The following is a 144,179-nucleotide window of genomic DNA, read 5'->3' as shown; positions in this document are numbered from 1 at the left end:
ATTCTCTGCTTTGCATATATATTAACTTTTACTAAGTGTAATTGGAATTGTGAAATACAATAGTGGCATACAAGCCACTAAAACACTCCCCAACATAGGCTAGGTCCACACTAATACATTACAATGATACACCTCTAACCACAGAAGTGTTTTGATTCAGAATCAGAAGTAATCTCCATATTAACACTGAAAACACAGTTGTGACTAATAAGACCAAATGAGGAAGATTTGAGGGTGACGAAGGTTCAGTTTATGCTTATCCGGACTAATATTCAACCTCCTAATTCAAGTTTTCAAATTAAAACTTGAGGTGTTTCCAAAAGGTTGGAGTTTTAGGGGATCAAAAACTCTATAGTACTATGGGGTGGACACAGAGAAAACCCCAACATTTCTTCCATGACCATGCTGATTGAAGCATGGGTGCATCCTGCAGATTTAGTGAAAGACTTGTTGATCTCTTTACCCACTTTTACCAATGGCCTTTGTATAAAACTGAAACTCCCCCCCCCCCCCCCCCCCCCCCCCCCCCCTTGTTTGATGATGAGTGTGCACTGGTAATTAACAGCATCCTGTTGCTTCTCCGTTCATCATTTCATTCAGTCCAAATAAAATGATTGGTTGTGTTTATTGAAGTCCTGTGAGGACCACACACAATGGCTTTTCTCCTTGTTTTCCAGACAACATTTATTTATGATAATCATCATGTGAAGAGGATTTTGACCGACAAGATAAAAAGTATTTTAGAGCCAACTTACCAACCCTACCTCTTTTAATTTATTTTTCATGAAACACACAAAATTACACACAATGTTATTATCTGTACATTGTTTCCACTGTAGGCTGATAATACACTGTTTACCCACCTGCTATGACCGTGTTCAGGTTTTATTTGAACAAAGCCCATGAAACAGACCTTTAGGCATAGACGTGTGAAATCTAACCAATGATAAGAAGACGGCACGAACAATAAAGACCAACTGTCTAGTGTTGAGTGCAGTTAAAGGTGAAGCGCAGCTTTTCATTGACAGAGAACGTTCCAGAATTTCCAGATGTCTACCATTGCTCTGCATTTTTATTGGCCGAGTTGAGTGTGAGGAGCATGTGTGAAGCATATTTATAGCCAGAGGGGTTCTGCAAAAGAAACTGATTCCACACAGGGCCACTTAGTTTAACATGGAGGATGCCATTGTTAATCTTTTGATAGAAGAAAACAAAGATTAGAAGAACAACTTGTACACTTCTTCCTCAGATGTTAAATAAATATTATTCAACAATTCTTCATTAAAATGTCTTAAAACTACAAGATATTGTAGTTTATATATGTTATATATTTTGTTGACTTGTGTAGTATAATTACCCCAATATTATCCAAAATGTTTCCAACAATTTTCAAACCCCAACAAATCCTCAAGGTAGCAGGACATTTAATTTTGGTTGCCCTGTAATTGCGTCATATCTGCTACAACTTTCGGGTCAAACGAGGTTTGACAAGGGAAAAACAGACTTCTGGCCAGTTAAACCTTATTTCCCTCCACTGTTTGTATTGATCACGATTATTCATAGACCTTTGCTGAGTAATGTGAAAAAACCTCTACGTCAGGTGCATTTTCATTGGCAGTTGTGGTGAAGAAAACAACTCTCATGACACCGCGCCACTTTACGACGTCATCAAGCTTGGTGTTTTGTTATTGTTTTGATTGAGAAACCCCTAGTGGCCAAAGATACATAATTGTACGTTTGAACACAGAAAATATGTAATTTAGATTAACAACTCTGTCTTGGAACAGCAGCTTTGTTTTTCCTGTAATCTGGACGTATATGAATAAACAGCACGAACAGTGGTGTCTTAGTCGAGGTAGGCGTGAGATGGGATCATGTTGACGAGAACGACACAGTTAAAGAGTTATTGTACAGCAAACTTCAACTGTTCAACTGTTTCAGAGGTGGCAGAGGTGTATGACTGCATGAGCACATAAGCTCTGAGGTGGCTGCCTCAGTAACAGAGAGCACCAGTGGATGTTATGCCATAATTACTCTGACTTGTTAATCACATAAGGAGAGGGGATAGGTCTTTGAACTGAGCGCCTTGTTTCACTGTTAAATGGACTTAAACGCTTCCCTGCTGTGTTTGTGTGTGCGTGTACGTGCACACACTCCTGACTCCTTTGGAGTGGTTAAGCAGCGAGTCAGAAGTAGGTATGCTTAAGAAGTCTGTGCTGGAGTAGTCCCAACGCACCTGTGTTTTCATTGTGCTTGGATTCTTTCCCCCAAGGGGCCTGTAAGATCATTACTGCAGACACGACTGCATCATGAGTAAACACATGGATACACTTCATTAAATGAGCAGCCGGCGTGGATGCTGTTATGAAAGAACACAAAGACTGAAGAACGGTTAATCACATACAAGCCCAGAGTCCAACAAGTCATGTAAATGGGCAGCCTGTAAATGTATGAGTAAAATGACCAATCACAAAGCTGGGTGCAGGGAGGGGGTTGTAACATTTTATAGGCAGTCCTTAAAAACCCTCGGAAGTCTACATCATGTCATCAGACATGTCATCACTCCTCATTGGTGTGAGCTGCAGACACTCTCATCCGCCATCTTGGTCGCTGATGTAAAAACATGGACAGTGCCCAGAAGGAATGGACATAACACAACTGGGAAGTTGTTGAGTTTCTGTGTTGATATAATGGGATGAAGTTTCTTTTCCACCCTATATAGGTCCTCACTGAGGGATATATATATGTAGCTGAGGTTGTGCTGATTCTGATGTGTACAAGCACAGATTGCATCATTCTCTATCTGATGCTAATATAAGATGGATATGCAGTCAAATTCACTTCATTTTCATAACACGTTAAACTGCAGACTGAGTAGCACACACACACACACACACACACACACACTGTGGCACTCGACTGTCTCATTTCAAAGGCTCCTCCTAATGTGGCTGACAAATGCATCCATCCATTCTTCCACAAACCATTGTAACTTTCTCTAGCCACCGTTGTTGCTTAATCCTACCCATACTGGATTCTGTTCAAACATGCTGGCTGGCTGGGACCTCTCATGGCTGTGTGTTTACTGTTCTCTCTGTACCCATGTAGCTTTCCCCTGGGTGCTCCGCTGTTCCTTAACAGGACATGCAGGTTTAGTGGGGACATTGTGGTTTCCTGTAGGTGTTAATGTGATCATGAGTCTGCCCTGTGATAGACTGGCAACCTGTCAAAATGTACACCTCTCAGGGATGGAACGATTTGGCTTTATATATAATTACACTGTATTTTCATATTCACTTTGAACAATAACAAACACAGTAAGTTAGGACGAGTAGAGGAGAACTCCAGATTCACTTTCGGGTTTGTGTGACATCACTAAATGAGGAAGAAACTTCATGCAGTGTGGAAACAACAACAGTGGTTCCAGATTATCTGGACGTTAAAGTGAAAGTGAGACCAGTTTAAATGACACTTATAATCCCTCGTTGGACAAGAAATCTGTGTCAACACAATTTACGCTAACGAAGCAGCAGGAAGTGGGTCTGGAAGCTGTGATTGGTGTTTGGGTGATCATTTTACAGTTTGACATTCACCCTGAAAAATTTGAATTAACTAAATGTATCCTTTCTATTCTATAAACATAATATGTATGCATTCCTACAATGATTTTTATTGATTTATAACATTTATCATCCAAGGTCAAGCCCAGATTCATTTTCAGGGCCACTCACAGTTGCCACTCGCTCCACTCAAACTAGTTGTAAAATGCAGCATAAACAATATTTCAGTACTTGGGCAACCTGTGTCACTGAGTAAATTTGAGTATCAGAATCCTGAGCTCTTAATACCATCATGTGAAGCAGATTGTGTTTGGAAGAAGAAAGCTACACTGATAAATGAGGTTCCCACATGCAACAGTAAAAACTGGAAAAGGCAGTTTTCCATCGCTGAAAGTCAAGAATCAAACAAAAGACAAACTTCGTGGCACTGAGCTCCCCCGCCGCTCTGAGACGACTGTGGAGTTCTGAGCAGAGACGCTGAAGCCAAACTGGAAATGCTTTGAATTTGTCAAAGTCATCCCGGCTGCTGCTGGTGAGTGTAAAGGCACAAGGCCGACTCAGGCTTTACATTCCTGATATGGGATGTGAACATCCAAAACACAAAGCATTTGATGACTATTACAGGAAGCACATTTGAGATATTCTGACAAACAAAGCAGACTCTATTAATGATTTGACCAGACATTGTTTGGTCGCATGGATGAACACTTCAGGCTATGCTTTGTGGTTTTACTAAAGCGTTTCAAATTACTCAGTGAGCAGGGAAGCGTGAGAGTCAATGAAGCAATGATGATGACAAGGACAGAAACACATTCAGTTATTTGTCTCACTGAAAACTTCCGTAAGGAATCAATTCCACGTTCCAGTTTAGGATGAATCACTCACAAAATGTAAATATCACAGTCTCAAAAATAATATCTCTTTATTGAAAATCCACATGTCCATACCACCCATAATGTACTTTGCTGTACTTTCCCACCCAAGAAATGTCAAATAATCATTGCACAAAATAATTAAACATGCACTCACAGTGTAAATTATATTTGTTCTGAGAAAAATATAAATATAGTTGTAGAAAAATAGTGGTTCCAAAAATTTTTTGAATGCCAAGCTCTTGAACACTCCCTATTTGGCATCTTTCTCTTGTCCTGTTCTCTGCCCACTTCCAACAAAGAGCCAGTATATGTAATACGGTTGAGCAGAATTGTGTGTTGTGAGATCCACTAGTGAATGTGTGGATTTAGGAGTTACTGTGAGCGTGTTTATTGTCGTGTTTTCATTTCATTATTTTGTATCCATATCACCTCACCACCTTTAGTAGCAGTGAGTAGGAGGGAGAAGCTCTTTTGTTTAATGTATATTTTTCCCTTGTTTATGGTTTAGGAGCTAGGTTACACTTCTGTAATTTCTTCACCTTAAGTTTTTGCCTTTTTGTTTGTTGTCTTTGCTCCCCTCTGAAGCTGGGGAGCCACACCGCATGTTATGTCTAGGTTTCCCCTAGACAACGGACATAACACTCCTTCTAAATGACCAACTTGCATATTAAATTAAAATCAGCTTTAAAGGTACAGTGTGTAGAGTTTAGTGACATCTAGTGGTGAAGTTGGATGTCTCACCTGAATACGGGGCTTTGCTTGTTCTGCAACAATGAAGGAGACTCTGACACGTTAAAAGACGACTGGACCTTTAATGTGTCTCTTTCCCTGAGACTGACGCAGCACTGGTTAAATTACGCAGCGACGGGATATCGCTAAAAAATTGTACGTTGCGGAAAACATGAGTCGATCATGTTCTGTCTCTGCATTGATGCAGAGTCGTCCACGTCCACATTGCAATGCATCTAAAAAAGTATTAATTTTCCCACCTGTATGGGGCTGTATATTCTAAAGCAGTGGTCACCAACCTTTTCAAGCCCAAGATCCCTTTTTAATTCCAAACGTAAGCCGAGATCTACCTCCCTGATATCTTCCAAAACACCCACTTAGGAGGGTCATACTTATTAGTTTTTGCAATTTCTGTTAAAGGCTGAATGTACAAAAAATAAATATACACAAAGAAGGGCAGTTGTGCAACTGTTTCTATTCAATGCACAATATTCAAATTAATATCAATTCATATTTACAATGCAAAATATGTAGCTTCTCAGTTCCACATCATGTTCTGCAGAGGAGCTGCTACTGCAGCACAATGTTTTTACATATAGGCTTTGATTTGAATATGGCCACAAATATGATTATTGCCCAGAATGAAAGTAGTCCATTGTACTCAAATAAATACCAGTACTACACAGTATGAAGCCGTGCATCTTCCGCTCCTGTAAATATTTCACAATAAAAAAAAACTTTTAAACAAGGGAATGGATTCTATCAACAGAAACGCTGGAGTGCTTTTATTTTGAAAAGGCATACAGAAAGTGTTGCAACCATTTGTTTGTGACATAAATTCATCAGATAAACATTAAAACTCAGGTGAAAGATCATTTTCTCTGTTTATTCTGCTAACACTTTCCGCACCCGTTTCAAAGTAAAAGCACTCCAGCGTTTCACCTTCTGAATCCACTCATTTGTTCCAACGGGGCTTTGATTGTTATCAACAGACCGGAAGATGCGCATCTTCATACCGTAGAGTCCTGACATTTACTTTAGTACATAAACCAACTTGTTCTTGAAGGAAATGCAGGAGATAAACCAGCAGCTCAGACGCCAGTAGCAGACACACAGCGCGTGTGAAAAACAGACAACCGACACACAGCTGATCTGCGGAGCGACGACAGCCAGTGAGTCCAGAGAGTTCGGGGATCGACAGTGAAGACTGGCAGATCGACCGGTAGATCGCGATCGACGGGTTGGCGACCACTGATCTAAAGTTTGCAGAAGATTCTGTAATGTTCAGACTGTGGAAGTTATCTTGGGACAGTAATTGATGACAAGTTGACCTTTGAGCATCACATGGACGTTGTGTGTAGAAAAGCTCATCAGTGCATGTCTTTTTACTGAAAGCCCCAAAGATTTAACGCTGACAGCACTTTTATGAAAATATTATATTTTTGTTTTATTAAATCTGTTCTTACTTTTTCTCTTGTCTGTTGGTATGGGTTACTGACCTTGGAAAATATAAACCAACTACAGGGTATTGTCAGTGTGCAGCAAAATAGTCTCTCTCTCTCTCTCTCTCTCTCTCTCTCTCTATAAGTCTCCCATAATTGCAATAGCATGTTCCACTTTTAGGCACCAAAGGCTTTCACATATGCAGTATAGTATATTTACCTGTAACCACACTACTGATACTTTAAATGAAAAGTGTGGCTGTTGGGAAATTATAAGTTTTTCATTCAAAAACCTGCATGATGGACTGTTTCTAAAAAACTGACGATGGTCATGACCTTGTGTTTCCCACACTGGTCCCATCTTTCTACATTTTACTGCCACTGGCATCTTACTGGAGGCATGTGTCACATCAGCAACATGCACAACACCTCCTCCACAGAAGTCAGCACTGTGCTGTACTTTTCCACAGCTGTTTGTGTGATAAGGGCGACTCATGTGACAGCCTGCTCACCGCCCTGTGTGTACTCAGTGTAGCTCTACATCTCAGATACATTATTGCCCATCTTCAAAAGGGGACATAATTACACAACATAAATGAAAACTGTTTACATATCAAACATGGTTTGGAGGTTTGGGAATGTTCCACATTATCAGAACAATCCTCACGTTAATCAGTAATAAGGTTAGTTAAATATGTAGAAACAGATGTCAGCAGTGACCTTTTGAGAAAAGGTTCTGGATAAATATTCTTTTCACCAACACTGACACATGTCGACCTGGTGATTCCCTCTTGAGGTGAGAGGTGACATACATCTGAATTTCACTGATGACTCATGCTCAGCTACGACTCTGTGAAGAGGTTTGCGCTGGAAAAGTTGATGATGGAGAAATACAGAGCAGGGAAGCGAACCCCGAGCCTTATTGTTGGGACAAGCTCAGGTCTGCCTTGAACCAGCTCTTAGTTATGCCACTATAGATCTAGATTGTCAGACACATGACACATGGAGCTTCTCTTTCCTCTTTTCCCTCTTTATTACATTAATGTCTCATCAATACATGTAACTGACTTGACTTCTTCCCCAGGGTCCTTGTGCTATATCATTGCAGATCCATGATCGTGGATCATGATCATGGATCGTGATTGTGGATTATGATTACCACTAGATTGCTTTGATATACAATATGCCTACTCACATATACTAACATGATTGGCAATACCTCTATCATAACAATTGCCATTACTACTCCCTTCATCTTTGTCAAACATTTTCTTTTGAATAGATACTTTAAAGTTTAAACCTTGATACTCCATTAATGTTAGACACTGTCTTTTCTCATCATTCTTTTAAAATTATTTTGTGACATGCTTTGCTATACTTGGCATCTCCCTGAGGTTGTGTGTGTTTGTTTCCCTGTAAAAGGTTTTTTTGGTAGATTTTCTTTCTCTTAGTGAGGGTTAAAGGTCCCATTTGTAGAATTTAGTGACATCTAGTGGTGAAGTTGCATGTTGCAGCTGAATACCCCTCACCTCACCCTCCCCTTCTAAACATGAAAGAGAACCTGTGGTAGCCTTCAGTTGTCATAAAAACTCAAAAGGTTTAGTTTGTCTAGTCCGGGCTACTGTAAAAAACATGGCGGCCTCCATAGAGAGGACCCACTCCTGATGTAAATATCAAGTATTTAAATATAAAGGGCCTGTTCTAGGGAAAAGAATACAGCAATTCATACATATTAGATGAAACACACTAGTGAAAACATCACTAGGATTATTTTATATACAATTTCTGCCAATAGACCCCTTTCACCTAAATCTTACACACTGAACCTTTAAGGGCTTTAATTGATTAATTGAATGCATTAAATCGATTTGTGCAGACTTATACAAGTGTTCCCCATCAGCTGTAGTTTTGAGCCCTTATAGTTGAGTGAGATATACAATTTAGTTAAAACACTACTGATGAGGCTGTAACAGTAAGTACAGTACATGAGAGTACAGTCAGCGATTTTACATTAACCTAACTACACAGGCAGACTGACACACACCATTGTGTAAACTTAACAAACTTTAATGCAAACCCATTAATTTCACTTTGTGTGTCTGTGTTTTTCTATAATAACTCTGTGCACTCAGAGAGGTGATCATCTTTTCCTAAACACCTGTTTGAACAAAAGAAAACAATCCAGCCTGAGACCAAATTTCCATTCTAGAATTGGTTATGTAATAGTGTTTTCCTAATTATTCTACGCTGAATTGGATGACACAAAGCAAGTAAGTTCAGACAAAGACATTCATCTCAAGGAATATAACCACAACCATGACTATTTGTGGTGGTGATATAGTTACATTTGGCAGAAACAGCTCCACTCTGAGGAATATCTCAGAGAATAACAAGTAGAAGGATGCTGCTTGAGAACAAGTACCACTAAAATACACAAATACATGAAAGCTACCAAAGCTACTCAAGTTGGATTTTTTTCAAGATCAGATTTTTTATGTCGCTGTTGACGTAATCTTTTAAAATGTTGCCAATATCAGACTGTAATGTGAACTGGTCACAGCCATGATGTGACCCGCCTGCGCAGAAGAAAAACAAGACGTCACACGCAGCACGCTGTGTATGGAGGAAAACAGAGAGGAGAAGTTGGTGATAAACATGGAGGCCACAGATGTTAGCGTTTACGGATTCATTTTTCTCTTGATATGCTTTCAAACACAGACCAGTTACGATACAGACGTGTCACCCCAAGTTTATGAGGTCTGAAACCTCACTGTCCCTCCACTGACTACCTCCGTCACAGTAGTCTTCCATATTTGTTTTCGCCGGGTGATTTCCGCCGGCCCCTTCGCCTGCGCAAAACTTATGAGGAGAGTCGATCAAGAGTGATGTAAAAGTCGCATTGAATTCGATACGGTTCACTTGGCTATTCAGACTGAGGTCGCATTTCAAAAAATCGGATCTGTATCTGATTGAGAACCACAATCTCATTTGAAAAGATCCGATTCCCTGTGATTTGTGCTGTTCACTCATTAAACCATCAGATCTGGGTCACATAGTGGGGAAAACATCAGATTCGGGCCACTTGGGTCTGCCCTGTGAACGTAGTGAATGTTTTCTGAAAGCTTACCAGATATCCTTTACTATCAGAGTATGTTTACACACACAGCAAGATTGATCTGTGCATTTGATCCATCAGTAAATAGTGAGCACTCACACGACCTAAGAAGCCAGCCGCACTTCAGCACCCTGGGAGCAGTTGGGATGTTTGATGTCAATGTTTCAATCAGGGGAGACTCCGATTCAATGTTTTAACAACATTTATTGACATGCGCACAGAAAGTGATGTGAATGTTATAGTCTTTTGGAGTTCCAGACCCCTATGAGGAGGCAGCGAAGCAGAACGTAGTACAGGAATTCCCCCCCGGGGTCTAGACTCTGGTGGTGGTTTAGGATCCAGATGAGGTGATGATAATCCTAATGAAGACTGGAAGAGATTAGGGTGGAGGTGGGTTATGCACGCCACTGAATGACGGCTGACTGCAGAAGAGAGGAGAAGGGGTTTACAGTTTGACAGCAGCCTCATGATTGGCTGGAAGAGACTGTGTCAGAATCTGATTTGCCATTTAGAAACGCCCACAATCAACTGATCAATAAGCACAGAGAGAGTGAGAGACTGTAGATTGATTGAATGGGGGTAAAGTCTCCCTGACTGAACTAACGCTGAGCTTCATTTATGGAGGAGAAAGCTCTGATCATTCAATTAGAAATGTTGTAACTGGGCGTGGGTCAGGTTTGGTCACTTTGGCTGGGCTTTTTACTTGATTTCTTTCTTACACTGCACACGTGCATGTAATTGGCGAAAACATTAATCTCGGTTCCAGTTTCAGACACAAAATACAGAATCCTTTGGGTTTGGGTTTGGCCCGGTTAGTCTTTTCTCAGGCTTGGTCGGGTTTGGATAGCCAATCATTTGAACCAATGAATTAAGACTTTATAAGTTGACGACATATACATTTTAAAACTAAGATTATTTTGCTAACATGCCGATAACAATCAAAGCCCCGTTGGAACAAATGAGTGGATTCAGAAGGTGAAACGCTGGAGTGCTTTTACTTTGAAACGGGTGCGGAAAGTGTTAGCAGAATAAACAGAGAAAATGATCTTTCACTTGAGTTTTAATGTTTATCTGATGAATTTATGTCACAAACAAATGGTTGCAACACTTTCTGTATGCCTTTTCAAAATAAAAGCACTCCAGTGTTTCTGTTGATGGAATCCATTCCCTTGTTTAAAAGTTTTTTTTTATTGTGAAATATTTACAGGAGCGGAAGATGCACGGCTTCATACTGTATAGTACTTGTATTTATTTGAGTACAATGGACTTCTTTCATACAAGGCAATAATCATATTTGTGGCCATATTCAAATCAAAGCCTATATGTAAAAACATTGTGCTGCAGTAGCAGCTCCTCTGCAGAACATGTTGTGGAACTGAGAAGCTACATATTTTGCATTGTAAATATGAATTGATATTAATTTGAATATTGTGCATTGAATAGAAACAGTTGCACAACTGCCCTTCTTTGTGTATATTTATTTCGTGTACATTCAGCCTTTAACAGAAATTGCAAAAACGAATAAGTATGACCCTCCTAAGTGGGTGTTTTGGAAGATATCAGGGTGGTAGATCTCGGCTTACGTTTGGAATTAAAAAGGGATCTTGGGCTCGAAAAGTTTGGTGATCACTGCTTTACATGGTCACACATGTAGTGAAAGCACATGTGTTCATGTGATGTAAAACACACAAAGTCTGCTGTAAAATTACACTATGGTGTTGAATATTTAACGATTTGTTAAACATACGTGTCCATGTAGCATTAAAAGCACACTGGTGGTGTCAGATGACACGATGAGTGCTGACGTTTTAACACTGTAACACTGACTGGTGTGGACCCACATAAACATGGGGCCAGTATTGATATTTAACTTAACCCATAAATCGACACGTATGTTGACTGGCTTAAGCTTATTTATGTATTTATACCATTCTTTTGTCTCCATATCATCATCATATGATTTTTTTTTCATTTCAATTCAATTCAATTGAATTTTATTTGTAATGTATTCATACACATGTACTGTATACAGACAGACATAATGAGCCTCGTATGATGTGCTGAAATTCAGGGCCTCATTTAGCACCTTAATGTTCAGTGCACACATTTTTGAGCTTTAACCATGATTATGCTCATTCCTATGAATAGAATCTGTTTCTCCACCCGCTTTAAAATGTGCATTTCTAGCGTCTTTTGCTGACCAGGCATGCCACCAACTCCACAGAGGTACAAAGGGATAGTCACCGAGAAACAGACCAAACCAAATCTCCTGTCAACTGTAATAAAACTGAACTCTAGGGCTGAAGGACTCATTCATAATGAACTGTTAGGTTTTGATAACAGTATTTTATCCGTCGTCGTTATCCGGAAACTATTAGGCCCAATCCCATCTCACCCCTTCTCCCTTCCCCATTAAACCTTCCCCTTTGTTATGCACATGTAGGGGTAGGCTGTCCCAATACTTGTTGGGACGGAGGGGGAGGGCAAAGTGTTAGGGCTGTACAGCCTTCGATACGGAGATCTTTCAGAACCACACTTCAAACCGAGGGCTACGATAATTTCCCAGAATGCCTTGCGAATCACTGGCAAGCTCTGAGAGAGACCCACAAATGTAGCAATTGTTCCATTAATAAGGATAAAAAAACCACGGTAATGATTGTAATATCTTAGGTTGATATCATTTCAATGTATTATGGTCATATTTTTCATACAACTTTTTTAAAAAAATGCTAGCACACCAGCGTTAGCATGCTAGCAATCTTTCTTTTGCATGACAATCCCATATTTTCAAATAATTTCATGTAGCACCCCCCCTCTTTGAAGAAACACAATGCACTTGATTGAGCCCGCGAATAGCAGCGATGTTACTGAACTTAACTGCTCCTCTAATAACAAAGCATCCTGGCAGGGTTGCCTACAGACCCCTGGTTGCTAACTGAAGCTGTTTGCTTCTGATTCATACGTGAAATAATGCCGAGCATCCAAGCTTTTGGATTTTAAATGTCATTGATTCACCTGCATTAGCATAGATGTTATTTGGATATTAAAGGTTTGTCACTTTAGTAACTGCAAACAATACCATTGGTTTATTTAAGATCTCAACAATGTTATTACAATGACATCCCCGCCAAAACTTTGTGTCTCGTCTGTTTACATCAACGACTATTTTCGCGACGACTACTGATGATGTAATGGCTTCTTGAAGGGCAGGTGATAGGGGATTGGGCCTTAAACAACTAGAATTGCACTCAGTGTGTATACTTCCGCCAATGCCAACTGTCCCCTTATGAAACTACATTTAAATTAACTCGATTCAGATTTTTATTTGAGTCCACACCAACTTCTACACATTCTGCACACATTCTTTCTTGTGACATGCCCCACCCCTCTACAGAATGTTTCTTTAAAATTGGTTTGGAGTAGTTTTTGCGTACTCTTTATTTACATCTGTCAACCAGCTAGTTTCAGACTGAATCTTTATCTTTGGACAAACCACTTGGAGCCAACAGTCTGGCTTCACAGATTTTCATAAATTTTTCATATCTATTTCATTGTTTGCTGCTTTTGTCATATACATCCATATTAAAGAGCGTGAAAAACACCACAGAAAAACCTTTTACTAACCACTTAGCCAAATTTGAGTTCTTTTTAACCAAACACGTTGAGTATGAAATCACAGCACCCACTCAAAACCCTGTTAAAAACAACCTTTCAGAGTGGCTGGAAGGTTTGGTTAATTCTAAGGTTACATACAGAAGAAAAGGATACTTTGCAGTTTGTGGGTGATGGGTTCCCACGTTACTTTTTAACGAATGACAAATGTCAAATGTAAGATTTGGTCTTTTTTTCGTTCGAGTTGTTGAATAATCCATACGGCTAATAACATCAGGTTAATAGTAGAGGTAAGAAATGTCAAACATAAGTATGTTGGTGTTAAGTAACTGAGTGCAAACAAGCAGAATGTGCTTTGGGGCCATCGTGCTTCAGTCTAAAGCTATCAGTGTTGCACTATAACACTCTGGAGGGTTTAATGGACTATTCAGCTTATTTACCCATGTCATTATGGGTCAGAGGTCGGTGAAAGACTGATCACCTCAGCTGCTAATTCAACAAGAATCTGCTCACATGTGGACAAGAATGCAAAGGCAAGCTGATGAATTACAGAGAGAGAGAGATACAGATACCCTAAATCTGTTATGCTGCAGCAACAGGATTAGAAGCAGTTACCACACCCAAACGCATTGATAGGCCACTGAATCCACAGCCTCATGACAGAGGAGATAGGCCTTTTCTACACCACTGCAGATATTTCCCCCCCGTTTTCAAAAACTCTCTGCCCATACAACCTTTGTTTTATGAGAACACAAAAATGACAACATTTGCTTAAAAAGAGCAGGCCAGAACAGTAGGTGGCAGGACGGACAGAGGTGCAATAGATGCCACGTGTAATGGAGAACATCAGAAAGATATAAAGGGTATTTGCAGCATTGATTAGAAGAAACAGTTTTTACCATAATGGAAGGTAAATGAATTGATGGATTATTGTCAGTAATGGTAGAGTATCTAAGTAGAACACTAGATGTGTTTGACACGTTGTTGTTGTTCTCGTCTCATTGATGCTACGAGAAGGAAAAGGTGTCCGACTTGAGGTCTGTGCTTTTTTACTCGACCATTGCAGCCGCTCGGTGGACCAAGTCATAAACATAAACCAAGTCCAAGTTGAATGCATCTATTGTGTAAAAATCTCAGTTTTAGTGACTTAAAAAAAAATTAAATTTGGGTGCTATATGGATTTCCTGAAATAAAAGTAGCCCTACTCTACTAAATGCCATGTTTGATTGTTAGATATTTGACAGATAGACAACTGTGTTGTGAGAAATGTCTATTTTACATGCAGAGAAAATAGGCAAGACTGCTTCTCTCGAGAAGAGCGGCCCGTCAGTGTGGCCGCTCAAACCTGATAACATGGGCGCCAAAATGAAAAGCAAGATGTTCCATGGTGCACACGCAGCCAGTGTGGTCCAAGCGTAAGGTTTAAGTGAATACCTCAGTTGGCAGAAACCCAAGGAACCATGATGGAAGGACAAGCCCCTGCACGGTATACCATCAATAGAAGAAGTGGCTGAAAAAGGCTGGTCTGATGGACAGCACAGAGGAACTAATCATGGCAGCACAAGAACAGGCGCTAAGCACAAGATCAATAGAATCCAGGGTCTACCACAACAGACAGGACCCCATGAGACAGTCTAGCACATAACAGCAGGATTTAAAAAGCAGGCAGGTAGAGTGTACATGGATGATCCATGATCAAATGGCTGGCATAGTGTAGATGAACATCTGAGTAGAGAATGGGCAGGAAATCCCAAGTAACACACACTCCATAGGTGGTTAAGAATGACAGAGCTAAGATCCTGGGGGACTGTTAGACAGTTACCTGTATTTACCAGTTGTCTTGAGTAAGTGGTTTGTTTTTCATTATGTTAGGAATTCTCCTTTGTTAAAATCAAATAACGCAGAAAATAAAGTCAACACAGTTGATATTCAAACTTCATGGGGGAAATCTGTGACGTTCCCCTTTAATAATTCATTCAATGGCTTCAAGTTTATATTTATGTTTACATGTTTTTGCTGACTATCATCAACCATTCATTTGCATTGACATTCACATATAGTCATTTGACAGATGCTTTCATCCAAACAACTGATAGACAACACTGAAGCTTGACTGATCCAGGTTTAAGGCTAATAACAGAAGGCAGTGGTGCTTGATTTGTGTTTCCTTATACTGTTTTTAGAGATAAGCTTTATCCAAACACAAGACTCCGGCTACACCTGAAGATAAACTCCATCGATCCAGCGACTGGGAGAAGCAGTTGTGGTGTTTGCTCGCTGGGAGCCTCTGGAGGTAGTTAATGGTCTTATGATGACCTCCTGGCCAGCTAACAAACTGCGGTCTGCAAAGCCAAAGCCTTGGGTTAAGACAAACATTGGACTCCAGGGAGCATTACAGCTTTGAGTGGTGATGACAAGCCGGATTGGCTACATGTGGGATATTTATTTAAAATTTCACATATTGTTAATTCAGCTCTCGCATGTAACAGCCAAGAAATGTTAACCATTTGAAAAGCAGCATTCTTGAGCTCAGCTTTGGCAGAGAACATCAAAATGGGAAAATTAACCCGAAACATTAAAGCTGTTTAGTTGCATATGTGAGGTTGCATTCGCCAAATTGCTGTTTTCTTAATAATTTCTTCACTTGCCCATGTCTCAGGCTCTGCTGACCCCTCTACAAAAACACACACACACACACACACACAGAATGGGAGAAATGCTACTCAATCAGTCATCAATCATTTTGCTCAGCAGAAAACAATTATGAGCAAGAGCTGACGGTTTAAACATGCAACACAATTCAGTGGAACATATGGACTGACCACTCCCTCAGCACGTTAGCATACTCCAGTAACCCTTGTGATATAAAGAGCAGCTCAATGAGCCAAAAGACAAGACTAAAAAAAAGTAACAAAAAAGCCATGGACTAACAACACCACCCTAGAGCCCCTCTGGTAGCATGTTCCAAAATCTAAAGGCCCTTAATCATACTACTAATGGGCGGAGTGTCAGCCCATAACTATCCCATTTCATGCAAAACAAACAATGTTAGTAAAAAGATCCTGTACCCATGTGGTAATGTATAGGTCTGCATACAGTGCTGCAGATGAAACATCTCATGAACTATATAGAAGACCAAGGCTCTAGATAGTACATACAAATATTTTACATAACATAAAATCAATTTATCTTTCAACTAATTATTCATATTTATAAATGTAATTGTTTTTAATGACTGCTGGACTCCCTTTCAAGTCACTTAATATATGACAATCTATTTTTTAAAGCCTAAACTTAACAATAAAGACACGTCTAATATTCCAGATGTGGCTGCCATCTTGCACAGGTGACATCATTTGGAGCCAGAGTCTGTGCAGTTTTGATCAAGGAGTGGATCCATGGTATTGAGGTCCTACCTAAACATGTGCCTGACCAAAAGTCTCAGCTGTCAATCATGATGTTCCACCCGTTTCATAGCATCAAATAACTAATCAAAACCAAACGTACTGGAAACATGAAGAATTGAACATTCATCAGTGTGATGACAACTACCCAAAATGTCAGAAAACATCTTTTAAAAAAAATGTTTGTGTGTACTTTGACTCTAGTTTGGTCCATTTGCTAATGTGGAGGGTTTGGGGATTATGAGCTATACTAGAGCCAGCCACCAGGGGGTGATCCATATGTTTTGTTCACTTTAATGAGCTGTCATGTCGTCATCTTTTTATATAGCCTATGGGTGCCATAATGTGTAAGTTTGAATATTTTCTTTTTTTATTACTTGTGGTATCCTGGTCTCCCTCTTTGTGTAAGAAGCAGTATATCCAGCTAGCGAAACAATCAAACATGCACAGAAAGACTCTAAACACTTTTCAGACATGACCTCTGGGTGAAATCTGGGGAAATTGGCTACGGAGTTTACCCACAGTTTGCCTTTTGTTAATTTTTGCATCTGTAGCGGGTTAGAGGTGTCATCATCCCCCCCACTTGCTCATGGTGAATACATTGAGGGATCCCCCGCTGTGTTCTCACATTCAATTCGCCTGAATTTCTACGGACTTTATACTAGGAGGCAAGGCGGAGAAAGTCCGTAGAAACTGTGTAGCCTCCAACTCGGACATTTGCATTCACACATGCAGCCGCCCCCCCCCCCCCCCCCCCCCCAGTACTGTTGAGTTCTTTGCATGTCTGAAATCAGCTTAAGATCAATTAGGTTGCATTGTCTTTAAGTTTACTGAGACACGACTTCTCTGTGAAACACAAATTAATGAAACAAAATTCCCTCTCTTTGCCACTAGGTGTCAGTATTAAATTTAAGTCTTAGGAAATGGCATACAAAGGCCATGACATGTCTTTTTTAAATGTTATGTCTAGAAGCATGCTAACTGTCAGCAAGTGTATTTCTGTAGTTCAGTCGCTAGCCTGTAGTTACTAGACAATACATTTTAAAAAGTTTTTGTATGTGTTTGTATCATTAACTCATGTGGGTCAACAGCATTTATATGTCAAAGTTCTACAACATTTTAGCTCATACAAATTGTGTAATTTGTGTGGAATAAAACAACATCTCTGCAACATTTAGCCTTTTTAAATGATGGTGTGAAAGGTCCTGAAGTATGTTTCACCGTTTTTATGATGTGAGTTTTATTTTGACTTTGACAGTTTATACAATCATATATGTGGGAACTACACAGATGAAAGGAAAACAAGACGTCATTGATGTCACCTGCCTTTCATTATGCATCCATTCCAAGAGCAGAAGCAAATGTTTCTGCTCTAAAGAAAACCTTCTAAATTACGAGCATTAGTCAAAGTGTCGTTTACCCCGTTCATGTCGGATAATGACAGGAGCTGTGTACTAAGAAAAGCTTTCCCCGCTCCGTACAGCTCAAACCATGCTGAGTAATGGTGAGTTTATAGAGGACAATTCAGCCTCACCTCAGTGTGTTCACTGTGAGCTCAACTGAGAATAAAATGCCCGACAATTAGGAGAGTTGATTGCAGTCACAGAGGCTGCCAAGCAGCAATTTCCATTGTTAATAACCAAAAGAAAACATTTATGTCTGATGCTGAAAATTGTCTTGCTTTTAGCGGCAGTGGCCCTCAGCCATTTGTGGTATTTTATTATAATGGGCTAGAAAAACATCACAGCCCTGGACTGGAGGTATCTGGAACTGGGGAGACATGTTTTTTCAATTAGGTACCACATTATGACCCCTTAGAAAAACAAACAAGTGTGTACAACTGCACACATACATGACCACACTTCATGAGATATCACTTAAGTAAGCACAGTCTACCTGTTATTCTGCCTCATCACAAGCCCTCAGTGTTAAACTAATAAATGAACAAGTGTATGAATAGGAGTGGTCACATGACAAGATGCATTGTGGGGCTTGAGGATTCATCGTCTGTACAAAAAACAAATAGAGGTTTTCGGATTTTACTGAAGAAATTAAATCGTATCCATTAGTATCTAAAATAGAATATAAATGTATCTCCTGAAGATGTGCTGTACATATTTTGCTGTTATAACATCACAAAGTTACAGTGAAGCTCATGCAGAAGAGGCAGATGGCGGCAAGAAATAGAGAAGAAAGTTATTCTAATTGGATTCATGTACTTCAGAGTTCCATGTTAGAAATTAACTGTGGGCTCATCACCATTCCTCCCGCTTTCTGTGGATAGTGTATGACGTCCATACTTTGTGGTTTGATTGATTATAAAACTCGTTTCGAGCCAGCTTCTAGTTATTAACTTGTAAGAAGCTTTTAGAACATGAGTTTTCTTTCTCTCTGTCAATTTATAGTCAGCGAAGTGGGCGTTTATCATATCGACATGCGGAGCGCTTTTAAGTAAGGTTTTATAAAGAAATACCCAGAACCCCATCTGCAGCTCCAAAATGGGGCAATGTTGACTTAGCAACAATAATGTCAGGAGGCATTACTGGTGAGTGCATCATCAGGCGGTGGCAGTGCAGGAGGCGATGGTCCTTCCAAGGCAGGCTGGATGTTCTGTAACATTAGACCGGTTAGTGCAGCGCTGCCAAACTCCTCAGGAGCCTGAAGTCATAGTGAGCAGCACAGTTAGAAATCAAAGTCCATCACAATGCCAGCTCTCTTGTCGAGCGCTTCAGGAAAGCTCATGTAATACAATACAGTGTACTTCAAAATCTCACGCACTGCACAAACCACTTCCACCGTGGAGTCTTACAAAAGCAGGAAAAATTGAAGCTGTTCTTTTCTCGATGATGAAAGCAAAGTGTTTCCTTTTTCCAGAAACAGATGGGAAGTTTGGAATTGCAATTCAAAAAAAAAAAACCATTTCATGCTGGAACTGCAGAGTGTAGGAACGGCAGTGATGTGTTCATCGTGCTCCAAGTTCACCTGTCAGCTCACATCAGAGATGTATTTTTAAAAAACAATTTTTTCCCCTCCTTTCCCAGACAAGATTTATTGCACTGCATTACTCACTAGAGCAAATTTTAGTGTCACTATCAGTGACACCGGTGCTGAGGTTAAACATGCAGCTGACAGACAAATTACACAGGCCTAATCTGTTTTCTGTCGACCTTTGTTCCCATAGTAACAGGCTCAGGGTGTCAGAGGCTGCTCTGAGGTCCCCCCCACCTGTATGTGAGGATGGAGGGGGTCCTCTGGTCCAGCCATTAGCTTTACCAGCCATCAACACATCAGCGACTTGACAAATTGCTTCAGATATGTGAAAAGAATAGCAGCAGGAATAATGACAATATGGACGGATGAGCTGTGAACAAAAGTAAACACAGGCTGGATAATTTATGTGGAGGGCCAGGGGTGAATGTGAATGTTACTTTTACTGATAGGTGTTATCAATAACAGTAACCACGCTTTAGATTTACTGAAGTAAATATTTAAGTATTCATGTATCAAAAGTTCATGATCTGACCGTGGATCGTGATGGTGGATTGTGAATGTTGCCCGGGTCACAGCAGAACAGCACCACAACAACACTGCTTGACATACAATACAGCTTCTCACATATTCTACCATTACTGCCAATAACGCCTCCATTTCAATTGTCATTGCTGCTCCCTTCATTTCTATCAGATATTTTCTTATGTATAAATACTTAAAGCATTAACACACCTTTCCATTATGTTAAAAACTGTTTCTTCTAGTCAATGTTGTAAATATTGTTATTGGTTGATTGCGACAAGCAGCATCTATTGCACTTCTGTCTGTCCTGGGAGAGGGATCTCTCACATGTTAATAGGTTTTTTTGGGGGGGTATAGTTTTACTATTGTTAAGGGTTCAGGACAGAGGATGTTTCATATTGTTAAGCTATTTTTACTATAAACAAATTGTGATTTGTGAATATGGACTATACAAATAAAATGTGATTGATTGATGCCATAAATGATTTAATTAAAGGGTTAAATTATTTAAAATACATGGTAAAATTATATTTATTGTATGTTTTATTTAAGTATTGTGACCACACATTGCTGAGTTCAATAACTTCAACAAGTGTGTCCCATGCAACTGGGTTCATCACTTTTTTGTGTCCCCTGTAACCACGTCCATTGTCGTCTTTGCTACTAGCAGCCTGTTTGTGTTTGGTTGTGTTGTGCGTTTTTGCAGCGTGTGCATCGCTCCCGTGTTTTGTCTCTTCAGCTCTCGGACACTGTAGAAGACCAAGGATAATCGTTTTAGTCAAATGCTTTCAAATAAATGTCAGTGACATGCCACTCAGAACATAAACGTGCAGAATGGTGAAGTGGCCATCGTGTGACAACTTTTCCAACTGGGCCACAACAGAAATGGGGCCAGTGGTTCAATGTGAAGTAAATACAACATCAGAGGGAGACAGATCCTAGGGGAGGGGGCTTTGCAGCTGTGCTGTGGTGTTCAGTCCAGTCGACCTGGATGTGGGGCCGTCCTGTCCCTCACATCTGTCTCCCTCCCCACCTCACCTCATTAGGCTCCTCTCACCTGCGCACAGTTCATGTGTTCATATCAGCATCAGTGTTGAAACGCTGACGCAGCCAGCAGTGCACTGATGCAGGACACAGCTCCCTGTGAGTCCAGTACAAACACGATGTGAAGTATGTAGTGCTCATCTATTGTGTTGTTTAAAGTACCCAAAGTCTGTGATGAGGTCCAAGATAGTGGAGGTTTATTACAAAGGGACCAAATGCAGAAAGAAAAATGAATAAAATCTAAATATCCATCAAGTGGCTTTGTCTCTATGTATACAGCATATGCACATTGCACTGCATGTGTACACCATCACTACATGATCCGTGTGTGACTGTGTGCACAGATGGGTTTTTAATTGCGCCAGTCTACAGTCCTGGGAGAGTTCACACCCAATTGCCCCAATCAATGCATTGGCGTGATTATTGGGTTGTCTGCTTTGGAAAAGTAAAGGGAAAAATGTATGCAACAATTTCACACCCTGAAATCAGAGTTACACTCAAAATAAAAATATATGTTTGGCCTGTTGACTCTTTAGGGGCAACATGGGGGTGCGTTGATCACTGTTGCCTCACAGCAAGAACCTTCCTGATTTAAATATTGGTTTGGTCAGGGTCTCTCTGAGTGGAATTTCCAAAGACATGCTGATTGGGAATTAAGAGACTCTCAATAAACTGTAGGTGTGAGTGTTGAGTGAGTGGTTGTTTGTCTTTGTATGTTCGACCTATGATAAGCTGTCAACGTGTCCAGGGTGTTCCCCCCCCCCCCCGTCAAAGTGTAAGATGGATGGATGGATAGATTGAATTTGATATATTGACAGTGAAAAAGAGACAGGGATGATCAAAAGATGGATACGGGATTGAAATGCAGCAGAGCGGACAGCCGAGAACTGAACTGGGCACCTTCAGCTCAAAGTGAAATGCTGCCAGGTCACCCCAAACCAAAGGCTTCACACTCTTTCCTTTCCTTGATTGTGTAATAGAAATGTACATATGTTCATGTGTGTCTGCTCTATAATGTGCTCCCTCACATGGGAAACCACCATGACCTGTGATCTGAATCTTGACCTTATAATCTTGTCTGCTTTGTATCAGACAGAAGAGACTTTGCATGGCGGGACTGGGAGAAAAAGAAAAATCACCCCCACCAGTTTGAGCTTTGCTTCTTGTAAAAACGTATCTGACTGCGCTGTCATTGGCTTTCAGCTCAGACACTTCACGCTGAATGACTGACTCCTTTGCAAAGCCTTAAATAATACTCACAAAAGACAACTGGGTCTCAAACAACCTATTGAATTCCCACCACTGCATGTTGAGGAATGAACGTTTGTATAATCTAAATGGGAGAGCTAATACTATTAAGTTTGATGTTTTCAGGACTTAATTGTAGCTTGTGATATCTTGTTGACTTGTGCACAGAAAGCTCCTTAACGCTTGTAACGTCCTAAATCATGTGACTGTCACCCTGTGTCTTCATGCTTGTCATGTATCTCATTCTCCATGTCTCCCACCCCACCCTCCTTAAATCCTCATCACATTTCCCAGTAGTAAAAAAGCAGGGATGAACTATATGAGGCAGCCAATGGTTGTCCACACCATGCGCTGGTGCTTTGAATGTTTTCTTGTATTTTATGTGGAGTTTTCGAGGCGCTGGGGACATTCCTGGTGCTCAGCTCTCAGAGCAGCCGCCCACTCCCATTTCCACTGAGCAGATTCTTATCTCCCCTGGGAACCACAGCATATTTCTTTCAATGAAATCATTTATGTCATTTTACATTCTCTTTGCTTTCTCGGGGCGAAACGCTCGGCGACACACATTGCCGATGTGCTGGCCCCTGCTGTTAATTTAAAATGTTACTTTATTATGCAGTATTGAATACAAACACATGAATACCACCTCAACATGAGGTATTACAATGCTTCTTATAGCTGTCAGAGTAACGCTCATCTAGTTTTTACTCAGAAGTGACAGATGTGCACGATGTGGTGGGAATGTGGAAATAAATCACGGCACTGGTCTCCTGCATCTGTCAGTGAACCCCAGTCGATTGGCACAGTTACTTTGAGTTTGAACGCTTCAAGCAAATCCGAGGGGTGACAGGAAGCAGTTTTGTTGAGTCTTAGAGAAGGGTTCACCCGGGCACCGTGCCAATCACCGTGTGAAGACGGCATGATTTCCAAAGGTTACAAAAACTGTCGGACATATCCCTTTCCAATTTCACTTTCACAAATAGAAAGTGGTTTCAGATGCTGCTCGATGATATGACAGGCACTTTGTTTTAATTGGACTGCAATAAAAAGTCTTCTTTCTGTAGAGGATGTGATTTTTTGGTGTAATCTAAATTTAATCTAACTTAAATTCTGTCTTTCCGACAAGGTCAAATTCATATTAAGGCAAATAATTACAAGATATTTAATACGAAAGGAATTACGAACTTTTCAAATGTCTCTTTTGAATCGGAAAAGTACGACAAACAAAAACAACTCAACCCCATTGTGTTCAGATGTTAATGTTGCTCTGAAACTGCTGGATGTGGAAACTAACAACTTAGTTACACCAGCTCCTTCTGCAAATCTTAATCAATTCAAGAGTTCAACTACTAGACACCATGTTTCCCTATCCACGTTTCCTCATGCCCCTTGTTTGTTAGTCATGTTTGTGTCTGTGCAGTTGGGCGTGTCTCCGGTACACCTGTGACTCCTCCGTTTATCATATCAGTCACATCCGCTGACTGTATATAAAGATGTCCGACAGGTCTCCACTTCCTCCCACTGTTAAAAAATACATCCAGAACAGGGTGCTGCCATTTTGTGCTTAAGACGTCATTTGGATCCAGAGTGTGCACAGTAGTGATCGTGGAGTAGAGCCTGGATATTGAGATAGCATCTATTCATGCGCTGGTCAGTCAGTTTCAGCTGTAAATCATGACATTTCGCCCAGTTTTTTTTTTTTTAGCATCAAATACCTAAATAAAACCATAGTTATCAGAAATATGAAAACTTTGTGGTAAGAACTACTTAAAATAACAGAAATCTTCTTAACGTGTACTTTTTAGTTTGGTTCATGTTCCGTACTGCAGCCAGGCACCAGGGGGCAATACAAATAACTGCACTTTACTTTTGGGGAGCTGTCCTATATGACTTTGGTCGCATTGTGTGGTAATGTTAAAGGGATAGTTCACTGAAAAATTTAAATGCATTCATCGTCGATGAATGCATGGGTGAAGTGTTTGAGTCCACAAAACACTTGTGGAGTTTCAGGGGTAAACTTTGTCGCAGCAGAATCCAATACAATTGAAGTCAATGGTGACCTACCCTTCAGACGTAAGAAAACAACAGAAAAAACACAACATGCTGCCATGCTGCTCCTGTGGTGTCATTCAAGTGTCCATAAGCCCCAACATTCCTACTGGAAGTGGCTAAGCTAGCGGACGTAGCCACAAGATGGTGTGTCCAAGTCCATTTTTTTCATGTACTGTAAAATAATGTATATAGAGCATAGTTGAGACAAAAAACATGTTTTTTTTATCATTAAATGAATAAAGGGATCTGATGTGTTTCTATAACAATTTTTGCTCAACAATTATTGAAGTACAGCTACACTTTCCATTCAAGTTAAAGTTAAGCTGTGTGTGTCAATGCAGTGCATTTAAAAAAATAAATTTTAGACATTACTCTCGTACATCTGATGACTGTCACTACAATAATAAGCTATTGGCAGAACTATAATATTTGCTGTTTTTATTCTTACTGATTTTCCACTCTGCCACATTTGTGTGCACAGCAGACTTTCCTCTTCACAGACACTGTAAAGACTTACATGCTGGCCCATGTAACGGCCTCCATTTAGCTACACATTTCAGGTTTCATGTGGACGGAAGCAGTCGGGGAAACAGGAGTACTCATCTTCAATTGAGCATCAATCCTGTGTCTAAATGGAGCAAATGAAAGGGTTCTTGGAGAGTTAGATCCGCTTTTGGACAGTTCTCAACAATAACAAATACAGTTGAACGCTGCTGGCAGCCTGGGGATGGAGGAGAAGCGAACGTCAGGGATGTTTATAGTTTGCTGCAGATGCTGCTGCTTCATTCTGTACAATAAAATCCGCACAGTTTGGGTCACAACACGGTCATTCACTAGATCATTGTCGACACTGTGTGTATTCGAAAAATATTTACAGTCTCACTTTTCACTGTGAACAGAGACAGGAGTGCGCTGCTGTGCAGCAGATACAAGCTCTGTAATATTCTCCATGTTTCCAATCAGTGTCAGTACAGAGTCAATACAGGAAGAGTGTGACAGCCTTCAAACTATGGGAAAGGCTGCCCTCAGCTGTTGAAGTGCAACTGCCTGACACACACACACACACAGACGATACACTCTTGTTTCAAATGACAACATATTACATTATTATTATTATTTCTCTTAGATGATACATCTCGTGATATTTTGTCTTTTCATTTTATCATCAAATGCGCAGACCCAAACCAACTGTGTCTTCATCCTACTAATAATCATGGGTGGGAAACATGACTAAATGCCTGGCCTGCATGTGTTTTGGGTGGAGTAGCTCGCCCCCATAGCGTAGGTTAATTGGAAAATGTAATGTGATTCATTCTCAGCGTTGTACCAACAGCCACACTGTTGTTTTGAGCTATGAGAGAACTGTATCGCTGAGCAACCTGAATGTGAGCAATAAAGAATATTCGGGGGGAAAATGCTGTTTCCACATTTACTGTATTTTTCAGCTTCTTCACCTCTGAAATAAAGGTGTCACATCATTTGTGAAATGGAATGGTAAATGGGCTGCATTTAAATAGCTCTTTTTCTAGTCTTTACAACCACTTAAAGTGCTTTACACCACAGGTCACCCACTTAGCCATATTCATAAAGCCATTCTATACCACTCATACAGTCACATGCTGCTGGGCACAGTCATCAGGGGGAATTCGGGGCTCGCTGTTTTACCCAAAGACTCTTTAACATGCAGACTGTCGGAGCCGGGGATTGAACTGCTGAGCCACAGCCGCTCGCCTGAGTTTACATCATACCAAAAGCTGACATAAGCTATTACATCTTAACCCACATGAAGAAAGTTATTAAAACTGACTCCTCAACACAACAGTTAGAGGCCAAATCCTGGTCTCTACATTACACAACTTGGATAGACCTTAAGTTCAGACGGAGTTGAAAAATACCACAGATTCTCCTTACTTGCTTCTTCTAGTTTAGTTCAAACTCCTGAACTAAACTGTTTTTACAGCTTGCTGGAAATTAGAACTGTTGGTTGCCCATCTGTAAAAGATGAGCTGTCAGAAGGAGGAGATCAAATTCATTTCATCCACTTTGTAGTAGATGACCATGAGAGATAAAGAATAGGAAGGTCTTGGAATAAAAACATACCACACGTCATGTGTGTCAGTGAAGCCTAAAGCAAATGAAAAGTGCCGTCATCAGAGAGGTGGTTCCCAGCTGGTGCAGCTGAAAACAACTGCAGCGCCCGACCCAGCGTTTCTCCCACATGGCTCTCAGGTCATGTGACATAGTGACATTCTGCAGGGCCATCGTATGATGGACAACATTTCTAACCAGAATGCTTTGCTTTAAGTCCAGAATGCATCGTGTTGACTGCAGTCAAATGAGTATATCATCTTTAAGTGACCTGTGGGCATGTTGTCATTTACCTGCGGCTGTGGGAAGTAGATCTCACCCCTACAAGTACAGTGTGAATCTAACCCTGATGTATCTTATTCCTTTGCCATAGAACTCCACTGTTTTCCATCAGTGAGCTGTTGCACACATGTTCATTTATTACTATGATTTCACACACGCAATCCATCACCCTGTTGCCCCATGAACAACAAATATGAGTCAGTCCACTGCTGAATGATGTACATCTTCAGTAGAAACCAATGTTCTTGATGCTGAGAGCCACATGCAGGGTGGAGAAGTCAGGAAGTATTGACAGATGGTTTAACACATTGTTGTTTTTGGACTTTCCATGGGATCCACTGACAGTAACAAAAGCATTATTCACATTAGTCATCTAAAAGAGGGTCAGTGTTATCTATTCAGGGCCGGCCCTAGCCTTCATGGCCCCCACCGCCTTGGTGCCAGAAATACTATTGACCATTGTTAATGCTCATTCACACACTGTAAATCTAACACACACATTGTCATGTTGCTTACACCAATGCCAGCCTTTACGCTTCTATGGTTTTTATTTTAATACATGTGTATACACAGACACACATGACGTCTGTCTGACAGAAAAAGAAATAGTGTTGATCCCAAATTACGAAATCAGTATTTTAATTGTATAAGCAATTACTCTCGTTCTACCGATAGTCATAAAAGTAGATGAAATAGAAATGACCCTTTTTAATAAAGATCCAACGGCATGCTTGAAGACCGTGCTTTGGTTAGAGCTAAAATGATTCCAGAATGACATAAACACTGCGTTAAGTGAACTGGTGGAGACGCTTGAATAATGATGGCAGAAAGCAGATGTGAGGAGGAGTCAGGTGTTTGTGTAAAGTGCACGACCAACGAGCTTCAAACAATCCACGACTCTGACTTAGAAAATAATAATAATAATGCTGTAACCCAGGATATATTTTCTGTAGTTTAGCCAGTTACAGATGTTCCTTAAATGCATCCCCTGAAGCTATTGGTAGTCAAGTAGCTTCCCAAAGTCGCTTAAATTCGTCAGCTGAAAACTATGGGGCAGGTGCTGAAAAGCGACTGCACACAGTAACACACATCTACCACAGAGGGTGTGGCTAAGACGTACACTATACTCTGATTCGCTGTGATACGAGGGGGAGGCGGGGCTTTTCCTCATTTGCGTGGCCCATGCAACGTGTGTAGTGATCGTATAGGGAGGTCCGGCTCTGGCAAAAATATTTTCAGCTGTGTCAACGCTAACCAAACTCCATTAAGTATTTTGTTAAAATACAATAGTAATGTGTAGAACAAAAAAACTGAAATTGTAGGTAGTGGGAAAGATTAAATCTGCATCTGCACATCTCCATCTCCATCTCTTCATAAGAATGTTTGCCAAAGAAAAGCAAAGAGTCAATGTTCAAAGACGTTTGTCACATAGTAAGCATTGAGATAGAGTTTCAAAATGCTAGGGTGATAAAATGCTAGTCCGCTCAGCAAAGTCCACTCAGAGTCAACTCTAACCGTACCCCACTGTGCACTGCTAATGTGCCAGAACGTCTCAGCATGTAGCGCAATACCTAGTGGATGGTTTGTTTTTTGGAAATGAGCATTTTGTGACCATAGAGATCACGGGTGAGTGTTATGATGAAACTTTACAGCTCCCATGATCAGCGTTATGTCTCTGTGCTGCTCAACACACAAACTGACCTGACAAGCTACAATGTAAAAATGTGATGCCACTATATGTGGTTTTATAATTCACTTGATAAGACTGCATGCTATCCCCTTAGATAAAACGGGCCATAGCAAATTAATTGCACAGAAGAAAAACCACATGTTTTTTTAGTCCAACTAAAAAAAAAAACATATTGGGGAAAAAGACACAACTGGAGTGAGAGTGAAGCTGTAAGTTTTCCGTGAAGCCTGTATACTGTGTCATTTTGTTTGTGTTCTCGTGTACACACAGAGCAACAAAGAACACATGTCACTGCTGTTGAATGAAACCCCATCAGCCCATACATGTTAACTGTTTAGGTTGGAGTGTTTCTTTTTTTTTGGTTGGGGGGTGGTCAGTTTCAAGCAAGTCAGCAACAGCTGCAGTTCTCGCGTGTTTCAATAAACTCGAGCTTGTGGATGGTGTTGTTTATACTGCTGTGATGTAACTTCAACACAAAGTTTATGATATTGCTACAGAAACTGGGATATTACATCTGTCTTTGTTTATTCTAAAACATTAATAGGCACATGCAACTTAGATGTAGCTGTCACGCACAAATCCTGGGCAGCCCCTCCAACTAAAAATAGGTTCCCCTGTGTATGTATGCACACACAGTGAAGATGACAAGCAAAATAAATAAAGTAAGGAGAAATGAATGGCATGAGATCATCAGGTGCTCAAAGCCAGGCGAGCGGGCAGCAGAACAGAGCTGTAGAGTCACAGTTTTAGTGGGATTACACCGATTGTTCCTCACAGCACAGACTCCTCAGCTCCATCCACACAGTGAGGAAACCTGGTCCCTGGACACTGTCCATGTTAAACAGGACATACCCCTGTCTCCCATGCTCCTGTCCTCCCCTCAGACTGGAGTTCCACAAGTAGGATGCTATGGCTATGTCGGCCATACGAATACATTGTTGTTTTAAAAGTGAAAAACTAAAACAAGCTCTGTCCACACAAGCATTTTAGGTTCTAGGCTCACAGCAAATACTGCGAATGAGGAACAGCAATGGTAGAAAGTTAGAGGAGCTGTTTATTTTGTTGGACCAACGTCAAGGCGAATCTGTTACTGTCAATAAGTGTTTACAATGTTTTGCCTTCTAGATAATAAGAAAATCAATTTTTTTGTTATCGAATTTCTGATTTCAGAATGAGTAAGTACAGACCGAACAGCAGGGTCATGGATTAAAACCCTCCGGATCAGGCTTCTAGGTGGCTAAGCCCGGAGAACCGAACCTGGATACAGGGACCAGAGTTCCAGAGTATGAATGGCCGAACACCTCGACCAGTCCGATTGCTCCACAGAAGAAGATGCAGAGATCAAAAGGTCAGCCAAAGTGTCCTTTATACAGACTTTATACAGTCGTCTTTGGTTATTGAAGCCTCTCCATGTGGCCCTCAGGAACAAACACAGTGAAAACACAGCTGTGGTTGTCCGGTCTTCTGACAGGCCAGGCCTCTACCATGGAGGCCAGAGCATCCGTCTGCCTGAGGGGTCCGAACCCCACGCCACATCCCCGCCTCATGCCGCTCACTTTATTTACTTTATGGTCACATTCTCAGCGGCTCTGGCAGAAGCAGTTTGCCTCGCCGTGCCTCCCCTCTCTCCGTCTGCAGATGTTACGGAGGTTTATTTGTAATTAGAGGGCCTTTGTTTTCTTCAGTTGCATCAGTAAGCTGTTCCTCCACTGGTGGGGTCACATGCCTTTGTGTCAGACTGTTTCTAGCAGTTGGACAGCTGAATCCTCTGGGGCCATATTGCTCATGTGCTCCAGCCGAACCCTCAGCAGGGTCTTACTGCCTGTGATGCTCTGATTTAAGATTTGATGGCGAACAAAAAAAGTCTCTCCTGGGGATTTAGTTTTTTTGTCAACACTTTGAATGGAAACAAAGCAGAGACTGTTGTTATACTGGAACTATTGGTCATTTTCTCTGGCACCTTTTAGGATACTTGCATAATTTTGGACACAGCCGTCTTTTGTTAAACAATACACCACTGAGAGCATTTAGATTATCATCATCTTTTGAAATGCATGTCCACATTTAAATTGAATTAATTAGATGAATAATACATTTAGAACATTTGACACATGATTACAAGCAATACTGTGATGCACCTCTAAGCGCAGGATAGCACGACGACCCTTCTGTTCAGGTTGACAAGTTGTTTTATGCATTTTCTTTAAGTAGTGACCACCTTCAAACTGTTAGGGTTAGGGGTTTTGGAGGCGGCTGTGGTTGAGGGGTATAGCGGTCCTCCTCTAACCAGCTGATAGATGCACTGTATGAATGTGTGTGTGAATGGGTGAATGGCAAACTGTACTGTAAAGAGCTAAGAGTGGTCATCAAGATTTTAAAAAGCTGTATATAAATACGAAAAAAAAATCTATACAGATCAAATACCAAATATATGACAACTGGGTATGGAGATTTTGGAAATCTTGTAAGAAACATTTTACAGAGCTGTGCTACAGAATGAAGTGGCATGAGTTATTTATCGAATTGATACCAATGAAATGTAATGTATCAAGGTAAAGTCATAAATGAAGCATTTTGTTGGTTTAATTGGTTCCCAGGCTGTCTCTAGACTTTTGGTGCTGATTGGGCAAAGCAGCATTCAGAATCCTGCCGGCCTACAGAGGGCAATAACACCTTAGTAGCCGGCGTCATATATCTCGGTGCTGCTGACGATCGTTGTGCTTGTGAGTGAGAGAGAGAGAAAAAGAGAGTGACAGCAGAATGTTTCAGAAGCAATGGCACAAAAAAAAGCAGTTGTCAGACATGACGTCCGTGTAAAATCCGGAGGTCATTGCCTGTCTGCCTTTCATGACAGCATCAAATCCTCCACATTATTCAGGCGAGAGGTGGAGCAGCCGGGTGCAGCAGACAGACACAGGACGCGACGTGTTAACTCTGCAGAGGAGATCACGTGATGATGTCTATAGCACCCCGACACCGTCGTCTGCGTAGCGAGTGGTGTCCCAATTCCTCAGGTAAGATTTTCTGCCCCTACAACTTGTGGCTAAGGGAGAGGAATTGGGACAGGGCCAAAGTCCCTGAGCTTAAGATAAAGACAAAGTTAGAAACTATAGTGAGACAAATACTTAATTCAATTTAATTTGATTTGTACAGCGCCAGGAGAGAGAGGAAAGAGACCAGGAACAGTTGTTCACCATCAGTTGTTAGAGTGAAAACAACAAGAGTAATATTTATAGATGTAAGGATGTTATTGATGATGGCAGCACCAGTTAATAAAACAATAATGATGATGATGATTTATAATAATTGTTGTTGTCATCTGGATCCTGCAGCTCTGGAGTCAGAGATACGTGCAGAATATGAGAGAGAGGGAGAGGGAGAGCGAGAGCGAGAGAGAGAGAAGGAAGAAGGGAGGGAAAAAGTTAGTGACATGTCTTAAAATAAATGAATGCGGGGGCAGAGAGACAGAGAGAAGGTCAGAGAAAAGTGCTCAGTGCATGATGGGAGTTCGTTCCCCCAGCAGTCTAGACCTATAGCAGCATAACTGAGGGATGGTTCAGGGCTCACCTGATCCAGCCCCAACTATAGGCTTTATCAAAAAGGAACGTTTTAAGTTTAACTTTAAATATAGAGATGGTGTCTGCCTATAGTATATATGGCGTATATTACGTTGCCTATATATGATGTACGTGCAGGGTATCCATGTTATGTTGGTTTTCATCTCCATCGTCACAACAAATAAAGCTATGCCATAATTTGTGTAAAATCCTGTAACCTTACTCTACCTTGTCAGTCGACCTGTTTCTTTGGCTTCTGAGGTGGCCTGTTCCCTCTCTGTGAGTTTGTAAACTAACATACATGTATACCACTGTCTATGGAGAGGCTGAAACCTACACTTGTATTTACAACAGTGATAAAAACATGAATTATGCCTGCCACCAGTTGGGGAAGCCTGAGTAGACCCAAAAGCAATTCTTTTATTGCATTGCTTCACATGTCCATTGTAGCTCAGACATATTTAACTTATTATCTGACAATCAGAACCGATTGAAAGGGTGGGGACAGGCAAAATAATCATTTTCCAGGGATTTTTTAACTAAGAATCGGAGTGACTGCTTAGATTCTGCCAGTTGACCTGATGCTTGACCTGTAGAATTGGCTGTGTTCCAGCATCTCTATAGAAATAATGCTTATTTCGCAATAAACATTTATTTAACGATAAGCAGACTAATTTTTTCAAATAAATAAGAAGTGACTGCTTTTTGGCTAAAGGGAGCAGTGTTGAAGTGCAGAGCTGTGCTGTGTTGATAATTCGTCATCCTTACAGTACCAGAGTGAGGCATCAAAGGCCCTGACTATACTGTAATAAACCATACTATTGCAAAACATTCACACAAATTCTTGCTCAATCTGTGCACAAATGGAACAAGAACAACACTCAGCCCAAGAGTTTACCTCTCTGTGGAATAACTAGAGGTCGAGAGTCTACCTTGAGAACACGTTTTGCTGACCACATTTTGACATCATCAAAGACGGAGCATACAGTGACTAAGGGAGTCATGTCTCATGGAGAACATACACAAACACTGGAGTCTGTGAACCCCTCCCCCAGTCTCTCTCTGTGGGGCATCATGTCACTTCCTCCTGGGAGCTGAAAGTCATAGAATCTCCATAAGTTTTTCCACCTGTTCCTCAGCCTCTGGTGTGAGCCCTGCCGGAGCAAACTGACAGGAGTCAAAGCCTCCATGTTGATTCAGCTTCCTCTTATCCAAAGCATTCCCTGAGGACCAGATCCTGTGTGTGAGACGGGGCAGGTAGGGGGTGGATGTGTGGACTGGAGTGATCCAGATGACACGTTTAAGTTGAAAATGATCTGATAAATGTAACGTTGTTTAAATGTGTTATTCAAAAAGGTTGGTGCTGGTGAAATTTTGCCCCTAAACCAGAATACACAGGGCATTCCCACTCTCTTCCCAAAGGACCTTCTTCATTAACACACATGGCACTCTGCAGAGAGGAAAGGGTTAACATAACATACACAGGCTCGTTTGATGTTCACTGTTTGCACACCTATGTATAGCCGCAAGAACACGTGGGACAATATTGATGTGTCCAAAAAGGATAATTGAAGTCGGGGCTTTGTGGAAATCCTCCTTGAAAAAACAAACCCATAGGTTTTCTATAGAAGCAGGTTATTACTATGGTCACGTTGTACTGTTCGTCAGGTGGCCTCTAGCAGCCGCTGTAATTAGGACAGGAGCAAAGAAGGAACTAGGGTCATGTAGTTAAAATGAAAAAGTACATGTTAGGAGGAGGGTTGGGCTGGATAGACGTCCTCGTAGGAAACTGTTGTTCGTTCCCCATGTGAAACCGTTTGTTTCTTTTATCCAGGTCTATTCCAAAGCCTGAACCAGTTGTGTATTATTGTAACCATGACGACAAAGGTCCTCTAAACACACGGAAGTACTTATTTTAACCATATTAAAATATGGCGCTGTGGCTACACCTTACTAAACTGGGACTGTTCCACAACCTTAACAACCTGTTTATTATTGTTGCCATGATGATGAAACTACAGTACACCTGCCACTGCTGGCTATGGATTATATTGTCATTAGTTTGGAGAAGTCGTTGCCAACATGACTCGGGAGGCTTTTTAATCATTGGCAAAAGGATATTGACTTGATTTTTGTTGACAAGATCTTTGAATGTCCTGTGTGATTTGAGTCATTTAACATTTTTATATGCACTTACAATCCCTAGGATACAGACTTCTCACTATTTAGCTTCCCCACCAATGGGTGCTTAGCGATGACCATGCTGGTCACTCAGTAGGATGGCTCGCTCTCTTTGATTCAGACTTGACAAAAACTTACTGGATCGCTGTTGAATTTGATTCAGATCATTTCTCGAGGATGTTCCGCACATTATAAATTGTAAGACTTTGATGCCTTAATCTCAAACCACCATTAGATCAAGCCTTTGGTTAGTTTCTTGGTTTGTGACCAAATGCCAGCAAAACCTGAAAGCCCCATCGGCAGCAGCTGTGCTTAGTGTAAAGTCCGTCCATGCTCTGCTATTTATCCAGCTGCAGGACACTACAGGGCAGCAGGCTATTTGCCGGGATTTGAGACTAACAAGCACTTACATTTGTTTGGCCCAGCATTTGTTACAATGCAGACTGTATGTCCTGCAAGGGCACTGGCTGTACATGCACTACAATGGCAAATTGACTGTTTTATATGGCTGCACCACATTCCCTGTCCTTCAGCCCAACCCAACAGACAGAGCAGCTCCTCTTCTTGCTGCCATGCCATCTAGTTGTACAGATGGATGAAATGTGTCCATGTATGAAGACCCCGAATGTTCTATGTTTAGAAATGCATCTGCTTTCCAAGAGCAAGTCCTCCGCACTCTGTGTCTGCGTTGATGTATGAGGTAATGTATGATGAAATCGTAACACTCTTAACTGATATAGTAAACATGTTGGCCTGCTGACATGAACTCTAAAGTCTAATACCTCTGTGCTTATATAGACTGCATGTGCTAGCTTGACAGCACTCCTGGTCTTGTTTGCTTCCCTTCTTTATATGTTTCTCTATACAACCAAAGTCTGATTCAGAGTTTGATACTTCAGAATGCTCTTTGTCTGATTTACAAAATTCCACTGAGTGAGAAAACTGGCAGCCAGGTTTCTGCTTGATTTACCAAATAAAGCTAGAATAATACACAGCCACCGTGCATTCTGGCTTTGTAAACCAGTTGGGCCGTTTTGGGCGGAGGTCATGGGAAAGCTGTCAGAGAACCTCTATCTCCGGGTCCCCCTCTCCCCCACCATCTCTCCTCACTTACAATCCCAGAACATCTCCAAATTTTTATCTTAATAGCACTGACTGTGGCCAAGAAAACCATATTACTCAACTGGGAAGACAGAAGAAAATGATCAATACATCACAGGCTCTCTGTTAGCACACCATGCAAACAGAAAAGTGCACATCAACCCTAAAGGACAATCTGACCCCATTCCACAACACCTGGGCTCCGTTCCTGCAGTTCATCCGGAACTGATTCCTCTCTACACTCTGTCACTCAAATCTTCCTAACCTCTGGTTTAGTTATGTCCTAATGTCTGTGTGCTTGTCTTGTTGATTTGTTGATATTTTGCATATAGAATAGGCTAAAGTTAAGATACGCAGGCAGGTGGTCTCTTCTCCACACTGTTCAAACTTGATAAAAGTCAGATAACTAGTATAGCAGCTTCATACATGTGAAACAACCTGGGAGATTTTTCATGACCAATAAACTCCTGATATAGTTTGACTGAGCCAAGGTAGCACTAATCCTGGTTCAGGTATCCGTGGCCCAGCTGGGGTGAGGAGAGTTCCTGGTTTGTGAACTTTGGAATTGCGTCCCTGCTATTTGCAGATAATGCGGCACATCCATACTTGCGGTTGCAAGAAGGTTTGCTGTGTCTCCCAGCGTGGGCGCAGTGCTCACAGCCCAGCACCGGGCAGCTTGATTGGCTTTTGCCAGAGGACACCAGAATTGGTAGGTCCGCCCAGATGTTGTTGGGAGTGCATACAGGCACGCGGAGGCCATGCAGACTGCTGAGTCACATTATGAGTTGCCATGATGATATTCACGCAAGTTGGATCAGCCTGTGATTTCAATTTTTGTCTTTGATTTTCGGTGTGGTTTTGAATCCAATCCTCAGTGGAAACTGCGGAGCGTCTCACTCTGACATTTGCACCTCCTCCGGAGAAAATACGGAGAGTCTGCGGAGTCCAGAGCACGTCTGAAAGCAGAATTCAACCCAACCCAGCATGTGGTACCTCTCAGATATTAGCCACCCTCTCATCTCAGTGAGGCATCTGATGTTGACACAGTACCGCTGAGCTGCCTTGTTTGTACAGTCACCTACTGACCACATAGACACTGTGAGCTGCCTGAAAGAACTTCCAAGAACTTCCCTTTGACATTTAACCCTCAACCCCAACCTCTGTCTCCTCTCATCCAAAGGATTTCAATCCATGGTAAATAAATATGAGTTTTTGAACCATAATTCTTTACATCTAATAAAATCCATCTCCCGGAGCAGATAACTGTTACACATCAGCATCTCTAACAGCTCACAATGAAGACAACTAATTAAACTCAGCTGCATTCGAATTTTGAATTACTCTGTGTTGCAAGCAACACTCTTGAGATTTGATGATTATGTTGCGGTGACGATGATGATGTCAGCTTGTTTTATCGCATCCTCCCAGCTCACAGCAGAGTGCCCATTTGTATGAAGTTTCTTCCCCATCTTTATTCTTTCATTTTCAGACCAATATTAATTCATTGTAGGTTCAGCTTTTCCAACCCCACTACTCAAAAATCGGCCTCTCTCTCAAATGGCCCCTGCTTGTTTGCAAATTCCCTCTGCTCCTGTTCAAAACTGTTTGTATCCACTGAAATATACTGTTGCACTAATGTCCTGACCTTAAGTTTGAGTTTGCACTCAAGCTGCTTCTCTGCGTTTTGAAAAAAAACTTCTGCTCTCAGATTTCTATTCTCGCTCTTGGAGTTTTGTGAAATAATCCAATAAAAACTCCCCAGCCAATAGAATGTCAGGAATTACAATGACCAATGAAATCATCACTGCCTCATTGGGCGTGTTCTTTACTTTTTAAAGCATCCCTTAGGGGTGGTATATCTTAACTAGGTTCAGCAGATCACACGCCAGCATGACTTATAAGATCAAGGACCTCAAATAAGTGTTTTGTTTTAAATGTGTGTATACTTTCTTTAGATTGAATTGGTAAGGTCTTATGTGTGGAATGAAAGGACGTGTACTGATATTTATTCATTTCTGGTTGTCCACCTGATAGTTGACCAGGTAGCACAGTTCTCTAAGTGCTCTTGCTGGTTTCACTGCCACTCCATCTGCTCTGCGTCAGTCAGGATGACCTGATGAGTGAACCTGAAGTGAAGATAGTCGAGGCTGGGGTCAGGATGGCTGACGGTGTAATTTGCCTTGTTGGGCAATCCCTCCAAGTTGTGACATCTAAGCAGCTTCTGTAGGAAAGGTGGACCATAAATAAAGGCACATTTCACTTCAGTTTGGGTAAAAAACATTGTGAAGTGTTCTGAAATGCAGTGTGGTCAACATACAGTCTCATAAATGACATGAAGCTAAATATGTTTTCTTCTACATTGTCCAAACAAACAGAGAAGCTACGAGAAGCTAAATCTTTAGTTATCTCCCTGTGGCTGAGATTGGAATAAACTAGTATCATATTTTTGACAATGAAAGGATTTCTTTAGCTTCATCAGTGACAGACTCCTTCTGTGCATACCGTGTCCGACTTAATCATTTGAATTGTTTTAATGTCGTAGCTCACAGAGGTTATTTCAATCTTTGATGTTTTATTGTGTTAGCAAGTTACTTTTGCTGTTGGTTATTCCTGTTCATAAACTCTCAAATGTAGATAACATACCACTTAACAGAAGGTCGAAAGTTTGAGTTCCCCCAGAAAGGTCCTGACACTGAATCCTGGATTGCAAACAATGGATGAATGGTGTGTGAAACAAAAAGCACTGTGTAAAGAAGTCCACTTAATAAGACTGGAAAAGTGCTGTACATATAAACAGTCCATTAACTATACACAGTCAATTTACTTGGCCTGTTTCTGCACGAAGAGGAGTTCACCTTTTTAGTCAAAATTGGTGAAGCTCGGCTCAGTTCACACAACCGAAAACTGGAGAATCAGTATTTTTTTGCTTCAATAAGAATTTATGCAAGATTCATCTCCCAAACTGGATTATGCTGTGAAATGTGTGGCAAATGTTGTTGCATCATGTGAGGCAGAAAAAAACCACTGAAACAATTTGCAGACTGTAACAACAAACAGAAATTATAATACAATGGAAACACAACGTTAAGTTACGCATTGGTGTCACATAACGTTACCACAGCAGCAGCAGTGCAAAGATACTCACGGAGCCGATGAGGAAACATTCAGAAAATCAGATTTAAGTGATTAACAGAAGCACGCTCCCCCAGTAGATAATTCTGATTTATCATCCTGTGATAACACATTTCCAATTTAGCAAAGTTTACAGGGAACCACAATCTTGTATCTTAGCCTGAAATACTCCCACACTTTAACTGATGATGCTGTGCTGTCTTTCTGTTGTGCACATGCAGAGCAGTTGTGCTGCTGTGATATTTCCAATGTGCAGAACTGACACAACACCTTATCGCTGGGTCTCTGCCTAAAATACTCCCACACTGGGGAGTTGTTTCAGCTCCAGCTTGTTCTCCAGAGGAATCAAGCTTGGGCTCATGGATGTACTGTCAGGATGTAATTTCTATAATTTTGTTAGGGAGTTTTTTTGACATCTTCAGTGTTTTCCCAGGGAATACTTCAAGCATCTTGATGATGAAAAATCAAACATATTTAGGGGAATAATATCGAAAATCTGCATTTAGTGGATCTGGTTTCATATGGGGATTGTTGGGCCTTCGTGGAGGTAGGCCAAGGAAGGATTGCCTTTCTAGTTCACAATCCAGATTAAAACAAATTCGCTACTGCACTTTCTTGGGCCCCTTACAACAAACCTGTAAAGATTGAAGTCCATTGGACGAATGGTTCTCAATTAAATACATTAATTGAATTCTAATAAGATTAACACTAGAAAGTCAAGTATTGTAGATGTTTTGTTATAAAATATGATTCATGCTGGCAAGGGATTCCCACAGTTAAACAGAGTAGAATAGTCACCTACAAGCAACACTGTAGGAAGTAAAGCAATCATCCACATTGAGGAAGTGAGGATTCCTTTGGTCAGCATCATACCTGGCATTGGTTGGTAGAAGCAGCCTGAGCACGAGGAGACGGACTCAAACTCAAGCACAGGACGTTTGTGCAACAGTATCTCTGAGTGCAGGCAAACAGCTTTGAGCAGTAGAGCAGATTAGCAGGGGGAGAAAGAGGGCAGGGTTTAGAAGGGAAGTATTGCAAAATCTGAATGAAGATAGGAGAGAAACTCCATACATTTAAGTTGCTCTTATAGCATCAAAACAGAGCCAGAATATCAGTCTGAAATTCCTGCATGTCTTCCATGTGCTTTTACTCAGAACATGTTTAATGTACCACGTGTAGTGTACATGTGCCACAGGAGGTCAGAGAGATCCATTTGGCCAACGATAGCAGTTTTAATTAAGAAAGACTTTTATAATGAACTGAATGCAGAGCCCCCCCTTTTTTACAGTAAAGGTTTTTTTCTGCCTCAGTGTCCAATAACAAAGCCAAATACTCTTTTTCTCACCATGCACTCGTTCCACACATATTATGTCTGAAATATATTCTGCCACCAAACATATTTCATTCTTACCTTGGCATCTGTATGTGTGAAACAATAAACTTAACTCATTCAGAGCTTTCAACCACAATATTCGACTGATGAACTGAATTACTATGGAAACAACTAATGACTGTTTGATTTACAAGCAGCTGGATAATGTAACATGGCCCAACTAATGAATCATTTATGTTTAATTTCAAACTACACTATAACACAAATATTTCACTTTCATCATCATCTCCTTTTTTCACAACTGTAAATGCTCATTAATGCTGCCTTTAAGAGACACTTCCATATCAAGCAATGCAACTGTCTTTTACATTGACATGGTTATTAAAGGGATAGTTCAACAAAAAAATGCAGATTCACTCATTATCTACTCACCACTATGCGGAGGGGTGAATGGATATAAATGTCAGGGGCTTCCAGAGGATGAGACCACACAAGTAGTATGGAGGCATATTATGGGTTTTTTTCTGTTGTTTCTTTACGTCTGATTTGACATTTACTTTATTAAGATCCCTTTATTGGTCCCACATATTACATGCAATGCATGCATGGGGTAAATTAGTCCCCCATTCGTGTGAACACAGCAGGACACAACACACACAGTGAACACACAGAGTAGTGGGCAGCTCACTGTTGGGGGAGTAAGGTGCCTTGCTCAGGGGCACTTAGTGGGGTAGGGAGAGTCCTCTTGGACTTGAACAGATCCAGGTCTGGTCCGTATCCAGGTATGTTTTGTCAGTCCATTACCTCGATTGTATTGGATTTGGCTGCAACACTGATTCCCACTGAATGTCCAAAAGTGTTTTGTGGACTCAAACACTTCACCCACCCCTCCATCAGCATAGTGGTGAGGAGATCACGAGTGAATATTCATTTTTCAGTGAACTATCCCTGTAAGCAATACATCCACTAGCGCTGAGTTTCTGACTACAACAAACATACCAAGGGTGTAGGAGGTTGTGTCAATGTACCTTTTAAAAAATACTGTGGCTAAAGGTGGCTGTTTGTCCCTGTGCCCAGGAGAAGTAACATCATATGGATGCCTGTAGTTTCTTACCAAATTGCAAAGTCTCTTGTTTGAACTATTAGCTACACTTCCCCCCATGATATACTGTGGTACTGCTCCATTTCATCTGTTGCATGTTGCATATCTAGATGCATCTCTGAGTACGTACGGTAAAACCAAAGCTAAGCCTATCATTCTAAAAGCAAACTAAGACCACCCTGGAGTTAGAGTTACTACTTTCCAGAACCTGATAACATAGTTCATATTATAACAAGGTCGATTTACAGATAACGTATAAACCATGACACATTTACTTCAGAGTTGAAGCCTACTGTTCTTTCTTATTGTAGACCTCAAAAGAGAGGGCAGGTTGTTGCAGAGGTACTAAACAGCTTTGGCCCATCCACATCCACAGGGATTTCACTCTGGTGTGGGGATTTCAAAAGAGAACATACTGGTAGCAGTATTGTTGTTGGACAAAGAGCAATTTTCCTCAATCTTTAATGACATATCATGGCAATTTTATGATTATTACGGAAAACGTATAACCTATATGTATTAAGATGGCTCCTGCTTCTTTAATCAATCGAAAAAAACTATTTTCTCATTATTTCCTGTGTGAAATCCTAATTTTACATCAATTTTATGCAAGTCTGTGTTTTTATGGTGAACCTTTTAACAAATGTGTTTCATATAAAAAAAGAAAAATTGCAATAAATTGTAGTGATAATGAAAAATGAACTTCCATTGGCTCTGTAATTGTTAAAAATGCTAATGTATGTCAAATCTTGTGAACTGTTGCAGAGCTATTACAAAATTTCTACCACTAAAGTCATAAATAACAGTAATATTCATCATATCGCACAAAAAACACCACTGGATTATATAACGGCTGTCATCTCAGTAATTTATCGGCTGTGGTTGGTTATCACAACCACAGCTCCCTTACATTCAGATCCATCTCATCCTGTTCTCTCACTCTCAACTGCTCCTCCTTCACATCTACACTGCATTCGACTAAACATGAACACAGCCAAGGCCAACAACCTGACAGAACCACGCAGAAAAATGAAGCAAAACACACTTTTAAATTCACTAAGGGAGCCCGGCAGGCTCATATTTTACTATACTCTCTCATGAGGCACATTAGCCAGAGAAAAGATATATAAAATACAATGTAGAAGCTAAATTTGAAATCGTAACCTTAGTGTGTCAAGCGAAGTCCCCTGCCCCCATACATCACTGACTGTATTTTGTGGGGTCTCCACACTCCACATCACTCTGCCATTTTGTCACCCTCCACTGGTTCTTACATCAGATATGTAAGTGCAAAAGCCTGGCATGGTAACGTGGGAAACAGCAGTGGGGAAATGGTGCGTTCCAGCTCTATTACACTGAAAGAGACCTCCATCTTAGAATCAGATAGAACTTATCTTTTACAAATGACTTAAGTGGGTCCTTATAAAGACATTTTTCTCTACCAACGCTTCTCTGCAAAACGGACACCGTCGACCTCTGAAGGTATTTGGCAAATTAATTCAAAATGTCCCATTTGAGATTGGCAAATTGCAAATGCAGTTGGCAGTAAATAGAGCAACACTGAGAGTCGGAATGTCTGCCAGAGGAACAGAGGGTTTCTAATGTTCACGACATACAGGGGCATTGGATTCAGCTTTTTACAGAGTTTCAGTCGTATCTCGTAGTAAGTTAACGGTCTTCATCAGTGGCCAGAGCAGCAGGGAGACTGTCGGAACATGTAAGCAGAGCCTTTCAGGCACAAGGCGTCAGAAATGATCACAAACCATCTTGAGATCTCTGCTGGTACACCTAGTGGAAAACTAGTGTTGTCATGACAGCTTTTAGGAACATGAGTGACAACTGGGGAACATTCAACATCAGCAATGTGTTAGCACCTGAGCAAAACCACACAGGAAGAGGTCAAAGGTCAACAGCCTGGAGTCACTAGGAGTCATTGATTGTGGAGAAGGATTAAGGACATTCACATGTGACACCACTCCCATCCACACTGAGGTCACGTGATGGTTATATGGACAACATTGTAATATAATTTGATGTGTTTTTATTTTACGAAGCGAAGATTGCAAGCTCATGTTATGCTCCAATCATGTGATGTGTCATTCTCCACAATCCTCTCTAGTACCCACCATCACAATTTGGAAGTCTATTTAAGCTGCAAACATTTCACATCTGTTTCTTGGCCCCCCCGCTGCTGCGTCGTCAGTATTGCTGCCGGTGGATTCAGCCCCTCCACCTCCCCAGCATCCACCTGTAGGCTTCGACAGGGGTGTAACACTTCAACTAATTGGAGCTGACCAGCTGAGGTACAGTGCTAATATAGGCAACTGATTTTGATGTAATTTTAAACTTTATCATTTATGTGGAATCGACAATGTGGGTGGTGTGTCAGTACGGCTTAGCCTGATGTACACCTCCCTAGAGATGTAACTACCATATAGTGCTGGGAATTACGGCTCTCTGAAGGGAGCCGGATGTTATGGCTCCGTTCAGCCTTTTGTTTTTTTTTGGGGGGGGTTAGACGTGAGGAGGAAGCCCGCACTTCGTCAGTATTCATACAGAATTAAGGAGACTGACGTCAGCTTGATAACTTACTATGATTTCATACAAATTCTGCCATTTAAAAGGTTTAAGTTTAATTCAAAGTTTCCTTAGCTTGCTAGTTATATAGCAACTAGACAGGCGACCCTGCAACACTGGCACATAGCCTGAAGGAAAGTTTAATTTCCCAAAATCAGGCCACAAGTAAAAGACTGTCTTGGGTTTAAAAGGGATCACAACAACTTGCTGATTATGTAGAATGGCTTTACATATACCATAAACTATCCTGAGATAAATAATGGGACATTTTCATTGGGCAGGGGCTTACTCTGATATAAATGTAGTGCATGAAGAGTGAGGAGTCGTCCCCCCCCCCCCCCCCCCCCCCCCTTACCCTTCTCAGAGAGGGTAAATTTCTCACTGTTCACGTAAAGGGGAACAGCATCACCTGTGTGGATCTTATTCATTTAGATCAGACAGTGGATGAAATTTGGGCACACTGATAAAAAGAGTGGCTCTCAAGTACAACTCGGTTCCCCTCATTCATACCAAAGAGCTGTGGATAGGAATCTGATTGGTTACAACACTACTACCATAAAGTGTAAGTAAAGATGGATGACGGGTCTCCACTTTAGCCATAATTTGTTATGGGTCAATCTATACACTGGAACCAGTAAGTGGTTGATGGTTAATGATCAATGCAGTGATCAGGGAAACGTGGGATGTACAACTGTTGGTCTGAAAGAAAGATGCAATGATGTTTAAATAACACAAGTGTTTGAACATAGACCACTGGTGTCACATACAGTGAGTATGGTGCCATGGGTGAAAAACAACTAGAGGAACAAAAACAGGAAACGGAGGAAGAGATGTTCGTAACTGAACTTTGTGACAATAGGATATGAAAAAGCTCTTTGGATTATTTGACCCCTCATTGTCTTTACAGTCTTCTTAACTCTGCAGTTCTTCTGATTCTGTAGACTCTAGCAAAAATAACTCTTTTTCTCAAAGAGCAGAAGCTTCCGGTTAACGCACACTGTTAGCTAACCAACACCGAAGCAAGGAGCTTATTATCTTAGTGACAGCACACAACATAACAAATAAAGTACAAATGTTGTCTTGGTTTGCCCGTTTATTGTGCGCCACAGAGAATGATTAACTGTGTCTCCTTGTGTCATTACCTCCCTGTTATGCTCATTTGAAACCTGTGTGACAGTGGAGGAAAACAGGTGTGTGCCTTTCTGCGCTAAGTGAACCGGTCGACTCCACCGGTACATCGTGTATCAAATGAAGTCAAGCTGCAAAAACATGAGATGTTGAACTTAGAATGAAGGGCAACAGTAAAATTGCAGTTGTAGCATGATGTCATAGTGATGCATTGAAGGCGGCAGGGTACGATATGTGGAGGTGTTATTTTAACAGTAAGCTCGTATAATGTGCACAGTTCGCTAAATTAACTTTAAATTGTCACATCAATATCGCTAGCTATTGGCCATATGCCTTTCCCACCATTCGTTGTCAGGTTTGTTGTTATGATACTATTGAATTGCTACTAATTCTTTTTTTTAAAAGATACAGTTAATAAGGTTTTTATTGGCCCGCAGCTCTAAATGAGCATTATATATCTGCCGGGGTTGATAGGGTTGTTAATCAATTGTGATGACTCATCTATTTCTTGGCCAGGATCAGGAACTCCCCACCCACTGGAATTTCAACACACTTCCAATTCCCCCAGCTCCTCCTGGTATTTTCTAGCTGCTGCTGCCATGGACGGTGAAATGAGTGAGGCAGCGGAGTTGCAACAGTGAAAAATCCTTGTTCTCCAGCCAAGAGAGCAACACAGAGCTGCAAGATTAATCCGGTGCTTCCTGGAAGTATGTGTGCCTATGAGTTCCTATTGCTGATAGACTACAGATTGATGAAAGTCACATTTTATTCAAAACACATCATAGAATAATGAGGAGACATACTTTTGGTATAGATGCTTCCAATGAGAACCCGACTTTTGACCCCGACACTTTCTGTGCCATGTTTTTGCATGTATTGTGGTGATGTTGAAAATGAGCCGTAAAATGACTCCTCAGAGAAAAATAAATCAGTTCCACTGAACTGTTTTGATTTGGTTTCACTCCAAATTTAATAAGATATGCTTATAAAAGAGTCTGGGCTCCACTTTTAGAAGAATATATTTCTAAAGCTACTGAAGCCATCAGACGTGATATAAACAACACATCACTAAAAATATTTCACGGCTCATTGTAATCCAAACATTACTGTTACAGTCATTCAATATGTTTTAAAAAACCTCTACGAAAGAAGAAAAAATAAATCTAAATAGTCATATTGATTGCCAGAAATTTGATCACGACCAGAAAACTCAATGCCAACTTTTGCATGGCCATTATTTACTCACAATAACCTTTACATTAATGGACTACACAGCCTTGAATTACTGCTGATGTCTATCTGTTAATCATTCAAATGTTATTTATTCCAATTCCATTTGCCAATACATTGTAGGACAGCTCTCTCTCTTAACTCTTTACTGATGATCATGAGTTCAACGGACAACCTTAACAGAAACAACACAGATGAAAGTTATAAGTGTTTTTGTAGCCTCAGACAATGGACCCTTCTATATAGTGATACCATCAATGACATGTGTTTACTAAATATATTCTTTCTTTGGGTGTTATTATCAGAAAGCACCACGTACGTTCCCATTGCTACGCAGATGACAACGGACCACTTGTATATATCCGAGAAGCTGGATGAAAGTGTTAATGTAGTAGTTTGATTATTGTAATTCCTTATTATCAGGCTCCAGCAGTAAGTCGTTAAAGACTCTGCAGCTTGTCCAAAATGCTGCAGCACGTGTCCTGACAAGAACCAAGAAAAGAGACCACATTTCTCCTGTGTTAGCTTCACTACACTGACTTCCAGTTAAATCTAGAATAGAATTTAAAATTCTCCTCCTCACCTTCAAGGCCCTTAATAATATGGCACCATTATACCTTAAAGAGCTGATAGTACCTTATCAACCCACTAGAGCACTGCGCTCCCAGAATTCAGGCTTACTTGTCGTCCCTAAAGTCTCTAAAAGTAGAGTAGGAGCCAGAGCTTTCAGCTATCAAGCTCCTCTCCTGTGGAATCATCTCCCACTTTCAATTCGGGAGGCAGACACCATCTGTACGTTTAAGAGTAGGCTTAAAACCTTCCTTTACGATAAAGCTTATAGTTAGAGCTGGTCCAGGCTTGTCTTAGACCTACTCTTAGTTATGCTGCTATAGGTCTAGAAGGTCGGGGGACACATGACACACGGAGCTTCTCTCTCCTCTTCTCCGTCTTTATCACATTTATGTCTCATCAATACATGTTACTGACTTGACTTCTTCCCCGGAGTCCTTGTGCTTTATCGATCCTGTATCTGTATCGTGTTGGCAGCTGATCGTGATCGTATTGGCGGATCCTGTATCGTGTTGGCAGCTGATTGTGGATAGTGGTGGTAGACCATGATCGAGGTGGCAGCTGATGGTCGATCACGATGAAGGATCACGATAGTGTCAGTGGATCATGGTGATGGATTGTGGACTATGGTGGCATCCGATCGTGATGGTGGATCCTGGTGGTAGCTGATCGTGGACTATTATTTTCAACAAGACTGCATGATATACAATATGCTGACTCAGATACACATTACTGACAATAACTCCTCAATTCATTTATTTTCCATTATGCTACAAACTGTTTCTTCTAAATAAATACTTTTATATTGCTGATGTTCTCCTTTACACGTGACATCTATATCACTTCTGTCCGTCCTGGGAGAGGGATCCCTCACATGTGGCTGTCTCTGAGGTTTCTACGTTGTTTTTACCCTGTTTAAAGTTTTTTTATATTATTTTTTTTCCTTACGCTTGTTGATGGTTAAGGGCAGAGGATGTCGCACCTTGTCAAGCCCTATGAGACAAATTGTGAATTGTGAATATGGGCTATACAAATAAAAGTAGTTTCAAAATGCTGCAGGAACTTGAACTCAAAGAAATCCAACATTACACCTGTCTTAGCTCCTTTGTATTGGCTACCAGTAAAATTCAGGATATAATTCATAATCGTACTCCTCACACAGAAAGCCCATAAAAGTCATGCCCCATCACAAATTAGGGCTCATAACCCCAAACTGTCCAAATAAACCTCTTCTCTCCTAAAACACAGGCTCTCTTGTGGTTCCAAGAATCTGTAAGAGCAGAATGGGAGGTAGAGCCTTCAGCTACCAGGCTCCTCTCCTGTGGAACCAGCTCCCACTCTGGGTTCAGGAGGCAGATACCATCTCTACATTTAGGGTTAGACTCTTTGATAAAGCCTATAGGTAGGGCTGGATCAGGTGAGTCCTGAACTATCCCTGAGTTATGCTGCTATAGGCCAAGACTTCGGGGGGGAACTCCCATAATGCACTGAGCACTCCTGTAGTTTGTGCTTTTCTCTCTGTCCTCATTGTGCAGGTGTCTCTGACTGCAGAGCTGCAGAATCCAGACTGGACTCTACTACTTAAATATAATTATTGCTAGTATTACAATGTTATTATGAATAACACAATTATACTTTTAACTATCATTATAACATCATCCCTCTTCTTAAACCAGAGTTGCCCACCCTGAGTCCACTTATGTTGAAATCTATCTGTTACTACTTGTAAGTACTTGCTCATGGTGGGAACTGGTGGGTTTCTATTCTACGTACAATATTCTAAATAACCTTGAGACAATGTATTTTATGATTTTGCGATATACAAATAAAATTTCATGAAAGATATGTGAAAAGGTAGATGTCATATGTACACTCAATATCTGCATTCATTCTAAAATAAGCGAACTTATCAATATCATTCATTATGTGTTGTCAGCCAGAGACGAGGGAGGTGGAAGGCGGGGTCGACCTCAGATCCCTCTCATATTCTGAATTGGTTTCAGGCTGGAACATGTGCAGATAGATATAAAAAATGTGCCATGTCCAACCAATGCCTCCCATAGTTTCAGTTACCAGTTAATTCATTGACCTCCACACCGGTAAGAGGATGAGGCTGCCCCTGGCAGGCTTCTTGATCTTTGACTAATCAGAAGACAGGCTTTTAAGGAGGCTAGACCTAATATTAGTCTTTTCAGACACAAGCTCAAAAGAGAGGCTTCATAACAGGTATTTTGAGATGAATAAGGACTTTTTTAATGAGCTGTGAATCACCTGCTCATCCAGCTCAAAATAAAGAGCTGGACATGACTTTCATAGATCTCCTTTAACAAGAATGCTGTCATGAGCAGACTGATGGATGTAGATCTGACACAGAATCAAAACCTAACCCACCTCTTCCTGGGTCAGAGTGACATGTATTTGTCTTCAGCCCTGTAAGTGCTATCAACCTGATGGTTGTTGCACCAGGTGGAGAATGTCAAAATGTGACAGCAACAGAGTGAACTGATTGTATGAGGGAGAGAGTTTAAAATGGAGTGTGTGAGCTCCGGAGAGAAAATATAGGAAATTATAATTCATTGCTTAAGCCACTGGCTGTGCCAAAACAACCAAGCTTAGAGAGGCTATAAACAGAGCTGGGCATAGCAGCACCGAGGGAGTCAACACAAAGTTCAGGGGAGCCAGCCAGCATCTCAATATTTCACCCTCCACTGATTCATCCAACCACAGAGCTGTGAATCACTAGGAAATCTATTCGCTAGACTTCCATGAACTACCACAGAGTCTGCACTTTCCTGGAGCTCCCTCCCTCCTTTCTCTCCCTGGCCTATTTACCTGATTAACATCAGAAACCAACAGTGAGCATGGGGGTCAGAGTGTTAATGCAGAAAATGCCTACCACACTTTTCAGTGGATCGCACTTCCCTCACACTGGGCTGAAGGAGGAGAAGGAAAGGGAGAGGGAGATCGCAGAGTCCATCGGGGGCAGGTTCCATCCGACCGTGGCCCCCGTGCATTGCATGGAAATCAGTCAGGCGTAATCAGTCATCCCACACAGTACAGGAACATGCCCGCCGTTAAGTTGTTTACATATCCCCGAAATGACTCTGGAGTGGGTAATAAGTGCAAATCAATGAGCAGAGAGGGAGAGATCTGGGTGAACGCTGCAGCCCCTGATGTAGCCCAGACTGACAGTGCATACCCACATGATGGATTAGTGCAGCTGGCAAATTACATCTCTCTAATTGTGCAATGCAAAGTGCATTACAATGTATCACTCGAGCTTTAATCTCAGAAAAACACAGGGCTGATGTTTGGTGGTGGAAAACAACGGCACTTACGGATAATTCCTGCTTGTCACAACATCTTATTTTTGTCATCGCAACGTTGTATTTACCAACTCAAACTTACATGGAAGAGAAAAACAAAGGCAAACAGTGAAATTGTTACTCAAACTATCTGTTGTAAACATCCTTCACAGTTTTATGGATCCGCTTCCTGAAACAAACTATTTGTGCAAAGTGTACAAGACATGATGAACCCTACATGTGGGGCTTACGGTGCACTCTGTTATACTGTGTCTCTTTCATGGTGATGACGACGACAAATGAAAAATGAAAAAAGAAAAAAGAAAAAAGAAAAAAGAAAAAAGAAAAAAGGAACAAATGGTTTTGAGGAAGGATTAAATATACTGTACAAAAAGCATTTCATCTGAAGCATTGAAACTTGTGCAAACACAGTTTTCCTGTGCGATGAATGATTATTAGAAGCATTCTAAATGTTGACCAATGTAGTTCAGATAATCTGAATAAACTGTTTGCTTGATGATCTTGTGTTTCTAAGAGTCTGACTTGGTTGTAGCATTGCACGTTCGTGGATATAATATTATAAATACCTAGGACAATCATAAGGATGGCAAACCTGTTACCAGCTCAGTTAGTTTCAATGTGAACCTTCTTTCTATTCTACCTAATAGAAATGATATTGTGGAAATGTAAAAACATTGACTCAAGTGACATTAAGAAACAACAGAGGACAGAAGTGTCAGTGACTCAGTGAGTTTCACAGTCATTTGCTGATTAGACTTTGCTAACATTAGCATACCCATCATACACTACTGGTCATACCAGATGAATTATGGCTGCTGTGATTTGCCTCTATTCCGCATATGGACAGCTCAACTATGGACTGAGCTCAGAGACTTCATTCAGTTTATATGACATCAACAAATTATTAAAATTATTAAAACACCCAAGTGTTTGCTTTTATCACAGCACTGAAATCAGGGTTTCAAGTTCAAATGGGGATTATTATCAGCAAGAAAGAAACATCGATGATTCATTTTCTGTTTCATAATTTAAAGAAAGAACAGTCTTTTTATAAGGAGCAAAATGTGAAAATATGTGTGGTCTGTTATGATCCGAATGAAACAAAACAATAACTTTCACTCAGAGTTTGTTCACAGTCTTTGGTTTATGATTGAGGCCTCATTGAGAGGTTTGTATGTGTAATCAGATGTTGTCCTCCTCTGTCCCACAAACTAACATCCTGTGGGTCCCTCCCAGTGTTTTGAGGACAGAGGCAGAGATGAAGAAGTAGAGTCTTGTTTTAGGGGAAGCAGGGAAAAGTAGGCTGCGTGCATTACACCAGATCTGTAGTTCCACTTCTCATTTGTAAGAAGAGGAATGCATCATAAATTAGTTAAAAGTTTCTCTTTTTAACAAATTAACTGAATTCTAAATGCAAATAAAACAGAAGACAACCGAGATTTAAATGCAATATGTTTGATAAGCATTACCTAGGTAACTAAAAAAGCAATATATATTTGTCAACTTTGTAAACCATCCACATGAAAGTCAGCACCTCTGAAGACAATCACATTGGGGGTTTTTTTCATGTCCAAATCCACAACATCCAGTGTGCACTCATGTTTCTTGGGCCTCTTCCTACTGCTTGGTAATCACAGATGGGGTCATTCAAGGTCAGGCCTGTCAGCGTGGCTCCCAGGAGAAGCTCTGAAGGCCAAAAATCCAAACTATTTTTGAATTCTACTGGGGGCTGAGCCTGAGACCAATTTCAGAATGACTGTAGCACAGGAAACTAATCAGCTAAATGCATGTAGATGGAATTTGTTGCTTTTTTAGAGTTTAGTATAAGTACTTCACATCAAGAGGTTTACGAGGGGAGCAGCGCTCTCCCTCTGATGTGAACAAGTGAACACAAACACAGTGGTGCATGTGTTCGGGTGTTGGAAGGGTGATACAGCCTGTAGATGGACTGCGTATGTAAACAATTATGTTTGTGGGAGAAAGTACTTCTGGTTCCTTGAAGAAGGTCTTGGTTTAGGGAGTCGCTTTAATAGGCAACAAAGTCCCATTTTGAGACCTTCACACAACGACCCCTGTTCCTTCCTTTGACTATAATGACAATGTTTACATGGACTCCGATATTAACCTGATTAAGACAACAGTCTGAATAAGACACTGCCATGTGAACAGCATTTACATTTACATTAACCCGAATAAGGCCAGACTCGGAATACGCAATAATCGAAGTAAGACATGTAGAGTATTTGGACCGTAGTTGTGTTATGTAGACATGTATACGTCTTAATTGCGGTTAATACAGCAGTTACCAACTGCTTGACAACACATGTCCAGGTTGTAAGTAAGATGGAAAATAAAAAGGCGTTGGGGCTTTTGCAAAATTCGAAACTACCAAAATGGTATACAATACAACATCATTCATTACACAATTTCAAGTTGGGGTTGTAAGACTGGCAGAATAATGACAGACATAATGGTGTAGGGGACGTAATGATGTGAGTCATTATCTGGCTATGCTCTGTGACATGTAAACTGGAATATGACTGAAATATTACATTTGCAACTCATGCAAACAGTAATTGAAATAATGTCCTATTCTGAATAAGGTCAATAGTGGTGTCTATGGAAACGTAGTCGATGTCTCAGTGTTTTGGAGGCTGACATGCCAACAAAGTCAGTTAATAACTCATCACGACTATAAATTCTATTTATGTACAGTTTTTTTAAAGTAACATGGTTTTCACAGGACATTAACTGTCACTGAAAGAAAATAAAAACTGATCAGATTATTGTGTTTTTCCTCATGGCAGTGACGCAAACCCAGACCAAAGTGCTTTTTATGAATGAAGCAGTGATACCGAAAGACAAAACTAGTAACGTTGCATTTGAAAATTGATTCATTCTATTTGACAAAATGGGCAAAACAGACACTGGCTCTAGAGAGGTCCTTTCAGTGTTCAGCTGTTAGCTATCTGCAACCTCACCATGAAAGGTAGGGTAAGTTGTTTCTGAAACCACTTTTATAATTTGTTGAAAATCCTCTCCACATCCCAGTTGCCATCAATGAATAGGGTTGTCTGACAGAAAAAACAGCCTGTTTCTTTGGCCCTTGCAGGGTTGTAATAAAAACGGCCAAATGAAATGATTGGCTGGCGTACCTGTTACGTAGAACTAAATTGAGTGAACCCAGATGCAAACACAAGATAGCTGAGGTAGAGAGCACTGTAAATGATACATTTACATGAACAATATAGATGAATGACTGCAGAGTCCTTGAGTGGGGGGTAGCCTGGGGCTGAGCTAAAGGTGATTGGAGGGAGTGGATGGAGAAGCTGATGAGTCCAATGTCTGTGTGTCCAGATCCAGACAGAGCCAATAGAGCAGGAGTGGGAAGGTGACAGGAGTCGGGTTCGGATGACTGTAGAAGCGGGAAACTAGGATTAGCAAAATTGTCTAAGGTAAGCAAAGCAACAAACTGACTAGTCCCAAACTGACTGTCCACTAGTAGAGTCTACGATCTGGTGGAGTTGAACCGACCTTGAGACCTTCCTGCCTGTTTGAACCCTGCCGGTGCTCTCCCTCTCGTGCATCCCCTGAGTCTTCAGCCGGAGACACAGCTGAAGCAGAGACAGTAGCCAGAAGTTTGCGATCAAATCATAAAAAGGTCGGCTTCTAGCAGTAAATGTGCGTTCATATGTTTTGGGGGCGTAGCTTTGACAAGAGGACCAATGGGAGGGGGTGGGATGTATCCATTTCATATTTGTGTAGCCTGCTCTTGCTAGCCTCTCCGGACTTACCAACCCTAGCTTTATATGCCAATAAAACCTACGCACTAAACCGTGTAATGTTGCAGAATAACAACAACCTGCAGATGATGCCATTGAAAAAAGGCCACTCTGAAGTTGTTATCTTAATTTTGGGTCTACTCCTGGCTGATTTGACGGCACCTGTGAGATTTAAAAAGTGGTGAAATATTTTATTCTAAGCTACTGTTGCTTCAGAGAATATTTACACAAAAAAATGAAATCACCAAATGAGAGAGCTAAGTCTCCATAAAACATTGTGCGTTTAGACGGGGCCCGAGCCAGTCACCTGAAGGCTCAGCGGGTCTCACTGTTCAGGGCTGCGTGCAGACAGCAGCGCCCTGGGAGTGCTTAGCTGTAAGTGTTGAGCTCCACTGTTGAGAAAGACCTATCCCTATTATTCTACCTCCACATCATGCACCGACCTTCATTTATCAAAGCTGAGTCCTGGCCTGGGCTAGTGACACACTGGGACTGCACTTGTCATCTAGACCATACATTATGTCAGTTAAAGCTGTTTTTTATTAGCTGGATGACAGATAGTTCTTTAATTGTTTTGTTATTTTTCTTCTCCGTATGTGAGAAAACACGGAGCTCGAACATGGGAATGTGTGGCCTCTGCTTTTGCTATGTTTGGATAGAAAAATGGGAAAGTCTTACCGAGCATGTGTGAGGATTGCTAATGTGGTAATATATAGAAAGCTGACAGCACAGTGACGTGTATCGAGGTCTCAGGACATGGTTTTAATTAAACATATAACAGAGAAGGCTTTATAATAAATAAACAACTTAATCAGTGTGTGACGTCAAATCCCTAGGGAGCCCGTTGGTGAGGTGGTGGTGGTGAAGACACTGAAAGGCAGGAGGTGAGAGGTGAAGGCTGATCCATCTCTGATTTTAGACAAGAAGATCTCGGTTTATTACCAGGGAATTAAAACAAAAAAGTATCTTATGCAGCAGTGCCTAATCTCTTTCTTGTGGCCTTTTGTAATGGATTAGTGTCAACTTGGGACCTGACATCATCTTTTGGTTATGATCAGTTTAACCACAGAAGGAATGACATAATTAGACTACAAATCATTCATCAAGGAAAACTGCTCAACATCTGCTGTTAGCAGCTTTTTAAAGGATGGAGATTTGTTCCTTTGCTCTGTTCTGTTGCATTGGGCCGTTTCACATTTTGATTCGATTAGCACAGGGTAATATTAGTGGCCTTTTTTCCATTCAAGTGTCAATTCAAGAAAAGCCGCATGACAGTGTGACAGTGAACCAGCACTGACCCTAAACTAATGCAGCTAAATGAAATTCAGATGTCACTCACTGAGTTATTCACTTGCTTTCATATGTCAGTTCATGAGAACTTGAAGACAGACCTGAAGAATATAGATTTACTACGGGTATTATTTACTACGGTATTAATTAATCATTCCAGTTTAATATAACTATTCTGCTGGTTAATGTAAAATATAGGCAGCTGAACCCACTTTGCTCCTCCTATTTTTCAAAGTTTGATCTAAATGAGCTCCTGCATTTCAGTGATTTGATTTTATGACCCAAATACATTTTTCTTCTGCTCATCTGTGGTCAGGTTGCAGTGGCAGCAGGCTATGCACGGTATTTCAGATAAAAACTCCTGGACAAACCCTGAGATGCACTCCTTCATTTGGGGCAGTAACTCATCCCTAAGCTGTCATCAGACCTGGAGGTGTTGCCTCTCATTCTGGCTGCTCCACACTCGGCTGCAAACTGCCCCAGTGCACTCTGAAGGCAGACCACATCATCTGCAGTTCTTATGTTCCAAACTTTGGACACTGCTCGCCTTGGCTGTACTTTGAAATTCTGTCCAGGATTATCACAAATCAGAGACAACACCCAGTGCATTTGTCTTACACATACGACACAGCTCCATCTTTGGTTAGACAAGGACCAGGTGGCTAGTAGCAGCGACCCTGGTAACCCTGTATCCTGCCTGCAGAGGCGGTAACCTAAGAATCCACTGGCGGACATTAGCAGTGAGGGAAGCCATCAGGGTAAAATAGGAGGCCATTTGTCTCAGGAGTCTCCTGAACCAGAAGACAGGGAGCAGGAGGCCAGAAGGGCTGCAGCAGTCACCTTTGGTGTGGGAGGAGGTTTTGGAGAAGGACTGTCAGTTGGCCTCAAGAAAGTTCTAACAAATAATAAGATGACTCGGGGAGGGAAAGCAGGGTACAGGCTGTATTCAGCCAGGGAGGAGAATAGCTGACGCAAACTGGGAATATTGTTGAGTGGTGGAAACGGCATTATGTGGAGCTCCTGAACCTGATGAACATGCCCACTGGGGATGAGTACCAGTCTGAAGACTGGGGGGAGCTTCACACTGGTCCCTGGGAGAAATTGCTGAGGTGGTCAAGATGCTCCTCTGCGGCAAGGTGCTGGGTACGAATGAGATGCTGAAGACTACTAAATATCCTTTCTAATGTTTTACATACACAGGCCTTTCACACTGCTTATTATAGTTAAAAGTTAGGTATAATTATAATTTTTTAAATATTATTTATGTAAAATTGCAAAGGAAGTGTAACATTTGTGGCAATGACATTAAATGAAGTTGCTAAAAGAAAGGTATCACAGAATTTGGTGCTGCTTTACTTTATGCTGATACAGTCAGACCGAGTTAAACAGGTGTCATCATGGGCCATCGAAAAATATGTAAATGGAGTTTCCTGACTAAACTTTGATAGTCTGTACATTTTGACATTAACAGTTGACATAATTTTGATTTAGCTTAATGTAAATTATGTCTATTGATCATTAAATTCCATTTTTTTTACATTTTATGGTAATGAGCTGAAATGAAGTTAGCTCAAATGGAGGGTTAGGGTTGATTCTTTAGACATCATGCTGAGAAAACAATGTAAATGTTGCAGATCCACACCAACGGCTTAATGGGTTCCTCCTATCCCGCCATGAAGTTTGGTTCAAATCTGTTCAGATACTCTACTACTCATATTTCTCAAACAATGGAACAACCAAACCAACAAACAGACACAGGTGTGCACATGACCTTGGCAGAGGTCAAAAGTTACAAAATGCAGTAACATTAGTGATTTTGCAGTCACTCTAGGAATATTACCGTCTGTCCCTATTTATTATATTATTTGCTCCTCCTGCGTCCGGTCTTTGTGCTAAGTCAGACTAACTATAGCCTAGATCTGACATAACATGGACATGCAGAATGTATCTTTTCATCGAACTGTGGGAATGATGAACATATGTATTTTTGGACTGCTCCTTTATGGAGCTGCTTTTTACAGTTTTTAATTCTCGTTTCCTTTGCTTTTCTCAGTGCAGCCATAAACGTGTTCGTTTTCCCATCATAGTTTGTATAAGGTATAGAAGTTTTTATTTCCCTCTGTGGGCAGCTGTGCAGCAGCTACTGGTGTGATGGGAAGTTGCAAAGCTGAAGCTGAGCACTGGTCTGGACCCAGGCTTATTTGTCATTTACAAGCTCAGCTTTAACTCTGATGATTTCCAGATGTTACAGATGTTATTACCACATTATTGCTGCTGGTAGAGCCCCAACTGTGAAACCAACCACAACAGGCCCAGCCTCAGTGCTAGCGGTGGAAGTAGAAGAGTTTGACTCTGTGTTGTTTCTTTTGGCTACAGGCCACTGGGGCCTCTAAAGGCTTTAACTGATGTATTTAGGAAATTTGAGGCTCCAGCAAAGAAATCATGAGGTTTTTCAGTAGAACGTTGAAAGTGCAGAGATTCTGATACTTATTGTATATACACTCACTTTTAATTTTTAAGGAACACCTAGCTAAAACAGTCTGATACAACAGGCCTGCTCCAATGTTCAGCAACTGTTGCTCATTCTCGAGGATATAGTGCTGTTGAACTGCACTGTGTCAGGTCCACAGGTGTTCCCATTATTTTGTTCACTGCAATCAAATCGGTGACTGTAGGCTAATGATACCTTTTAGTATAATGCCACAGAGTTCAACGGCACAAAAAGGTCACAGGTCATTACCAGTAGTCAGTGGACAGTCGGATGAAGATCATGGAGGACACTCACATCTAGAACAGAGACAAAGGTTTCCACCTCCACCAAGAAGGAACTGCTGATCATCATGAGATCATATAACTCAAAAAATATGCACCGACAATCTGCTGAGGAAAACTGTGTGATGCAGTGAAAGCGAGCGATAGGACCTTTAAAAAGTAACTATAAAATGATTGTGTCAGGCCACTATTCCTCAAGAATGAACATTCACTCACATCTCAATCAATCCATCTTTATTGGCGTCAGTCTAAACACGGAGAAGAGATTAAATTAAAAATTAAAGATAACCATTCATGAAACTATTAATCACTGACCAAGCTATACTAAAACAAGACAATATATATGTCAATAAATATATACATAAAAAGAAAGAAATTTGATGTCCAGAAAAGATTGCTTGCTCTCAACTTTCCTGTCCCGTCTCCTCCAGTCTTCCCTTTGCTTATACCTCAAATCTACTGTTGACATCAGCAGTAAAGCGAGGTTACATGTGTGCCCATCAGGAGAACCACTCCATTACACACACTGGGCCAGTGGCTCAGTGTGACAGGAAAGAAGCATCAGAGACAGATAAAGAGAAAGTGTGTTAGCAGTGAGATGGAGCTGGAGTCAGGACATACAGTAGTTGTCAGTGGACTGACATTACCACCTCTGGGCCCTGCAGCGGTCATTTCCTCCTTATCTTTTCATCACACAGCTGATTAGTGCTGCTCTTTTCTAAAACATATTATCTGCAATGGTTTTGTTGATGTGTGTAGAGGCCAGATGTCATGATAGGGCCTAATCTTCCAACTGATTGTACACACTTGTATGCAATCTGTTCATACCACAGAGAAAATAAAGACATTATACAGTCCTAATTGTTGCCAGACAAATTTTAGAATGCATGTCAGTAAATAAAATGGTAACGCACATGGCTGTGTAATTTCCCAATTAGAAAGTTTCTGGGGAAAAAAAAGACATGTAATGAATATATGTAAAGTTAGAAAGAAAAAAATGCAACAGTTGTATAAGGTTAAAATATTATTTACAAACAGATATCACAATGAGACCTCTCCAGTTGATCTACATTAAGAGGATTCTCTGTCTCTAAAAAAAATGGTTTTGAAATATGCCAAGGATGCATTATGTAATTATATAGCTTACGCAATCATTTAGATACATTTCCAGAAAATTGGATAAAGCCTGGTTCAAAATTCTTGTTCCCCTTTGCTGACATATTAAAGCCGAGGGTTTTAAGATAGGCTATCAATGATATATGAACAAGTGAAAAACCCCAGAATTTACAACAGAGAGAAAAAAAACTGGTGTATCATGTTGTAGACTTTTTTTATTCTTTTTTTATTTATTAAATATTTTCCAAAAGGAGACACGCGGAGCTAAACATTACAATATTAAATCTAATTTATCTCTGTCTAAGTCATTTGAATGGTTGAAAGTCCGTTTTACGAGCTCCCGCGAAGGGAACTGTCGCTGTGAACTCTGGGTAATGAAGTGTTTTCGTGTTATTGGCCGCTCGGTTAGCCCGTTAGCTCGTGACGCCCGGAGCTCCGCTCAGCCTCACCTCCGATGGCCGGTGAGAGAATGATGAGCGGGAAGACGGTGCTGGTGACCGGGGCTAACAGCGGGATAGGAAAGGCCACGGCGGCCGCCATCGTGAAGCTCCGGGGCCGCGTGATCATGGCCTGCCGGGACCTGAGCAGCGCGGAGGAGGCGGCCCGGGAGATCCGAGAGCAGACCGGGGCCGACAGGGCCCAGCTGGTCCTCAAACAGCTGGACCTGGCCTCCCTCACATCTGTGCACGCGTTCTGTCAGGACGTGATGAAGGTAGCGACATGGCGTCATGTCACCGGACAGCCCGAATACCCCAGGTGTCAGCAAGAAAGGAACGGCAGGCCAAACGTCATTCATAAATCGACCTATTTTATGATTGGACCTCTGTTATCTAGAAAACCAATGTACTCAAAAGTTTATATTGTTCATTATGTCCTTGACGAAATGCCACTCTTTGATTCGGCATAGATTTCAAACCGCAAACAACATGTGCTTAATGACACCGTCAAAGTTATAAGTCTTCTGCCTTTCCCCCAAAACATGAACACAAATACTCTGATGAATAATGTTTCGATATTTTATTAAAATAGTAGATTTCATATGACATATATATCAAATAAAAGGTGATTTCACACGCACTGAAATTTAAAATAAATAAAGGAGAATAAAAACAATTAAGACAACTTAAATATAGATATAAACAAATAAGACGTGAAACTTTATTGTTAAAATAAAATATATAATACATTATTTTAAATTATTATACATATCACTAAAAAGGAAAGTGACAAAAATACCTGAGAGTAAACTGCTAATCCCAACCGATAATGTCCTGCTGCTAATCCTTAGAGTTAAAGTAAAAAAACAATGAAAGGGTGGCACAGGTGATCAGTTTGTCATCAGTCAAATCATCCCACTTATGGGCCGCACCCTCTCAGATCTTAATGAAACATGCTGATTTGGTCTCATGAGAAACTTATGGAACTGAAATGTAATGGAGAGAGATATGAGCTAATAAAATCTGAACTTTATGGGGCTCTGTGACTTTCACTGGTCATATCTTCTTTAATTGGTCAAATTGGTTCCCATATGGTTTTAAAGGTCTTTTCAGCTCCATATTTATCTAAACAGTAAGCTATCCTCAGTATGAAACATGACAGGATTATTTTACGTTAGTTCATTATGTCATCAAGACCTCCAGAAAGTTAGGTTTTTGAGTTGTTGCTGAGACATCCTGACTCTGAAGTGAAAACCCATCACTTATTGTTTACCATACCACACTAACAGCAGCTAGTGATCAGTGTATGGTCAGGAGTAGTCTGATCATTTTATTTTCACACAGCTTCCATCCCATATTAACGCATAGTGTATACTGTAGATTATGGCTTATAAATATTACATAGGAGTGAGACACATTGTTGTATATCCTCAAATGCAGGTTTTACACTGAATCTGAAGCACAGCCTGCACAGTTCACAGTATGCCATCAAAGTAAAAGCACACAGATTATCTGTCTCATAGTCTCCTCTGTGCTGTTGAACAGGAGGAGCCTCGGCTGGACGTGCTCATCAACAACGCTGGAGTCTACCAGTGTCCTTACACCAGAACAGAGGACGGCTTTGAGATGCAGTTTGGGGTCAACCACCTGGGCCACTTCCTGCTCACGCACCTGCTGCTGGACCTCCTGAAGCGGTCTGCTCCCAGCCGCATCGTGGTGGTCTCCTCCAAGCTCTACAAGCACGGTCACATCGACTTTGAGGACTTGAACAGCGAGCACAGCTACGACAAGGCCTCCGCCTACAGTCGGAGCAAACTGGCCAACCTGCTGTTCACCTGTGAGCTGGCCCACCGACTGGAGGGCAGCGGCGTGACGGTGAACGCCCTGACTCCAGGCATAGTGAGGACTAATCTGGGGAGGCACGTTCATGTCCCGGTGTTAGCTCAGCCCGTGTTTAACCTGCTCTCCTGGGGCTTGTTTAAGAGCCCCGAAGAAGGAGCTCGGACTTCAGTGTTCTTGGCCTGCAGCCCAGACGCAGACGGTGTGCAGGGAAAGTGCTTTGCAGATGGTCGGCCTCAGGTTCTGCTGGACAAGGCCACAGACCGGGAAGTCGCCAGTAAACTGTGGGACATTAGTGAAGTCATGGTGGGCATTACCACATGAGTTCAAGCTCATCAGGAACAGAGAGAAGTGAATGATCTGAAATCAAATCAAAAATATTCAGTGTCTTGCTCGTTACAGCAGTGTTATTTGAGACGCAATCATATGCATCTGCTTTCAGTCACTATTTCCGTCTATATATTTTCAAATTTATAGTGAATGACAGAGGGCTATGTTTGTGTGATTTAGGTAAGGGCTGGCTATCAGGTTCTCTACTCTGAGGAGTATGAAGGTTTTTCATTGAAAGCTCTGTGGGTTAAATAATAGTAAACATATTATCATGATTTATTAACATTTAAATCAAAATAAATTTTCTTTCAAGGTATGAACAAAAATCACAAGGGCTCTAGACTTGTCATATGAGTCATACATACATTATGATCAAATACATTTGGAGTAAATATGCTGAAGTGTATAAAATATGTTAATATATACTAGAATATATTCAATTAAAAATAAATGTAACTTAATGCCAAAAAAGGAGTCATTTGTTTGTCATGTCCATGATAATGACTTGAGTTTGCGTTTTTTTCTGAGTTTCTTTTCTACAGTTAAGATGCAGCATAATATTACATTTGAATAAAAACACACTGCACTATACAATTTCACAATTCTGCTATATTGTTATCAACAGTAAGTTATAAGATTCAGTTCAATCGCTTTTATTAAAGATGGATCACAACAATTTGCAGTCAACAACCTGTTCCAAGTAATGTAGAAGACTACAATAAATATGATACTATACAATATGAGATTCTACTTGTTCAGCTGTTGATCGCAAAAGACTATTATGAAGCGTATTCAAAACATTCGAAAAGCTAAACAGATTTTGTCATATATAGCAGAGATTTATTGGCTGAAATAAAATACTTGAGTACTCAACCAATCAGGCATGTTCAGGCGCTGTAGGCTCCACCCCAAGGGTTCCTGTACTTTAGTTCCTGAAATCTTAGACCCTGGTCTGGAGTTCCTGCGAGGCTTCCAAGTTCCTGGGGAAAGTTCCTGCAGAGGAAACGCACCTTTAGGCAGAAGTTTCTTCTCAGACAGAATTCAATGTCTTGAGATCTGTTTTCTTTGAAAACATGACGTGTACTGTAATTTCTCAACAGGGTCTCTGCTCTTTGGAAGCCGCTCCTTGTATTAACATACCTTTGATAAGCAGTCACTTACAGTAAAATGATTGCTGTAGCCTACACACACACACACACACACACACACACACACACACACACACACACACACACACACACACACACACACACACACTGACACTGTACTCCGGATGTTGGATTGCAACGAGCCACTGAGCCCCTGAAGAAAATCATGGGTCTTCATGGGTTAGTTAAGCTCCAATCAGCCGTGCTGGTTGCTCTGAGCGTGGTCATTAGCTGTATTTTCTCTCGTGGTCAGCCACAAATAAAGCCCTACTCCCTGGTAGTCAGACCTCCAGGATACATAATGATTTTCCCACCTGCATTCTTCATTAGGATATTTTCTGGATCATTTGAAGAGAGAGGGAAAACAAGGTGGAAACACAGAGGCAGCCACTCTATCAAATCTATCTGGCACAAAACCCTGCTGGGGCCTTTTAATGGCAGCTCCGTCCTATTTATTTTACAAATAACTCCCAATTAGTGCAATTACTGAATTTAATGTTCTTAATCGGTGCAGTAATATTGATAGGCTAGGTACTGCAGTGCTAATATAGATGTGAGGCCCTCACTTGAGCCGCTGATGCAGCACATGATGGTTTAATTAAAAGTGCATTAAGTCTGTCTCTCCCTCAGCTTCTGTTGGACTCACTGTGCTCAGGCCTCCAGCACGATCACCTCATACCTCACAACAAGCACAAGACATATTTCACTGCTGCTTCTTCATCAGGCAGCTCCGTCGCTCCGGTTTGGACGAGAGAGGCTGCTGTTCAATTTGGTTCAGAAGTTCATGCTCCCCACAGGATCAGTTGTGGTAATGTGATTTTAACATTGGTGTTAAACCAAAAAGCTGGAACAATAATGACTCCTATTGTGACCTTCCAGGAGATAACAGATAACTGTTACTGTGAGTTATGCACATCGTCACTCAGTGACGCATTTCATTTTAATTTTCACTTTCACTTGAATGTGGATCTAAATGCTTGTGTGCAGAGAGCAGCTTGCTGTGGAGCTAACACGCTGATGTGGACAAAAGCCTGTCGAACACAGTAAATCAAACATGCTTCAGACTGACTTAATTACCTCCGCCAAGAAGACTCATCTGTTTGTTAGTCTGGACGGATTACCACGAAACTTGGTGGTAGAATGTGGCATGGGTCAGGGAAGAGCCCATTGAATTTTGGTGCAGATCTTGATTGGGGTGTTTTCCTGGATTTCCCAGAAAATGATTTGGTGCACCTTGATGGAAATAATCAGGCATTTTTAGGGGACTGATATTTATGAGTCTGTGCAATTTGGTGCAGATCCATATATAAAGATCTGGATCAATTAATGTAAATGTGGTTTCATAAGGGAACTGTTGGGCCTTGGAGGAGGAACCTGCTCTCTGAGTGCCATTTTAGTTTTTCATGTTACCAATCTACTGCCAGGATCCTTCACAATTCACTATTTCTCCATTTAAATAATCAGTGCAAAAAACTCTACTTAGCTCTTAATAACTTGTTTTAATTCACACTCAAGCTTTTTCACCTTCTGACCAGCAGTGCTGATGGAGGATCCAGGCAGTTTACATTGGATTTAACATTGGATTATTCAGCTGTTTCTTTGACTGACAAGCAGATAACATTTATTAGCTCTGTTAATTGCCCCAATGTACAGAGAATAAATAATGGAAATTGTAAGTTTCAGATTCAGAAAATATAGGAAGTATTAAATCCATGATAAGCTTTAATTTGATATATTTTTGTGCTATATCATTTTTGTAGTTTGAGTAGAAGTCATAATGCAAAGCATTCACTGTGGAAATACGATTGCGAATGCAGCGCACGGGGCTGCTGCACAGCCCTCTGCTCCCCAGTGACACAAGGCGGGATAAGGTTACACCACAGCTGACGTGAGATGATGATGGTGCAACTGAGGCCGCAAAGGTCCACGGCAACAACATTAGGGAGGGTGATGAAAATCTTTAAAAGAATGCGTGCTTGTAGTTTTACATATCAAGATGTTGGGGTTAATAGTTCCATGCTATAAGCCTCAGATAGAGCTGCAGCGCTGCACACGGACAGACCTCCAGAGAGCCGCTGTGATTAAGATGTGAGAAGCTGCAGCTCAACAGCCTGACATGAAATACTGCGCAGAGTTTAAATGCAGTCATAGGAACAGAGAATAAATGGCTTGACACAGCTACACGCTCTACCATATCTGTCCTTACAAAACACATGTGTTTTATATAGCACTGCATTTGTAAAGCATAATGTAAATAATGTTACCCTATCACGCCAATACACCCCACTACAATGAAAACCTAATATAAGATTAACTTGAAACTAGTAAGGTCACTTACATACAGCAGTAAGGCAACATAAAGGAAATATGGAGGAGGAAATGTTTGGAAGTGCTCTACTGTATATTATGGGTTACATCTGTGTGGAACTTTGACCAGCACAGGTTCTCCTTGTTCTTTTTATCCTAAAAACTTTTTTATCAATAAATTATGACTTTATTCTTGTGATATTATTACTTTTTACCCATTAAATTAGAAGTCTTACTTATGTCTGTTTTTCTCGTTGTCAAACAATTGACATTGCGAGTATATCTGTAAAATACACCAGGTTAATTTACAAGACTTAAGAACAACACAGTTTACTTTGGATAATGTTAGTATATAATAGAAATATAGTATTGTGCATTCTTTTTCCTTGAATTTCCTTCCACTCTCAGAAGCTCTAGTCATCGAATCGGTGAGTAACGATGACATTATCTGAGCTCAGTGTTTGCTCCTAATCATATCATGTGGTTCGGGAGAATGAATCATTGGAGATGATTAATAAAACAATAAATTATACAGTTGTACAATTGTCAAAATCCTGCTGAGACTAAGCCTGAGACGTCAGTAAAATATGAAGTGTGATGCAGAAATATTAAAATACTTGGAAAAGCTGCATTACACTGACTAAAGCTCAGCTCTGGTAATCATCACCAGAGTGGCGGTGAAAGTGAGTGACGGGCTGCTGGCAGCTGGACGATGTTTCTGTCTGTAGCAGCCTGTCTTTATTATGGCTTTACATGTGGTCTTAAAGCTCAGGTGCAATTTGGACAGAAGATTCAGGCTTTATTGCCATTTCAGTGGAGCTGTTAGGAATTTAGTTTGGTAAGCTCTGCACCAGTCGTAGTGTAAAGCGCTTTGAGTGGTCGTAAAGACGAGAAAAGCACAACACTTAAATGCAGCCCATTTACCATAAAACAAAACAGAGAGCTCAGGTCAACACACTGGTGGGAAAAACACCAAATGACTCCAGTCAAACAATAAAAACTATAAAGCATATAAAAATGGCAAAATAAATACATAAAAATCAGTAATAGCACAGGAATGCTATTAGCTTCATAAACTAATGCAGGAAACAATTACGGTGTCCTGTGGACAAGTATAACAACAACCATGTATTGTGCTACAGAGTGAAGGAGGTTGGGTCGTGGTGACCTACAGGTTAGAAGCAGTATGACTGAGAGCAGGGCTGTAGCGGTAAAAGAAAAAGGTGGGTAAACTATCATATTTGGGCAGCTCTCTAACGCTGTTATATAAAATAAGGTAGATAAGCTTCAGTCACCCATATACAAGACCATATATAGACTATGAACAACTGAAATCAAATCATATATTCCTATGAATAAATAATTTAATTTGTATTATTGTTGTTCATTTTTACTGGTGTTTGGTAAACAATGATGGAATGTAACTAAGTATTCAATTACTGTATTCCAATTTTAGGGACTACTTTACATGAGTGTTGTAATTTACTACTGCAACTTTCTACTCCACTAGATCTCACAGGCAAATATTGCACTTTTGCTCCACTTTAGGTTTAGTTAAATTCATTTAACTATAGCTAAATAAATTAATTTAGCTATAGTTGCTAGTTAATTTACAAATTTAGATTTTCGCATACAAAACATATTGAGACACAACAATAAAACCCTGCTTTTACTTTAATGCATGTGTTTAGATCAGATAGAACTTTATTTATCCACACACCGGGGACATTCAGCAGCAGGCAGGTCAGAATGAGGCAGACAATAGAATAATTGTCCTTTTGTGTGTAATAATAACACAAGATACAAAGAGTGCATTCATTGTGAAAATGGCCAAGATAATGTCCAGCCAGCATCATTGGATATTAAGTTTCAAATGTAATTGCTATCATACGGTTCAGATAGCTAGATCAGAACATCCCATTTCAACAACTTTCTTTCTGATGATAAGGACTCCGAACGCCTGCTCACTTCAGAATGTACCGCTGATGGTATTGCAAGACAATTAGTTATGGAAGATCTATATTCCTACCCGGGAGTAGTGTGATCACAGCATGTGTGATATAATGTGACATTTTGAACCTGTATTGTAAAAACAACCATAACAGACCCTGGTGACGTTCGGGGCTGTACCAAGACTTATACAAATACAGGGGTGATGGTCCGTTGACAGGTGTCCCTTTATAATAAAGACATCACAAAGAGATGCGTTAATGCTATTTAGTTTATAAAAAATAACAATTCAAATCATAAAAACGCCAAATGTGGATTTTTAAGTACCTGCAGTCCACCACATGAAAATACAGAGGACAAGACCTCAGTGTCGTCCAGGGCACTTGCAGCCCTGAGAGTTCCTATCATCATCCCTGCAGCAGAGCAGTGTGTTTGCCCTGTATACAGATGTGACCCTTCATAAACCCTTTGAGTTCATCCCAGCATTAAGACAGCAGGATGCAGAAACAGGACTTCAACTGATCCATACTGCCTCCCTGGGAAATTAGCATGAAGAATTCATCAGACTGCTGCAGGGGAACGAACGGTTTAAAGCAGAACAAGCAGGTCGAACGTGCAGCAGATTGTGGTGCTTGTCATGCGGTGCGTACTGGGTTAATGACGAGTCCCAGTGCACTGAGCGGAGAGCCCCCGTCAGCCTGCGCTCTGGTGAATGAAAGGTGAGCAGCAGCGAGTCTCTGCGAGGAGAGAGAGCCCATAAATCATCTGGAAGAGTTTAGTGTAAAGTAGCAGGAGAGTTCCGCGGGGCCCAGGGAGCGCTTGTCTTCGGCCTACTGCTTGGCCAGAGGGATTTGTTTGCTTTAACCAGTCCAGTCAGGAGAAGAAAGACTGGCCCTGCTCCTCACAGTCTCACCGTGGGACTGTCCGTCCCTTTCCCTCCTCTTTCTGTCAAACATACACACATGTTCCTTCACAGAGTTTCTCTCTGCAGGGGGCTGCACGCTCACTACTATACAGTAACTAGTAGGACATTTACATAATGGGATTTGTGGCAGTATTTGTAGCCTGTGTACGAGTTTGCAGCCTAATCAGTCAGTTCTTAGAAAGTTCCACCTTTGTATTTTTAGATGTTGCTCTGCAGAATTTATGTGATGAGGAGACGGGTGAGGTTTTCTTCTGATGTCTCCTGCACCATGTTTGTCCAAGTAGTGCTTCAGATAGCATCAGATAAATCAGAGCAGTTGCACAGTTTATCTGAAAGTTTTGTCAATCTCCCAGATTTTTTCTTTTTTTTTGAACATTGTCAAGCTGGAAGCACTTATATGTTTTTATACCTTGCCATACTTTGTCGGCACATGACACAATTGCAACTTACTTTTTTTCCAGTTATTTTTATAAATTCATGAAACATTGAAAGTGAGAACGATGCATTTTAACTGACTTCATTTACTTCTCATTTCACAAATCGACGAAAACTTGTATTTATTAAAAAACATAGCACATAACTGTAAACACACTGTGGTTATTTCTTGTCTCTGTTTGTCCAGACTGTGGAGCGGATCAACCATGTTCCATGTTCCTGTGTCACGAGGCCTGAAGAAGTACTAGCCATTTAAAGGGTATGTTGCAGTTTGTCCACTGAATCCAATGATTAATTCTACTTCTGTCTTTTATTTGTGTATTGTAAATCTGTTGGTCATGGGAGAGGCGGCCGTGGGTTTGTGTGCTCCTCCTCCAGCATAGGGGTCACACCCAGGCACAGCTGCAGGTGTCACAGTCAGCTGCAGAATCCTCCAGGTCCTTGGGTCGGATTTTACACTTCCTGAACACGTCGTCCTTCTAATGCTTCCTCTGCCCATTAGAGCGTGGTCCGTGGTGTCACTGGAAAAATAGCACTCTGCTCGGCTGCAATTATCATTATGTGACTTTTTGTTACTTTGCATCTGCTAAATGTTGTGTGTTTCTGTAACCATGTAGATTTCAAACTAATATAATTGTCACCCAGCCTGAAGTAGTGGCTGTATGCAGGAAGCTAAGGCAGTATATCAGCTGAGGGTGAGAGGCGGGGCACATCCTGGACAGGTTGCCAGTGTCACTTTATGTGGGGGTCAAACTGAAAGTCACACACGCGCATGAAACATTGCCCATGATCCTTCGCTGCACAGTAAAAGTGTGTGCACCATTACAGTAGGACGAGTGGGTCACAGTTGAAGCAGGAAGTTGGTCTGTAAACTGTGATGAATGTTTACAGCACACATCACTTTACTCTTCATCGTTGTTTGACCACAGTTCCACCCTGTGTGACGAATGGGTCTGTGGCCACCACACAGAACAGCAGAGAGTGAGGGTTTGGAAGTGGGGTAAAAATCACACACACTTACTATCCTTCAGTGCAGTCAGTGCTGTGGTGTTTCTCTCCCACTAACAGGGCACAGAGAGAAGGTGGCCTGGGTGCTCGTTCCCTCAGAAGTCGACCCTGTCTGCTCGCGCGGCACCCTAGGGACTGGATCCACCCTACTGATTGCACCAGCACCCTTAGAAGTTAGCTGTTGTTAATATCACAGCACACTTTGCTGACACCCACCACCCCACGCCCTTACCCCCGCTCACCCTCCCCACTCAAAACAAGTTGTCTGCAGAATATCATCGACCCTGCAGTTGTCAGAGTCTGCTCAGACCCTCATACATCATGGAAGCTGTGTGAAAAAATGTGCTCGTTTTTTCACTTCGCTCAGTGCTCCACAGCTCTGTGTCAACGCACTCCTCAGTTCCCGTTCACACTCATGTGGTCGGTTCTCCTCTCAGAGCCTTTACAGCTGTTTGGTTTCCTGCAACAAGCAGAATGTAAAGGCAGTGTGTTGGAGAGGGAACGTGCACGACAACAACTGGAACCATGTAACGAACATACAGACATTTCAGCTTGTGTCACTGTTAGACATGTGGGACGTTTGTAGTCACTCAGCCAGTCAGAATATTTTCCCATTCCAAGCTGATGTTGTGGCTCCCTCTAATGTCTATAGAGGAAATGGCTACTGTAGGATACCATTGTAAACTCCCCAGCTCCTCCAGTCTGCATTCCAAAATGTCCTTAGGCAAGATACTGAATCCCAAATTCCCCCTGATGGCTTTACCAACAGTGTGTGTAATAAAAATGGTGTGTAATAGAAAAAGTGCTGCACAGAAGCGCTGCATGAATGTGTGGGAATGGGTGAATGTGTCCTGTACTGTAAATCGCTTAGAGATGTCAACAAGACTGCAAAAGCACGATGCAAAAAAATACAGTCCAACTGCTCAGTTAACAACCTGGCTCTGTGTACAATGAACACTGAATATCCGACTCACCTCTCTAGATAACAAGGTAGTCACTTACTGGCATAGCCTACTCATGAGGACAGATATTAAGACTTCACACTTAATGTTTTCTTCCGTTATTTCTCCTTGTGAGTTGTTGGCTGTTGGACTGTTCAGGTATATGTTAAAAATAGTGGCACATTTTCAATATGAGCATAAAAAAAGAGTGGAAAACATACAGTCAGCACAATGTTTAAATATAACATCATAAATCAATAAAACAAACATCGACATAGAAAAGAGAACAGATCAAAGTATATAGAATATTGAGATAAATGCTTTACATTTTTGCCTCATTTATAAGAACACAGAGATCAGTGTGGAGCTGAAGCTCTGTAACATGCAGTCATCCACATAATGCTCGGTAAATCCCCCTGCAAGGTCTTAACAGACAAATAATACTAATTGTAATAACAATAATAATACTCTGGGTTGTATCTAGTGCCAGTTAAAATACAGCGAGCAGTATAAAGAGTCCGTAGAGCAGGGCACATGGGTAGGCAACCAGCATCTGCTGGCCCTCCATAGCGAGGGTGGAGATGAAGATCTTGGAGGCCGAGAAACTAGACCAACAAATCACTAACAAGGCCAGAACTGTGCCCAGCATTCCTCTGTGAAAACAAAAAGATGGATTAGAAGCATGAAAGGTGGTTGGAAGTCAAACTGTCCTGATTGGCATGGATTCTTAAATGTTAACTGTCTGTTTTCTTTGGTCAGTTCAAACTAAAACTGACCATTTTACTTTAGAACATGTAGGACGAGATGGAGAATATCCCTTGTATGCTGATGGTGTAGGTGGTAATGCTTGTGGCAGCATCGGTGACCTGAAGGCAGTGTGCTAAAGGTGCCGCTAACAGAACTGATAAAGGGGAAATGGTGATAGGCGTTTGAGATGATTGGTGGCTTTGGGTTTATTTTATTGGATGATACTGATGATGACTGTATTGATGCAGATGACAATTGATGCATTGGTCGTCAAATGAAGATCATTAGACGTGGTTGGAGCAGCTAGTTCGGGCCCCTTACATGTGTTACACCAACAATAACCAGCATTATTTTGTCAAATCTGTATTGTCAAAGCCACAAATGAATTTTCATGCTCAACCTTTGAGCTTTTAACATCCAACAAGTCAAAAAATAGAAACAGAAAGGAAACACAGCTACTTACTGCAAAGAGTAGAAGACAGCAAATGCAGAGAGGGCCACAATGGGCAGGAGGCAGTAGCCCAGGACACTGGCCACACAACCATAAGACACTGCCACAGTACTCATCAGACTCAGCAGAATGTACACCCCAATGCAGGCTGTGGCACTGATCCCGTATATACAACCAAAGTGGACTTTACCTGCCTGAATCAACCAGAATCAAGAAATACACACACTTTTTAAATCTCACATCTGTACAGTGGTAACGGTTGAGCTGTAGGCAGAACCATACCAGTGACTCACCATCATTAAAAAGACCCCCAGTGTGACGCAGAAGAGGACCGGACCTGTCAGATCAGTCTCATTCATTATGCTGCCATCTGCAGGCTTGAAGGGGTTCAGCACTGTCAGCGTCTTCTGCCAGATGTGATCAAAACTGATGCCAAGTTCTGGACAATGAACAGAAAGCAGGGGGGATTGCTCAATTCACAGAAAACAAATATTTAAAAATCCAATCTTTGTACTCTGTTTGCATGCAACGCAACAAAAGGTCCTCTTGATCATCCAGTAACTCTTTGTGATTGTTACGTTCCAGTGCCATGTGGCTTTTATTTGGAGTTTGAATAGAGGAATGTTGGCTTCACTGATTAGTTGGTTCTCCAGCTGTTTCCAGGGGTAAACACATCTGACCTCTGAATGAACTGAGCCTTGCCAGCTAGATTTCAGCTAATCCATATGGGTAGTTATAATGACCCAAAGAAAATGTCTATTTTTCAAGCATATAGGCAATAAGTAAACAAAAGTCTTTTTTTTACCTTCAAGAAGGGGCGGCTCCTCTTCAAGAGAATCTGTCCCTGTGCCTCCACTAGTACCAGCAGACACGGCAGGATGGTAGAACTGTCCAGTGTACGGTTCCATGGAAGGATCCAGGGCATCTGGCATGGAAGCCTGTTCCCCACTGAAAACCACGAGTTGAATAAAAATGACTCATAAAACCTCACTGATAAGAGTATAAAGACAGCAAGGGGATAATGTTGCTTGTGCAATCAGCTAATATTTCCTAGTTTTAAGGTGTCAACAGTCAGTAAAGTAATCTAAGATACAGTTGGTGTACGATGTAAATAGAATAAAGTTTTGCATGTTACATGAATACATTTTATAGTATGTTTCGTCCACATCCCCACTGTCATTGGAAAGGAACAACGCCACCTCTACTTCCTTAAGAACCTGAGGAGAGCCAGGCTGACCCAGACCCTCTTTTACCGGTGCACAGTGGAAAGCATCCCGACTGAATCACAGAGAAATGCCAGCTTCACCTGGAAGGAGCAGAAAGCTCAGCAGCTTCAACAAAATGTCCCAAAGCATCATTGGGACTCAGCTTCTAGCACTTGACGCCATCAAGGCCAGGACAGATCCTTAAACATCACTCGCGACCCAGCCCAGCCTTTCAAAATGCTCCCCTCTGAGAGGAGACACAGGACAATACACACACACACAACATACACCAAGACTGGAAAACATGCAGCTTGTTCCCCAAAGCTGTAACACTGGTGACACTGTCGATCTCCACCAACCCAACTACCCCACCCCCACAAACTCAAACCACAGCACACACACAAACCCACACCATGTTCCTACCACCCCTTCCAGTGACTCAACTCTCCGTTGCACGATCATACAATCACAACTATCCTATGCTCATGCGTGTCCACTGAATATTTATTTTCATATATATTTATATACCACTTTCTAAATCTGCCATCACAATGTTGTCAATTTGTGCACATATAACTTCAATATGATGGAACAATGCATGGAGGAATTTTCACCAAACTTGGTGTGAATATTACTTGGGAGGATATATCCAGATTAGTAACTACAGGTACAGTCCCCTGCATTACAGAACAATATGATTGTTGCATGAATGTACACAGTGAAGCTTATGTTTCACTATGAAGTTTATAGTTTGACTATATGCAGAATCCTGCCTGCCTGCCAAAGAAGGTAAAATCTTTATGGATGTCTTAACAACCACTGACATGGGTGGATTTCTTCAGGTGCAGCTGATGATTATTCCGTAAGACCGAGACAGGAGATGGAAGGAGAGTGAGACAATGAGCGCTGTCCTCCTTTAATTTCAACACCTTTTGGCCTCAACAATAAAAAATAAATTGTAGATCCTGCGACATATTTAGCAGCATTAACTATAGGATGCTCCAGTGCACACACAAGCAAGACTCTGTGCCTGAGAGGGGGTGGTAGGATTGACAAGTTATCAAGGGGGATGAATTTTAGGTCATTTTGGTTTAAAGGGGATGGCATCCCCCCTCACACCGCCACAAATCACCACCTGACAACAACTGACTGCAAACACTTGAAGAAGAAATAGTGAAAGACTGCCCCAGAGTGTGAGCTCTTCCTTTTGTACAAGTCATCACATCAAGACCACAAACACATACCAACGACTGTTGTTATTGTTCTTGCCACAATGGTTTAATCACTAAATACCAAAGATGAATGTGCTCTGTGTGTGTGTGTGTGTGTGTGTGTGTGTGTGTGTGTGTGTGTGTGTGTGTGTGTGTGTGTGTGTGTGTGTGTGTGTGTGTGTGTGTCTAATGAGGTTGTGCACATTTCTTTCACCATTGAAATGATTTTGTTTTAAAATTTGAAACCGGCACTCTTTACATCCACGTTTACTAGCTTGCAGTCTTACACTTCACCTCCTTTTCACCATACAATGTGTTAACTTCACCTGTCAAATGACAAAAACAGGGACCCACACATTCAGTAAATACATTGTACCATAATGTTAACGGTGGTCAAAAACTCCACAGGGGAGCTCTGTGAACGAAAGGAGACAGTAATACATAAAAGGCACAACGTATGTGTATCCTCAGAAGTCTGAATACTTACACGCCATAATAATCAGGGCTTGTGGGATCGTAGATATTGTAATAGGCCACAGGTTGACCCTGGTCATCTGTGTAATATCCTGTCTGGTAGAAGTCCTGCTCAAACTGCTCGAAGTCTCCCATGCTAATCAGAGGAACAAAGAAAACAGAAATAGAGGAAGACTCAGTTTGTTTAGAGAGGAAAACACAGGCCTTCGACTGTAAAGCATCTTAATCATCTCACTGTGTATTTAATGTAAAATATATAATCCAGTCTTAGTTGTGTCACCCTTTGAATAACTAGCACAATACTGTCTGTTCCTTCTCATGCATGGTTCTCATTAGAGCCTGTTGTGCAAATGTAAGTCGAGCTTTCCCAAACTGTAACATTTAGAAACACAAGAGACACGGCACTGCTGCTGTACATAAGGGGAAATACTAGACATGTTTTGCTGTTGCATCTATCCGGTTCGGTGGTTCTTTTCCATGTATAACTTGTTAGCGTCTCTGAAAGTATACAGCCTATGGTGATGCCACAGAGCAGCAATTTTTCTTCTTCTATTTCACTGGTTACTGGTTAAAGTCCAAGCTCTTTAAACTCGTTGTCGGTTTCCTTTACAACAGTTTAATGGTGTATTAGGTGAACAATCAGATCACACAAGTGTCTATTTGCTAGAAATCAGTGGCCATTGTATGATGACAGCTAACACAAGAACAACATTGGCTTCTTTGTATTTTATTTCTGACTCATGAGCATCAGCAGTTTTTCTTTTCCTCTATCACACGTGCCCATTAAACATTAGAGCTGGGATGGCGAAGACGATAACGTGTATCACTCGATTTGACAGGCTAACAGCGGTTTTATCAATCGAGTTGGCATTGACCAGCTCTGTCTCTTTGCCGAAGTTGTTAGGATAAGGGTTTTTTCATCATGCAGTCGATTTGTATCATACCAGTGTTCACATAATCAAATGGTACACTGAGCCGATTGAGGCTGATCATAGCAAATTTACAGAGAATTGCTGCTGCTGCAAACCAGAATACAATGAGGTGAACAGTCCGTAATCAAGTCTGCACAACAGAGGGTGGAAAACTAAAACCTCTGTCCACCTGAGAGTGTCATGTGAACAAAGACAGCTGAATTGTGTTTAAAGGTGAGAGAGTCATGGCCGTACTGTTCTGTGCCAGGTTTTCTTTGTTATTCAAGTTGTATATAACATTTCTGTGTGGAGTTTGTCTGTGTGAGTTTTCTCCCGGTACTCTGTCTTCCTCCCAGAGTCCAAAGACCTCCATCCATCCAGAGTCAGTCCTATCTGACACAGACGAGAGGCGGGCTTAACCCTGGACTGGTCACCAGGGTATCTCAGGGCCTACATACAGAGAATCAACCACTCATGCTCTTTCACACCTACAGTCAATTTAGGGTCTATATATCAGTGATAGACTGACTCCAGGCCCCCTGCAACTCTCAAAGGATAGTCTGGGTAGATAATGGAAAACAATTGGTACAGATTTGATAAAGTCTTCTCTCTGGCTAATGGAAAACCAAAAGTATCAGAGTATTCCTAAATATTAGTAGAGGCCTACAGGCCACACACAACTTCCATACACTCACCTGCCAGACAGTGTAGACGGCTTCCTTCAAGCCACTTCACAGAGTTGTGTGGTGTCAGGGCAGAGAACATGTGCAGTCGGTGAGGATTCTATTAATAGGTGGTTATATTTGGACTTGGTCTCAGGGATATGACAACTGCCCTGTGCCTCTGCAAGATAGCTGTCTATTGATGTTTCTCTGTTCATCTAAGACAACAGGTATTGACAAAATAATGTACACGTTATGGTCTAACTGGTATGAACACAGTTAACATTAGCTGATGTTTACTGCTGTTCACTTGGCATTGTATTAAAATGTATTTCTATTTTTCTCTTCCCATTCTCTGTCTCTACAAGTTAGTGGGTAAGGGTGAGATTAGAATTTAAACTGGACAGCACAGCAGTTAATACACCACCAGACAAATGTACTTTTAGTCATTACTCTTTCTTCACTTGTTCCTCCTAAAATTCTGTAGGTCTGAGCCAATCAGATTCTAAATGATTCTCAACTTAAAGTACCTGAACTTTCAATTCTGGTAAAAAAATTTCAAGCGACTCAAAGGTTCTAACTAAGTGATCTGGAATATAACATTTTCCTCCATAAATTGTTCAAGATTCAATATTTTGATGGATTTACAACTAAGAAGACAAATGCACAAATGTATAAATTTGTATACATTTTGTAATCCATTGTCAAAGTCCCCAACAGAGAACCAAAACAAGCCCTTTATTCTATTGGATGTGATATTAAAACAATTTTTTCAACGCACTCACAATCTTTGTTCAAACTGGTTAAAGGGCCGGCCCACATAGGACCTGAACACGATATGTAAAGGGCTTTGGATCCCTCAGCAGGCGCTGGAAGACAAATATATTAGTAACACATCTCTAGAATTACTTGGCCTCCTGCCACAACTAATACTATTTATTTGTCTTCAATGTACTGAGGCTGAGAAAATGATACGCCTATATTTTGTCATAAGACAAGAAAGGACAAGATAAAATAAGATGATATAAGGTGTGTGTGTGCGTGTGTGTTTATATATATATATATATATATATATATATATATATATATATATATATACAGTATATATAAAGAGAGAGACAGAGAGAGATGTAGATATATAGATATAGATATATATGTTGTAGATAAAGAGATAGATATAGATAGAGATGTAAAGATAGATGTAGATATATAGACATAGATGTAGATATAGAGATAGAGATAGATATAAATATAGATATACTGTAGATATAGAAATAGATATATAAATATAAATATAGATGTAGATCTATATTTAGATAAAGAGATAGATATAGATGAAGATATAGATATAGATATATATATGTAGATAAAGAGATAGATATAGATGAAGATATAGATATAGATATACTGTATGTAGATAAAGATAAATATGTAGATGTAGATATATATATATATATATATATATATATGTAAATATAGATGTAGATGTATAGATATAGATGTAGATATGGATGTGAATATAGAGATAGAGATATACTGTAGGATTTCCGTACGCTGTGTTTGCGTCAGTGCTGACGCTCCTCATCACTTCCTGTGTGGCCGGAAACAAAACAAGTCCGTCATGTGACTCCGTCTGGAGCTTGAGTTTGGTCGAGTATGTGTCTGCTGGTGGTGAAGTCCATTTAAAACGCGTCCAGAGAAGGTAAGTGAGGCTCCCTGCGTCTGTGAGTGGTGTCTTAGTTCGTACACCAGCACGCAGAGGTTAACTCCAGCGGCGGGTTGTTGAATTCAAACAGGAAGTAGCTAAACCTCGCTAGTTGCTAATCGGTTTACACGTTATGCTTGAACTGGTTTCCCACAACCCACAGTTGTATTATCGCACAGTCTGAGTTACTGAGCTGCTCGACTGACTGACATGTTTAATGGAGCCCGTTTTCTCCCTCACAGCTGCTGACACTACAACCCGTGGCCACCATGGCTGATGTGAGTATGTTCCGTCCTTCTCCCTCCTCCTGGTAGCTCGTCCCTCGCCCTGCTCTCACTGACAGAACCGAACATCACATGCTGCGACTGCACGTGGCATATGTCGCTGATACAACATGTATCTGCAGGGTGGAATGACGGAGGTCGTGTCAGCTTGTTGAATCTCATGTCAGACCCTGTACTCGTCTCGCTCTGTCATGAGGAGCTGGTCAGACAAACCACAGCTTCAACCTGGCAGATTCTCCAACGAGATAAAGACTGATGTTTGGTCATCACCTTGTATCTCCACACCTCCCCTCACTGTAGCCCATCTCCTCACTGTGTCTGTCAGTGACCCTCCTACAGGATCTTGCCTTCTTTGTCATTTGTTCTCCAATGTGTTATTTTCTGTGCAGGATTTGAAGAGATACCTGTACAAACAGCTGCAGAGGTGAGTGTAACTTAATGCACACAATGATAAAGCCATGTCCCGTCCCCCCCCCCCCCCGTTAGTGTCTGAATGTTTAGTGTCTGATCGTTGAAATCTGCTGTCCCTCCTTCAGCGTGGAAGGTCTTCATGCTATTGTGGTGACAGACAGGGACGGTGTCCCCGTCATCAAAGGTAACAAATCATTTCAGAATCCTAGAAAATCCCCTTCTTGCCTTTTTCTGTGTTTCCTCTGTCACATTAACACAACTGGTTTGAAAATGTTTTTAATCCCTGTCAAGACATTCACTCACTCATATTGCTTGGCTTCTTCTCTTGTCTTTTTGCTTACTGCAGTGGTCATGTGATACCTGGTTTCCCACTTCATCTTCTAATCATGTTCTCATTAGTTTCATTGTGTATTTGTTAGAATATAGAATGTTTGTCATCAATTCTTTAACCTACACAGCTAAAAAGAAAAAGTGTTTGGTGGAGACTCATTGAATATTTTAACTTTTAAAATATCCCATTTATCCATTAGCATATTAACCAAATGTCATTGTAAGGCTTTTAATCTGAGCCTGGATTCAGTGCAGACTCTGGCTGATTGTAGCTCATGTTTTAAAAAGTAAAATGTTCCACCACATTGAGCTCTGACGCTCCAGTTAATGAGGGAGTTTTGCTGCTCATTGTAGGAACTGTTGGGTTAATTCTGTAAGGTCTAGACTGTAATATGTACAGTACCTTGAAATAATGCATATTATGATTTGGCGCTATACAAATAAAATTGAATTGAATACTTATTTGCTATCTTGCTGTACTGTCGATATAAAGTTGGATATATTGACTGAATATAAATTCAGAACATGGGTATGTAGTTAACATTACTGGAAAGAAAAATAATATAACTTATATGATACATTTACAGTTACATGACTTATGTTGTGTGGCGCAGAGAGTTGTTGTTAACACCGTTGTTGTGTCACTGCAGTTGCCAATGACAACGCTCCAGTCCACGCTCTGAGGCCGGGCTTCTTGTCCACATTTGCTCTGGCCACAGATCAGGGAAGCAAGCTTGGTCTCTCCAAGAACAAGAGCATCATCTGCTACTACAACACCTACCAGGTCAGACAGCCACTGTGCACTCAGGGTTCCAAGCTTAATACACTGTGATAGATTAGTCTGGTAGATTATTGAAACTTTCAGGTCAGGTTTAACCATGTCACAAACCGACAAAATGTGTTATTATGACTGATAACACATTTGTTTAGAGCTGAAAAAATACTCAGCATGTTTATGAGGACTTTCACTCAGAATTAGTTCTGATGTCCTGTGAATTGACTAAACTCCTCAGTGCAACACATGTCCTGTGAAAACCTTCAGTCAAAGATGCTGACACACCACACCACACCAACAGTGTTAGATGCTGTCAGATGGCTTTTGGACAAACTTTGCCTTTAATGTTAAAAAGTTTTGAACCTGACATGTTTGCTGTGTCTCTGTTTTACAGATTGTGCAGTTCAATCGATTACCACTGGTCATCAGTTTCATTGCCAGCAGCAGCGCCAACACAGGTACAATCCCTTTCATAAGTCCCTGTTCCCTTCGGCCCACTGCACAGACACCAGGAGGAATAAATAGGGTTGGCTCAATTCTGGATCAGATATTTTGCCAGTAAAATATTATTATTAACTCTTTTATTATTAATGAAACAACTGTCAAATGCAACATTTGTGGGAGGGACTTTAACTATAGATGGACAATGCGTCTTTTCTTCCTCCCACTATATAAAAATGTAATCAAAGTATCTCAGATACAGGTGCTTTTGGAGACCGATCCTTTTGGAGACAGATCCTTTTGGAGACAGATCCTTTTGGAGACAGATCCTTTTGGAGACCGATCCTTTTGGAGACAGATCCTGCACAGTAGTGATCATGGAGTGGAGCATTATCGAGGTCACACTAATACAACTGCCTGACGTCAATCTCAGTTTGTCTCAGCAGGGTTGTCTGACCTATGCTGCAGCCAGCCACCAGGGGGCAATCAAATGTTTTGGCTTCACTTTTGGAGGGTACTGAAAACAGAAGGGGCAAAAGTCCCTTTGCTGAAATATCTGTCTACCATCCATCATGTTAAAGGAAGAACTGAATACAGTGTATTTTGTGAGCAGTGCTACAACTGATTCACTTTCAGTGCATTATTCACTCAGAAAAATCTGCAATGTATTTGGCTGATCCTCTCTGACAAATGAAGTAGCAATAATATTGTTTCTACCTCTGCAGCTGTAGCACAGCCCCCCAGTGAGCAGTCGTGTGCCCTCTCAGCCCGAGGAAATATTTGTCAGGACTGAGTTAATGAGTTTAACAGAGAGGTGACAAAATATGAGCTAGAAGCTTCAGACCCACTCAACAGCACAGTCACATCACATCTCTGTGGTCACAGTGTGAATCTGAGTGCAATGTCTTCATCCACCACCAACACATGACCCCAACTGTAGAGATCAGTCAACATTCAGACTGGATGCTGTGTCTGTGGATTTACTGAAATTCTGTCTCAATTCAATTTAATTCATATAGTGCCAAATCACAACATACATTATCCCAAGGCACTTTACATTGTAAGGGTGAGAACTTCAAAATGTAGAGAATATCGTATCTTGTGATTTTCTTAGTTGACAGATAATTTCACCGCAAGTACCAAGTCACTCTTGTGGAGATTTCATTCAGAGCATGTGATTCTTTTCCTGTCAGTTATTCATGGGACTATAAATAACCACAGTACGTCATGTACATTGTGGAGGTGGTGAAGGGGCTATAGTTTCTAACACAACTCTAACAGTAAATCATGCATAGGGTCATTATGTGAAAGCCAGTGTCTGACTTCTATAAGACAAATGACCTCCCATAAAGGTGAACAAACTATAGTACATACCCACAATCTCTACACAGCAGTCCACTATGGTCTACTTGTCCTGCTATAGCAACTCAACATTAGCTTGTGGCATGCGGCTGAGGGGTAGAGCGGTGGTCCTCCAACCAGAAGGTCGGCAGTTCGATCCCTGTCTTCCCCATTTGGATGCCGAAGTCTCCTTGGGCAAGATGCTGAACCCCAAATTCCCCCTGATGCCTTTACCAACAGTGTCTGTAATAGAAAAAAAAAGTGCTGCTAATAGATGCACTGTATGAATGTGTGTTGAAATGGGTGATTGGCAAATTGTACTGTAAAGTGCTTTGAGTGGTCATCAAGACTAGAAAAGCTCTATATAAATACCAACCATTTATTAGGACTAAAGACAAAAAGGAGCGCATCTGTCTGGAGAAAATATAAAAGTCACTGCAGATGCCTCAAATAAGAAGGAAATACCTCAATTAACGATCCAGCTAAAATTTAAATAACATATATTTTAAATACAGTACAATATTTTATATTCAGAATAATATAACAGTATTCTACAGTCAGATGACTTGTGTGTAGAGCTGACGCGTTCACCAGAGAACAAGGTCTGTGGGTCGTCACAGACTTAACGGTTCTTTCCTCCTTGTATTTCTGATGTTTGGCGAGGGCCCAGTTGACTGGTAAACTAACAGCAGTCCACGGTGTGTGTCCTCAGGCATCATCATGAGTCTGGAGAAGGAGCTGGCTCCACTAATAGAGGAACTGAGGCAGGTGGTGGAAGTCACATAAGCTCCGACAGGGAGGACAACCCTGAGCAAGATCACCTGCCTGGATCGCATCCTGCTCCCTGGATCTCCCCATCTCTGCTGGTGCATTCACGTCCTGTGGGAAAATCTTGTTTGGAGGGTTTTTTTCACAGTTCAGGATGAACATCTTCAGACCTGACTGCACCATGAGTGAACTTTCCTGTACACACTGTGTCTCTTGACTTGGCTTCCTGCTGTTTTCTGTAGAGTTTAGCTGCTCCTCATTTGCATTTTCACGGCTAAGAGTTTGTATGTCAAATCAATTCTGAATAAATGTTTCATTTTTAGCACCTAAACTGGTTTCCCTGACCTTTTTCATCAAGGTTTTAACGTCAGAATACATATTCCTCATATTGTAGTCTTTAGGGAACCATACTGCATTCACTTGAGAAAAAATAGCTGCTCTGATTTTCTGAATTAGTGAGATTATGTCAGAATTCTGAGAAAAGTTTTCACGAGAAAAAATGTGCATTGATAAGATATCCTTCTTCAAATCCCAAAATAATCTCAATTTGAGAGCGTTGAAGCAAACATGTCGTGTCTCGTTTGGGTTTGAAACATTAGAAGATTCCTGTATCTTTAATTATTTTGGATGGCATTGTTATTAGTTTGATGGCTTTGTGCTGGCACCTCAAGTCTTTGGCATTGTTCAGATGGGAAGTAAAATGATTTGGAGCTTTTAGAGCAGGACTTTTGAATGAATCCGCTTCTTTTAAGTGAAGGATAATTCCTCCATAGTTTAATTCAGTGACTAATGCAGTTCATTATCCATCTGATGCCTTTCATGCAGCCACACGTATTTCATGAGGTCCTCATCCTGTAATATATGAACATGATGCATCACTCTCTGATAATGTTTGTGTAGCATGTAGTTACATGTGTGTTAAATGCAGTTTTAGAGGAGTGACTGCGACATGAGTCTTTTCATTGTAATCCTTCATTTCCAAATAACTTTCTATGACCATATTCATCAGTCTTAAAGGGACAGTGTGTACGATTTAGGTGAAAGGGATGTAGAGGCAGAAATTGAATATAAAATAATCCTAGTGATGTTTTCACTAGTGTGTTAAATCTAAATTGTAAATTTTGTTTTCTTTACCCTAGAATGGGCCCTTTTATATTAAATACTTTATATTTGCATTAGGAGCGTGTCCTCTCTACGGAGGCCACCATGTTTCTTGTTGTAGCCCAAACTGGACAAACTAAACACCTTTTGAGTCAGTTGACAACTGACGGCTACCACAGGTTCTCTTTCATGTTTGGGAAGGGGAGGGTGAGGTGAGGGGTATTGACCTGCAACATGCAACTTCACCACCAGATGTCACCAATATCATCATGTATGGACACAGGTAAACACACAACTGGTTGACTGGGTGTTGCATTTTAGGACGGTTGGTAGTGTGAATGAGAAGCAAGGAGGGGCAGGCAGCCAGCCATTTCACAGGTAAAAACTTTATTCAAACAGGACACATAAATGAGAAGCAAAAAACGAAACAAGTTCGTCACTTGGAAATGGAAAGTTAGTGGGGGAAACCTACACAGTGAAGAACCCTGTCGGCCCTCTTTGATTATCACAGGGAGTGAAAAACTCTCGCTGACTGTAGCCAATCAGCCACAGTTCGAGTCAGTCTCCCCTCATTCTGGTGCTTTATCATTTTGATAAAACTATCAATAGATTCCCCCTCTCAAAAGGCAGAATCTAAACATACTAAATATTTCCTTTATTTGGTTTTATTTATGTAAATTAATTGAATCTCATGTCACTTTTTAAATAAACGATGATTCTATGATACAGTATATGTGTTGTTAGTTTTATTGGTAAAGAATAATGCTACACAATAATGCTACATACTGTGCCATGTTAAACATACAGCATTAGTCACAAACAACCTCTGGAGGGATGAAGCAGCCAAGTGAGACCATAAACAGGAGACTCATCAAAAATGAAGCCTCTTTATATCTTGAAGCAAAATGCAGTCATGTCCAAGCTGTTGGCCTCCAGTCAGTACACTCAGGGAAACATGTCTCAGCGTTTTACAGGCTATAGTTTCCCCCTCACTCTTGAACAGTGTTCTTTATTGTTCATCTAGCTCATCCTTCATCAAGGTGAGGCTTCTCTCCATCGTCTGCGCTCCCACGGACGGCAGTCATCGACCTTTTCTTAACTGGGACTGCAGACAGGAAAGAGAAAGGGTCACTGCCGGCTGCAAAAGTCAGAATGCAACAAAACTCATCCTTTCAATCAAGTATTTCTTTTTCCAATTTTAGGCCAATGCCAAGTAAATCAAATTGCTGCAACCATCGATTCCACTGAGTTCAAGTCATCCTCTTTATTGGGTTGAATAAATGTAGGCCGACCTCTGAGATTCCCCTTAACTCAATCAAATATTTAAGAAGAAGAAAAAGAAGAAGAGTGAATTGTACAGGGTTGCCCACACATCCGTATATTAGATACCTGAGCTTTCAATTAACTTCATCATCAAAAGCTGTACTTAAATGAATGGGATTGATTCCTCTGTGGGGTGTGAACCCCTGTCCACCTGAATCAGTGTTTCTGAGACTGTCATTGCAAAGTTAAAAGATCTACTTATTTAGCTCATGCTTGTCATATTTCTAAAAATGCCTTGATTTTCTTAATTTCCATGGAGGGGCTCTTTCAGATTCAAACTGCTCTGTAAACCAGCAGCTTTTAAACCAGCAGTGAATCAGTGGTTTAAGTGGTTTTCAGTAATAAGGAAGTGGGTGAGTATTGACTTATTACTCACATTCAATTTGTTAGTATTGCTTAAACTAAAACTTCTGCCTCCAACACATGGATCCATTACATTGTATTACTGAGTCATGAGATGTTGCAACACGCTGCTTTCCCTCAACCCGCCTTGTCTTCTTCAACTGAAACTCAATTGGTGGTTTTCTTGTTTCCCAGAATGATTTTCAACAACCCCCATGAAAATGAGCAGTTAAGAATGGCATTTAATCAATAGTTTGATTTACTGGTGAAAAGCCTGGACGGTGTAAAAACATCCAGTCTGAGCAACCTCACCAGTTTCCACCTCAGAATCTTGATCCACTCGTCGCCCTCCACAGCCGACTTTGAACAAAGATAAAATGTCCTCTCGGGAAACACCAGGCTGTCGACACACAGAAGAGGAAGGAAGGGAGACTTCTACATTACAATTGTACGCACACAAGTTGTGTATTTGCAATTTAAAGTGTTGACACAGATGAAACTTCAACTCCATCATTGGCCTTTTGAGTATGAGGAGAGCTGTGTCTCAATTCGGGGGCCCAAATGTGGCCGACAAATGTGTTCTTCAACCCCCGAGCAAAGGAGGCTCCACCAGGTGGATCCTTTCTGGTCCAACATATCCCATGATTCATTGCGCTTCTGTAACGACCTGTTTTTCAGATTAGCTATGGCGGCAAAAATCAAGTTGAAAACATCAGAATAATTCATTTTTAAATGTAACTACTCAACCAAACAACTAATTGTGTTGAAAAAAAAATCTTATTTCAAAGTTGAAAACTGAAAAACTTTTTCGTCCATAGATCTGTTGCTAGGCGACAACTGTAAGGGGCGGAACAAGCTGGTGATGCACTGAGAAGACCAGACAGTCTCATTTCAGTTTGGCTGATGCGGCCTATGTAGCCAATGAAGGATGCAAAGGATGGCGTAGGCTGCGTAGACCGGGTCCTCTGAAGGACGCGGCCCCTGAAGTGAGGGCTCTTCCGGCTGTGTGCTGGTTCAACACAACACAGTCCTGAGACTGACAGCAGTAGAGAAGAAGAGAGAAGATGCAGCAGTTTATCTGGGAAATGATCACATTCCTGCTGCATAAAGTGAGAAGGAGAGGAAACTGAATCAAAAGTAAAATCAGTAAGGCTGTCAAGTGGTTGTAATCTCTGCCTCTCTCCAGCTCGTGTGCACTTCTCCTTCCCTGTTTCCTTCTGTTTTTCACCAGCTCAGACTTCCCCTTTTTCAAACAACCCCAACGATTTTTCTGCCACGGGGAAGTCCAGCTCAGAAAGTAACATTCAGTGTGGCCCCAGACTGGAGGCTAATGTCAAATCTGTATAAATATGTATATTTAAATATTGTTAGTGTCATCTTCACATTCCATATCCCATACACGTTGGGTTATCACTCTATCATATCATATATGTTTAATGTCATTCATGTAAGTTAAATAGATATAATGCTGAGGTTTAATGATTCAATTATGCATTATAAAGTGTCCAAAGTTTCTGTATATTCATCTTCTAAATCCGCTTGTATGAAGCCTATCAGTTGCAAGAATGTATCTGTTTCGTGAAAGCCACCACATTTGACAGCTTCACTTCAGCTCCATCAATTGTCACTGCCAACACTGAACAACCTAGAACATCATAATCGTCACATAAGAGAAAAAGAGCCAGTTGGGATTTCATTGTCAGTGGTTTTGCTGCTTTTAAAAAGTGTCAAGGAGGAAACACATTGGGCCACATTCACTAACATGTGCGCAGAAGTGTCCTTACTCTCCGTAAAAAAAAGTGCATGTGCAAAATCGCCTCCGGATTCATGACAACCGATTTTGTTCTCACCACCTTGCGTATGTTTGTGAATCATCACCTCCCACCTCCTGTCCCAGTTGTGCTGGTTTTTCTTGTGTGGAGCTGAGCGGTGATGAACAAAGGACTACCAAGCTACCAGTGCCTCCAGCTAATTAGCCAAATGACAAAAAACAGTATAGTCAACTTGTGTCTTTCTTATGTACACGCATGTGCTACTAATGTAATAGGGTATGGCATTCAGGGCATTCATTTAGGGGAGACACTACATGTGAATACAGTCAATTATAGGCCAATTGTTACATTTTAAAATGAATATTCTTATATACTTTATTGTAACTAAGTAAACTCTCAACTGGTATAGTTGGAGATTGAAATGAATTGAGATGAGGATAAAAAGGTGTGAATTTCATGGTAATTTCATACATTTGGTCAATGCATTAGTAAATTAAATTATTGTTGTCTATTAAAGACCTTTTTTTTTAGAGTTTTAACATATTATGCATTTGGTTAAAAGGGTGTGTGTTTACATTTTCTAGGACAGCCGGGCATTAATTTGTGCGTATGCATGGTCTGAGGAAGTTCTGAATTTGTTTGTACTCTGTGAACAAATTTAGGTAAGAAAATATTGATGAATCCCACATTTGTGCGTCAAACGTAGGCCACGGTTTAAGCACGGATCTGTGCGTACGCACTGTTTGTGAACGAGGCCCAATCATTGACGGCTGCAGAAGTACAGGTGCAGCAACAATTCACAGATATTTTCCAAGAACACAACACAACTATAAAAAGGACAGGAGGCGTAACGCATTTAAGGTGAGTGACTGTGTGTGGAGCATGTGTGTTTAATCTCAGGTGATAGGTCTAGTCTAGGGTCATATGTTAATGAGTCCTGGCGCGTTCAGATTTGAGCTGGAGAAAATTGCCTGTAACGGGTTTGGGTGGGTGCAGGTTAGCAAACATGGATTCTTCAGTGCAGGGCTCTGTTATCTGCATTATTCCACATTGCTGTGGCGCCGTCTCTTAGAGAAGCCTGATGTACTGTAAATCAACCTCTAATACCTTTATTATCTTCGTTCAAATGATCATATTCATATGATGTCTATTCCCAAAAAAGTGCTACTCCACACAAAACCAAAACTTTGGTGTTTTGACAGGCATGGTTTGTGATTTGAAAATGAACAAAACTTAGCCATGATAGCAAACATAGGGTTTAACACAAGTTGAATCACTAGAATTGTCCTTCAATTCTATATTCTGATAAATCTATTACATGGTGTGTTGGCCTAAGCCTCTCCTTTGCCTCTACTCTTGTTACTTAATTAGAAATGGCTCCAGTTGAATGATGAAACACTCCTGAGGTTAGATTTCCAACCCCCTGATAGTACGTCGTCTCAGTGCTGATCGATGACTGACCATCACTTACCAGAAGCAGTTGACTCTGTCCTGAGTATAGTCAAACTGGACTGCAGAGCAGGCTCTCAGATCCAGGGTTCGAATGGGCTCCTCACCCTGCAACACAGACACACAACAGCTTTAACGTACACACAATCCCAAACTGTCTGGTGTGACGATAGAAACAGGTGACACTTAACACAATATCTTCCAGCCACATCCTGTACTCACAAATCCAAAAAAGGCAAATTAAGCAGACCCTGTTTCGAAGCTGAACAGACTCACCATTTTGTCTTTGAAGTACTTGAGTTCATATCTGTTGAGTGTGAACCATCTCTGCTTCCAGTTCTGCAAAAAAAGATTGATATGTCCGAGTATGTTAAATGTCACTCCACTCACTGCACTGTGTTCAAACACTGTGGATCAGTTCAGTTACAGCAGCAAGAAAAAGTAAGTGAACCCTTTTAAACAGTTGTATTTATTTACAAATGTGTCTTAAAATGCCATCAGATATTCATCTACGAGACGATCCTAAACCAACACATTCTATTTGAACTAATAATACACAAATCCTGATATTGTTCATATGGTAAATGGTAAATGGTTTTGTATTTATATAGCGCTTTTCTAAAACGCTTTCTCTAGCGCTTTCTATTTCATATAACATCAGATTGTTCTAATGACACCGAAAAAAGCTAACTCAAGTCAGGAGTTAGCAAAGCTGGAGTCCAGCCAATGAAAGAAGATGCAAGAAGGTGCGTGCGTGTGTGTGTGTGTGTCCTGGTTCATGGCTGCATGGAGCACTGTAGTTAAAACCCACAGTGTGTTTGACATGTGTGGACAAACCATAAGGGTACAGGAAAAATGTTGAAACGTAGGTTGAATTGTTTGAGAAGAATATGCAGCACAACGTATTCATTTGTGGCCACATGTGTCCCAGACCACCTTTGAATGTGGTCTGAGTGATTGAATCTCTAGTAGGTCCTTCCCTGGGTGTTTTCACACCTACAGTTAGGCTGTTCATTGTGATAGAATCCCTCAGGATGTACACTGATACCTGACCAGTGTTATGGAAGTTTCCTGTAAACTGGTGAAAGGAGAACTCAGGCAGCAGCTGATGTCTTATGCAGAAGATTGTAATGTAGACTTGATGCATCAAGGAGACCAGAAGGTGGAACAATATACAAACGCTGACAGAGTAACATGAGCAGTTGTCACCCCCAAGTCTGAAGATGCCTTCCACAGCATCTCCATATATCTCCCTCTACTTGCGTCACCCATTCTAACAGCACATCCATGAATGGCTAGAACTGCTGTCAATCTCTTACATGTGGGTGTTTGCATCCTATTGGATAGTTAAGCCTAAGGTATGCATAACTAAATCACATTGTGTCCTTACGTCTTGCCACTGGTGAAATACACAAAAGAGTTAGAGATGGTGCCTCTCTGTCTGGGGCATCTGAGTTAGATATGAAAGTCCCTGAGCATAGACACTACAATGTACTGTTGGTTAGCCCTTTGTCTATAACCTGACCTTGGTCACTGCAAAGAGAGAGAATGGAGTATCTGTGGAATGAGGCTGTCTATATTCTCCTAATGGTGTACAGCTGTAAGATGTCTCATGTAATGTGTGAGGATGGTCAAACATTCCTCACCAACCAGAGCATTGAGTGAAGATCAGATCCCATTTTATGAACATTTAATGCAGAAAATCAGTTCATTCCAATGGGTTCGCATCATTTTTAATACCACTGTGGAAATCCTTTGGCTGCAGTCACAGGAAGTAAAAGATTCCCTGTGAAACGGTGCTGTGTACTCTACAATGTGGTGTACGTCACTGTTCCACTGCACTCACCTTTACAAATGCTCCCTGTTTCACCAGATAGCCTTCCTTCGTGCCCAGCTGAAAAGACATGCATGTTACCAGGTGGCTACTGGATATTTATGGTTTAATACAAATTGGATTTGGGGCAAACACATCTTCATTCAAGAGCCACTTATTGGCCTCTGCCCTTCATGTTAAGGAGGGAAAAAAATAACATCCGTGTTTCCAGCAAAAAAAAGCCCATGTTACTCAAACTGACAGTGACTGTGTGGGCTGATGCTGATTGGCACATGTTTGGTTACAACACCGTAAAGACGGGTGACGCAATTATTTTTCTACTGTTGTCAGCAAATGTTCAGTTCACAAAAGATTTTCCATGTTTCCATTACTTATTTGGAAAGAGGTAAATAGTCACAATACTAGTTATTGCCGAAAGCAGTCGCGTTACAGTAACACATTACATCACTGGTCAGAGCTCAACTCCATTCGCTGGTCAAGACTGAAAGATGTGGTTGGTGCCCTGATAGTCACCTGATAAACGCAATTACTACTGAACTGAAATGCCCACGGTTACAACAAAACTATGGTACAGTCATAAAACTTTATTTTCATAGGCGTGTGGGGGTGGGCGTCTTACAGATGGTGCATTCGCCACAAGGTCTTTTTCTGTGCGGCCCGTCTGTATGGCTGTGTGGACTCTCACAGACTCGTAGATGGACGGCTCCTCCACACGCCACGGGTACGGACACTTCAGCACAATCAGGGTTCCTGGGTGAGAAGCAGAGGGGAGGTTACAGGCCGGACTATTATTATAATCGATTCATTAAAAAAAACATTTTAAGCTTAGTACATATGTTCACACCTGGCATTGAAATGCGTCTCCTGAATGTTTCTCCTGTGACCACTTCCCTGCTCTACATGCAAATGAACACGTATGCCATTTGTGTTAGTTAAGACCATATTATGTTGTTTTGAGCCAGTCGGAGTTTACAGATCAGTCCGATGATACTGTTTGTGTGTGTCTGTGTCGGCATGAGGGAGAGAGAGAGAGAAGTCAGGAGGGGCTGAATGAATCTCGTGCAGCTGCATTGAAGAAAGATCGAAGAACAGTATCAGTCATGATGTCGTGGTCAGTGTTGATATTTTGTATATGTGCACAGATAAGAGTGGAAATCGGTTCAGTTCATAGTGAAACTGCAGCAGGTCAGAGGTCATCAGGTGAGTAGGAGGTCCTACATATGTGGCCCAGGACACATTCGCCATCACACTGCTCAAAGAATGTGGACAGATGTGGCCCAGACCAACTCCAAATGTGGTTGTGATAAGAATAAATCCAATCTGAGTGCGTTCACATCTGTACGCATGTTAATACCCGGTGGGTACGGGGCCAATCCCAACAGAGGAACAGATAACTGGGCCTCAGTAGAAGCTACGGGCAGATGAGTACTGATCTAGATGCTGAACCAAGTAGCTTGGTGCCAAACCATGCAGGTCATTAAGTCCATGAAAGTCAACAGCAGTATTTAAAAATCTATTCTTAAACACTGATAAAGGGAAGTTATAGGGGAGATATGATCATGCTTACGAGATCTAGTTTGCGGCTGCATTTAGAACACCATGAAGCAGAGCAGTCATGGTTTGGTGAAGGTGTGCAAACACAGCATTTCAATAATCCAGGCAAGAGGTAATACAATCATGAATCACTCTCTGAAAATCATTTAAAGAAATGGATTGATTCAATTCTAGAAATAACATAAGAAATATAGTATTCTTTTAACATGAGAATCCAAAGTGAGGTTCTTGTCTAAGATCAAACCACAGTTTTTAGCAGTGGATCCCACACGCTGCGTGACAGAGCAGAGGGCAGGCACACACACTGTCTATAAAGAGGGATGATGCATCTTCTCTTCCCTATATAAATGAAGCCAAACTGCCCTGATACGAATGTTGCCATCTTGTGCCGAAGACATCATTTGGGGCGCAAGTCAGTCGTACAAGTCAATCATGACATCTTAGCCCGTTTGTATGGCATCAAATATCTCATTAAAACCAAAATGATCAGAAACCTGGAACAATTGGACATAGATCAGTGTGATGAGAACAAGCAAAAGAATTGTTTGATAAGGTGACTTTTTAATTTGTCTGTTTCCCATTCACTAACATAGAGGGGGCGGGGTTTATGACCTATAATGCAGCCAGCCACCAGGGGGTGATTGAGATGCTTTGGCTTCCCTTTTGGGGAGCAGTCATGTTGTCCATCTTGATTTACTGGATCTGGATTTTTTGGATTCCTGACACATCCTTACTTTAGAACATTTCAGACTGCTGCCTATTTCTACTTGAGTTGTAGTTACAGAGTTGTGTTGGAAGAAGTGAGCTCTAGGACACCTTTACTATGAAAATACTGAACCACAGATTTTGCATTGGCATTATAGTATCTAAAATAAGCATCAACTGAGGGGAGCCAAAAGGGCATCGTGCTGTTTTATTACATACACTGGTAACATGCAGTAAAGTGCAGCCAGTGAGGATCGGAAGTTCTGCGTACCTGAGTCACTGCCCAGCAGAGGCTGGTTGGCGAAGTGGTAGACAAAGTCTTGAAGGTTTGCAAACTCGTTGAAGCCGAACACGTAGCTGCTGTCTTTGCGCGTCACGTGAAAATGTTTGACAGAATCCTTCGCCCTGAAAAAAACATTTCATGTTGCACTGTCAAGGTCAACGACTTGGTCTGCACAGAAATCTTAGAAAACTTGCTATAGGGAGACATTTCCACTGGGAGGAACATCAGAGATGATCCATCACTAAATATCCATCTTAAGAATTTCAGAGATGAGAGATACAAGCCAAAGGTTGTAATTAAGTTTTCTTATTATTTCTGAACAAGCAGCCATACGTGATTTTTTCCTAAATAATGAACAGCCCCCAACTGTCAACATGCTGATCTGAACTGCTTGATCAAAGAAAAGAATAAACGCATTTATGAATCTGATCAGGTACCGACTGCTGACTTCTGGTACTGGACAGTTTTCGGTACTTGTTCTAACATACACATTGAAGTATTAGGGTTCTGTAGCCAACCCTGGATTAATAAAACCAGATAAGTCACCACAGATTTTAGTACTTTAAAGTAGGTTCATCAGTTCAACTAATCAAGACAATGGTGCAAGTCTTCCAGTTAGAATAACAGTGTTGTAGCAGAAACTGACCTGACGGACAGGGAGAAGCAGTCTATTCCCTCATTGCTGTTTCTCAGGAGATAACTTCCATCAGTGCCATTGGATAAGAGAAGAGCCTCTGCAGCGTGGCGGGACAAGTCATGGTGGTACCACCTTCAACAGAGAAAAGAAGAAACAACTATACCTCAATACCGTGGTGAGCTGAGGAGCCATATTGATCAGTTTTAAGTGATCATTGTCTTCATGTCTCATTCCCTCCATTATGAAATAATACACCAGCATGATCGAGTAGTTTGAAACCAAAACAGTGTCTCTGAAATCCAAGTCCAATACACCGCCTCCCTGTTCTTCTCTTTCTGTGCTGCAATAGGTGTTCCTGTTTCCCCACTGGTAGTAACATAAATCGTTGCCTAAAATAACGTAGACGAATTGACCTCAGATCAAATCTCACAGTGCTGCACAGGTGCAAAGGAAACCAGTGAACGGATGTGAAAGCTCAATATTTGCATCAAGAGTGACTGAGAGTGAGTAAAGACAAATCTCTTAGAAAACAAACACAAAATTCAAAGAAGGATCTTATTACCTGAATACTTTTTCGGTCAGATTTTATTATTTCACACCCCACACGGAAAAATGTCTAAAGCCCAAACACGAAGACTAGTGTCACCTTATGAATCTAGTTTATGTAGATAAGACTTGAAGTATATTAGTATATTCATCTAAACGCATTTTAAATCTATCTTGCCCAACATTCAAAAACAAAATGCCTCACAAAAGTATTACGTCAGTGAATCCTGGCTTTCTGCCCGGCCTCACGGATACAAAATATATATATATATCTTTAAAGCAAACCCATGCTCTATGCATCTGCACATTTTAAGTCACAGAGCAAAGACTTCCAAATCACTGAAACCGCTCTGTGTCAATACAACTGGTCCAGTTACTGTGACGACCCCCTCGTCCCTCACCAGGACACTAGATGTCCCTGAGCTTCGTTCCCCTGAGCTGTGGGTGGAGGGGACGTCAGCTGCATCAGTGCACACCTGGGCCGGTGTGGTCTGCCTCTGAAAGCATCGCTTCAAGATTCAAGAGTTTACAAGTTTTCAAGAGACTTCATTGGTGCTCCGCTCTCTCTCAGGGACGAGGTTGGCTCTAGTTCCCTGCCCTAATCAGATTGAATAGGTCACACGATAAACCAGTTCAACATCCTTCCTGAGAGAGGAACTGAGCTGTTAAACGCTGCGCTTTTGACAGAAAATAATTAACAGATTGCCAAGAATATAAATACGGTCGTCTATTGCCCTGGAAGACAGAGGTTAGTCCTCTGCTTTCCTCTTGATATAAGTCCTAAAAGGCCTTTATTCATACATGTAAGTAACATGTTTAAATACGTCAACGGGAGCTGGTGGTGACTTGTTCTTTTCCAACATCAGGAGAAAGGCAGCGTAGAGCTTTCAAATCAAATCATCAGTGCCTTACCCCAAAGTCCCCAGTTCGTCGCTCGTGTCTTCATCACTGTAGAAGCTCATCTCTGCAGGAGCGACCGTCCGACTGCAGCAGCCATGCAGAAGTGAAAGCTGTCAGCTCAAATAAGACACGCCTAAGAGGAAATACGCTTTACCAAACCCTGTTTGTTATATTGTTGTTTTCTCTCTGCATTTTCATGCTCATGACAAATCACTCAAACAGCCAGTGTGATCATTCCTGCAGCACAAGTCACCCAGCTAGAAAAACAAAATCTGAAGATAGACTGGTGTTTTACTCTGCGCTGCGCATGGCTCAGGGAAAAGTGTTGTTTTCAATGTTCTGGATTAATGATCAAAACATTTATTGTAAGCACATGGAATGTATTTCATAAATGTATTTCATCAAGTGACGTCAGTTCCGTTTCCCAACATTACAAAATGCTGCCAAGCCAATTGGCACTTTGAGTTCATTATTATTTAAAGCAATAATGTGGGATATAATAAAGTCAATTGGACGATGTAGCTTCTATGGCTAATAATAACAGTGCTGGGCCTCCGCAGGCTGTCATACAGAGACACTGGGTGTTTTCCTGTATTTCTGCTGGACTTGATCTGGGCATTTAATGGAGAAGTGTGGGGTTTTGTGTGGAAGTGCCGGCTCAGGCTGGTTATCATATTACAAAACACTTCATCACAGACATTACAATACAACTCACAAACAAGGTCAAGGTCTGAACAACAATCTCTTTTATTATCATCATCATTATTAACAGTATTATCATTGCCATGTCTTAAACACACGTCTGCACAAACAATTCTTGCTGGTTTCTATATTACATAAAAAACAATCAGTACACAGTGAGTCGTGGTCAAGGCTTTTGTTCAAGGTACTGGATCAAAGTTAAGGCTGAGAGAAAATCCCCATTTGATCACCTGGTTCATGGGCATAGAGGCAGCAGGGTCACTTCACTTTAAACTTCCTGACTGGGCTCAGGTTTTCCATCACATGATGTGTTCACACACCTGACACAACCAGTAGTTATAATGGCATCCAGTTCCAAATCCACAGTAAACCATTGTCACATGTCAATAAATAGTCTGTTATTAAGAGAGGTGGTATTGACAGCAGTGCCCAGGTACAGGTGTTGATTGGAGCACACCTTGTCATCATGTGCAGCACCAGTGGTTGTGCATGTTCAGTCTGGACTCAGCGTTCAACATCCTTCATGACTTTCCTCTGGTCCTCAGAAACACACCCGCCATGTTTGAAGTCAACGGGATAAGCAGCCATCGAGAAAATGGAAACACAGACAGAGGTAGGATACAAAAATCCGTTGGCTCAGATTTGTTTGAGCAGTGGAGCCGATCCGAGGGAACATCAGGTCTGGAGTCATTTCTACCCAAAGTACAATGAGGTGAACGTTTTTCAGATCAATCTGAGCTTGTAACTTTTTCTTCTTAATGATCAACACCAAATTTCTTTTTTAAAATTAGATTTTCATACTTAACTGAAATAAAGACATCAACAATACATCCATTCATGTAAAACTGTGCTTCTGAAAACAGTCAAGTAAACATGAGTTGCACTTGTGAAGGAGCACAGCGTCACTGACAGGGTCCTTCAGTAATCCAGCTCTGGATATTTGTTGCTACCTTGTCAAACAGTAACATCAGTTTCAGATGAATCCTCCAAACTTTTAATTTCATTTGGTTTGATCAGGGGTGAAAATAATATAAATATGAAGAGAGCTCAGCTTCTGTCTTTGTTCTATGATAAGTGTTGTCGTGTCTTTCATGTATAGATGATGAGTCAGTGGGGTTCTGGATGGAGGACGTTGATAACAGCAACACAAGATCAGAAAATAAATAAACAGACTGGTCCAGAATCAGTCGCAACTGCAGAGAGAAAATCAGTTTCCCATCTCTGAAGCTCCTTCAGCTCAAAGAACAGTAAACACATTCCAGCTACTGTAAACATGTCAGTGTGTGTGTGTGTGTGTGTGTGTGTGTGTGTGTGTGTGTGTGTGTGTGTGTGTGTGTGTGTGTGTGTGTGTGTGTGTTTGTCACGGGGGCAGTGTGAGCTCATGATCACTGTTCAATGATCCATGAAGTGAGAACCTGGCAGATTGGCTCACACACAGCGATCCTGGCTCCACTATGGGCTCTCTCTAAATGAATTTATATAGTTGATACTACCCACTGTCTCTGTTCAAGCATCAACAATCTCCATGGTAACTTAGTAACTCCATCCACAGTGGAAGGCCACACGTTGTGGCTGAAAGTCAGAAATAAATAAAAGATTTGGCCACATTCAGTTGCAGGTGGTCCGGCGGACTTCCTGTCACGTTCAGCCTGGTGGCTCACTATGGTAACTGCAGCGCAAAGGCCAGTGGAGGTTGGTCTCTTGATGGTTAAGGCTAATAAGTCCCTCTGGCTGCTGACATGTCCCATCAGTCTTTTCAGCAGAGTGAAGCAGTGCAGCAGAACGTGAGCACGTGAAAAGCCTTTTATTGCACCGAAGAATCGTCTTCTTCCTGTGACGTGCACACGAATCCAGCATGTGAAAATCAAGTCTTTTCTAAAAAAAATTCAGCTCTTTCTTTCCCTGGTCAAATCAAACAGCTCTCTGTCTGTCTGTCTGTCTGTCTGTCTGTGTGTGTCTGTGTGTGTGTGTGTGTGTGTGTGTGTAGAGGTCAGGACACCACTGAGGCTGTGCTGGGCTCCAGGCCGGGGTTGTCGGCGCACACCGGCAGCCGGTTGACTCTGTGGTGGCTCAGGTTCCATCGCTGCATTCTCTTGCGGTAGTTCTCTGACTCCACCTTTTCCACATGAGAGGATTTCAGGGCAGCGGTGCGGTGTATGGTGCTGTACAGGGCTCGAAACAACATCCTGCAGAGGTGAACACACAAAATGCAAAGTTCAAAGTAGGCCGCAGTGAAATGGGACCCAGCCTGTTTGTGTTAATATGTGTGCGTATGGTTATGTGTTGTGTGTGTATGTATTACTGTGTACCTGGGTAACAGAGCTGTCAAAGTAGTGACTGCACATATGATGTAGAAGAGAGGCTGGGACATCTGGAGTGTTTCCACCCCCAGAGGATTAGTGGGGGGGCTGCAGGTCACACAGGACACACTGAAGAGCAGCACAAAGCCAAAGTAGGAGCCTCCACTGAGCAGCAGCACCAGACCGTGAATCCAAGTCTGCAAAACAACACAACACAGCGCATCACCTTTCTGCACGCCACGCGCTCCGGACAGTTGGAAAAGCAGCGATCTGAAACAGCATTTAGTGCAGCAGAGGGTCGGACCAGAGTGTGACTCTCGAGGACTTGGTGCAGCAGGATGATGAAGAGAGCGGAGGCGTTGATCGGAGAGCCAAAGGACAGAATCCCCACGTCTGATCCCGTCAGTGCCTGAGACAAACAGGAGCACAGGTCACTTCTGTGTGACCAGCTGTAAGGTGTTCCATTGTTTAAACCAGGGTCACTTGAGACACAGTGCACCATCAATCACCAAGCAATGGAACCAAAAACACAAATAAAGGAACTATTTGACTGCGGTGAATGTGCTGATACAGTAAACTTACAAAGTAAGGTATGAAGAAGCACACAAGGCTTTGGTAAAAGGCATCCAGGACTGTGACCCAGAACATGTGGGGAACGTAAACCTGCAGAGAAACATGAGTCATCCATTAGTCTTTCTGAAGTACCGTCACACGCTCTCCTCCGTGAGGTCCAGGTTTCTTTCCTCGCCCACATGTGAGATTAAAACACAAGTTGTCTCATGTCCTTTCACGACTGCTTTTTGCTACCATTTAAATTTTGGACAAAATAATTAAAGGATCTTAACCAAAGTGTCGTTCTGTTTTTTTATTTGATCTATTGACCATGACATTAAATGGTTTAATAAATGGTTTGTATTTATAAAGCGCTTTTCTAGTCTTGATGACCACTCAAAGCGCTTTACACTACAATTGTACATCAGTATGTTGTAATAGGTTTTGTGTCACTATATTATACTCGGCCCTGTTGAAATGGCTGCCTGATAAACTCACATTCTCACTGCTTTACCTGATGATATTCCAAGCTGTTGGTACTGAACAACAACAGCTTGGACTGTGGGTTTGGAACTGTCTGCTTTGTGTTGGGTGTCTTGTGCGTTTATGTGCGGTCACCTTGGAGGTCCGATAGAGCTCAGGAACCCCCGTCAGAGTTTCTGCAGGCATGTCTTTGTCCAGAACGCCATAGATGAGGGGAGGAACGGAGGTGAAGATCAGGTTGAATAAGATCAGTACCCAGGAGTTGGTCATGACGCTCCCGGAGAACCCACAGAAGAACTGATACCAGAACAGCAGATTAACATACATCTGCAGACAGAGAGGGAGACAGTAATTAGGATGAGCCTTACATCACATACTTTAATCAAACACACGTTTTTAAAAGAGCTTGAAGACTTCCCTCACCACATTCTTGTAGAAGAAGTAGAGGATCATGTTTGCAAGACGAGAGTAACACCAGTGACCGTGAACCAGCAGCAGCTTGCTGAGGTGTTTGAACCTGGAGATGGCAAAGTCACTGGACATCACAGCCTGGGGAGCGACACACAATGGAGGACATGGTTGATACACAACAGGTGCTGAGAAGATGGAAGGGCTATCGACTGTTAGCTGCTTGGTAGCTGGTACTGGCTACGAGGTAAGACAAGTGTAGCATGTAGGTATAAGGAATAATTAAAGTCCTTACTCTGTGACAGTCTCATCTGTGGCATCTGGATATGACATACAATAATACATTCTACCTCAGGGATATTCACAAAGACCTGTGTTGTTGTGGTTGGTGTTGTGTCAGGATGAATGTGGAGATCATTACCTGCATTCCCTCTTGACCTGATATCCCAATGCCCACATCAGCCATCTGAATCATGCTCACGTCATTGGCTCCATCACCTGGATGACCAAAATAAACCGTTTATCATTCTCCATGTGTTGTGATGCACTTGAAGTATTTCTATGAGCTGTCTGAAGCTGCAGTATTCTGTGTAAATGCAGTTTGATGATGCTTTCCTCAGCTGGCATCAGTATCATCTGTTCATGTGGTATATACTTCTCTCATGCTGTTTCAACCTTTGAAAACCAATAAATATACTTTCAAAAAGAAAAATCAGTTTTTCAGCATGTTCAACACTTCGATCTGTGTAAACAAACACTGGCCAGGGAGTTTATATGGAATATTTATATTCATGGTCCCAGAATAAAAGTTTTAGTCACTGCTTGATCTCATGCACCAGAAAATGTACCCCTGTGCTCATTTACTCATTTTAGATCACTTTAAGAATTCTGCTCGTCAGGTAAAGCTGTCTGGAGGCTATCGTCTGAACAAATTAGCCTCTGAGGGCAAAGGCCATTACTTTGGGGCTCGCGATGTAGACAACAGATATGTGGGCCAAGACCCCATCTTCCATTTGCCATTCACTGTTTACAGTCAGACTCTGGAATGTTTATCAACACAGACAGTGATACTTTTTGTGGGTGCTTTTGGTCCACACAACATTTTGGACTATATTAACAGCTGTATGCACATTAAACAAAATGAATTATTTCTTTCAGTCGATGAGTTCAGCCTCTCTTCCTCTTCAAATGGACTGTTTATGAACCTGATTGGTCAAACCAGAGGGGGAAATCAGAGACTTCCGGTCCCTCAGCTACAGATTCTGAATATTCACAAACAGAATCTGTTTAAAGAGATTAGTCAACTCTAAACTATCTTCTCGTCTCATGATAGGAAGATATCATAATATCATGGACAAAATGCTATGTAATTTAATGAAAGTATAGTAGTGTTGCAATATTTCGTATACTATCACTAAATATACTGTACCTTGATATCATGATATGAAACCATATGTACCATGGCAGAAGATTTTATCCATATTTCCCAACCCTAATGTCAGTATTTGATTTAAATTTTGGTTTTGTTACTAACAGGTCTAACAATGACCACTGCTGTTATGTGATGCAACTCAGACTTAAATTAAATGTCAGGTGATAGTGGATGAAGAGAAATACACACACATGGTGACAACATACACAATTCTTTGTCTGTTTTTCATTCAGAAGCAGAAAATGGAGAACTCTCAAGCAGTTCAAGCACAAATCCTCACCCACTGCCAGAGTCATGACGCCAAGCTCGTCGCGGATCAGCCGGACCACCTCGCTCTTCTGCAGCGGAGTGGACCTGCAGCAGATGACCGCCTTGCACCTGCGGCTCAGCTCTAAGAAGTCACTCTTCAGCTCCTCCTGAAGCGCCCAGTCCAGCGTCTGGCCGTCTATAACCAGGATGAAGCTGGACACGCTGCCAGAGGAGGACTCCCCATGAGCCCCTGCTGCAGGGACTTCGGTCACACCGTCCTGTCCACGCTGCACCTCTAGTCTGAGCTCCTTGAGAAAAGCTGCACAAGCATCCTGGTGGGAAGGAAATTAATGATATATATATATGAATCACCACTAAATAATAATGTATAGTTTTTTGTGGGTATTGATACAGGCAGATGAACATGTAAATGTGTAATCATGCAACTGGTATGATAAGCTGTACATGTATATGTGTAAATATTTGTAAATGCACCATCATGCACCACAATGCAACATCATGTCATCTAGTTAGTGATGCACATGGATTCATGAAGAAGTTTACCACTATCCCTTCTTTAAGAGTCTCTTCCAACAGTTGAAAGTCTTGCCATACAAAATTCCTGAAACCCTATCACTGATCTGGATCCGCATCAAAATGGAATGGGATCTTCCTTGAGCTATACTGCACCCTTCCACTAAGTTTGGTGGAAATCTGTTGTGTTGTTTTTGTTTGATCTTGCTTACAAACAAACCACCAGGGGTTAAAACACAACCCCCTTGGTGAATGTGTGCCCCACTGACCTTGCTTCCACAGTTGGCTGTCAGCAGTTGGTCATTGGGCCGGAGGAGTTTGCAGGAGTAGGCGATGTTAATGGCCGTCTCCTGTTTGTCTCCAGTGAGGACCCAGACTTTGATCCCAGCCCGCTGAAGAGCTTCAATGGTCTCTGGGACGTCCTCCTGCAGTCGGTCGACAATCCCTGTGGTACCTGACAACAAATACAGAGACAAAGTTCTAATATGCTGACAGCGCTGAAAAAATGTTGGTATCCTACCCTCAGGGCATTCTTGAGATGTTTAAAAGAATGAAGCAAAAGAGGGGGGGGATTAATCTGAAAACATATTTCCATGGGCCACTGGCTCTGGTCGGCACAAGGGCATTACAACAAATTGTTTTATAATTATCCTTTCTATTTTTAATAGAAGATACAAAGTTCAATGTCTTTATTGTCCTCATACTCAGGAACAATACGATATATATATAGCATAATATAGCATATAGATGTCAGAGGTGCCTCAAGCAGACTTGCCCAGAAGGTGGGACCCATCTATGCTTACACCTATGGCTTTTGATTGTCGATGAAATATTATTTTAAGTACAAATGGCAGGGTTAAATATATATTAACCTGATATTTTCATGCACTCCCTTGAGAGAATCACTGCAACAGAGCTTTTTTGTAGCTGTTACTGAGACTTCGCTTCTCAGCAAACTGCTCCTGTTTTCTCAGGTTTGATCGGTCCTTTCTGTCAACCGTCACTTTCAGCTGTTTCCACAGAGCAGCACCTCCTTTTCATACTGAATCAGTGTCACGTGTTGTCATTGATGTCTGCTCTGTTCTGTGCCGGGTTTTTTAGCTGCTGCTCCCTCCCTTTCCATGAAGGCTCATGGAAGGGTAGAGAGATGTGCTCATCCTACCGTAGGCTTTCCACATATACTGTACATGTGGAAGGGCAGGGAGGCCCAGAACAGAGCCATGCCACCAAATATAACAAACTGCAATCACTGAAATCCAATAAACTTTGAAAAAAGGGGTCCCAGCTGAAGTAATGTCAACAACTTTGGTCACGGGCACAAAAAACTGCTGTACCTTGTCTTGTAGCCTTTACGTTAAACATGCTTGGGAATTCTTTTCTTACTGACTTCGGATCTTCTCTCTGTTTAAATAGGCTGAATGACTGATTCTAATACATACCAATAATTCAAAGATTTTTGTAGAATAAGCAAGAAATCAGCTCTTTTCACAGCCTATTTGTTTTAATCTATGGCAAACCAAAGGCCTGCAGGTACATATGACACATAGTTTTTCATTTTAACACTTTCCAGGAGGACCGAGCATAGTTTCCATGTGGTGTAAGGGTACCACCACTTCCAGCTATGTCTGGTTTAGTGGTCCGTGTGTCAGTGACTGCAGTGAGTGGCTCTCCTACCCAGCAGGGTGAGGTTGGTCTCCAGTCTCTGAGCTGACTCCAGCAGCAGCTCCTCTCTGTTCTCTATGCTGCTTTCTGCCAGCAGATGTCTCTTCAGCCACACCTCATACTCCTCTTCCTCCAGAACCTGCTCCAGACACAGAGCACAGTCACTCAGCAACACATCTTCTTACAATGGTGAGGTCACACAGATGGATTCATCACTTGGCAGACATTAAGAGTGTATGAGTTCATTCTGAAAGGGAGTATTTGAGTGGGAACAGATCACACACGTCTGTTTGTACAGCCTCCTATAATCCATCACAATAAACTGCACATAATCACAAATGAAACTAAAAAAATAATAATGGTAAATGGACTGAATTTGTGTGGCACTTTTCCAGTCTTATCAACCACTCAAAGCGCTTTACAGTACAAGCCACATTCACACAGCACTTTCTCTATCACACACCATTCATACTCTGTCGACAACCGTCAGAGAATGCAGAAGGGAGGAGCAGGGGATCAAACTAACGACCCTCTGGTCAGTGTACGATCCTCTCTACCACCAGAGCCACAGGATAATATAATGATAATAATCTTTATTCGTGTAGCATTTTTCTTGAGAAAGCTACAAAGTGCTTCCCTCTAAAGGATAAAAAAAAAACAGCAAAGAAATGAAATACAATGAAATATATTTAAATATAAATAAGCTGTGATTGATTGTGTTTATCTTGGCATTGATAGTCTGTTTCCTTCGCGAAAGGGACAAGAGGTTAAATTACTGTCCTTGTAACACGTTTCCCTTAATATGACTTTGAATTCATACATAAAAAGACAAATAATGTGTATTTTACTTCATCTTATTGCTGTTTTAGATCTTCTATACAATCCAGACAAAGGATTTCTAACGAAGTAAACATTTCATTGACACTTTGACTGGAATTAGTTGTGTAGTCTGAGAGTTTCAGTGTTAAATCCAAACCCACTCACTGTAATAATGCACCATGTAGTTGCAGAAAACAACACTTTGCTACATGTTAATTATTGAATTATTGACAGACACATACCACAGTGCACAGCACACACACTCAACTAAACCTACTGCACTGATGGAACATTGGATTCATATTTGATTTGATTTAGTTTTTTTAATTCACAGAATTTTAGTACGAGTAATGCCACAGAACGTCATCATGGTAAATAATATATAAAATAATTATGTAAAAATGGATACTCTTTTACCTTCCCTGAACAATAACATGAATTAATGTGAGTTACCTTTTTAGCGATGCAGAGTGTGCGGAGGCCCTCTCTGGCATAGCTGTCTAAATGTTTCTGGGTTTGATCTTTGATGTGACTGTAGATCTCCTGAGCTTGCTCTGCTCCTGAACATATTAGTGACAGTGACACAGACAAAATATCATTATCAATATTAATATTATTATTGTTATTTGTCATCAGTCAGTAGACAACAGTCTTCATTCAGGCCTGCAGATTGTCTATTCCTTGGGTGAATTACCTTTAGAAGTCTCGGCCAGGTCCATGATAACAGAGTCGGCTCCCTTGGTGTAAACTACCACTTGTCCTGCGAGTGGGTGGCGGACCACCACCGACATCCTCTTCCTGTTGGAGTCGAAGGGCAGGATGTGAAGCAGCTGCACAGCCAGTGAGCCGATTCCTGGCAGATCCACCAGCAGGCTTTCGGGAGAGCGTCCCCTCAGGGTGCAGCGGTACGCCCGCGCTGCGTGGACCAGAGCCGCCTCGTCGGGACTCTCTGCCTCATACAGCAGCTCATCATCAACGTCACGGTCAGAGTCCACTTCCACTTCCTGTCTGGGCCCGTCAGGGTTTGTCTTTGCATCCTTGATATCATCTTTCTTGATATCGTCCTCCACCTGTGCAGCATTTCCTCCCTCCCCTGGTGCAGAAAAGTCCAGTTTACACCTCAGTTTGGGGGTTTCCATGTTGCCCTCTCTCCCTGGTTCGGAGCCGTCTGTAGCGTTGTTGGCGTTTGGGGAGAAGGAGCCGGTCTTCCCCCTGGTGAACAGCCTGCTGGTGAAGTTGCGAGGGCTGCCTCTGATCTGGGGAGGGGAGAACGTGGACAGTGCAGAAAATGGAGAGAAGCTGAAGCGCTGGAACATCAGCTTGATTTCCTCCAGAGACTTGAGAGGTGTTCGTGCTTCAGGCACCTAAAGGGAAGAGGAAAAAAAAAACAAATCAAATCAAAAACATTTTCAATTCAACTTTATTTGTATAGCGCTAAATCCTAACATAGATTATCTCAAGGCCCTTTGCATTTTAATGTCGAGACCTTAAAAATAATGTTTTTGTAATCCTGAGCTTAACTGACATTTATAGATACTGCATGTATGCAAAATCAACAACAACATTAAAGGTCCAGTGTGTAAGATTTAGGTGACAGGGGTCTATTGGCAGAAATTGAACTTCAAATAATAGTGTGTTTCATCTAATTTGTAGGAATTCTAGTTTTCTTTAACCTAGAATGGGCCCTTTATATTTAAATACTTTATATTTACATCTGGAGTGGGTCCTCTCTATGGAGGCCACCATGTTTTCTACAATAGCCCAAACTGGACAAACTTAACACCTTTTGAGTTTCTATGCCAACTGAAGGCTCCCACAGGTTCTCTTTCATGTTAGGAAAGAGAGGTTGAGGTGAGGGGTGTCAGCTGCAACATGCCACTAGATGTCACTAAATATTACACACTGAACCTTTAAGGCTGTAACAGGAACAGCTTTTAATGGTAGGATTACTTTTCCAGGCTATGTGTTTTTAATCATTGGTTTGTGATGAGAAACAAGTTTTTTTATTTTTCTTTGCCAGAATGAATGAATAAATTAAAAAGAGGTAAAATAGACGATGAGCTCCTGATCAGCAGTAAATTTCCTGATGATCAGGTAACTGACACCACGTCACATTGATCCAGAAAGTTTAAAACCTCAATAAAGTGACATTAGTTTTCATCACATTACACATGAGCTACTTGTGAAGATTTCCGGGACTTAACAGGGATGAAGAGCAAACCAATCCAAACAGTGTAAACAAATAAAGGAGCTGATTTGTTCTACAATGTGAAAATATAAAACTCTGGGATCACGTGCTCACCACATGTCGAGGCTGACTGGGAGAGGAGACCACCACACTGTTGCAGATGGTCAGTGCCAGGAAGAAGTCAGTGATGTAGGCGACTTCCAGGCTGGAGGGGGTCCCAGAGGAGGCCTCTTTCAGGGGGGAGCAAAACCAGTTCAACTTCCTCACCAGCTCCGGGTCTGGCACCACCTCCTTCGCCTGAACAGACACGGACGGGAGCAGCGAGGGATTATCTTTCATTGCTAGACTAAATGCTCACTAAATATGGTAATATGACCTTAGTTTGGGGGTAAGTGAAAAATCGGATTGAAACATGTGTTGCAAGTGTTAGATGCTCCAGTGATTCAGTACTGTACCTCCAAATAGAGCTGGGCTACAAGACAATATCGGTAATTAGCGCAATATCATTTTAATAATTTCCATCAACAAAATAACGAAGGTTCAATATATATATATATTAATGAAATGTTTATACACCGTGTATACAAAGTGTCATGTAGTTTTTGTCTTGTTTATTTGTAGGTGACTTTAACTTGTTTTTTATATTAAAGATAAGCACGAGACAATTGGTAGTACTAATATTACCATTCCAGGTAATCACTGGTTATTATTAATTTGTAAATCAGCCTGAAGCAACATCAGCTTCAGATGTGGATGTAGAGTTCAGGTTGGAAGCATTTTGTTCTTCAGACTCTGAGCTTCAGCACATTCAGTTCAAATAAAATGATGGATGTTACATAAAAGTGTCAAGTGTCAGCTTTAATTTGAGAGATTTAGCCTTATAAACACACAATGGCCAAAGTGTAGGGCTTCAAATGCAACTGGACAGATATGTTAAGTCTAACTAAATGTAAGATTCTCTGCAGCCAAGGACTGAAGTCTTTGAATCTACAGACAACAGACACTGAACACATGGGTGCTGGACATTGAACTGACATGTTCTGCTTTACACTGTTTGGAAGATAAAGCCACACAGTATGTGTCTGCCTCAGTATCCAATCTCATAATATCCCCCTCCCCATTAGAGGCCTATAGGGCGGCTGTGGCTGAGGGGTAGAGCGGTCGTCCTCCTCCAACCTGAAGGTCGGCAGTTCGATCCCCAGTCTTCCCCATCTGCATGCCGAAGTGTCCTTGGGCAAGATGCTGAACCCCGAATTGCCCCTCATAGAACAAAAAAGTGCTGCTAATAGATGCACTGTATGAATGTGTGTGTGAATGTAAAACTGTACTGTAAAGAGCTTTGAGTGGTCATCAAGACTAGAAAAGCTCTATATAAATACAAAACCATTTACCATTTATAGTGTGATAACTAACATTCAAAATCTGTCTTCATTCATCCTGTTACTTCCACCAGCAATAACAGCTCCACAGGCAGTCCCAGTCACAACACAACCTTGTTTGACAGATGGGTGATGCATCTGCAGGCTTTGGTTTATGAGTTTTTCTCCACACGTTCACCATTTCTATCATTTTGACAGAGGTTGAGTTTTGTTGTGAGCCACAACAGTCACAACTGCATCACAACTTCTCACTCAACTCTGAGCCATGTGTGAAACTACACACATTGAGTTACAAAGGGACTGTGTTAAAGGGGCTGGACCTCAAATACACTATTTTCTGCGTCTGTTTGTTTCTCTATTAGCCGGTTTACACAAAAACTACTGGGCAGATTACCACAAAACCTGGTGGAAGGATTTGATATGGGTCGAGAAAGAAGCCATTCAATTTTGGAATAGTCATGAAATGATTCTCTGACAAATGATCTTGGTGAACTCTAGTGAATTTAGGTGTTTTTCATAAGGGGACTGTTGGGCCTTGGTGGACATATGCACACTCTGAGTGCCATTCTTGTTCTCTCTAAGGTTCTTTACTGACATAAGCCAACTCAAATCAAAGCTCAGATTTATTGCAATATCAATAATCAATAGTTCAGAGCCTGAAGGACGAAGAATGTGTGACCAAATACAGAGAGAGAGGGATGGACAGAAGGACAGACTGATGGAAGGATGTGTGTCTGACCATGCGGCTGCAGAAGGCACTGGTTCTGGCCTGGATCTGATTGGACAGTTGTTCGTCCTCCTCCTCTGACTCAGCAGTGAGTGTATGCAGAGACACAGAGCTGCGGGAGCGACAGCTCAGAGATTTAGCACTGCAGCCCGACCTCAGAGTCACAGAGTTACCCGCTGCCTCGTTCTTCTCCGCCTCGTACACCTCCAGTCTTCGAGCTGACACACACACACACACACACACGCACGCACACGCACACATTCGCACACATATGCACACACACACGCACACACACACACGCACACACAGAGCGTCAGAAACACTTAACACTTCCAACATAAACAGTACAGAAGAATGCGGTCTGGAGAATACCACTAGGTTACTTTCAGTGATTCAGTGAGTGTAATTCATAAATTATTCATGTGATTCATATTATATTTAACCATTGTACTAATGCAACACAGTGTTAGTTCCTGTGGCTGTCACTTCATTAACCAAGAAGCCAACCTATCACGTGACTGGAGGCTGAAGCACAAGCAGGCAGCAGCAGGTCAGCAGCCGGTGAGCGACCTGCTGCTGTGCTGTAGTAAACTACCCATGAGCACCATGGCGTGTCCTGAACAGGTACTCAGTGCTGTTTGGTAATATTTCACAGATGAGGCAGATTCTCAAGGAAAGGAGGAACACTCCAACAAGCTCATTTGTAAAGGTGATACAAATCAGTGTCGACCAGAGGAGAAAACGCCACACATTTGGCTGAACATTTGAAGGACCAGCACCCTGAACCTTTAGAGAGGTAATTCTACACTAATGTAACTTAATTAGTGTCATTAATTAAAGCCAAGTAGCTTCTGTTGCTGTGATGTGACTCAGAAAGTTTCCCTGGGCAAACAACTGTAACTTTAGCAGATATCATTAACACTTCCTATCATTAACATGCCCTTTTTACCCCAAGGCACGACTAACACCAGCTCAGTCTAGTCTCAGGGTTACCATGGAAACACTTATCCATGGTAAGTGGCCTGTGCTGCTGTGAAGAATGAAGGTGAACGCCATAGTAACGTTACATGGGAATAGTAACAGGGACTTGTATTTCTCTTCTGTGATGGTGAACATGATAAGGTCACAGCCTAACAGTTATTATGTGTGTATCTCATCAAACATTAAAGTAAGATGAATTATCCCTGATGGAATGAACTTTCCTGTGACTGCACCAACATGCTGCTACTTCTTCTCTCACACACTGACAGACTCACTTCACTTCCTGCAAAAAAACACTATGCTGCATCACATACACAGGTTGGGAGGAGGGAGTCAGTAAAAGTACTAATATCAAGAAAACATTTAAGAATGATATAAATAGTGTTGGTATGTTTTTTCTGTAACAGCACTGTGTGTTATGCATGTTGTTAACTAAAGAAGAAAACAACTATCTTATCAGTGTGTCCGGTACCCTTTTTCTTTTCATTGTGGCATCAAAAGTGGTATCGAGTATCGCTGTGTTTACTAGTATCGTGACAACCCTGATTAAAACAATCTCATGTCCCTTACATTCAGTGAGAGGATACTCCGTGGAGCTGGTAGTAAAGGAGAGCAGATCTGCAGTGGTATGCTGAGGTGGCCAATACACCGTTCAGAAAGGATCAGCTTTGGATTGGGTTTATTTTAGCCAATATTGATATTTTGAAAAGGATCGGCCACTGCCTGTGTCGCTTTTGAATTGCCCTAACCTTAACCCATATACAATACACTATGTCTCTAACAGACTTAATGAAAGTGGAAGCATTGTGGCTCTTACCATTTTCCACATGAGGATATTCGACCCCATAGATACTGCAGCGGCAGAACACCATCTTGTTTTCTGTCAGAGTTCCTGTCTTATCGGAGAACAGGTACTGGATCTGACCCAGGTCCTCAGTGATGTTGAGGGCCCGGCACTGGATCCTGCAGTCCAGCTGCTCGTTGTACAGGTCTACGTCGTTATGGATGAAGTAGATCTGACCCAGTTTCACAATCTCGATGGACACGTACAGAGAAATGGGAATCAGCACCTGTTGGACCAAAAAGGATGCAGGATGCATTCAGTGACATGACAAGTACTGTAAACTGTAAACTGGCCAATGATTGACAGAGGTTCCTTGGAAGCACACGTGTACATGAATACAACAAATGTTTTTGTATGTAACCCAGAGATCAAAGAAGATACTGGACCATCAATATTGCTGATATCTTTCACTGTGTGTGTTTTTTGAGGGATCCAGAAAATATCCATGATATTTAGTGGAGGGGTGGGACATAACCCAAAGGAGAATCCATTCAACTTTGGTGCGGATCCAGGTTTTTTGTTTCACTTTCTTTAGTCTAGCAAGACAGGACATTTTTGAACATTTTCGCAGATTTCTAAGAAAACAATTTATGGATCTTGATGAAAAAAAGTCAGGAATGTTTAGGGGACTGATATTATGGCTGAAATTTTGAGATAAAGTGGCCAATCAGCTTGGTAGTATGTGCTGTCTGAGTGCTCTTCTAGTTCGGTTGAAGTACTGAGACAGAAGATAAAAATGACTGTCACTGCAAACTTGATGTTTTTATAAACTGCTCTACTGTGTTTTGGTGCCTGATGAACCTCCATCCTCATTCATCTGTGAACCAAACTGTAGATCTCTGTAGAAGTAACAAAACCACAGGAATCATCGTCATAAGGTAGAAGAGTATTTTAATACTTCAAGTCAAGGTGTTGACCCTTAATATCTATGAAATCAGACAGGTTAGTGACATGGGATGTTTGAGAGTAAAAGCTAAGTAAAGGTTGCGTTGACGAAATGTTATTGTTTCTTTATGTTTTGCCTCTGTAAGTTTTGGTTATTTGACCGCTGTTGCTGCCAGTTTCATGAAAATTACCAATTTGACTGATTCGTTGAATTTATATTCCGTCATAAACTTTGAAACCTTCCATATTTTAATAAATACATGGACCTAAATTCTACAGAAGATCCGTTGATTCGTTTTCAAATATCCTGAAATAGAAAAGGTGTAATAAATCTTTAACTGCAGCTTCTAAGAGATGTTAATAAAAGTGCAAGAAGAAACGTTTAACATTATACCTGGAGCACAATGATCATAGTCCAGAAGACATAGAATCCAGCCAAGGCAGGAGACGTGTCCATATTAACCCCAAAGACGGGGTCCTTCAGGTTCCTCAGCCAGAGGCCGTGACCTGAAACAAACCAAGACACCGGAGCAGCTCATCACTCTGAACACAGGAGGTTGAAGCTGGACACGGGTGAGTCTCTGGAATACACTGAGGTATTATTGTTGCTGTCCACAGTTGTGTTTCGTCAGTCAGTGTCGGTACACACCTACAGCAGACGTCAGACACATGATGATGAGCAGGACCACGCACCACAGGACATCTGTGTTCAGACGCTTCTCCAGCTGGCTGCGCTTGTACCTCGGCCCACTGTTGTTCATCATGGCTTTGGTCTCATGACCTAAGTCCCACAGTGACAGAAACACGTGTACTGTGCTGTGAGCAAAACTGACAATTAAAAAGCTTCAGTAGTTTAGTGTTTCATTATGTTCGTAGTTTTATGCTTGAGTCAATTTATTACATTTTCATTTACATTTTCCACCTTAGTGAGTTCGAATCATGCTCTATTCTTAATTGGTGTTTATTAAACTTAGCCTGTTTGCTTAGACTGGTGCTTTAACCCATCTGGTTAAGATTGTTTAGGTGTGAAAGCTGCCAATCAACTTCATTTGGGGAACCAATCAAAATGACTGAGTAATTCTAGCATCAGGATGAGGAAGCAGATTATACCATGGATGTTATGTTTTCATTGGTTTTTGTTGGTTTTTCTGTTATTTCACAACATGACATAAAAACTCCTGACTGGATTTCCATGATACTGGGGGGGGGGATGTGTTATGGGTCAGGGAAGAATCCTTTTACATTTCAGAAAAGGGAATTTTCTTTTAAATTTCTTTAACAGAACGAGATAGGGCCTTGGCCGAGTCCACTAGATAAACAAGTGCTGTATGTTTTGGTGTGTCGGTGTCAACTGTACTGCAAGGCACATAGACTGGTCGTTCAGACAATAATGCAGTCCATTACATTGTGTTGATTTAATAGGACACCTGCATGATTTTACATACAAAAAACAAACACTATCTTTGAAATATGCGACCGATGAGACCAATGTGGTGTGCTGATTGGTTGTAAGTGACGCTGTTCGCTTACCGGCATAGACCACAATGCCCACCACCGTCTCAGTGTTGCGGATGGTGCAGCTCCTCAACAGGAGGTTGCTGTTATGGAGGCCAACACGAACCCCACTGGAATGCTCCCTGTGGAAAAACACACACACACATACACACAAACAAGAACTCAAGAACTGTTGCCAGAACTCATCTTTTCTTCATCAAAATCGGGATGTAAAGAGGATTCAAGAGATATAACATCAAAGTGGTCGACTGCATAAGTTTAAATAAAATAGTGAATTGTAACTGAGCACACGATCAGAAGTTTGACTTTATGAATAGTTGCTTCATGATGAGAATATTACGCAGTAGTGGGTTGTAATTGGTTTGGCCTTGAGGAGTGTAGGTGAAGGAACATGTGAATGTAAAGAATGCAAATAACAGTTCTTTATCATAAATCTGCTAAGATCACTTTATGCAAAGCAGGCTTCACAGTTGAGTTGGTTTACATTATGTTTCTTGTGAGCAGGTCTGTTGTTTAAATGTAGTTTCTAACTGGTGTTGAAAGGTTCTCATTTTATTGCTGCCTCTTTATGACCTACAACATTAAAAGGAGACGATCAGGGAGAAAATCGTTTTTTGATTCAGGCCGGAAAAGCCTATGTTGACATTTCCAAAAAACGTTCACAGCGAGTAGCCTGCTAGACGGTAGAAAGGAAGCTGAAGCAGACTTGTTGTTTTTGACTTTGCATTTCGATGTCATGGCTGGTGATGGGGCAAGATCAAAGCGAAAAGGAGAGAAAGGACTAAAGAACACAGAGAAGCTAAGAGGGCTAGTGATTAAGTACGAGCTAGAATGTGAGTCAACCTTGGTCGAGCATTCCGCAGATGGAGAGAATTATGTGATCAGAAAGGATTCAAAGCCGATCCTGATTGTCTATCATCCTCCTTAACAGGTATTTTCATTGTATTTGTATTGTGTCATTTATGAAGATAATTACCTCACCCCTATGCATCCTGCAAACATCTGTGTGTTGTTTTTCACTACTTTCAAAACAAAAGGCACATGCTGGCCAGACCGAGGTTTTTACAACAGGGGACAGTGGAACCACTCCACACTCGCTTTATGGATTGAACTCCATCTTTGCCAACTCCTGGCTCTAGTTAGCTTTTCTTGATGTTATTAGCCTGCTGAAAGTTTTCCAAACCTACACTGTTTAATTCAAGAACATTTGAATTAGTTAAAATACACTGTTAATGACCAAAGTCACATATATATATGCGCAGACAGATGTGAATGTTCGGTGTCGATGTTGAAAAGAAACTCACATGTAGCCTCTGAACCTGCTGAGGTCATTGTTGGGGTTCTCACACTCGATCCGGCTGTGGAAGCTCTCGGGGGTGAACTCTACTCCCTGGAAAAAACACACACACACACACACACACACACACACACACACACACACACACACACACACACACACACACACACACACACACACACACACACACACACACACACACACACACACACACACACACACACACACACACACACACACACACAACAAATTCAATCAAACCTGCAGATAAAATCTCATATGGAAAAACAGATACAAATACAACACATTTTATATATCAGAAGGAGAACTAGACGCACAAAACATTGGATGTCTTCTATTGCCCCTCATCTTTTTACTGGCTATTAGTTTTTACAGAGATATTTTACAGCAGCCAATAAAGCTGAAATAAAACATACTGGACAGGCTGCCAGCCGTCACCCACTGAATGAGTCTGATGTTATTGTCACTAGCTTAGCCGATACCAGTTTTTATGATTTTGTGGATGCAAGTAGCAGAAGAGAGCGGGGGAATAAAACCACCGCCCTCATATTGGGACTGTGTACATTGTGTCTATTGGGGGGGGGCACAATAAGTGCGTTACATGAGTAGTGTGCCATTTACCTGTCATTAATTTCAATAAGGCAGTTAGTGATTAAATAGTCCTTTCGTATAGAACACACATGTAATACAGCTGCACCGGGTAACTCACCCTAACACAGACCTATATTCAAATGAGTCATATTTTTGCTATAAATGTAAATGAGGTGTATAATGTGGTGTAAAATAACACGACGACCACAAAGTCTGGCATCAAACATGATCCCAGAGTCGAGATCATGAGAAAAACAAATATCCCGACAGCAGTGACAGACTGTGGGAGCAATACAATGTGTTCATGTGACGTGGTTTAAACCATTCGAGCTTTAACATGAAGCAGCACGTACAGTGTGTTCACACAAGCCTCTGACTTGTAGATATTTGATCACAAAATGTTTTCCTTCACCAAGGTAGAGGACATAGAGCAGGGGTAGTCAATTCAAATTCAGAGAGGTCCAGATAGAGATTCCCTCCAGCAAAGGGCTGGAAAGTTATTCTGTATAATGGCCTCATAATTCAGTGCAATACATATTGAAATATTAAACATATCAATGAATGTGTGTAGTCAACACCTGGCTGTCAAATTAAAAAAAGTACAATGCAATAATCATACCAAAGGTCTGGAACCCAACTGCAGTGTTTAAGTTGCATTGTGGGTAAGGTGCCAGATTTTCACAGTGCAGAAAAAAGGGGGGTGTAAAAAGATGCTATCTCTGGTTCTCAGGATATAAATCAATATTTGTATATATATATATAAAAATCAATATTTGTATATATATATATTAGATTGGTTGTAGAACAGGGGTAAATTGTTATTTACCATTAATAGGATATCCAAAAAGGTTGTTATAAAGTAAGGCTCCAGGAATTGCATTTAAAGAAACATTGTACTCTCTCTCAAGGTAATGAAGTAAAACAATGCAACATGTAATGAAAACATAGCACACACATCTTGCACATATGAAACCATCTCATGTTACTGTACCTGCAGTGGGAGGTCTGACACCACCTGTCTCTGTTTCAGGTTGGTCTCTCCGTCCAGGTTGGCGGTCTCAATGTAGCAGACCCCACGGGGGTCAGAGGAATACAGCAGCAGCATGTCAGCAGGGATGATTTCATTACAGGACAGACGCACAAAGTCTCCCACTCGCACATCCTTCCAGCACTGGTCATTGTAGGCTTTCTGGTTGCTAGAAGACAAGGAGAGCAGAGATAAAAGAGACAAAGGGATTCAAATCACTGCAGTGGAATCAATCAATCAAATTTTCTTTGTATAGCCCTTATTCACAAATCACAATTTGTCTCATAGGGCTTTAACAAGGTGTGACATCCTCTGCCCTTAACCCTCAACAAGAGTAAGGAAAAACTACTAAAAAACCCTTTTAACAGGGTAAAAAGAAGGTAGAAACCTCAGAGAAAGCCACATGTGAGGGATCCCTCTCCCAGGACAGAAGTGCAATAGATGCCACGTTTAATGGAATGAGAAAAACTTTTTTATTTGTGTATGTAATTAGGTATTAGAATGGAAACTGTACTTGTCTTCGAAAAAAATCTGTATTGTATATTGTACGTACTCTCTACTGTAGATTCGAACTGAACGCTCCTTGTATTTTACATAGAAACAGAATCTGTAATATTCTTAAAGGTTCAGAGACAAAACACGCCTTTGGGCAACAGGTATAATTCACACAGTGAGCAAATAAACTGGGGTTAATCATTCTTCTCACAGTCCATAACCCTTTCCAGGTAATGACATCAATACAGCAGGTGAGAGGAATTACTGTAAATCATATTTGTCATGAACTCATCTGTGATAAACTACTCCACTGTCGGAATAAAAATAAAAAAAGTGCATCCAAATAAAGCACAGCAATAATGGTGGCGGTGTTAGAAGGTGTGTTGTGCAAACCAGGCGGTTTACGACCAGTGTGAGAGTAAAAGTAATCTAGAAACAGGCTTTATTTATAATGTTCTGCAAGATAAGAATCAAGCTTTTTAAATAAGTAATGTGTTGAATATAGATCCTCAACAAGAGAGTATGCACCGTCCCAGACAATCGAGGAAAAGGAGCAGAGTTTGAACAAATAAGCAGGTATTGAAATTTTATTTTAGCAAAATATAATAGATAAACTGAAAGTCCTTTTCTGTATAACTTCATTTTGTTGTAGGCAAAAATCGAGTTTATGTATAGTCTGCTTTTTGTAACTGACTTTTTATTTATTCATTCAAGTTTTTGAGCTTGAGCTTTAAATTGCAGTGCTATTTGCTGTTTGGGCTCAAATTCACTCACTAAATTTCTTCCCCAAATCTACCATACTTATTAAAACAGTAACAGAAGGACATTAGTTATGATATTTTTACCTCCGCCTTAAGAGGTCATGTTTTTGCACCCGTCTGTTGGTTGGTTTGTTCGTCAGCAGGATTACACAAAAAAACTACTGAACAGATTTCCACAAACCTTGGTGGAAGAGTGGGACACGAACCAAGAAAGAACCCATTCAATTTGGGGGGGGAGATCTGATTGAATGGGTCCAGGATTTTCTTTCTCACTTTCTAGAACATTGCGAGATAGTGACACTTTCACCAGTTTCACAGGGTAATTCATGAATCTTTAAATGAACTGTGTGTGTTCTACTGAGTCCATTTTTCACTGATTCTAATTTCTGCCAACAATACTATTGTGCCAAAGAAAACAAAGAAACATTAGAACCAGAAACATTAGAACCAGGAAGAAAAAAAACTCTTTCATGACACTAATAAAAAAAAGATTAGGTCAAGTAGAATATTCCCCCGAAGAATACGCTGCGTCATCAGACCTACCTGCTGTAAACACGGCAGAGAAGCCTGTTGATCAAATGATCGGATTTAAACCTGCGGTAGTCTTCCCAAACGTCTTTGGCGGCCGTCACTGACAACACCAGTAGGACCGGGGCCAGAGCGATCTCTGGCTGGAAGGCCTCCACCACAGGAACAAAGTTGAGCGCAGCAAGTAAGATGAAGTAAACATTGGCAAAGCGATGGAGCTGCTCAAACAGATTCTTGGGCAGGAATGAAAGGAGCGAATACTTTCTGGTGCGAATCTTGTTGCTTTTATACAGCTTCAGGAGTTTACCCAATTCCTCATTGTCTGTACAGGAAGGTACCACTGTCCTCTTTTTCCGGAGGCGCTCCTTGGTAGAGTGACGATGGGACGAAAGCTCCCAGCTATACATGAGTCCTCCGCTCCTGGTCCGCCCGCTGCTGTATGTCTCCGCTTTAGAAGCCTCACCTGCCTGCACTTGTTCTCCAGATTGTTTTGTGTTTTTCTTCCGGGTTCATGCTGTCCTGTCTTCTAACTGACCATTCTGATGTGGAGTCCTTTCACCCTGTCCAGGCAAAGTGGGAAGTGTAAGTGCTGCGTGGATAGCTAACTACCGCGGACGGAGCGCACCTGCACTCCTCTTATGGGCTGTAAACAAACTCAAGGTGCAAGTTTTACAGCTGACACAAAGACAGATTGTGTAACAAGATATACAAGAGAGGAGCGTCTGAGCGGCAGCAGGGAGTGTGCCGTCGTTGATTTCCTTGGCGACCATCTCAGTGGACAGACTCACACATCCCTTAACAGCAGAGATTCTTCGTGTTGATATTGTTTTACTGAGGCAGTGACTTAAAACAGAGAAAGCCTCCAACTCGATCCCTGCACCAACGACACCAACATGAACCAGCATAACCGAGTATAACCAAGGACCACAGCCATCCAGCGCGCACACTGTTCTCTCTGGTACCATCTGACGCTACAGGAGCAGGGCTGCACGCACCACCAGACTCAAAGGTCTTATGAGAACAGCTTCTGTCACCAGGCCATCAGGGTTCGAAACGAGTAGTCATTTCATATCCAACAACCTCTGCACATCTGTTTAACTTCCTTCTTTTCCCCTCAACTCACCTCTGGATAATGTGCAACAACTTATACATACAGATCCCACACAGTTAAAGTTGTCACCACATTTTCAATACACTGCACCTTTGAATGTATATACTTTTCATTGTTGTGTTGTATTTGACTTTCTTATATTAAGCCCTTTCTACCTTGCTTTTCCTTTAATTTAATTATTGCACAGCTGAGCTGACTTGTTTCCTCATCGTCCAACACCTTTTCATCGTACTGTTGATCCGGTGTTAAATTGCACATGACAAATAAAACTTGAAACCACAACATCCATTTTCATGACAGCAGTGGTAGAAAATCTCTCTTGAACCTCTCACCTGTTATACACACAACCTACACACTGAGCTGTCCATTAAGGCTCCTGTGTGAAGGATGTAGGGGAACCTATCAGCACAAATGGAAAACGATATTCATAATGAGTGTCCATTACTGTTCTATTCCTGTTCTCATTGATTCCTACTTTCAGTTTTAAATGCTCGTCTTGCGTCACTGTATCGTTGAACTTTCAAAGAACTGAAATGAGGGATTTTCCAACAGTCAACATTACTGGCAGAAACACACCCAGGTACAGCAGCAGACTGTTCTGGTAAGTCACAGGAGGTGGAGGGGGCAGAGGGATACTCCGCCCCCCCAGGAGGACAAGCCTAGAAACCAACCCTCACTCATATAATAGAGTATATTCAACACTAAATGGTTTTTGCTAAATGTATTTTGGAGGAAAAAACATTTCTCATGTCACACATTAGGATTAGTGTAAAACATGTGGCCAGTGAATGCTCTACAGATATGTTACATATTAACATGTTGTAACTTTGTGGATAGATTCATTCATTTAAAATAAATGTTTATTATCTTTCTTTCAAAATATATTTTTCTATTGCAAATTAGTGGGACACGAACCGATTTCCATGACATTTTATTGAGGAGCGGGATATGACGTAAGAAAGAACCCATAACCTTTGTGTTGCAGATCAGTGGGTCCATGATAGTTTTTTCTCACTTTCTCAAACATGGATCTTGATGTTTTCAAAATCAGGCATGTTAAGGGGGCTGATATTTATTAATGTGTGCAATTTGGTGCAGATCATAATAAAAATCTGCACCTAGTGAATTCAAATGTGGTTTTATAAGGGGACTGTGGGGCCTATAGAGGTATGCACTATTTTCATTTGCCTGAAATGACCCACATGTATGTCTTTGTTTAACTGAGGAGCTCCACAGATCTTGTGCAGAGGTTGAGATTGTTGCAGTCTCAACAAAATGTTAAAGTGTGCAATTTAAACTTTATTTTATCTATATATCAGTCTAGACTCAATAGTCCATCATGACCAAGTGTGAACAAGAAGCTGCTGTCCCCTGCATAAATCCGGCCACTAGAGGTCATCATATCCGAGGTTACTGACAAAGACCAAGATTTCTACAACATGGTGTCACCATGGACTCTGTTGTGTAACTACTGTACATGGTCTGTATTTATTAAATGCTTTTATTGTCTTGATGACCATTCAAAGTGATTTACTATTCAGTTTTCCATTCACCGATCACACACACTCCAATACAGTTCATCTATGTGCAGCACTTTCCCTATGATACATCACTCATACACTGCGGCTTCTTTTGGTAAATTCTGGGTTTCTCAATAGTAATAAGTGCCAAATATAAAAACACGGAAATAAAAAGCATATCAAGAGACAGTTAACAACATTGTACTCGTACAAATGTTCAACAAAATGATGCAATGCTACATTTCTAAACCTATTCTACACCAGTTATTAATGTGGTCACTAAACTGGTAAATCTAAAAGCCTCAACTTAAAGCAACACTAAGCCAATGCCAATTGTTGGAATCAGGACCTGCAAGTTCATCAGAAATGCTGAACTGTAGATCAGTTAAAAAAGGGTGGAAGTGATTTAAAATCAATGTTGATCCTGAATATTCAGCGAGGACATTTTTTGAATATGAAGAATTTTAACAGGCTGCACTTTAGCTGCAGCTCTTCTGGTTCAGGAAGCTGGGGATCATGGGTAATATCCACCACTCAGTTGTGGTGGACTATGCAGTCAGAGCTCAACACATTGATAGACTATGTTTGTCCTTAACATGTTATCACTAAGACACAAGGACCAACAGAATGAATCACCACGTTTGGCAGCAGAGGGCGCTGTTACAAAAGTAACTCACTCCACTCCCTCCCTACTGCTGTACATTATACATGTACGTTTACAAACAACCCATTCTGCATGAGTTGGCTGACTTAATTATCATGATTCTTTCAAACTTGTTTACAAGGGGTTTCCATCCACCTGTGTTGTGCACATTGTCATTTTGACAACCCAGTTACAGCCATGAATAAATTTCATAAACAGCTGTCACTGGCATTAGCCACTTAGGCCGACAGGGGTTCACTCACCCACAGAATACCCGTGCAACATTGTTGTTGACCTTCTTGTCGAACAAATAGCGTCTGTAGTCTTCCAGTGCATCTTTGATGGCGATGACGGCGAGAACCACCAGCAGAGGAATCATGGTAATTTCCTTCTGAAAGGCCTCAACCGCTGGCACCCAGTTCAACAACGCCAGGAACAGGAAGTAGAGGTTGGCAGCCCTGCAAAGGAAAGACCAGAGCAGCCAGTTATTATGAAGCAAGTACAACACGTCCAATAAACAGCTGTAAACAGATTTAAATGATAGTTCTGACCTTTAGAAACCGACATAAGATTAATAAACTGAACCAGCACTTTCTATTGAAATGACACAGACTTTTAAGACCAAAACATTGGGACCGAAAAGAATGCAAACACAACCTAATTTATTAAATATGTATGAACAGTGGGTGCGTTCAATCTGAAAAAGACTCTGGAGGATGGTAAACAGCCCTGTAAGGCTTCATTCAAATGAGAAAAATACACAGAGCATACAGTCAACAGACATTATTAAAAAGTAGTTTTCATAAAATGGGAGGTCTGAAAGTTATCTAAGGACATTGTTATTGTTTAATTGAATACGGGTTTCTTTCAATCCAGGAGCCAATCCACCTCTATTGTATTAAGGTGGAAACAGAGTTTCAGAGCGAGATGTCTCCAAAATAAAATAAACTATCTGCATGAACAGAAGAGGGGATGGAAATAAGTGACTGAAATCATATTATTACGTCAGCACTATTTCTTTTTGTTATTTTTTTGTTTTTTACTGATTGAAAGTTTTTGTCAACAGCAACTGTGAGTAAGCCCCCTGCTGCCTTATGTTTAAACTTCATCATCTGACACATGCTACAGTATTTTAGTGCGTGGTTCCAATTGAATGTAATGCAGTCTGAGATCATCAGCCATGCATCACATCAGTCCCAAAGTATGTACCTACTTCAAAAGTAAATTTAAAAACTCGAATGGCACTCAGTAGACTCAATACCTGAGCCAAGGCCAAACTAAATTCACGAGATTCAATGTGCACAAAATCACACACTCATAAAAATCAGACCCCAGAACTTGCCAGAATTCTTTCATCAATATCCATGAATTATTCTCTGTGAAATCTCGCAGGTCCACCGCCCGATCTGCCACACCCCTCTACAAAATTCATGTTGATCGGTTGAGTAGTTTTTGTGCTTAATCCTGCTTAACAACCAATGCCGATAAAACCATAACTTAGTGTTTTAACTTTAAACTTTACTTTTAGCTATTAATATCACAAATTCTGAATATGTTATTCATTTGATCATAAACTAGGAAATGTCATAATACAAGAAATATCAGTGTTCTTCAAAAGGACAATAAAATCTTTCTCACAGTTAGCCTTACTTTAATATGATTGCCAATCATTCCTTATGTTTCTACAGCTTTTCTACTTATAACTGACTGTCACATTTTACTGTTAAATTAACTTTATTATAAGTATCATTGTTTTTATACCATGAAATACAAGTACTATTCTCATGTTTCTTAAAGTTTGTGGCTGGTTTTAATGAACTGAATTACACTTTTTACCCCAAGCAGAGCACGGTCAACTTCTTCGGACTCTCCCTTACACTGGTGAGTCTGGGTGGTATCATGAAGCCGGTTATCTCTGGGTTTACTGATCCAGCTACGAGTGTCTTTATATGAAAGAGGCGGAGTTCTTAAGTACAAGCAACATTATTCCAACCATGAGCAAATTGCTTACTATATTTGATCAAACACTATTATCTGTGGGGAAAATTGGGAACAGCAATTTTCTATTCAGTGAGGAGGAACATTCATAGAAAATAAATCATTACCAAATATTTAAACTAAGGCTAAGTGTAATACTGTGGGAACTATTACATGTTGATGAACAAACTATTATTACTATTTGATGCACATCACGAGACAAAGTAAGTCTGTTTGTTTCTGTCACAGAGGACATGAGGTTTGCTAGAAGCTCTCATTTAAAACCTGAGAGCAAATGGACTTAAACAGAAAAAGGATTCTGATGACCCATAAAAATACCTCATTACTCTTCATTACTTTACAGTTAGAACTCCTCCCTCAGTCTGACTCAGTGAAGAGGTTACTGCACTAATGATGTCACAGTTTTTCCAGTGATCTGCTGATGAAAATGCAGCATAATTACCCGGGTGATCTCTTTGTAAAAGAGAGACAGACTCATGATACCAGATACCATGTGATCTCTGATTCCACTTGGAATCAAAACCTTCATTCTGCCTGTACTCGAGACCTACGGTAAACAAAGTCAGGCCTATGACCTCAGTAGGCAGAACTTAGCATAAAAGAAAAGCGTGCTTAAAGGGATAGTTCACACAGAAATGAAAATTCACTCATTATCTACTCACCCCTATGCCGATGGGGGGGTGAAGTGTTTGAGTCCAAAAAACACTGCTGGAGTTTCAGGGGAAAACAGTGTCGCAGCCGAATCCAATACAATTGAAGACATTAGTGACCTATCTATAGACGTAATAAAACAACAGCAAAAACATAGCATGCCTCCATATTGCTCGTTTGGTGTCATCCAAGTGTCTGCAAGGCCCGACATTCATATTCGACTCGAAACGAGGTAATTTCCACCGTGTTTAAGCCTAAAAGTCCACCAGAAGTGGCTAAGCTAGCGGACGTTAGCATTTCCGACTGTCCCTGAATGCACCTCGTTGGAAGATATCAGTGGACATTTCGGCTTAAAGGTCCAGTGGGTAAGATTTAGGTGAAAGGGGTCTATTGGCAGAAATCGAATACAAAATAGTCCTAGTGTTTTCACTTTCTATGACAACTGAAGGTTACCACAGGTTCTCTTTCATGTTTGGAAGGGGAGGGTGAGGTGAGGGGTATTCAGCTGCAGCATGCAACTTCACCACTAGATGTCACTAAACTCTACACACTGAACCTTTAAAACAGGGTGTAAATGACCTCGTTTTGAGTTGAATATGAATGTCGGGGCTTGTGGACACTTGGATGACCTTGTTTTATTACGTCTGAAGAAGGACTCACCATTGACTTCAATTGTATTGGATTCTGCTCTAACAAAGTTTACCCCTAAAACTCCAGAAGGGTTTTGTGGACTCAAACACTTCACCCACCCCCCCATCGGCATAGGGATGAGTACATAATGATTGAATTAAAATTTTTGGATGAACTATCCCTTTAACATCAGACGCATTCTTTTTTCCTTTCTTGCATCAGAGACAAGGTCCAGGTACAAGATTGATTTACTCCTCTAATCAACCATTCAAGTCATCACCCCCAGGGAATTCTTTATCAAAGGAACACAACTGGGGAAAGTTCCAGCCAAAAGATAATTATTACAACAGATGCATCACTGGAAGCCATAAGAGGGAAAAGAGGACAGAAAGGCTGACAAATCAGCAAAGACTCAAAGACCCAACAAGCAAGAGTGTCTACATCATCGCTTACAAACATCTCAGTTTCTGCCATTCCAGAATAAAATGCAGCGCCAGAAGTTTTCAAACTATAATGGGGCCAGCAGTGTTTTCAAACACCTCAGATTTAGCAGCTCTAAAACTCTGCAGCGGACACCAGGCGCATCCATAGCGGAGTTGACGCGCCTTCAAACCAAAATGTAGTATGTAGCCTAAGGGGCATTCAAGGTCCTTCATATGTGGCCCATGACACAATTGTGTTCACACTGCTGAAAAGAAAAAAGCTAAATGCGTCTTAGACCACCTCCTCTGAGGTACTTAGACCTGTCCACTTATGGCCCGATCACTCAGGATGAATGTAATACCAGGTCTGAACCTGGCCAATGTTGCTGTAAGGAATCGTTTGCCATCGTTACACCACAATGTGTTGCTGAGAACACACAGCACCTCTGCCGTGAAGCATAGAAATCACCAGGGAGCCTGTCACGTGTGTCCAGGCCGTGCCTCATGAGCACCAGGGTGTGACTTGCATCTTGTTTTGAAGGATCTCACTAGGGCAACATATGAGCCTTTTACTGATGTTCCATCTCTCTAGACAGCTTTTCTGTTTGCTCTCTGTTCTGCTTAACAGGTTTCAGAGAACTGTGTGCTTTCTGGAGGGAAAACAACACAGAGGTGAAAATCCATAAATAAGGAACTGGAGGCGCATCAGTTGCTGTCCTTACAGGCAGAGCAGGAGGGGTGGGTCACACCATGTCCAGCCAGGGCCTAACTCCTGCTCCAGCCTCCAAGCAGGTATAATTCTCAGCATTTGTTCTGCTTTGGAAAGACAAACCTGGGGTTACCTCATCCTAAGCAGCATTTGTCACATTGATTGGTTGATGTAATTTCCCATCCTTATGCGGAACAGGGGTTTCCAGTTCATACAAAGTAGGGGCCAACTCACTAAAATCCTAGTCGCTCACAAGGTAAGAACCTTCCTGGGATTGAGGGTGTGACAGACATGCAGTAGCCTGTATGGTGAGGCCACCTGGGAGTCAAACCAGAGACCTGCTGATCAAGACTAAGGGCCCATGTGGGATACGCCCTAACCATTCGCTCATTGGGTCACTCCATCCACTTTGCTGACATAAAGTCCTGAGAACAGGTTGAGCAAAGATTATCATTCTATTGACACCATTATGATTGAAAAAAGCACAGAAATTATGTCATTTTGTTATTTTCAGTTACTTGCCAAAGTCATGATCTGACCTGTGGAACTGCTGGAAAAGGTTCATGGGGATGAAGGTCAAAAGTCTGTACTTGGTAGTGCGGATGGCATTGCCCTTGTAGCTTTTGGAGAAGGTTTCATACTCGTGTTGGTGCGGCCCATGGCGTGCAAACACACTTCTTCGCTTCCCTCTGACTCTATGTGGAGACCAATAGGCGTCGTGGAAGCTTTTGTTGGGCAGGCCATCGGGGGAAGAGTACCAGCCCCCCCCTGAGTCTCCCAATAGCGTCCGACAGCGATGCCGCACCCAGTGGAGCCGCTCCATCTAGGCAGCTGGGCTGTGAGAGTGTCCGGGCCCCCTCCTCTGTGGCCTGCTGCTTCCTGCTTCCCGGTGGAATTACAAAATGTCCTATTCCTACAGAGACAAGACCACAAACAATATATTATAGTAATTGGTCTCACTAGGTTGTAATTATCCAACCTGTCTGCAAGTTTTAAAGATCATTTATATTTCTACGTCTTTACAGGTACAGTACATGTGAGAGAAGCTTTGAGGGGAAAACAAAGGCTCAAGGGAACCCAAGAAAATAGGACAACAGTGAAGGCACTCATGCTGTGGAGGCACAAGATGCAGAGTTAAATACATGCATGAGGTCAAAAGGACACTGGAATCTCATTACATCATCACATTACATTCTTTCACCATGATTTACTGATAGTTTGGATGTAGATTACACAATCTGACAAGGCCCAGTAGTCGCCTTAAAGTTGCAGCTGTGGCTGAGGGGCAGAGCGGTCGTCCTCCAACCAGAAGGACTGCGTTTCGATCCCAATCTTCCCCATCTGCATGCCGAGGTGTCCTTGGGCAAGATGCTTAACCACAAATGGTGCCTCATAGAAAAAAGTGCTGCCTGAATTGGTGAATCAAATTTTATTTTTATATCCCATATTCACAAATCACAATTTGTCTTCTGCCCTTAAGCCTTAACAAGAGTAAGGAAAAACTACTAAAAATAAATTAGAGTTTTTACAGCAACTGGTGAATGGCAAACTGTACTGTAAAGCGCTTTTAGTGGTTATTTAAGACAAGAAAAGAACTATATAAATACAGACCATTTACCATTTAAGTTCAGTCACACCCGCCTTATCTCTCATAAAAGGGGGAAAAAAATCCTGAATTCACCCTCCAAATCCAGATACACACCAAAATTGAATGGGTTCTTCCAAGACCCACAACACATTATTCCACCTTTTTTTTTTGTGGTAATCAGTCCAGTAGTTTTTGCCTAATCTTGCTTATAAACAAACAGATCAAGTGACACATGAACAGGGGATAAAGCTGCCAAAAGAAAGGAAATGTCTCTTCACAGATCTAATTTTAAGGACTGGTTCATTGCCTGAGCTCACTATGAATAATATGACATGTATAAATGTACAATTCAGGTACAAATAAAATAGCTGTCTACTATCTTGTGTGGTCCGGTCTCAGGTCCGAGGCTCTGCACGAAAGCACACAACTCTCTCACAGGTATCTGTGACATGCCTAACTTGCCAAACTTCATTCTCAGCACACAGGTGGGACAATGACTTACAGTGAAAAGCGATAACAACTGAAGTTACAGCAGGGGTCATGTTCTTTTATGCTGTTAAAGCGAATATATAGAATTTAAAAGAAATGGTGGAGTTTTGCTGCTTGGTTGCTGCTGATGAGGAAAACTGTTGTTAAACCCACACATACAGATATAGATCTCTGCTTTATTTGCGTTTCACAAGCACACTGTTTTACATGCTGATAGTTGAGGGGTTAATCCCACACCATCTGCTTCCTAAAAACAGTTGTAACAGTTTCTGTACCACATGTGCTAAACAGGTCTGCAAGCTTAAAGATTGGATGCTTGCCACATAAAACCACTTGTCAAAGGCAGTTGTTTGTTTTTCCTGATTGCCCAGAATTCAATCTGACTAAATGTGGTGTTTATTTAGGGGAAGTGACATTTTCCAAATTCCAGCATGCCCTTTGCAAGGCATCCTTCTTTCTTATAAGTCTTTCACTTCCTAAAAATAACCAATGTTCACAATGACTTTCCAATAGTGTAAGCAGTTTGAAAATTACATCAATAAAATAGCATGAAGAGACATAAAATGCACACTGTGCATAACTAAAAACTCTTCTTATAGGCAGTGCTGATATAATGATCATTCTCAGTGTTTAGGCTGAAGGAGAAGCTGGGTGTTTACAGCACAGACCCAGACGACTGAAGCCCATCAGGTCACATGATCTCCACTGCCCTCTCTGCCTCTCTCTGAAGCTTTGTTGTTCTGACTGGAAATATTTAGACTGTGTCTGACTCAATAATATGTTTATAGTTAAAACCTTTGGCAGTTATACATTTAGATCCTCATAATAAAGTTTGAGAGCTTTTTTAAACGATATGGTCATAAGCTAAACAGACTGGTTAGACCAGTGAACTGCAATAACATTACATATCATAAGCGACAGGGCAACTTACAATAAGTGCATTCAACCATGAGGGTACAAACCGGGAACAGCAACAATCATGTTAGTGCATTAGCTTCAAAAAGCCAAACTACAAAGTTCTACATGTAAGTGCCATATATACAGTAAGTGCAATATATATATATATATATATATATATACACACAGCGGGTAAAATAAGTATTCAACACGTCACCATTTTTCTCAGTAAATATATTTTTAAAGGTGCTATTGACATGAAATTTTCACCAGATGTCGGTAACAACCCAAGTAATCCATACATACAAAGAAAACCAAACGAATAAGTTCAGAAATTAAGTTATGTGTAATAAAATGGAATGACACAGTGAAAAAGTGTTGAACACAAGAAGAAAGGGAGGTGCAAAAAGGAATGGGAAGCCAAGACACCAGTTGAAATCTATCAGTTATTAGAAAGCAATCCTACAGAAGCGTATTGCATTCACTTGGAAAAGAAAAAGCTCTCTTTTTCTGAGATAATTGTCTCTGAAATGCCGACCATAACAATATAATAACGTTTTATAAATACTGTACGACATGATTATGTATAGTACATATTATTAATTTTATGGGGATATGATAGATAAAGGAAATGTAGTTTTCATTTTTGTCCATAATTCAAATATTTCGTTTGTTAGTCTTTTGTAGTTCACTGTTATTCATACAGAAGGAGAGTCTGACAGTTTTAAGCGACGCTATACGTCATGGCGCTAATACAAGAAACGTTGCCAAACCAAAGACTGTCTAAGAGTGCAACAGTTACATGCAGCACGCTGAACAAGGGCTCTATGCGAAACGTCCATGCAAAATGTAACTTCATCAAAATACTAGATTACAACTATCTCAGAAAAACAGAGCCTTTTTTCTTTTTTCAAGTGAATGCAATACGCTTCCGTACAATCCTGCCCCTTGTCAGTGCAAGTTAATATCAGATGGTTTAGTCCCAACGCATGGCCTATAAAAAGGTGTCTCGTTACCAAGGTGTCACACAAGAAACATCTCATGATGGGTCAAAGCAAAGAGCTCTCTCCAGACCTCCGCAACCTTATTGTTGCAAAACATACTGATGGCATTGGTTACAGAGGGATTTCTAAACTCCTGAATGTTCCAGTGAGCACTGTTGGGGCCATAATCCGGAAGTGGAAAGGTACAATTGTTTCAAAGAAAACAATAAGTAATGCACTCAGCCGCCGTGGCCTGTATGCACGCTCACCACGCAAGACTCCATTGCTGAAGAAAAAGCATGTTGAAGCTCGTTTAAAGTTTGCTGCACAGCATTTAGACAAGCCTGTGAAATACTGGGAGAATATAGTCTGGTCAGATGAGACCAAAATTGAACTCTTTGGATGCCATAATACACACCATGTTTGGAGGTCGAATGGCACTGCACATCACCCGGAAAACACCACACCAACAGTGACGTTTGGAGGTGGGAACATCATGGTGTGGGGCTGTTCTTCAGCATACGGCACTGGCAAACTTCATATAATTGAAGGAAGGATGAATGGAAAAATGTACCGAGACATTCTTGATAAAACATCTGCTGCCATCTACCAGGATGATGAAGATGAAATGAGGGCGGACATTTCAGCAAGACAACGATCCCAAACACTCAGCCAAGGAAACTCTCAATTGGTTTCAGAGAAAGAAAATAAAGCTGCTAGAATGGCCCAGCCAATCACCTGACTTGAATCCAATAGAAAATCTATGGAAAGAACTAAAGATCAGAGTTCATAGAAGAGGCCCACGGAACCTTCAAGATTGGCTTGTGTGGAAGAATGGGCCAAAATCACACCTGAGCAATAATGCATGGGACTCGTTTCTCCATACAGGAGGCGTCTTGAAGCTGTCATTACCAACAAAGGCTTTTGTACCAAGTATTAAATAAATTTCAGTAAGCGTGTTCAATACTTTTTCCCTGTGTCATTCCATTTTATTACACATAACTTAATTTCTGAACTTATTTGTTTGGTTTTCTTTGTATGTATGGATTACTTGGGTTGTTACCGACATCTCGTGAAAATGTCATGTCAATAGCACCTTTAGAAATATATTTACTGAGGAAAATGGTAACGTGTTCAATACTTATTTTACCCGCTGTATATATATATATATATATATATATATATCGTTGGGGAGCTCGTTCCACCATTTAGGAGCCAGGACAGCAAACAGTCGTGATTGTTTAGCACGCAGTGAGGGAGCAACAAGCTGATTGGTAGATGCAGAGTGGAGTGGACAGGCTGGGGTGTAACGTTTGACCATGTCCTGGATGTAGACTGGACCCGATCCGTTCACAGCACGGTAAGCAAGTACTAGTGTTTTGAAACGGATGCAGGCAGCCACTGGTAACCAGTGAGGGGAGCGGAGGAGCGGAGTAGTGTGAGTGAATTTAGGTTAAAGACCAGTCGAGCTGCTGCATTCTGGATGAGCTGCAGGGGTCGTATATATTTTGTCTATTTCATTGCTGGAGAGAAAAGTGGAAATGTTTTGCGGTGGATCAGCACTCGCTCTGTGACAGATCTTCAGGACAAACTGACACTTTGGGACAATTTGTATATCTGATTCTAGCAGCCCCACAGCAACAACACTCTCCTTCTGATTGAGCTTTTCATCTTTCTAGCTATAACCTCTCTCCCCATAATACTTCAGTCAGTCTTGTACAGAAATGTATTTTTTGGTCCATTTCCCTTAAAAAGTGCAACATTCAACATCTACTTTTATTGACAGTCACCATGCTGTCTCCTCTGGTTATGATTTGTACACTCCTGCTGTGATTAGTAAACATCTCATGTCAGTCAGATCTAATGTTTGAGTTAGACATTGGAATAATTCCAAGTACAAACTGCAAGACAAGGCACCAGATTGTTTACAGGTTTATATGAATTGATGACATTTCGATGAACAATATATACACATGTTCTTATTCAGCTTTCTGCTGGGCATGCATGATGTAGTGTGATTAATGTTTATGCCATTCATCAAAATCAAGATGATCGGGATGATTTTATTTTGTTTTTGGTGAAAAGAACACTGATAGGTGTGGAATGTCTCCTCTGGCTATGGTATCTACATCCTTTCTTCTGGTGTGGTTTCTGAACACCTCAGGCATTTCAGAGGGATCTAATGTGCTGATCTAAGCTGTGAGTTACATCACAGAATAAGGCTAAATACAATCTGCAAGAATATGTACCAGATTTTGTTTTATGTTTACATGAATGATTACATTTCTATGAATAATATATGCATGTTCTCATTCAGCATTCTGAATACTAAGCTGGGCAGGCATGATGTCGTGGCATTTTTGTTTTTGTGCCATTAATCAAATTCAAGATGATTTGATTTGATTCTATTTTTGGTGAAAAGAACACTAATAGGTGTGGGAACGACCTCTGGGTATGACATCTACACTCTTTCTTCTGAGGTGGTTGCTTGACACCTCAGCCATGTCAGAGGGATCTAATGTGCTGCTTTAATCTGTCGCTTCCATGGCGAAACAAGTCCACACACAAAAAGAGCTTCTGTACTTGTGACCTGTACTTGTAACCTGTACTTGTGACCTGTACGTGTGACCTGTACTTGTGATCTGTACTTGTGACCTGTACTTGTCACCTGTACGTGTGACCTGTACTTGTGATCTGTACTTGTGATCTGTACTTGTGACCTGTACTTGTGACCTGTACTTGTCACCTGTACGTGTGACCTGTACGTGTGACCTGTACTTGTGATCTGTACTTGTGACCTGTACTTGGAACCTGTACTTGTGACCTGTACGTGTGACCTGTACTTGTGATCTGTACGTGTGACCTGTACGTGTGATCTGTACTTGTGACCTGTACTTGTCACCTGTACGTGTGACCTGTACTTGTGATCTGTACTTGTGACCTGTACTTGGAACCTGTACTTGTGACCTGTACGTGTGACCTGTACTTGTGATCTGTACGTGTGACCTGTACGTGTGACCTATACTTGTGATCTGTACTTGTGACCTGTACTTGTGACCTGTACGTGTGACCTATACTTGTGATCTGTACTTGTGACCTGTACTTGTAACCTGTACTTGTGACCGGTACTTGTAACCTGTACTTGTGACCTGTACTTGTGACCTGTACTTGTAACCTGTACTTGTGATCTGTACTTGTGACCGGTACTTGTGATCTTTACATGTGATCTGTACTTGTGACCAGTACTTGTGACCTGTACTTGTGATCTGTACTTGTCACCTGTACTTGTGACCTGTACTTGTGATCTTTACTTGTAACCTGTACTTGTAACCTGTATTTGTGACCTGTAATTGTGACCTGTAGTTGTGATCTGTACTTGTCACCTGTACTTGTCACCTGTACTTGTGATCTGTACTTGTGATCTTTACTTGTAACCTGTACTTGTAACCTGTACTTTAGTTTCAGTTTACAGGAGGATCAGTTGATACGTTCTTCCTGTGGGACGCTGCTGTTCGCCTCTGTGTTGTTCACCATTACAGAAATCATTGAGGTGGTCGCCCGCTGCCTGGATCCACCCTGACAAACACTCACCCTGCCGATGTCCATGCGCGGTCTCCTCCTCTGACGTCCGGTTCGAGCGGCTCCGGTCACGACATCCCTGTCTGTCGGGGCACGGAGATGAGTGAGGCGGGGAGAGCGGCTCTCTAACAGTCGCTGCGCATCACAACAACCAGGATGTGACATTCTGCTCGAGCGGAGAGGCGTTCCGCTCGCCTGCAGAGCATCGCACAACCGAACTCCAGCGACAATTTACCAAGTTTTAAATGTTTATTCCCGTGTTAACAATAATAAACCAACTTCATTCAAGTCAACTCAACGTCTCCAATTGATGCGCCTTTGTGGTAAATTCGGCGTCCAAGTGATTTATGTTAACTGAATGCTGCAACCATGACCGTGATCAAGGTCACTTTTTGTAGGTCTAAAAATTGAATTCAGCGTCCGAGCAAATATTAAGTTAATATTAGCATTAGCAATGAATCAATACAATAAATCTAAATATGATGACAAAGATCAAACAGTTATTTTACAAGATGCTCCCACACACATTTAGTACCAACTCACTGAAGAAGAAGCAGGTCTTTTTTTTCCCGAGCTCGCTGAACGCAGCTCAAGTCGTCATGTGACTGAGCTCAGCTGATCAGCAGCAGGCGGAAGTCAAGTGAAAATGAAAACATGGTGGCTTCACTGAGCAGGTTAGCTGTCACGGACTGTCTGAAGGTACGTGCCCCGCTTCACTCAACAGTCACGACACGGGGGTTCGCTTCTTTAAGGGAACAGAGAAGAAAAGCCACAGTTTACATTCACAGTTTCCACTGAGAGCTCATGGGGAAACATCTCCGACCGGCCGAGGAGCAAATACAATCATTTAAAAACAGGGTTTCTCTGGATCTGCAGAGTTTCTGATCAGTATGGATCGTATGTCTTCCATATCACAGACTACAACTACAGTCGCGTCTGTTAAAACACAGCTCTGGAGACGAGAGGCCACTGGCAACGTGTGTGTGTGTGTGTTGTATCTAAACGTGAGAGTTAATTACATACTTTATTAATCATTGTCCCATTATTTAAAAACCTATGGAGTCTGTAGTGTGCCACCAAAAATAATAACAAGCCTCCGAGTCCGACTATAATCAATACATACATTTACATAATACAAAACTACATTCAAATCAATTATAAATTGTTTCATTTAAATGTGATTGATAAAATACAAATAATGTATTTAAAATTATTATTGATTATATATATTTTTATGTCTAAACACCCATTGCAAAGGGGATCAAGAAGAGGAAACATAAAAACAAAATAAACAAATCATCAAAGACGAGTAGCAAATTAATACAATGGCATTTCAAATCAAAGACAGCTAATGGTATAATGCAAAATCTAAAATCAAAGAAAACAGATCAAATAATATTTAATTTAAAAGTGATCCAAGTAAAATTTAATGTATATGTGTCCTCATTATGTCTTTGAGTAATGAATTCATCATTTAGTTTTAAAATGGTCAAATGTATTTTGCAATATGTTTACTGATGTGTCTGTCAGTCATAATCCATCTCACACTTTGAACTTGGGGCTCTATATGGCTTCACTCTTTGACTGAGGCGACGTCTCGTCTACACTAACACGTTTTAGTTTTAACTTGAATCACTGTTGCTACGGTTACGCCTAGCGTCCACACTATTCCAGAGCCTTCAAACTTCTTATGTTATCTGCTTCATATGTGTGTGGTCCTAACCTTTTGGCTCCTCGGGTACATTTTAAATTCATGTCTCTTTAAGCTGAAGATTTGCACTGAAAGATTAAATCAAGTCCATCGCCCAGAGCAACAGCAGGATCTCTGATTGGTCAGCCTCAGCATACAAGAATGGTGGGATATAGGAAGGTTAAGGGCCTTTTTCATAGCGCAGCAGTTCAAATGTATGAGCAGATTTCATGTAACGTTTGATCAAATACACCATTAACAAAATCCTTAAATTGAACTACTCTACTAAATGAGTCCTCCTAATACTGTCTGCTGTGCAGCTTTGTCACAAGGTGGTGGATGGACTGTGTGGCCGGGAACCTCCTCGCCGGGCGGATTACAGCGCCACCTGGAGCCTGGAGGAGTGGCTGGAGCTGCTCAGCACCCTGACTGCCTTCTTCCGTCTGGCAGTGGGGAACAACAGCTCAGATGAAGAGGTTGGTATTAAGACATGAGGAGAGAACCTAACCCTAAAGATAATAGATTATTCACGACATCATTAGTTTATACATGTCAGGATCTTCACTATGTTATTGAACTGTGGCTGTGTTTTGTGACATACATATGATAATGAACATGCCACATGTTCTGTGTGAAGGAAGCATGTTTTTTTTCTTGTTTTTTTGCAGTGAGCGGCTGCTCTCAGGTCAGATTCTCAGCTGTCCTCCTGTCTGTCTGTGTACAGGTGCTGGCTGGGCTGAGAGATGTGGTCAGCAGTCACGCTGAGATGTTGCTGAGTGTGGTTCGAGCCAGAGAGGAGGAGATCCAACATGCTCTTTTGGATAGAACCAACTGCATTTCCTCTACTACTCTGCAGGATTTCGACTGGCAGCTGAAGGTGACTCGATGCTGCATGTGTTTCTGTCTCATATTTCAGATGTGGAATGGTCATAACTGGATTTAGCATCATATTTTAAAATCACAGAAGAGGCGTTAAAGCATTGGCACACTCCAAACACCCAGTCTCAGTGAGAGACTTCTTAATATGTGCATGAGACACAGCACCACACAGGACAGATGGTCTCCTGCAGGTGATCATTTGGCACACATCAAGTGACAGTTGGCAAGAGGAGACACATGCATGCAAATATATCTTTTGCTCCCTATTTTTATCTTTTCATATATTTGCTCATGTGGCATAAAAAGAGAAATGTGAATCCAATGCCCTAATTACAACTACACTAACCATGAAACGTAAATGAGCAGCAGAATTGCATGAAATGATATTGGCATCAATAACAGAATCATCTAACTTTCAGAGTTTGTAACGAATAAACATGTTTAATTGGCAATGTCACGGAGAAGTAATACCCCCAATCCTCAGGTGTAATAGTGACGCCTGTGTTTGGTGGAGCTACCGTGGAAATGTTCTTGATGGACCACCGAGCGGTGATTGCAGTCAAAAACAGAGTACTGCCCCATGTCGCTGACAACACTTATGTTACACTACTTCACCAAGTTACTACATATATATATATATATATATATATATATATATATATATATATATATGTATATGTATACACACACTATATGAAACATTATGTACATACATATAAGACAAACTACAATATATTGCAACACCATTCTAACAAGGTTAAATTCAAGAACAACCGCTCTGGAAATGGTTGGAAAGGGATCATTCGCAGTGCTTCCTGGGATGTGTAGTTCCTTCACTCTTAAAATAATTATGTATACAGACTTGTACCTTTGCATTTTCCATTGTCCAATATTTTTTTTTACTTCAAGTCAAATGTTTAATGGTCACAATTAATCTCGTAGCCGGTCAGCCTGGTTCCAGGATAACAACTTTTTATGAGGATTTTTTCTCCAAGAAGTAATCTCACTGATAGACTACAAAATAAAATGTAGTCTACAAAAAAAATTAAGTGAACACTTAAATGATGATCAAATGATTCAAGTTGAAAATACTTTCTGATGTACATTGTATAATTTGTTGAGAACAAAACTACGTAACAACGGACAATGGAAACCAAAATCATCAACCCACTGAGGGTTGGATTCAAAACCACACTGAAAATCTAATTAAAACATTTAAATCACAGGCTGATCAAATTTGCATGAATTTCAACTCGTGTGACTCAGCAGTGTGTGTGGCCTCCGCGTGCCTGTATGCACTCCCAACAACATCTGGGCACGCTCCTGATGAGTCGGTGGATGGTGTCCTGGGGAATCCCCTCCCAGACCTGGATCATCAGTGAGCTCCTGGACAGGCTGTGGCGGTACTTGGCGGCGTCGGATGCACCGATACATAACGTCTCAAAGGTGCTCAATTGGATTTAGGTCAGGGGAACGTAGGGCCATTGAACTGCCTACAGGAACTGCCTACACACTAAAGCCAGGCATGTTGCAGGACCATGCAACATGCCTGGCTAGAGTGTGTAGGCAGTGTGTAGGTTGTCACATGTGCTCAGTGTGAACCTGCTCTAATCTGTGAAGAGAACAGGAATGCCAGTGACAGATTTGCCAATTCTGTTCTCTGGCGAATGCCAATCGAGCTGTACGGTGCTGGGCTGTGAGCACAGGTCCCACCAGAGGACGGCAGGTCCTCATGCCACCCTCATGGAGTCTGTTTCTGAGTTTGGTCAGAAACATGCTCACCAGTAACCTGCTGGAAGTCCTACTGTAGGGCTCTGGCAGTGCTCCTCCTGTTCCTCCTCACACAAAGGAGCAGATAACCGGTCCTGCTGCTGGGTTGATGCCCTTCTTTGGCCCTGTCCAGCTCTCCTGGTGCACATCCTGGAGGAGCTAGATTATCTGTGCTACCTGATTTGGCTGCAGGCACCGCCACATGCTACAGGTAGTGACAAGGACACTAGCAGAACACTAAACTAGAGAAGAATCAGTCAGGAAGGATGAGGAGAGAGCAAATGTCTGTGGCCACCACATATAAAACTGTTCCCTTTTTGTTGTTGTCTTGCTTTTGCCTCTTCATTGCACCTGTTGTCACTTTCATTTGCACCAAAACAGGTGAAATTGATTCACAATCACTTGTGCTTCCTAAATGGACAGATTGATAAACCTGAAGTGGAACTGACTTGGTGTTTTACTGTGACCATTAAGTGTTCCCTTCATTATTGTGAGCAGTGTATATACTGTATATATATATATTCTACAGTGTGGAGTATTTGAACTAAGTCCAGCTAGAGCTGTATAGTCAGTAGATCAAAAATAAAACTTAATTTTTACACAAAATGATTCACATTATTGTCACAGAAATGAGATTGTTTTCATTTTGAGATGTCTGCCATTTTGCACATTTTAAAAGGTATTTTATTTATTATTGATAACTAAACAAGAATATAGGATGCGCTTGCCACTGATTGGCCTGGATCTTTATGTTGGCTGAATATAGCCCAATATTGAGAATGCAGCCCCAAGAGGTCAATTCAAACCGAAGTTCAAATGATGTCAGGAAACACAGGCTGTCCCCTCAGGCTGTTCCCGCAGTGCCACCATGTTCTAATCACACCTCTTCTCTTCCTGTCCCTCTTCTTCCAGTTGGCTCTGTCCAGTGATAAGATCTCATCCCTCCACACTCCTCTGCTCAGCCTCAGTCTGGACCTGAGAGAGGACGGAGACCTCCGGCCTGTCACCATGGAGATGAACAGAGAGGAGCTAAACACACTCATCACTTCACTCGAGGCTGCTAATAAGGTGACACAACTGAATGCTGAATGCTCTGTGTGTGTGTGTCTTTTGTTTGCACGAGTGAGAGTTTACCTTTAGAAGTAGCTCTGCTCTGGGCCGCAGGGGTTTTATTGTGAAGGATTTGGACTCCAGTCAGGTGATTACCAGCTGTCATGTGAATCTGATTATACAGAGCGAACAAATAAGAACAGCTAATTTGATATAATAGGGTTAGGTTTCTCAAAACAGAACTAATGCTGTATCACGCCATGTCAGAGCAGTGTTTCCCATTAATTATCTTGACTGTGGCCGCCCGCCATTATCTAATTTGTCCTTCCACGGATTCATAAGGAAAGATACATATTTTTTTATACTTTTCATAATAACATAGTTGAACTCTATAAATATTTGTACCGACCATGCAGACAGTCTTACCTCATAGTTTCAGCTGCAGTTGTGCGCGCAGCCTCAAGTGGCACGCAAGGCAGTTCTCTCTTTAGTCTGCGCACCTGTCTGTTGCTCGTTAGAGTCACCGTCATGCATGTGCACCGCTGCTGCCGCCATAGATTGAATTATTTCTGGGAATTCTTTTTCCTATTTATCTATTCGGTTCTGCTCAAAACTTGAATGGGTTCTTCCCTGGGCCAGGTCCCACCCTTTCACAAAATGTAATGGTAATCGGTTCAGTCGTTTTTAGTGTATTCTTGTGAACTAACGAACGAACACTGATGAAAACATAAAAATGAGAGAAGAATCACAGATATTATCTTTTTTTTTTTATTTCACACATTGTTGCTTTTTGTCCAAACCTGGTAACTGACCCACCGACAGTTTCTGGGGTGTGGTTTGTTAGTGGTCGTATAGAAAATAATAAAGAATAACAGAACTTTTAGCTGCAGTTCTTTTTTTTTAAACAGATTCATGAAAACGAATATCTGTATTTAGTATCCGTAATCTACAAGATGTCTGCAGAGTGAGGGACACTGCAGGAGGCAGTGATCCCGCTGGGGATACACTGGCACTTTTCAAATATGAATGATTCAGATAAAAGACATTTATACAGGTATTAGAGGAAATGCCACCGGCTGCTAAAAGTTTCACACTGATGAAGAAATAAAACCGAGTGTCAGGACAGTTGAAGCCTGAGCTCTTCAGTACAGTGACTTCAGAGAGCGCTAATTTTTATTTTCCTCTCATTTGTGTTGGAGGTTCAGTAGTAAATGTCAAAATCCAGGTGTGTGACTCTTCTCACCAAAGAAAACGTGAGGCCAAAGAGCCTTCTACAAATACTGAATGGATTCTAATGTAAATGGGAGGTTTCAGCTTTGGATTTCAGACTTTCCCTTTTACCATTTGGGACATTGTCTGTTGATTGAAAATTGAATATGACAGTTTTATCAGTTTAAAATTACATTGAGAATGGCACTCAGTGGAGAGCATACCTTCGATAAAACAGTCTTCTAATCAATCAAACTGCACACTACAGATTTCAGTCTCCAGTCTAAATATGTCAAATTCTTTTTTTTCAATAACAATTAGTGAAAATCCTGGATCTGCCCCGTGATCCAGATGCAGAGCAAACTGTTATGGATTCTCCCCTGACTCATTCTGCATTCAGGGGTGAAAACATAACCTCCATGGTGGATGTAATAATTCAGTGTGCACAAAGTGAAGACTTTCTGAGGCTACTGTGAATCAAGCCATACAGGAAGTGATCTTGTTATCTGCTGGTCACATAAATGCCAGGATGTACAGAACAGTATCGTATACGTCAAAGCAAAGTGTGTTATGTGGTAAAAACATAATTTTTTTTCCCCATTAAGATACAGTGTATACAAACTAACACACACACACATGTGTGTGGACACGGGCAATAGAAAATCAGAGTGACTGTAATTTATTGTTTTCATTGTTCTATAACAAGCAGACAGAAGCTGTGCAGTACACAGTGTTTGGTTCTCTGGGGAAATTACATTCTTTTACTTGTATATTAAAAAGCATATGAATAAAATACAATATTCTGTGGGCTATTTTAAAGATGTATGACATAAGTAGGAGTCAGTGGAACTTGGAGTCTGAGAGCCACAGATGGGACGAGTTGTGTTATCACACTCACCCCTCACAGAGTCTGTGTCAGGCCGAGAGCATCTCCCTCCTCTCTCGCCTCTATTTCTGAACATGCTGGGGATGATGGCTGAGGAACCATCTGGCGAGCTGGTGCAGTCATGTCAGGCACAGCACCTTCTGTCACTTACTGGAAATTCACACGTTAAGCTTTTGCTCTATGATAAAAAAGACTTCATATTGACTTCAAACAGGAACATTTATCAGTGAAGTGTTGGATTTGTTCTTTAATGGGATCCATTAACAATAAGGATAATAAAACACCCGCATGTCCCTTTAAAGCTGCATGTATTACATTTTTTTGCCACTTGGCTGCAGAATTTAAGACCAAACTAAAGTGGTATAAATGATATGGAGTTATCGTAGGATGTAATCAAGAGCAACACAATCACATTACAGTGGTTCTATTGTTTATTACCAAGATAAAAGCATTGAGCTGTATTTGTGTCTTGCAGGTGGTGCTGCAGTTGAAATGATCAACCGATTGACGGAGCACTGATCCACGACTACAGGAAGACAAGTGCATGGATGGTCATGTTGTCAAAGAAAGTGTAGATGAGACTCTGTCAGGACTGTGTGTGTTGTAGACACAGTGACCGTGTCACGTTGTGGTCACATGTATGCAGGTGAACACATGTTTTTGCTCTGTACTGTGTTTTGTCATGAAAATGCTGAAGTAAATGTTTTGTTGCTTTTTTTTTTATTTCACTGAATTCAATTCATCTACTCTCCATTCAATTTCACAAGAAGTACAGGAGTTCCAGATGAGTTTACATACAGATAATAAGTAGATGAGATCCCACCTTTGTTTAATGCCTTCATGAGTGGTACTATTATACGAACACACACACATACAGGCAAATATGTCATTTCATTTCTTGGAAAAAATTAATTGCTGCCTTTCCTGAGTTACTTTTGAAAAATAATTATTAATGATGTCTCATGGGCCCTTTACAACCCAGAGGCTGGAGCTTCCACACCCCGTCCCACAGAAAAGGTCCGACAGTTAATAGAAACATCCGGGTTTTCAGTGGTATTTTTCATGTGGGAGTCAGTTAGAAATTCTGCTCATTTTCTATGGGTTTGATTGCTTCATAGAAACAACAAAGAATTAAGAACATTCGAGTGAATTATTTTGACAGTTATGTGAAATATTGAATCCATGTGAACAAATGAAAGATTTGGCATGAATAACTCTCAGAGTTCTGCTGACAATTCGTACATTAAATCAAATAATAAGCTACCTGAACCGTTAACTTGATGTTTTATTTATCACAGCTTCAGAAAGTTTTCAGACCACTTTTTTTTTTGCATATTATTCAGTTATGCATATTTGTACATTGATAAAAATTGTCCATGAATAGCACTTCTTGTCCCCTCTGACAGACGAGTCCTGCATGTTCCAAACTTCTTCATTTGAAAGACCTGACCTGTGCTTTACACCAGCGCTAAGGAGGTAAACACGGTCACACAAAAATACAATATTTTTTGCATCATCTGAAGACCTTGTCCTGGAAGCATGTTTGAAGGAGATCTGTAGTAGTCCGTTCTTATTAATTAATAAGTATTATAAGAAATAAAACATGCAGTCAACATATGAGCAGGTCAGTACTCTTTCAAAGTCGATTTAAAAATGTGAACCTATATAAGAGATGGCAGAGATGTTTCTGTGTCCTCTGGGTAAGTCAAGGTGACATCAGGGTCTTCCAGTTGATTAGACTGCTGGCAGCCTGGTTAATAATAAGAATGGGCACAACTGCCGACAGACGCTGCCGTGCTAAATGTGTTAATGGCGTTGGTCTTCACTCGCACAGCTTCACGTTAATCATGAGAATGAGCATTGCCGCTGACGGCTGCAGACCTGCTAACTGGATCGATGGCATTCTCCTCCAGCCACAGCAGTTCCACCTCCAGAGTTTCTGCTTTTGGTTTTATCTCAGTGGTGATCACACAGGAAAACATTGCAACACGTGCACGTAGGCCATTTTTTGGGGAAGTGCTTAAAATCAATATCCTTCACTGTGCTTCAACCATTGGCTGTATATTAAAATAGATGACATGATGGCTCCCCAAAAGCAAAGCCAAAGAGTATCAATCGCCCCCTGGTGGCTGGATGCAGTTTAGGTCACAAACGCCACTTCCTCCATGAAAGCATTCTACATGCCAGTGTCCTTGGGCAAGATACTGAACCCCAGAGAAAGTGCTGCACATAGATGCACTGTATGAATGTGTGAGTGGGTGAATGTAAAACTACTGTAAAGTGCTCTGAGGTCACTAAGACTAGAAAAGCTCTTTCTAATTACAGACCATTTACATGGACCTTTTTTCTCAAAGGTTTCTGTTATTTTAGGTATCACACTGTTTGTTCAAATATTAAGTTTTCTGGTAAGTTTGGTTTTAATTAGTTATTTGATGCAATAAATATGCAGTAAAATATCATGATTGACAGCTGAGCAACTTGACTTAAGATTGGCCGAGAGCGTGTACTGGTGGGACCTTGATACTGCGATGTATACAGTCTATGGGGGGTCACAAGTCTTTGGCTTGGTTATTTTCAGGGTCCGGAGCTTAAAGGTTTGGCCCAGTTTCACATTGTCAAGAAAAATAATGGAAATTTCTGGATCCACGTCTTCAACCGAAGACCAAAAGTATGTTAGTCTCTTCCCTGGCCCGTGCCTCTAGCCTCCATCCGTGCTGACAAACAAACAGACACACAGAGAAGGGCGAAACAACAACCTCCTTGGTAAAAGGCAAACATGCTCATGTATATGTCAACAAAAGGACACTTTAAATGTAGATGGTAGAGATGTCAGCGGTTTTATTTAAACTCTATTCTTTGAAGTCTATAAACTGACAAAGAATTTATATTTTATGTTTTCTCCCTCTCACATGTGTCCATATGCCCCTCTCTCCCTCAAACTCTCTCTCTCTCTCTCTCTCTCTCCGTCACACTCACTCTCACACACACACAAGCATTACGCAAAGTTGTTTGTCTTTACCCAACCAGCAAGACCCACATACTTCAAACACACCCACGTCCCATTCCACGTGAGAGAACATATAGAGCATAAGAGAAAAAATTATACAGTAATATTACACAATAAGAGTCCAGCACATGTCCTCTCCATCGTCACAGCCTGCAGGCAAACCAGTTGTTCAAAGCTTCCATTAGCTCCTCGGTCCACAGAAAACATGTCTTTCTGCTCTGTGTCCTTGTTGTTGTGGAGGGAGTCGAGCTTCTTCTTTTCTTTGTGTTTCCACCTCATCTCCGTCCTCCACTCTGCTCGTTTCCACAAACAGCAACGCCGGCAGCATGGAGAACAGCCTTGCAGCGGACTTGCAGGACACTGAATTCAAAAGATTGTCATCATAATGCTGGAATGTCTCACTACAATCTACGCTTAGATAATGATACTGTATGTCAGAGCCTCAGGAAAGCTCTGGAAGTTTCCAATTCTGTTTCTGGTACTCCTTATTCTTCTTAATCTAGAAAAAGTACAAGATGGTTTAGGAGTAAAGTTAGACCCTGTGAAAATATTGAGATTCTTGGTAAAGGCACAATATTCAGCCATGAGAAAGAGGACATTGCTATATTGTGTCCTGTTGAAGCCTATCTGGTTTTGCTGCTTTTTTTTTGTTTCAAGCCCTGATAAGACAAGCATTGGTCATAACCAACAAGTTGCCATACTGCAAAATTTTGTCCACAACTAGGAAATGTATGAAGCCGAAGAAAGGTATTACCCGAAAACAAAACAAACATAGCTTATGTGATGAAGGACAATTCTGGTTTATTACCAATTAGATCTTATTAATATGGTGATTTTGCTTATCATGTCTTTCAGTAACTATGTCTTGGAAAGTGGGAGCTCTGCTAAAGACTAACTGTGGAAAATACCCACAGGATTTCTTATGATCAACATTTCAGGTCTGTTCACTTTCATGTGAACCCACATGTGACTCATATCCATGATAGCACTTTTATTTACATCTGTGTGATCGCCCGACTCCTCGTGCATGTTGCTGTGTTTACAGATCTCTGCCTTGAATTCTCACGAGCACGAAGTTAGCGTAACTGATATGAATGGTGGTCACAGCTACTGTATGAACATTATATCCAGGTTGGGATAAACCTTAAAGTGGAATTCCATCAAAGTGGATAGTGATAACGTTTGTCCTGGACCAAAATGATCAGGACAAACAGTTAATTACTATAACGCATTGCATAGATTCTGTATGACAGTCCCAGAACTTGAGGGAAAGGTAACATTGCACACACACACACACTGACTCCGCTGCTCACTTGCTCGCTCTCTTCCTCTGTCTTGCAGGCTGACACAGACACACAGATAAACAGTGTCACCGGACCTATGTATTTAATCAGACTGGGTAAAAACAACAGAATTTCTAAACTTAGACGATGAAGAGCCGGAGGAGATGGTGGGGCGCGCTTGGTTTGGCTCGAGGTGTTTGGCAGTGCGCAGCACGAATGATAGAGACACAGGGAGGAGCAGTGAATAACTGACAGGGCCGGTAAAAACTGTAAAACATAACTTTTGTATGGTCCAAACATGTATGAAAAGACCTTAAATGAACACAGTGGACTACTTGATCACTGTAACCAAATTATTTAAACAATAGACAATTCTGTCCCAAGCTTTTTGATCCATATAAACGGTTGATCACTATATCATGATCACTATGTGAAGAAGAAGTGTAAAAGCGGTTTCCACTGTATTTTCTAC

At 41.2% G+C, this 144,179-nt stretch overlaps 6 protein-coding genes and 1 long non-coding RNA gene across 11 annotated transcripts; 4 read left to right on the top strand and 3 right to left on the bottom strand.

The window, feature by feature from the left end:
• Positions 1–40,618: 40,618 nt before the first annotated feature.
• On the top strand, positions 40,619–62,674 carry LOC117756429. Its single transcript, XR_004612809.1, has 3 exons — positions 40,619–40,630; positions 44,348–44,357; positions 61,681–62,674. It is a non-coding gene; the product is annotated as an uncharacterized LOC117756429 (long non-coding RNA).
• On the top strand, positions 59,210–61,700 carry rdh14a (retinol dehydrogenase 14a). Its single transcript, XM_034576938.1, has 2 exons — positions 59,210–59,563; positions 60,834–61,700. Exons 1-2 carry the CDS (start codon positions 59,306–59,308, stop codon positions 61,449–61,451), a joined length of 876 nt encoding a protein of 291 aa, XP_034432829.1. The 5' UTR covers positions 59,210–59,305; the 3' UTR covers positions 61,452–61,700.
• A 5,480-nt stretch (positions 62,675–68,154) lies between the features above and the next one.
• LOC117756470 (protein YIPF7-like) lies at positions 68,155–74,682 on the bottom strand. The gene is made up of 5 exons (XM_034577001.1): positions 74,273–74,682; positions 72,175–72,317; positions 71,663–71,808; positions 71,382–71,563; positions 68,155–70,824 (listed from the first exon to the last, which is right to left on the bottom strand). Exons 1-5 carry the CDS (start codon positions 74,392–74,394, stop codon positions 70,662–70,664), a joined length of 756 nt encoding a protein of 251 aa, XP_034432892.1. The 5' UTR covers positions 74,395–74,682; the 3' UTR covers positions 68,155–70,661.
• A 2,702-nt stretch (positions 74,683–77,384) lies between these two features.
• Positions 77,385–82,218, top strand: lamtor3 (late endosomal/lysosomal adaptor, MAPK and MTOR activator 3). Of its 2 annotated transcripts, none has more exons than XM_034576940.1 (7): positions 77,385–77,534; positions 77,780–77,815; positions 78,211–78,245; positions 78,358–78,416; positions 79,213–79,346; positions 79,732–79,852; positions 80,258–80,418. In XM_034576940.1, the coding sequence occupies exons 2-7, from the start codon at positions 77,807–77,809 to the stop codon at positions 80,401–80,403; spliced, it is 504 nt and encodes a 167-aa protein (XP_034432831.1). In that variant the 5' UTR covers positions 77,385–77,534; positions 77,780–77,806; the 3' UTR covers positions 80,404–80,418. The 2 variants fall into 2 exon arrangements, with proteins under 2 accessions (XP_034432831.1, XP_034432832.1); XM_034576941.1 differs by lacking the exon at positions 80,258–80,418 and adding an exon at positions 81,832–82,218 and having other exon boundaries at positions 77,391–77,534; positions 79,732–79,795.
• Positions 82,219–83,356: 1,138 nt separating this feature from the next.
• Positions 83,357–94,480, bottom strand: dapp1 (dual adaptor of phosphotyrosine and 3-phosphoinositides). 2 transcript variants are annotated; one of them, XM_034575468.1, is made up of 9 exons: positions 94,346–94,480; positions 92,897–93,019; positions 92,239–92,372; positions 90,328–90,458; positions 89,721–89,768; positions 88,151–88,213; positions 87,897–87,982; positions 84,966–85,053; positions 83,357–84,093 (listed from the first exon to the last, which is right to left on the bottom strand). In XM_034575468.1, the coding sequence occupies exons 1-9, from the start codon at positions 94,393–94,395 to the stop codon at positions 84,070–84,072; spliced, it is 747 nt and encodes a 248-aa protein (XP_034431359.1). In that variant the 5' UTR covers positions 94,396–94,480; the 3' UTR covers positions 83,357–84,069. The 2 variants fall into 2 exon arrangements, with proteins under 2 accessions (XP_034431359.1, XP_034431358.1); XM_034575467.1 differs by lacking the exon at positions 83,357–84,093 and adding an exon at positions 84,625–84,886 and having other exon boundaries at positions 84,933–85,053.
• Positions 94,481–95,041: 561 nt separating this feature from the next.
• On the bottom strand, positions 95,042–132,267 carry atp10d (ATPase phospholipid transporting 10D). Of its 3 annotated transcripts, XM_034575463.1 has the most exons (24): positions 131,946–132,267; positions 124,937–125,310; positions 120,251–120,445; positions 114,894–115,098; positions 113,298–113,383; positions 112,009–112,115; positions 111,128–111,259; positions 110,873–110,985; positions 109,567–109,819; positions 107,781–107,986; positions 105,777–105,959; positions 104,169–104,838; positions 103,928–104,034; positions 102,668–102,794; positions 101,263–101,447; positions 100,491–100,791; positions 99,200–99,276; positions 98,794–98,919; positions 98,506–98,697; positions 97,918–97,998; positions 97,640–97,744; positions 97,345–97,532; positions 97,001–97,221; positions 95,042–96,970 (listed from the first exon to the last, which is right to left on the bottom strand). In XM_034575463.1, the coding sequence occupies exons 2-23, from the start codon at positions 125,218–125,220 to the stop codon at positions 97,026–97,028; spliced, it is 4,119 nt and encodes a 1,372-aa protein (XP_034431354.1). In that variant the 5' UTR covers positions 125,221–125,310; positions 131,946–132,267; the 3' UTR covers positions 95,042–96,970; positions 97,001–97,025. The 3 variants fall into 3 exon arrangements, with proteins under 3 accessions (XP_034431354.1, XP_034431353.1, XP_034431355.1); XM_034575462.1 differs by having other exon boundaries at positions 95,042–97,221; XM_034575464.1 differs by lacking the exon at positions 131,946–132,267 and having other exon boundaries at positions 95,042–97,221; positions 124,920–125,040.
• Positions 132,268–132,487: 220 nt separating this feature from the next.
• Positions 132,488–140,817, top strand: commd8 (COMM domain containing 8). The gene is made up of 5 exons (XM_034575469.1): positions 132,488–132,632; positions 133,944–134,099; positions 134,348–134,500; positions 137,185–137,340; positions 139,893–140,817. Exons 1-5 carry the CDS (start codon positions 132,588–132,590, stop codon positions 139,911–139,913), a joined length of 531 nt encoding a protein of 176 aa, XP_034431360.1. The 5' UTR covers positions 132,488–132,587; the 3' UTR covers positions 139,914–140,817.
• Positions 140,818–144,179: the final 3,362 nt, after the last annotated feature.

Source organism: Hippoglossus hippoglossus, chromosome 22, assembly GCF_009819705.1.
Source record: "Hippoglossus hippoglossus isolate fHipHip1 chromosome 22, fHipHip1.pri, whole genome shotgun sequence".
NCBI classification, from domain to species: domain Eukaryota; kingdom Metazoa; phylum Chordata; class Actinopteri; order Pleuronectiformes; family Pleuronectidae; genus Hippoglossus; species Hippoglossus hippoglossus.
Note: the sequence above shows the minus strand (reverse complement) of the source record. Positions and strands in the feature narration are given on the sequence as shown.

What these genes read in the sequence shown, in the direction of transcription:
- rdh14a (XM_034576938.1), top strand. Translation starts at nt 59,306, where the DNA reads ATGGCCGGTGAGAGAATGATGAGCGGGAAGACGGTGCTGGTGACCGGG. An exon ending in TCTGTCAGGACGTGATGAAG is followed by an intron (nt 59,564 to 60,833) that starts GTAGCGACATGG and finishes GCTGTTGAACAG; the next exon opens with GAGGAGCCTCGGCTGGACGT.
- LOC117756470 (XM_034577001.1), bottom strand. Translation starts at nt 74,394, where the DNA reads ATGGGAGACTTCGAGCAGTTTGAGCAGGACTTCTACCAGACAGGATAT. An exon ending in AGCCCTGATTATTATGGCGT is followed by an intron (nt 72,318 to 74,272) that starts GTAAGTATTCAG and finishes CGTGGTTTTCAG; the next exon opens with TGGGGAACAGGCTTCCATGC. An exon ending in TGGGGGTCTTTTTAATGATG is followed by an intron (nt 71,564 to 71,662) that starts GTGAGTCACTGG and finishes TGGTTGATTCAG; the next exon opens with GCAGGTAAAGTCCACTTTGG.
- commd8 (XM_034575469.1), top strand. Translation starts at nt 132,588, where the DNA reads ATGGTGGCTTCACTGAGCAGGTTAGCTGTCACGGACTGTCTGAAG. An exon ending in ACAACAGCTCAGATGAAGAG is followed by an intron (nt 134,100 to 134,347) that starts GTTGGTATTAAG and finishes GTCTGTGTACAG; the next exon opens with GTGCTGGCTGGGCTGAGAGA. An exon ending in CACTCGAGGCTGCTAATAAG is followed by an intron (nt 137,341 to 139,892) that starts GTGACACAACTG and finishes TGTGTCTTGCAG; the next exon opens with GTGGTGCTGCAGTTGAAATG.
- dapp1 (XM_034575467.1), bottom strand. Translation starts at nt 94,395, where the DNA reads ATGAGCTTCTACAGTGATGAAGACACGAGCGACGAACTGGGGACTTTG. An exon ending in GACGAACTGGGGACTTTGGG is followed by an intron (nt 93,020 to 94,345) that starts GTAAGGCACTGA and finishes TCTCTGTTGAAG; the next exon opens with GTGGTACCACCATGACTTGT. An exon ending in AGTACTTCAAAGACAAAATG is followed by an intron (nt 87,983 to 88,150) that starts GTGAGTCTGTTC and finishes TCTGTGTTGCAG; the next exon opens with GGTGAGGAGCCCATTCGAAC.
- atp10d (XM_034575462.1), bottom strand. Translation starts at nt 125,220, where the DNA reads ATGGAGCGGCTCCACTGGGTGCGGCATCGCTGTCGGACGCTATTGGGA. An exon ending in ATATCCTCATGTGGAAAATG is followed by an intron (nt 107,987 to 109,566) that starts GTAAGAGCCACA and finishes TGTGTGTGTCAG; the next exon opens with CTCGAAGACTGGAGGTGTAC. An exon ending in ACTTCTTCTACAAGAATGTG is followed by an intron (nt 98,698 to 98,793) that starts GTGAGGGAAGTC and finishes CTCTGTCTGCAG; the next exon opens with ATGTATGTTAATCTGCTGTT.
- lamtor3 (XM_034576940.1), top strand. An exon ending in CTGTACAAACAGCTGCAGAG is followed by an intron (nt 78,246 to 78,357) that starts GTGAGTGTAACT and finishes TCCCTCCTTCAG; the next exon opens with CGTGGAAGGTCTTCATGCTA. An exon ending in CACTGCACAGACACCAGGAG is followed by an intron (nt 79,853 to 80,257) that starts GAATAAATAGGG and finishes GCCAGCCACCAG; the next exon opens with GGGGCAATCAAATGTTTTGG.